Below are 144,179 nucleotides of genomic sequence, written 5' to 3'. Positions count from 1 at the left end.
CTGAGTATGGGTCGAACCACTGAATCGGATCAGAAATTCGGTCTTGGTGACCTCCATACAATATTTTATGATCCTACGAAAGAATCGGATCCACAATTATGCCCTATAGCCACCCCGCGGCCCGTTCGAAATTTTGCCAGTATTGCCAAAGGGATATGTTCACCGATCAGGAGAAAAAAATGACTATGGGTCGAACCATTGAATCAGATCAGATTTTCGATCTTGATGACCTCCATACAATATTTTAAGATCCTACGAAAGAATTGTATCCATAATTATACCCTATAGCCACACCGCGGGCCGTTCGAAATTTTGCCAGTATTGCCAAAGGGGTGTGTTCAATGATCCGAAGAAAAAACTGAGTATGGGTCGAACCACTGAATCGGATCAGAAATTCGTTCTTGGTGACCTCCATACAAAATTTTAGGATCCTACGAAAGAATCGGATCCACTATTATGCCCTATAGCCACCCCGCGGCCCGTTCGAAATTTTGCCAGTATTGCCAAAGGGGTATGTTCACTGATCCGGAGAAAAAACTGAGTATGGGTGGAACCACGGAATTGGATCAGAAATTCGGTCTTGGTGACCTCCATACAACATTTTATGTTCCTACGAAAGAATCGGATCCACAATTATGTCCTATAGCCACCCCGCGGCCCGTTCGAAATTTTGCCAGTATTGCCAAAGGGGTATGTTCACCGATCCGGAGAAAAACTGAGTATGGGTCGAACCACTGAATCGGATCAGATTTTCGGTCTTGGTGACCTCCATACAATATTTTAAGATCCTACGAAAGAATCGGATCCATAATTATGCCCTATAGCCACACCGCGGCCCATTCGAAATTTTGCCAGTATTGCCAAAGGGGTATGTTCACCGATCCGAAGAAAAAACTGAGTATGGGTCGAACCACTGAATCGGATCAGAAATTCGGTCTTTGTGACCTCCATAAAATATTTTATGATCCTACGAAAGAATCGGATCCACAATTATGCCCTATAGCCACCCCGCGGCCACAATTATGTCCTATAGCCACCCCGCGGCCCGTTCGAAATTTTGCCAGTATTGCCAAAGGGGTATGTTCACCGATCCGGAGAAAAACTGAGTATGGGTCGAACTACTGAATCGGATCAGATTTTCGGTCTTGGTGACCTCCATACAATATTTTAAGATCCTACGAAAGAATCGGATCCATAATTATGCCCTATAGCCACACCGCGGCCCATTCGAAATTTTGCCAGTATTGCCAAAGAGGTATGTTCACCGATCCGAAGAAAAAACTGAGTATGGGTCGAACCACTTAATCGGATCAGAAATTCGGTCTTTGTGACCTCCATACAATATTTTATGATCCTACGAAAGAATCGGATCCACAATTATGCCCTATAGCCACCCCGCGGCCCGTTCGAAATTTTGCCAGTATTGCCAAAGGGGTATGTTCACCGATCAGGAGAAAAAAATGACAATGGGTCGAACCATTGAATCAGATCAGGTTTTCGATCTTGATGACCTCCATACAATATTTTAAGATCCTACGAAAGAATTGTATCCATAATTATAACCAATAGCCACACCGCGGGCTGTTCGAAATTTTGCCAGTATTGCAAAAGGGGTATGTTCACTGATCCGGAGAAAAAACTGAGTATGGGTCGAACCACTGAATCGGATCAGAAATTCGGTCTTGGTGACCTCCATACAATATTTTATGATCCTACGAAAGAATCGGATCCACAATTATGCCCTATAGCCACCCCGCGGCCCGTTCGAAATTTTGCCAGTATTGCCAAAGGGGTATGTTCACTGATCCGGAGAAAAAACTGAGTATGGGTCGAACCACTGAATCAGATCAGATTTTCGATCTTGATGACCTCCATACAATATTTTAAGATCCTACGAAAGAATTGTATCCACAATTATAACCTATAGCCACACCGCGGGCCGTTCGAAATTTTGCCTGTATTGCCATAGGGGTATGTTCAATGATTCGGAGAAAAAACTGAGTATGGGTCGAACCACTGAATCAGATCAGAAATTCGGTCTTGGTGACCTCCATACAATATTTTATGATCCTACGAAAGAATCGGATCCACAATTATGCCCTATAGCCACCCCGCGGCCCGTTCGAAATTTTGCCAGTATTGCCAAAGGGGTATGTTCACCGATCAGGAGAAAAAAATGACAATGGGTCGAACCATTGAATCAGATCAGATTTTCGATCTTGTTGACCTCCATACAATATTTTAAGATCCTACGAAAGAATTGTATCCATAATTATAACCAATAGCCACACCGCGGGCTATTCGAAATTTTTCCAGTATTGCAAAAGGGGTATGTTCACTGATCCGGAGAAAAAACTGAGTATGGGTCGAACCACTGAATCGGATCAGAAATTCGGTCTTGGTGACCTCCATACAATATTTTATGATCCTACGAAAGAATCGGATCCAAAATTATGCCCTATAGCCACCCCGCGGCCCGTTCGAAATTTTGCCAGTATTGCCAAAGGGATATGTTCACCGATCAGGAGAAAAAAATGACTATGGGTCGAACCATTGAATCAGATCAGATTTTCGATCTTGATGACCTCCATACAATATTTTAAGATCCTACGAAAGAATTGTATCCATAATTATACCCTATAGCCACACCGCGGGCCGTTCGAAATTTTGCCAGTATTGCCATAGGGGTATGTTCACTGATCCGGAGAAAAAACTGAGTATGGGTCGAACCACTGAATCGGATCAGAAATTCGTTCTTGGTGACCTCCATACAATATTTTATGATCCTACGAAAGAATCGGATCCACAATTATGCCCTATAGCCACCCCGCGGCCCGTTCGAAATTTTGCCAGTATTGCCAAAGGGATATGTTCACCGATCAGGAGAAAAAAATGACTATGGGTCGAACCATTGAATCAGATCAGATTTTAGATCTTGATGACCTCCATACAATATTTTAAGATCCTACGAAAGAATTGTATCCATAATTATAACCTATAGCCACACCGCGGGCCGTTCGAAATTTTGCCAGTATTGGCAAAGGGGTGTGTTCAATGATCCGAAGAAAAAACTGAGTATGGGTCGAACCACTGAATCGGATCAGAAATTCGTTCTTGGTGACCTCCATACAAAATTTTAGGATCCTACGAAAGAATCGGATCCACTATTATGCCCTATAGCCACCCCGCGGCCCGTTCGAAATTTTTCCAGTATTGCCAAAGGGGTATGTTCACTGATCCGGAGAAAAAACTGAGTATGGGTGGAACCACTGAATTGGATCAGAAATTCGGTCTTGGTGACCTCCATACAATATTTTATGATCCTACGAAAGAATCGGATCCACAATTATGTCCTATAGCCACCCCGCGGCCCGTTCGAAATTTTGCCAGTATTGCCAAAGGGGTATGTTCACCGATCCGGAGAAAAACTGAGTATGGGTCGAACCACTGAATCGGATCAGATTTTCGGTCTTGGTGACCTCCATACAATATTTTAAGATCCTACGTAAGAATCGGATCCATAATTATGCCCTATAGCCACACCGCGGCCCCTTCGAAATTTTGCCAGTATTGCCAAAGGGGTATGTTCACCGATCCGAACAAAAAACTGAGTACGGGTCGAACCACTGAATCGGATCAGAAATTCGGTCTTTGTGACCTCCATACAATATTTTATGATCCTACGAAAGAATCGGATCCACAATTATGCCCTATAGCCACCCCGCGGCCACAATTATGCCCTATAGCTACCCCGCTGCCCGTTTGTAATTTTGCCAGTATTGCCAAAGGGGTATGTTCACTGATCCGGAGAAAAAACTGAGTATGGGTCGAACCACTGAATCGGATCAGATTTTCGATCTTGATGACCACCATACAATATTTTAAGATCCTACGAAAGAATCGTATCCATAATTATGCCCTATAGCCACACCGCGGCCCATTCGAAATTTTGCCAGTATTGCCAAAGGGGTATGTTCACCGATCCGGAGAAAAAACTGAGTATGGGTCGAACCACTGAATCGGATCAGAAATTCGATATTGGTGACCTCCATACAAAATTTTATGATCCTACGAAAGAATCGGATCCACTATTATGCCCTATAGCCACCCCGCGGCCCGTTCGAAATTTTGCCAGTATTGCCAAAGGGGTATGTTCACCGATCAGGAGAAAAAAAATGACAATGGGTCGAACCATTAAATCAGATCAGATTTTCGATCTTGATGACCTCCGTACAATATTTTAAGATCCTACGAAAGAATTGTATCCATAATTATAACCAATAGCCACACCGCGGGCTGTTCGAAATTTTGCCAGTATTGCAAAAGGGGTATGTTCACTGATCCGGAGAAAAAACTGAGTATGGGTCGAACCACTGAATCGGATCAGAAATTCGGTCTTGGTGACCTTCATACAATATTTTATGATCCTACGAAAGAATCGGATCCACAATTATGTCCTATAGCCACCCCGCGGCCCGTACGAAATTTTGCCAGTATTGCCAAAGGGTTATGTTCACCGATCCGGAGAAAAACTGAGTATGGGTCGAACCACTGAATCGGATCAGATTTTCGGTCTTGGTGACCTCCATACAATATTTTAAGATCCTACGAAAGAATCGGATCCATAATTATGCCCTATAGCCACACCGCGGGCCGTTCGAAATTTTGCCAGTATTGCCAAATGGGTATGTTCACTGATCCGGAGAAAAATCTGAGTATGGGTCGAACCACTGAATCGGATCAGAAATTCGGTCTTGGTGACCTCCATACAATATTTTATGATCCTACGAAAGAATCGGATCCACAATTATGCCCTATAGCCACCCCGCGGCCCGTTCGAAATTTTGCCAGTATTGCCAAAGGGATATGTTCACCGATCAGGAGAAAAAAATGACTATGGGTCGAACCATTGAATCAGATCAGATTTTCGATCTTGATGACCTCCATACAATATTTTAAGATCCTACGAAAGAATTGTATCCATAATTATACCCTATAGCCACACCGCGGGCCGTTCGAAATTTTGCCAGTATTGCCAAAGGGGTGTGTTCAATGATCCGAAGAAAAAACTGAGTATGGGTCGAACCACTGAATCGGATCAGAAATTCGTTCTTGGTGACCTCCATACAATATTTTATGATCCTACGAAAGAATCGGATCCACAATTATGCCCTATAGCCACCCCGCGGCCCGTTCGAAATTTTGCCAGTATTGCCAAAGGGATATGTTCACCGATCAGGAGAAAAAAATGACTATGGGTCGAACCATTGAATCAGATCAGATTTTAGATCTTGATGACCTCCATACAATATTTTAAGATCCTACGAAAGAATTGTATCCATAATTATAACCTATAGCCACACCGCGGGCCGTTCGAAATTTTGCCAGTATTGGCAAAGGGGTGTGTTCAATGATCCGAAGAAAAAACTGAGTATGGGTCGAACCACTGAATCGGATCAGAAATTCGTTCTTGGTGACCTCCATACAAAATTTTAGGATCCTACGAAAGAATCGGATCCACTATTATGCCCTATAGCCACCCCGCGGCCCGTTCGAAATTTTTCCAGTATTGCCAAAGGGGTATGTTCACTGATCCGGAGAAAAAACTGAGTATGGGTGGAACCACTGAATTGGATCAGAAATTCGGTCTTGGTGACCTCCATACAATATTTTATGATCCTACGAAAGAATCGGATCCACAATTATGTCCTATAGCCACCCCGCGGCCCGTTCGAAATTTTGCCAGTATTGCCAAAGGGGTATGTTCACCGATCCGGAGAAAAACTGAGTATGGGTCGAACCACTGAATCGGATCAGATTTTCGGTCTTGGTGACCTCCATACAATATTTTAAGATCCTACGAAAGAATCGGATCCATAATTATGCCCTATAGCCACACCGCGGCCCCTTCGAAATTTTGCCAGTATTGCCAAAGGGGTATGTTCACCGATCCGAACAAAAAACTGAGTACGGGTCGAACCACTGAATCGGATCAGAAATTCGGTCTTTGTGACCTCCATACAATATTTTATGATCCTACGAAAGAATCGGATCCACAATTATGCCCTATAGCCACCCCGCGGCCACAATTATGTCCTATAGCCACCCCGCGGCCCGTTCGAAATTTTGCCAGTATTGCCAAAGGGGTATGTTCACCGATCCGGAGAAAAACTGAGTATGGGTCGAACTACTGAATCGGATCAGATTTTCGGTCTTGGTGACCTCCATACAATATTTTAAGATCCTACGAAAGAATCGGATCCATAATTATGCCCTATAGCCACACCGCGGCCCATTCGAAATTTTGCCAGTATTGCCAAAGGGGTATGTTCACCGATCCGAAGAAAAAACTGAGTATGGGTCGAATCACTGAATCGGATCAGAAATTCGGTCTTTGTGACCTCCATACAATATTTTATGATCCTACGAAAGAATCGGATCCACAATTATGCCCTATAGCCACCTCGCGGCCCGTTCGAAATTTTGCCAGTATTGCCAAAGGGGTATGTTCACCGATCAGGAGAAAAAAATGACAATGGGTCGAACCATTGAATCAGATCAGTTTTTCGATCTTGATGACCTCCATACAATATTTTAAGATCCTACGAAAGAATTGTATCCATAATTATAACCAATAGCCACACCGCGGGCTATTCGAAATTTTTCCAGTATTGCAAAAGGGGTATGTTCACTGATCCGGAGAAAAAACTGAGTATGGGTCGAACCACTGAATCGGATCAGAAATTCGGTCTTGGTGACCTCCATACAATATTTTATGATCCTACGAAAGAATCGGATCCACAATTATGCCCTATAGCCACCCCGCGGCCCGTTCGAAATTTTGCCAGTATTGCCAAAGGGATATGTTCACCGATCAGGAGAAAAAAATGACTATGGGTCGAACCATTGAATCAGATCAGATTTTCGATCTTGATGACCTCCATACAATATTTTAAGATCCTACGAAAGAATTGTATCCATAATTATACCCTATAGCCACACCGCGGGCCGTTCGAAATTTTGCCAGTATTGCCATAGGGGTACGTTCACTGATCCGGAGAAAAAACTGAGTATGGGTCGAACCACTGAATCGGATCAGAAATTCGGTCTTGGTGACCTCCATACAATATTTTATGATCCTACGAAAGAATCGGATCCACAATTATGCCCTATAGCCACCCCGCGGCCCGTTCGAAATTTTGCCAGTATTGCCAAAGGGATATGTTCACCGATCAGGAGAAAAAAATGACTATGGGTCGAACCATTGAATCAGATCAGATTTTCGATCTTGATGACCTCCATACAATATTTTAAGATCCTACGAAAGAATTGTATCCATAATTATACCCTATAGCCACACCGCGGGCCGTTCGAAATTTTGCCAGTATTGCCAAAGGGGGGTGTTCAATGATCCGAAGAAAAAACTGAGTATGGGTCGAACCACTGAATCGGATCAGAAATTCGTTCTTGGTGACCTCCATACAAAATTTTAGGATCCTACGAAAGAATCGGATCCACTATTATGCCCTATAGCCACCCCGCGGCCCGTTCGAAATTTTGCCAGTATTGCCAAAGGGGTATGTTCACTGATCCGGAGAAAAAACTGAGTATGGGTGGAACCACTGAATTGGATCAGAAATTCGGTCTTGGTGACCTCCATACAATATTTTATGATCCTACGAAAGAATCGGATCCACAATTATGTCATATAGCCACCCCGCGGCCCGTTCGAAATTTTGCCAGTATTGCCAAAGGGGTATGTTCACCGATCCGGAGAAAAACTGAGTATGGGTCTAACCACTGAATCGGATCAGATTTTCGGTCTTGGTGACCTCCATACAATATTTTAAGATCCTGCGAAAGAATCGGATCCATAATTATGCCCTATAGCCACACCGCGGCCCATTCGAAATTTTGCCAGTATTGCCAAAGGGGTATGTTCACCGATCCGAAGAAAAAACTGAGTATGGGTCGAACCACTGAATCGGATCAGAAATTCGGTCTTTGTGACCTCCATACAATATTTTATGATCCTACGAAAGAATCGGATCCACAATTATGCCCTATAGCCACCCCGCGGCCCGTTCGAAATTTTGCCAGTATTGCCAAAGGGGTATGTTCACCGATCAGGAGAAAAAAATGACAATGGGTCGAACCATTGAATCAGATCAGGTTTTCGATCTTGATGACCTCCATACAATATTTTAAGATCCTACGAAAGAATTGTATCCATAATTATAACCAATAGCCACACCGCGGGCTGTTCGAAATTTTGCCAGTATTGCAAAAGGGGTATGTTCACTGATCCGGAGAAAAAACTGAGTATGGGTCGAACCACTGAATCGGATCAGAAATTCGGTCTTGGTGACCTCCATACAATATTTATGATCCTACGAAAGAATCGGATCCACAATTATGCCCTATAGCCACCCCGCGGCCCGTTAGAAATTTTGCATGTATTGCCAAAGAGATATGTTCACCGATCAGGAGAAAAAAATGACTATGGGTCGAACCATTGAATCAGATCAGATTTTCGATCTTGATGACCTCCATACAATATTTTAAGATCCTACGAAAGAATTGTATCCATAATTATAACCTAAAGCCACACCGTGGGCCGTTCGAAATTTTGCCAGTGTTGCCATAGGGGTATGTTCACTGATCCGGAGAAAAAACTGAGTATGGGTCGAACCACTGAATCGGATCAGAAATTCGGCCTTGGTGACCTCCATACAATATTTTATGATCCTACGAAAGAATCGGATCCACAATTATGCCCTATAGCTACCCCGCGGCCCGTTCGTAATTTTGCCAGTATTGCCAAAGGGGTATGTTCACTGATCCGGAGAAAAAACTGAGTATGGGTCGAACCACTGAATCGGATCAGATTTTCGATCTTGATGACCACCATACAATATTTTAAGATCCTACGAAAGAATCGTATCCATAATTATGCCCTATAGCCACACCGCGGCCCATTCGAAATTTTGCCAGTATTGCCAAAGGGGTATGTTCACCGATCCGGAGAAAAAACTGAGTATGGGTCGAACCACTGAATCGGATCAGAAATTCGATATTGGTGACCTCCATACAAAATTTTATGATCCTACGAAAGAATCGGATCCACTATTATGCCCTATAGCCACCCCGCGGCCCGTTCGAAATTTTGCCAGTATTGCCAAAGGGATATGTTCACCGATCAGGAGAAAAAAAATGACAATGGGTCGAACCATTAAATCAGATCAGATTTTCGATCTTGATGACCTCCGTACAATATTTTAAGATCCTACGAAAGAATTGTATCCATAATTATAACCAATAGCCACACCGCGGGCTGTTCGAAATTTTGCCAGTATTGCAAAAGGGGTATGTTCACTGATCCGGAGAAAAAACTGAGTATGGGTCGAACCACTGAATCGGATCAGAAATTCGGTCTTGGTGACCTCCATACAATATTTTATGATCCTACGAAAGAATCGGATCCACAATTATGTCCTATAGCCACCCCGCGGCCCGTACGAAATTTTGCCAGTATTGCCAAAGGGTTATGTTCACCGATCCGGAGAAAAACTGAGTATGGGTCGAACCACTGAATCGGATCAGATTTTCGGTCTTGGTGACCTCCATACAATATTTTAAAATCCTACGAAAGAATCGGATCCATAATTATGCCCTATAGCCACACCGCGGGCCGTTCGAAATTTTGCCAGTATTGCCAAATGGGTATGTTCACTGATCCGGAGAAAAATCTGAGTATGGGTCGAACCACTGAATCGGATCAGAAATTCGGTCTTGGTGACCTCCATACAATATTTTATGATCCTACGAAAGAATCGGATCCACAATTATGCCCTATAGCCACCCCGCGGCCCGTTCGAAATTTTGCCAGTATTGCCAAAGGGGTATGTTCACCGATCAGGAGAAAAAAATGAGAATGGGTCGAACCATTGAATCAGATCAGGTTTTCGATCTTGATGACCTCCATACAATATTTTAAGATCCTACGAAAGAATTGTATCCATAATTATAACCAATAGCCACACCGCGGGCTGTTCGAAATTTTGCCAGTATTGCAAAAGGGGTATGTTCACTGATCCGGAGAAAAAACTGAGTATGGGTCGAACCACTGAATCGGATCAGAAATTCGGTCTTGGTGACCTCCATACAATATTTTATGATCCTACGAAAGAATCGGATCCACAATTATGCCCTATAGCCACCCCGCGGCCCGTTAGAAATTTTGCCAGTATTGCCAAAGGGATATGTTCACCGATCAGGAGAAAAAAATGACTATGGGTCGAACCATTGAATCAGATCAGATTTTCGATCTTGATGACCTCCATACAATATTTTAAGATCCTACGAAAGAATTGTATCCATAATTATAACCTAAAGCCACACCGTGGGCCGTTCGAAATTTTGCCAGTATTGCCATAGGGGTTATGTTCACTGATCCGGAGAAAAAACTGAGTATGGGTCGAACCACTGAATCGGATCAGAAATTCGGTCTTGGTGACCTCCATACAAAATTTTATGATCCTACGAAAGAATCGGATCCACAATTATGTCCTATAGCCACCTCGCGGCCCGTTCGAAATTTTGCCTGTATTGCCAAAGGGGTATGTTCACCGATCCGGAGAAAAACTGAGTATGGGTCGAACCACTGAATCGGATCAGATTTTCGGTCTTGGTTACCTCCATACAATATTTTAAGATCCTACGAAAGAATCGGATCCATAATTATGCCCTATAGCCACACCGCGGCCCATTCGAAATTTTGCCAGTATTGCCAAAGGGGTATGTTCACCGATCCGGAGAAAAAACTGAGTATGGGTCGAACCACTGAATCGGATCAGAAATTCGGTCTTTATGACCTCCATACAATATTTTATGATCCTACGAAAGAATCGGATCCACAATTATGCCCTATAGCCACCCCGCGGCCCGTTCGAAATTTTGCCAGTATTGCCGAAGGGGTATGTTCACCGATCAGGAGAAAAAAATGACAATGGGTCGAACCATTGAATCAGATCAGATTTTCGATCTTGATGACCTCCATACAATATTTTAAGATCCTACGAAAGAATTGTATCCATAATTATAACCAATAGCCACACCGCGGGCTATTCGAAATTTTTCCAGTATTGCAAAAGGGGTATGTTCACTGATCCGGAGAAAAAACTGAGTATGGGTCGAACCACTGAATCGGATCAGAAATTCGGTCTTGGTGACCTCCATACAATATTTTATGATCCTACGAAAGAATCGGATCCACAATTATGCCCTATAGCCACCCCGCGGCCCGTTCGAAATTTTGCCAGTATTGCCAAAGGGATATGTTCACCGATCAGGAGAAAAAAATGACTATGGGTCGAACCATTGAATCAGATCAGATTTTCGATCTTGATGACCTCCATACAATATTTTAAGATCCTACGAAAGAATTGTATCCATAATTATACCCTATAGCCACACCGCGGGCCGTTCGAAATTTTGCCAGTATTGCCAAAGGGGTATGTTCACTGATCCGGAGAAAAAACTGAGTATGGGTCGAACCACTTAATCGGATCAGAAATTCGGTCTTGGTGACCTCCATACAATATTTTATGATCCTACGAAAGAATCGGATCCACAATTATGCCCTATAGCCACCCCGCGGCCCGTTCGAAATTTTGCCAGTATTGCCAAAGGGATATGTTCACCGATCAGGAGAAAAAAATGACTATGGGTCGAACCATTGAATCAGATCAGATTTTCGATCTTGATGACCTCCATACAATATTTTAAGATCCTACGAAAGAATTGTATCCATAATTATACCCTATAGCCACACCGCGGGCCGTTCGAAATTTTGCCAGTATTGCCAAAGGGGTGTGTTTAATGATCCGAAGAAAAAACTGAGTATGGGTCGAACCACTGAATCGGATCAGAAATTCGTTCTTGGTGACCTCCATACAAAATTTTAGGATCCTACGAAAGAATCGGATCCACTATTATGCCCTATAGCCACCCCGCGGCCCGTTCGAAATTTTGCCAGTATTGCCAAAGGGGTATGTTCACTGATCCGGAGAAAAAACTGAGTATGGGTGGAACCACTGAATTGGATCAGAAATTCGGTCTTGGTGACCTCCATACAATATTTTATGATCCTACGAAAGAATCGGATCCACAATTATGTCCTATAGCCACCCCGCGGCCCGTTCGAAATTTTGCCAGTATTGCCAAAGGGGTATGTTCACCGATCCGGAGAAAAACTGAGTATGGGTCGAACCACTGAATCGGATCAGATTTTCGGTCTTGGTGACCTCCATACAATATTTTAAGATCCTACGAAAGAATCGGATCCATAATTATGCCCTATAGCCACACCGCGGCCCATTCGAAATTTTGCCAGTATTGCCAAAGGGGTATGTTCACCGATCCGAAGAAAAAACTGAGTATGGGTCGAACCACTGAATCGGATCAGAAATTCGGTCTTTGTGACCTCCATACAATATTTTATGATCCTACGAAAGAATCGGATCCACAATTATGCCCTATAGCCACCCCGCGGCCCGTTAGAAATTTTGCCAGTATTGCCAAAGGGATATGTTCACCGATCAGGAGAAAAAAATGACTATGGGTCGAACCATTGAATCAGATCAGATTTTCGATCTTGATGACCTCCATACAATATTTTAAGATCCTACGAAAGAATTGTATCCATAATTATAACCTAAAGCCACACCGTGGGCCGTTCGAAATTTTGCCAGTATTGCCATAGGGGTATGTTCACTGATCCGGAGAAAAAACTGAGTATGGGTCGAACCACTGAATCGGATCAGAAATTCGGTCTTGGTGACCTCCATACAAAATTTTATGATCCTACGAAAGAATCGGATCCACAATTATGTCCTATAGCCACCTCGCGGCCCGTTCGAAATTTTGCCTGTATTGCCAAAGGGGTGTGTTCACCGATCCGGAGAAAAACTGAGTATGGGTCGAACCACTGAATCGGATCAGATTTTCGGTCTTGGTTACCTCCATACAATATTTTAAGATCCTACGAAAGAATCGGATCCATAATTATGCCCTATAGCCACACCGCGGCCCATTCGAAATTTTGCCAGTATTGCCAAAGGGGTATGTTCACCGATCCGGAGAAAAAACTGAGTATGGGTCGAACCACTGAATCGGATCAGAAATTCGGTCTTTATGACCTCCATACAATATTTTATGATCCTACGAAAGAATCGGATCCACAATTATGCCCTATAGCCACCCCGCGGCCCGTTCGAAATTTTGCCAGTATTGCCGAAGGGGTATGTTCACCGATCAGGAGAAAAAAATGACAATGGGTCGAACCATTGAATCAGATCAGATTTTCGATCTTGATGACCTCCATACAATATTTTAAGATCCTACGAAAGAATTGTATCCATAATTATAACCAATAGCCACACCGCGGGCTATTCGAAATTTTTCCAGTATTGCAAAAGGGGTATGTTCACTGATCCGGAGAAAAAACTGAGTATGGGTCGAACCACTGAATCGGATCAGAAATTCGGTCTTGGTGACCTCCATACAATATTTTATGATCCTACGAAAGAATCGGATCCACAATTATGCCCTATAGCCACCCCGCGGCCCGTTCGAAATTTTGCCAGTATTGCCAAAGGGATATGTTCACCGATCAGGAGAAAAAAATGACTATGGGTCGAACCATTGAATCAGATCAGATTTTCGATCTTGATGACCTCCATACAATATTTTAAGATCCTACGAAAGAATTGTATCCATAATTATACCCTATAGCCACACCGCGGGCCGTTCGAAATTTTGCCAGTATTGCCAATGGGGTATGTTCACTGATCCGGAGGAAAAACTGAGTATGGGTCGAACCACTTAATCGGATCAGAAATTCGGTCTTGGTGACCTCCATACAATATTTTATGATCCTACGAAAGAATCGGATCCACAATTATGCCCTATAGCCACCCCGCGGCCCGTTCGAAATTTTGCCAGTATTGCCAAAGGGATATGTTCACCGATCAGGAGAAAAAAATGACTATGGGTCGAACCATTGAATCAGATCAGATTTTCGATCTTGATGACCTCCATACAATATTTTAAGATCCTACGAAAGAATTGTATCCATAATTATACCCTATAGCCACACCGCGGGCCGTTCGAAATTTTGCCAGTATTGCCAAAGGGGTGTGTTTAATGATCCGAAGAAAAAACTGAGTATGGGTCGAACCACTGAATCGGATCAGAAATTCGTTCTTGGTGACCTCCATACAAAATTTTAGGATCCTACGAAAGAATCGGATCCACTATTATGCCCTATAGCCACCCCGCGGCCCGTTCGAAATTTTGCCAGTATTGCCAAAGGGGTATGTTCACTGATCCGGAGAAAAAACTGAGTATGGGTGGAACCACTGAATTGGATCAGAAATTCGGTCTTGGTGACCTCCATACAATATTTTATGATCCTACGAAAGAATCGGATCCACAATTATGTCCTATAGCCACCCCGCGGCCCGTTCGAAATTTTGCCAGTATTGCCAAAGGGGTATGTTCACCGATCCGGAGAAAAACTGAGTATGGGTCGAACCACTGAATCGGATCAGATTTTCGGTCTTGGTGACCTCCATACAATATTTTAAGATCCTACGAAAGAATCGGATCCATAATTATGCCCTATAGCCACACCGCGGCCCATTCGAAATTTTGCCAGTATTGCCAAAGGGGTATGTTCACCGATCCGATGAAAAAACTGAGTATGGGTCGAACCACTGAATCGGATCAGAAATTCGGTCTTTGTGACCTCCATACAATATTTTATGATCCTACGAAAGAATCGGATCCACAATTATGCCCTATAGCCACCCCGCGGCCACAATTATGTCCTATAGCCACCCCGCGGCCCGTTCGAAATTTTGCCAGTATTGCCAAAGGGGTATGTTCACCGATCCGGAGAAAAACTGAGTATGGGTCGAACTACTGAATCGGATCAGATTTTCGGTCTTGGTGACCTCCATACAATATTTTAAGATCCTACGAAAGAATCGGATCCATAATTATGCCCTATAGCCACACCGCGGCCCATTCGAAATTTTGCCAGTATTGCCAAAGGGGTATGTTCACCGATCCGAAGAAAAAACTGAGTATGGGTCGAACCACTGAATCGGATCAGAAATTCGGTCTTTGTGACCTCCATACAATATTTTAAGATCCTACGAAAGAATCGGATCCATAATTATGCCCTATAGCCACACCGCGGCCCATTCGAAATTTTGCCAGTATTGCCAAAGGGGTATGTTCACCGATCCGGAGAAAAAACTGAGTATGGGTCGAACCACTGAATCGGATCAGAAATTCGGTCTTTATGACCTCCATACAATATTTTATGATCCTACGAAAGAATCGGATCCACAATTATGCCCTATAGCCACCCCGCGGCCCGTTCGAAATTTTGCCAGTATTGCCGAAGGGGTATGTTCACCGATCAGGAGAAAAAAATGACAATGGGTCGAACCATTGAATCAGATCAGATTTTCGATCTTGATGACCTCCATACAATATTTTAAGATCCTACGAAAGAATTGTATCCATAATTATAACCAATAGCCACACCGCGGGCTATTCGAAATTTTTCCAGTATTGCAAAAGGGGTATGTTCACTGATCCGGAGAAAAAACTGAGTATGGGTCGAACCACTGAATCGGATCAGAAATTCGGTCTTGGTGACCTCCATACAATATTTTATGATCCTACGAAAGAATCGGATCCACAATTATGCCCTATAGCCACCCCGCGGCCCGTTCGAAATTTTGCCAGTATTGCCAAAGGGATATGTTCACCGATCAGGAGAAAAAAATGACTATGGGTCGAACCATTGAATCAGATCAGATTTTCGATCTTGATGACCTCCATACAATATTTTAAGATCCTACGAAAGAATTGTATCCATAATTATACCCTATAGCCACACCGCGGGCCGTTCGAAATTTTGCCAGTATTGCCAAAGGGGTATGTTCACTGATCCGGAGAAAAAACTGAGTATGGGTCGAACCACTTAATCGGATCAGAAATTCGGTCTTGGTGACCTCCATACAATATTTTATGATCCTACGAAAGAATCGGATCCACAATTATGCCCTATAGCCACCCCGCGGCCCGTTCGAAATTTTGCCAGTATTGCCAAAGGGATATGTTCACCGATCAGGAGAAAAAAATGACTATGGGTCGAACCATTGAATCAGATCAGATTTTCGATCTTGATGACCTCCATACAATATTTTAAGATCCTACGAAAGAATTGTATCCATAATTATACCCTATAGCCACACCGCGGGCCGTTCGAAATTTTGCCAGTATTGCCAAAGGGGTGTGTTTAATGATCCGAAGAAAAAACTGAGTATGGGTCGAACCACTGAATCGGATCAGAAATTCGTTCTTGGTGACCTCCATACAAAATTTTAGGATCCTACGAAAGAATCGGATCCACTATTATGCCCTATAGCCACCCCGCGGCCCGTTCGAAATTTTGCCAGTATTGCCAAAGGGGTATGTTCACTGATCCGGAGAAAAAACTGAGTATGGGTGGAACCACTGAATTGGATCAGAAATTCGGTCTTGGTGACCTCCATACAATATTTTATGATCCTACGAAAGAATCGGATCCACAATTATGTCCTATAGCCACCCCGCGGCCCGTTCGAAATTTTGCCAGTATTGCCAAAGGGGTATGTTCACCGATCCGGAGAAAAACTGAGTATGGGTCGAACCACTGAATCGGATCAGATTTTCGGTCTTGGTGACCTCCATACAATATTTTAAGATCCTACGAAAGAATCGGATCCATAATTATGCCCTATAGCCACACCGCGGCCCATTCGAAATTTTGCCAGTATTGCCAAAGGGGTATGTTCACCGATCCGAAGAAAAAACTGAGTATGGGTCGAACCACTGAATCGGATCAGAAATTCGGTCTTTGTGACCTCCATACAATATTTTATGATCCTACGAAAGAATCGGATCCACAATTATGCCCTATAGCCACCCCGCGGCCACAATTATGTCCTATAGCCACCCCGCGGCCCGTTCGAAATTTTGCCAGTATTGCCAAAGGGGTATGTTCACCGATCCGGAGAAAAACTGAGTATGGGTCGAACTACTGAATCGGATCAGATTTTCGGTCTTGGTGACCTCCATACAATATTTTAAGATCCTACGAAAGAATCGGATCCATAATTATGCCCTATAGCCACACCGCGGCCCATTCGAAATTTTGCCAGTATTGCCAAAGGGGTATGTTCACCGATCCGAAGAAAAAACTGAGTATGGGTCGAACCACTGAATCGGATCAGAAATTCGGTCTTTGTGACCTCCATACAATATTTTATGATCCTACGAAAGAATCGGATCCACAATTATGCCCTATAGCCACCCCGCGGCCCGTTCGAAATTTTGCCTGTATTGCCAAAGGGGTATGTTCACCGATCAGGAGAAAAAAATGACAATGGGTCGAACCATTGAATCAGATCAGGTTTTCGATCTTGATGACCTCCATACAATATTTTAAGATCCTACGAAAGAATTGTATCCATAATTATAACCAATAGCCACACCGCGGGCTGTTCGAAATTTTGCCAGTATTGCAAAAGGGGTATGCTCACTGATCCGGAGAAAAAACTGAGTATGGGTCGAACCACTGAATCGGATCAGAAATTCGGTCTTGGTGACCTCCATACAATATTTTATGATCCTACGAAAGAATCGGATCCACAATTATGCCCTATAGCCACCCCGCGGCCCGTTCGAAATTTTGCCAGTATTGCCAAAGGGGTATGTTCACTGATCCGGAGAAAAAACTGAGTATGGGTCGAACCACTGAATCAAATCAGATTTTCGATCTTGATGACCTCCATACAATATTTTAAGATCCTACGAAAGAATTGTATCCACAATTATAACCTATAGCCACACCGCGGGCCGTTCGAAATTTTGCCAGTATTGCCATAGGGGTATGTTCACTGATCCGGAGAAAAAACTGAGTATGGGTCGAACCACTGAATCGGATCAGAAATTCGGTCTTGGTGACCTCCATACAATATTTTATGATCCTACGAAAGAATCGGATCCACAATTATGCCCTATAGCCACCCCGCGGCCCGTTCGAAATTTTGCCAGTATTGCCAAAGGGGTATGTTCACCGATCAGGAGAAAAAAATGACAATGGGTCGAACCATTGAATCAGATCAGATTTTCGATCTTGATGACCTCCATACAATATTTTAAGATCCTACGAAAGAATTGTATCCATAATTATAACCAATAGCCACACCGCGGGCTATTCGAAATTTTTCCAGTATTGCAAAAGGGGTATGTTCACTGATCCGGAGAAAAAACTGAGTATGGGTCGAACCACTGAATCGGATCAGAAATTCGGTCTTGGTGACCTCCATACAATATTTTATGATCCTACGAAAGAATCGGATCCACAATTATGCCCTATAGCCACCCCGCGGCCCGTTCGAAATTTTGCCAGTATTGCCAAAGGGATATGTTCACCGATCAGGAGAAAAAAATGACTATGGGTCGAACCATTGAATCAGATCAGATTTTCGATCTTGATGACCTCCATACAATATTTTAAGATCCTACGAAAGAATTGTATCCATAATTATACCCTATAGCCACACCGCGGGCCGTTCGAAATTTTGCCAGTATTGCCATAGGGGTACGTTCACTGATTCGGAGAAAAAACTGAGTATGGGTCGAACCACTGAATCGGATCAGAAATTCGGTCTTTGTGACCTCCATACAATATTTTATGATCCTACGAAAGAATCGGATCCACAATTATGCCCTATAGCCACCCCGCGGCCCGTTCGAAATTTTGCCAGTATTGCCAAAGGGGTATGTTCACCGATCAGGAGAAAAAAATGACAATGGGTCGAACCATTGAATCAGATCAGGTTTTCGATCTTGATGACCTCCATACAATATTTTAAGATCCTACGAAAGAATTGTATCCATAATTATACCCTATAGCCACACCGCGGGCCGTTCGAAATTTTGCCAGTATTGCCAAAGGGGTGTGTTCAATGATCCGAAGAAAAAACTGAGTATGGGTCGAACCACTGAATCGGATCAGAAATTCGTTCTTGGTGACCTCCATACAAAATTTTAGGATCCTACGAAAGAATCGGATCCACTATTATGCCCTATAGCCACCCCGCGGCCCGTTCGAAATTTTGCCAGTATTGCCAAAGGGGTATGTTCACTGATCCGGAGAAAAAACTATGTATGGGTGGAACCACTGAATTGGATCAGAAATTCGGTCTTGGTGACCTCCATACAATATTTTATGATCCTACGAAAGAATCGGATCCACAATTATGTCCTATAGCCACCCCGCGGCCCGTTCGAAATTTTGCCAGTATTGCCAAAGGGGTATGTTCACCGATCCGGAGAAAAACTGAGTATGGGTCGAACCACTGAATCGGATCAGATTTTCGGTCTTGGTGACCTCCATACAATATTTTAAGATCCTACGAAAGAATCGGATCCATAATTATGCCCTATAGCCACACCGCGGCCCATTCGAAATTTTGCCAGTATTGCCAAAGGGGTATGTTCACCGATCCGAAGAAAAAACTGAGTATGGGTCGAACCACTGAATCGGATCAGAAATTCGGTCTTTGTGACCTCCATACAATATTTTATGATCCTACGAAAGAATCGGATCCACAATTATGCCCTATAGCCACCCCGCGGCCACAATTATGTCCTATAGCCACCCCGCAGCCCGTTCGAAATTTTGCCAGTATTGCCAAAGGGGTATGTTCACCGATCCGGAGAAAAACTGAGTATGGGTCGAACTACTGAATCGGATCAGATTTTCGGTCTTGGTGACCTCCATACAATATTTTAAGATCCTACGAAAGAATCGGATCCATAATTATGCCCTATAGCAACACCGCGGCCCATTCGAAATTTTGCCAGTATTGCCAAAGGGGTATGTTCACCGATCCGAAGAAAAAACTGAGTATGGGTCGAACCACTGAATCGGATCAGAAATTCGGTCTTTGTGACCTCCATACAATATTTTATGATCCTACGAAAGAATCGGATCCACAATTATGCCCTATAGCCACCCCGCGGCCCGTTCGAAATTTTGCCAGTATTGCCAAAGGGCTATGTTCACCGATCAGGAGAAAAAAATGACAATGGGTCGAACCATTGAATCAGATCAGATTTTCGATCTTGATGACCTCCATACAATATTTTAAGATCCTACGAAAGAATCGTATCCATAATTATGCCCTTTAGCCACTCCGCGGCCCGTTCGAAATTTTGCCAGTATTGCCAAAGGGGTATGTTCACTGATCCGGAGAAAAAACTGAGCATGGGTCGAACCACTGAATCGGATCAGAAATTCGGTCTTGGTGACCTCCATACAATATTTTATGATCCTACGAAAGAATCGGATCCACAATTATGTCCTATAGCCACCTCGCGGCCCGTTCGAAATTTTGCCTGTATTGCCAAAGGGGTATGTTCACCGATCCGGAGAAAAACTGAGTATGGGTCGAACCACTGAATCGGATCAGATTTTCGGTCTTGGTTACCTCCATACAATATTTTAAGATCCTACGAAAGAATCGGATCCATAATTATGCCCTATAGCCACACCGCGGCCCATTCGAAATTTTGCCAGTATTGCCAAAGGGGTATGTTCACCGATCAGGAGAAAAAAATGACAATGGGTCGAACCATTGAATCAGATCAGATTTTCGATCTTGATGACCTCCATACAATATTTTAAGATCCTACGAAAAAATTGTATCCATAATTATAACCAATAGCCACACCGCGGGCTGTTCGAAATTTTGCCAGTATTGCAAAAGGGGTATGTTCACTGATCCGGAGAAAAAACTGAGTATGGGTCGAACCACTGAATCGGATCAGAAATTCGGTCTTGGTGACCTCCATACAATATTTTATGATACTACGAAAGAATCGGATCCACAATTATGCCCTATAGCCACCCCGCGGCCCGTTCGAAATTTTGCCAGTATTGCCAAAGGGATATGTTCACCGATCAGGAGAAAAAAATGACTATGGGTCGAACCATTGAATCAGATCAGATTTTCGATCTTGATGACCTCCATACAATATTTTAAGATCCTACGAAAGAATTGTATCCATAACTATACCCTATAGCCACACCGCGGGCCGTTCGAAATTTTGCCAGTATTGCCAAAGGGGTATGTTCACTGATCCGGAGAAAAAACTGAGTATGGGTCGAACCACTGAATCGGATCAGAAATTCGGTCTTGATGACCTCCATACAATATTTTATGATCCTACGAAAGAATCGGATCCACAATTATGCCCTATAGCCACCCCGCGGCCCGTTCGAAATTTTGCCAGTATTGCCAAAGGGTTATGTTCACTGATCCGGAGAAAAAACTGAGTATGGGTAGAACCACTGAATCGGATCAGATTTTCGATCTTGATGACCTCCATAAAATATTTTAAGATCCTACGACAGAATCGTATCCATAATTATGCCCTATAGCCACAATGCGGGCCGTTCGAAATTTTGCCAGTATTGCCAAAGGGGTATGTTCACTGATCCGGAGAAAAAACTGAGTATGGGTCGAACCACTGAATCGGATCAGAAATTTGGTCTTGGTGACCTCCATACAATATTTTATGATCCTACGAAAGAATCGGATCCACAATTATGTCCTATAGCCACCCCGCGGCCCGTTCGAAATTTTGCCAGTATTGCCAAAGGGGTATGTTCACCGATCCGGAGAAAAACTGAGTATGGGTCGAACCACTGAATCGGATCAGATTTTCGGTCTTGGTGACCTCCATACAATATTTTAAGATCTTACAAAAGAATCGGATCCATAATTATGCCCTATAGCCACACCGCGGGCCGTTCGAAATTTTGCCTGTATTGCCAAATGGGTATGTTCGCTGATCCGGAGAAAAAACTGAGTATAGGTCGAACCACTGAATCGGATCAGAAATTCGGTCTTGGTGACCTCCATACATTATTTTATGATCCTACGAAAGAATCGGATCCACAATTATGCCCTATAGCCACCTCGCGGCCCGTTCGAAATTTTGCCAGTATTGCCAAAGGGGTATGTTCACTGATCTGAAGAAAAAACTGAGTATGAGTCGAACCACTGAATCGGATCAGAAATTCGGTCTTGGTGACCTCCAAACAATATTTATAATCCTACGAAAGAAGCGGACCCACAATTATGCCCTATAACCACCCCGCGGCCCGTTCGAAATTTTGCCAGTATTGCCAAAGGGGTATGTTCACTGATCCGGAGAAAAAACTGAGTATGGGTCGAACCACTGAATCGGATCAGAAATTCGGTCTTGGTGACCTCCATACAATATTTTATGATCCTACGAAAGAATCGGATCCACAATTATCTCCTATAGCCACCCCGCGGCCCGTTCGAAATTTTGCTAGTATTGCCAAAGGGGTATGTTCACCGATCCGGAGAAAAACTGAGTATGGGTCGAACCACTGAATCGGATCTGATTTTCGGTCTTGGTGACCTCCATACAATATTTTAAGATCCTACGAAAGAATCGGATCCATAATTATGCCCTATAGCCACACCGCGGGCCGTTCGAAATTTTGCCAGTATTGCCAAATGGGTACGTTCACTGATCCGGAGAAAAAACTTTGTATGGGTCGAACCACTGAATCGGATCTGAAATTCGGTCTTGGTGACCTCCATACAATATTTTATGATCCTACGAATGAATCGGATCCACAATTATGCCCTATAGCCACCCCGCGGCCCGTTCGAAATTTTGCCAGTATTGCCAAAGGGGTATGTTCACTGATCTGAAGAAAAAACTGAGTATGAGTCGAACCACTGAATCGGATCAGAAATTCGGTCTTGGTGACCTCCAAACAATATTTATAATCCTACGAAAGAATCGGATCCACAATTATGCCCTATAGCCACCCCGCGGGCCGTTCGAAATTTTGCCAGTATTGCCAAAGGGGTATGTTCACTGATCCGGAGAAAAAACTGAGTATGGGTCGAACCACTGAATCGGATCAGAAATTCGGTCTTGGTGACCTCCATACAATATTTTAAGATCCTACGAAAGAATTGTATCCATAATTATACCCTATAGCCACACCGCGGGCCGTTCGAAATTTTGCCAGTATTGCCATAGGGGTATGTTCAGTGATCCGGAGAAAAAACTGAGTATGGGTCGAACCACTGAATCGGATCAGAAATTCGGTCTTGGTGACCTACATACAAAATTTTATGATCCTACGAAAGAATCGGATCCACTATTATGCCCTATAGCCACCCCGCGGCCCGTTCGAAATTTAGCCAGTATTGCCAAAGGGGTATGTTTGTTCACTGATCCGGAGAAAAAACTGAGTATGGGTCGAACCACTGAATCGGATCAGATTTTCGATCTTGATGACTTCCATACAATATTTTAAGATCCTACGAAAGAATCGTATCCATAATTATGCCCTATAGCCACAATGCGGGCCGTTCGAAATTTTGCCAGTATTGCCAAAGGGGTATGTTCACTGATCCGGAGAAAAAACTGAGTATGGGTCGAACCACTGAATCGGATCAGAAATTCGGTCTTGGTGACCTCTATACAATATTTTATGATCCTACGAAAGAATCGGATCCATAATTATGCCCTATAGCTACACCGCGGCCCATTCGAAATTTTGCCAGTATTGCCAAAGGGGTATGTTCACCGATCCGGAGAAAAAACTGAGTATGGGTCGAACCACTGAATCGGATCAAAAATTCGGTCTTGGTGACCTACATACAAAATTTTATGATCCTACGAAAGAATCGGATCCACTATTATGCCCTATAGCCACCCCGCGGCCCGTTCGAAATTTTGCCAGTATTGCCAAAGGGGTATGTTTGTTCACTGATCCGGAGAAAAAACTGAGTATGGGTCGAACCACTGAATCGGATCAGTTTTCGGTCTTGATGACCTCCATACAATATTTTAAGATCCTACGAAAGAATCGTATCCATAATTATGCCCTATAGCCACAATGCGGGCCGTTCGAAATTTTGCCAGTATTGCCAAAGGGGTATGTTCACTGATCCGGAGAAAAAACTGAGTATGGGTCGAACCACTGAATCGGATCAGAAATTCGGTCTTGATGACCTCCATACAATATTTTATGATCCTACGATAGAATCGGATCCACAATTATGCCCTATAGCCACCCCGCGGCCCGTTCGAAATTTTGCCAGTATTGCCAAAGGGTTATGTTCACTGATCCGGAGAAAAAACTGAGTATGGGTAGAACCACTGAATCGGATCAGATTTTCGATCTTGATGACCTCCATAAAATATTTTAAGATCCTACGACAGAATCGTATCCATAATTATGCCCTATAGCCACAATGCGGGCCGTTCGAAATTTTGCCAGTATTGCCAAAGGGGTATGTTCACTGATCCGGAGAAAAAACTGAGTATGGGTCGAACCACTGAATCGGATCAGAAATTCGGTCTTGGTGACCTCTATACAATATTTTATGATCCTACGAAAGAATCGGATCCATAATTATGCCCTATAGCTACACCGCGGCCCTTTCGAAATTTTGCCAGTATTGCCAAAGGGGTATGTTCACCGATCCGGAGAAAAAACTGAGTATGGGTCGAACCACTGAATCGGATCAAAAATTCGGTCTTGGTGACCTACATACAAAATTTTATGATCCTACGAAAGAATCGGATCCACTATTATGCCCTATAGCCACCCCGCGGCCCGTTCGAAATTTTGCCAGTATTGCCAAAGGGGTATGTTTGTTCACTGATCCGGAGAAAAAACTGAGTATGGGTCGAACCACTGAATCGGATCAGATTTTCGATCTTGATGACCTCCATACAATATTTTAAGATCCTACGAAAGAATCGTATCCATAATTATGCCCTATAGCCACAATGCGGGCCGTTCGAAATTTTGCCAGTATTGCCAAAGGGGTATGTTCACTGATCCGGAGAAAAAACTGAGTATGGGTCGAACCACTGAATCGGATCAGAAATTCGGTCTTGATGACCTCCATACAATATTTTATGATCCTACGAAAGAATCGGATCCACAATTATGCCCTATAGCCACCCCGCGGCCCGTTCGAAATTTTGCCAGTATTGCCTAAGGGTTATGTTCACTGATCCGGAGAAAAAACTGAATATGGGTAGAACCACTGAATCGGATCAGATTTTCGATCTTGATGACCTCCATACAATATTTTAAGATCCTACGAAAGAATCGTATCCATAATTATGCCCTATAGCCACAATGCGGGCCGTTCGAAATTTTGCCAGTATTGCCAAAGGGGTATGTTCACTGATCCGGAGAAAAAACTGAGTATGGGTCGAACCACTGAATCGGATCAGATTTTCGGTCTTGGTGACCTCCATACAATATTTTAAGATCCTACGAAAGAATCGGATCCATAATTATGCCCTATAGCCACACCGCGTGCCGTTCGAAATTTTGCCAGTATTGCCAAATGGGTATGTTCACTGATCCGGAGAAAAAACTGAGTATGGGTCGAACCACTGAATCGGATCAGAAATTCGGTCTTGTTGACCTCCATACAATATTTTATGATCCTACGAAAGAATCGGATCCACAATTATGCCCTATAGCCACCCCGCGGCCCGTTCGAAATTTTTCCAGTATTGACAAAGGGGTATGTTCACTGATCTGAAGAAAAAACTGAGTACGAGTCAAACCACTGAATCGGATCAGAAATACGGTCTTGGTGACCTCCAAACAATATTTATAATCCTACGAAAGAATCGGATCCACAATTATGCCCTATAGCCACCCCGCGGCCCGTTTGAAATTTTGCCAGTATTGCCAAAGGGGTATGTTCACTGATCCGGAGAAAAAACTGAGTATGGCTCGAACCACTGAATCGGATCAGATTTTCGATCTTGATGACCTCCATACAATATTTTAAGATCCTACGAAAGAATCGTATCCATAATTATGCCCTATAGCCACAATGCGGGCCGTTCGAAATTTTGCCAGTATTGCCAAAGGGGTATGTTCACTGATCCGGAGAAAAAACTGAGTATGGGTCGAACCACTGAATCGGATCAGAAATTCGGTCTTGATGACCTCCATACAATATTTTATGATCCTACGAAAGAATCGGATCCACAATTATGCCCTATAGCCACCCCGCAGCCCGTTCGAAATTTTGCCAGTATTGCCAAAGGGTTATGTTCACTGATCCGGAGAAAAAACTGAGTATGGGTAGAACCACTGAATCGGATCAGATTTTCGATCTTGATGACCTCCATACAATATTTTAAGATCCTACGAAAGAATCGTATCCATAATTATGCCCTATAGCCACAATGCGGGCCGTTCGAAATTTTGCCAGTATTGCCAAAGGGGTATGTTCACTGATCCGGAGAAAAAACTGAGTATGGGTCGAACCACTGAATCGGATCAGATTTTCGGTCTTGGTGACCTCCATACAATATTTTAAGATCCTACGAAAGAATCGGATCCATAATTATGGCCTATAGCCACACCGCGTGCCGTTCGAAATTTTGCCAGTATTGCCAAATGGGTATGTTCACTGATCCGGAGAAAAAACTGAGTATGGGTCGAACCACTGAATCGGATCAGAAATTCGGTCTTGTTGACCTCCATACAATATTTTATGATCCTACGAAAGAATCGGATCCACAATTATGCCCTATAGCCACCCCGCGGCCCGTTCGAAATTTTTCCAGTATTGACAAAGGGGTATGTTCACTGATCTGAAGAAAAAACTGAGTACGAGTAAAACCACTGAATCGGATCAGAAATACGGTCTTGGTGACCTCCAAACAATATTTATAATCCTACGAAAGAATCGGATCCACAATTATGCCCTATAGCCACCCCGCGGCCCGTTTGAAATTTTGCCAGTATTGCCAAAGGGGTATGTTCACTGATCCGGAGAAAAAACTGAGTATGGCTCGAACCACTGAATCGGATCAGATTTTCGATCTTGATGACCTCCATACAATATTATAAGATCCTACAAAAGAATCGTATCCATAATTATGCCCTATAGCCACCCCGCGGCCCGTTCGAAATTTTGCGAGTATTGCCAAAGGGGTATGTTCACTGATCCGGAGAAAAAACTGAGCATGGGTCGAACCACTGAATCGGATCAGAAATTCGGTCTTGTTGACCTCCATACAATATTTTATGATCCTACGAAAGAATCGGATCCACAATTATGCCCTATAGCCACCCCGCGGCCCGTTCGAAATTTTGCCAGTATTGCCAAAGGGTTATGTTCACTGATCCGGAGAAAAAACTGAGTATGGGTAGAACCACTGAATCGGATCAGATTTTCGATCTTGATGACCTCCATACAATATTTTAAGATCCTACGAAAGAATCGTATCCATAATTATGCCCTATAGCCACAATGCGGGCCGTTCAAAATTTTGCCTGTATTGCCAAAGGGGTATGTTCACTGATCCGGAGAAAAAACTGAGTATGGGTCGAACCACTGAATCGGATCAGATTTTCGGTCTTGGTGACCTCCATACAATATTTTAAGATCCTACGAAAGAATCGGATCCATAATTATGCCCTATAGCCACACCGCGGGCCGTTCGAAATTTTGCCAGTATTGCCAAATGGGTATGTTCACTGATCCGGAGAAAAAACTGAGTATGGGTCGAACCACTGAATCGGATCAGAAATTCGGTCTTGTTGACCTCCATACAATACTTTATGATCCTACGAAAGAATCGGATCCACAATTATGCCCTATAGCCACCCCGCGGCCCGTTCGAAATTTTTCCAGTATTGACAAAGGGGTATGTTCACTGATCTGAAGAAAAAACTGAGTACGAGTCAAACCACTGAATCGGATCAGAAATACGGTCTTGGTGACCTCCAAACAATATTTATAATCCTACGAAAGAATCGGATCCACAATTATGCCCTATAGCCACCCCGCGGCCCGTTCGAAATTTTGCCAGTATTGCCAAAGGGGTATGTTCACTGATCCGGAGAAAAAACTGAGTATGGGTCGAACCACTGAATCGGATCAGATTTTCGGTCTTGGTGACCTCCATACAATATTTTAAGATCCTACGAAAGAATCGGATCCATAATTATGCCCTATAACCACACCGCGGGCCGTTCGAAATTTTGCCAGTATTGCCAAATGGGTATGTTCACTGATCCGGAGAAAAAACTGAGTATGGGTCGAACCACTGAATCGGATCAGAAATTCGGTCTTGTTGACCTCCATACAATATTTTATGATCCTACGAAAGAATCGGATCCACAATTATGCCCTATAGCCACCCCGCGGCCCGTGCGAAATTTTTCCAGTATTGACAAAGGGGTATGTTCACTGATCTGAAGAAAAAACTGAGTACGAGTCAAACCACTGAATCGGATCAGAAATTCGGTCTTTGTGACCTCCAAACAATATTTATAATCCTACGAAAGAATCGGATCCACAATTATGCCCTATAGCCACCCCGCGGCCCGTTCGAAATTTTGCCAGTATTGCCAAAGGGGTATGTTCACTGATCCGAAGAAAAAACTGAGTATGGGTCGAACCACTGAATCGGATCAGAAATTCGGTCTTGGTGACCTCCATACCATATTTTATGATCTTACGAAAGAATCGGATCCACAATTATGTCCTATAGCCACCCCGCGGCCCGTTCGAAATTTTGCTAGTATTGCCAAAGGGGTATGTTCACCGATCCGGAGAAAAACTGAGTATGGGTCGAACCACTGAATCGGATCAGATTTTCGGTCTTGGTGACCTCCATACAATATTTTATGATCCTACGAAAGAATCGGATCCACAATTATGCCTTATAGCCACCCCGCGGCCCGTTCGAAATTTTGCCAGTATTGCCAAAGGGGTATGTTCACTGATCTGAAGAAAAAGCTGAGTATGAGTCGAACCACTGAATCGGATCAGAAATTCGGTCTTGGTGACCTCCAAACAATATTTTAAGATCCTACGAAAGAATCGTATCCATAATTATGCCCTATAGCCACACCGCGGGCCGTTCGAAATTTTGCCAGTATTGCCAAATGGGTATGTTCACTGATCCGGAGAAAAAACTGAGCATGGGTCGAACCACTGAATCGGATCAGAAATTCGGTCTTGGTGACCTCCGTACAATATTTTATGATCCTACGAAAGAATCGGATCCACAATTATGTCCTATAGCCACCCCGCGGCCCGTTCGAAATTTTGCCTGTATTGCCAAAGGGGTATGTTCACCGATCCGGAGAAAAACTGAGTATGGGTCGAACCAATGAATCGGATCAGATTTTCGGTCTTGGTGACCTCCATACAATATTTTAAGATCCTACGAAAGAATCGGATCCATAATTATGCCCTATAGCCACACCGCGGGCCGTTCGAAATTTTGCCAGTATTGCCAAATGGGTATGTTCACTGATCCGGAGAAAAAACTGAGTATGGGTCGAACCACTGAATCGGATCAGAAATTCGGTCTTGGTGACCTCCATACAATATTTTATGATCCTACGTAAGAATCGGATCCACAATTATGCCCTATAGCCACCCCGCGGCCCGTTCGAAATTTTGCCAGTATTGCCAAAGGGGTATGTTCACTGATCTGAAGAAAAAACTGAGTATGAGTCGAACCACTGAATCGGATCAGAAATTCGGTCTTGGTGATCTCCAAACAATATTTATAATCCTACGAAAGAATCGGATCCACAATTATGCCCTATAGCCACCCCGCGGCCCGTTCGAAATTTTGCCAGTATTGCCAAAGGGGTATGTTCACTGATCCGGAGAAAAAACTGAGTATGGGTCGAACCACTGAATCGGATCAGAAATTCGGTCTTGGTGACCTCCATACAATATTTTAAGATCCTACGAAAGAATTGTATCCATAATTATACCCTATAGCCACACCGCGGGACGTTCGAAATTTTGCCAGTATTGCCATAGGGATATGTTCAGTGATCCGGAGAAAAAACTGAGTATGGGTCGAACCACTGAATCGGATCAGAAATTCGGTCTTGGTGACCTACATACAAAATTTTATGATCCTACGAAAGAATCGGATCCACTATTATGCCCTATAGCCACCCCGCGGCCCGTTCGAAATTTTGCCAGTATTGCCAAATGGGTATGTTCACCGATCCGGAGAAAAAACTTAGTATGGGTCGAACCACTGAATCGGATCAGAAATTCGGTCTTGGTGACCTACATACAAAATTTTATGATCCTACGAAAGAATCGGATCCACTATTATGCCCTATAGCCACCCCACGGCCCGTTCGAAATTTTGCCAGTATTGCCAAAGGGGTATGTTTGTTCACTGATCCGGAGAAAAAACTGAGTATGGGTCGAACCACTGAATCGGATCAGATTTTCGGTCTTGGTGACCTCCATACAATATTTTAAGATCCTACGAAAGAATCGGATCCATAATTATGCCCTATAGCCACACCGCGGGCCGTTCGAAATTTTGCCAGTATTGCCAAATGGGTATGTTCACTGATCCGGAGAAAAAACCGAGTATGGGTCGAACCACTGAATCGGATCAGAAATTCGGTCTTGTTGACCTCCATACAATATTTTATGATCCTACGAAAGAATCGGATCCACAATTATGCCCTATAGCCACCCCGCGGCCCGTTCGAAATTTTTCCAGTATTGACAAAGGGGTATGTTCACTGATCTGAAGAAAAAACTGAGTACGAGTCAAACCACTGAATCGGATCAGAAATACGGTCTTGGTGACCTCCAAACAATATTTATAATCCTACGAAAGAATCGGATCCACAATTATGCCCTATAGCCACCCCGCGGCCCGTTCGAAATTTTGTCAGTATTGCCAAAGGGGTATGTTCACTGATCCGGAGAAAAAACTGAGTATGGGTCGAACCACTGAATCGGATCAGATTTTCGATCTTGATGACCTCCATACAATATTATAAGATCCTACGAAAGAATCGTATCCATAATTATGCCCTATAGCCACCCCGCGGCCCGTTCGAAATTTTGCGAGTATTGCCAAAGGGGTATGTTCACTGATCCGGAGAAAAAACTGAGCATGGGTCGAACCACTGAATCGGATCAGAAATTCGGTCTTGGTGACCTCCATACAGTATTTTATGATCCTACGAAAGAACCGGATCCACAATTATGTCCTATAGCCACCCCGCGGCCCGTTCGAAATTTTGCCTGTATTGCCAAAGGGGTATGTTCACCGATCCGGAGAAAAACTGAGTATGGGTCGAACCACTGAATCGGATCAGATTTTCGGTCTTGGTGACCTCCATACAATATTTTAAGATCCTACGAAAGAATCGGATCCATAATTATGCCCTATAGCCACACCGCGGCCCGTTCGAAATTTTGCCAGTATTGCCAAATGGGTATGTTCACTGATCCGGAGAAAAAACTGAGTATGGGTCGAACCACTGAATCGGATCAGAAATTCGGTCTTGGTGACCTCCATACAGTATTTTATGATCCTACGAAAGAATCGGATCCACAATTATGCCCTATAGCCACCCCGCGGCCCGTTCGAAATTTTGCCAGTATTGCCAAAGGGGTATGTTCACTGATCTGAAGAAAAAACTGAGTATGAGTCGAACCACTGAATCGGATCAGAAATTCGGTCTTGGTGACCTCCAAACAATATTTATAATCCTACGAAAGAATCGGATCCACAATTATGCCCTATAGCCACCCCGCGGCCCGTTCGAAATTTTGCCAGTATTGCCAAAGGGGTATGTTCACTGATCCGGAGAAAAATCTGAGTATGGGTCGAACCACTGAATCGGATCAGAAATTCGGTCTAGGTGACCTCCGTACAATATTTTAAGATCCTACGAAAGAATTGTATCCATAATTATACCCTATAGCCACACCGCGGGCCGTTCGAAATTTTGCCAGTATTGCCATAGGGATATGTTCAGTGATCCGGAGAAAAAACTGAGTATGGGTCGAACCACTGAATCGGATCAGAAATTCGGTCTTGGTGACCTACATACAAAATTTTATGATCCTACGAAAGAATCGGATCCACTATTATGCCCTATAGCCACCCCGCGGCCCGTTCGAAATTTTGCCAGTATTGCCAAAGGGGTATGTTCACCGATCCGGAGAAAAAACTGAGTATGGGTCGAACCACTGAATCGGATCAGAAATTCGGTCTTGGTGACCTACATACAAAATTTTATGATCCTACGAAAGAATCGGATCCACTATTATGCCCTATAGCCACCCCGCGGCCCGTTCGAAATTTTGCCAGTATTGCCAAAGGGGTATGTTTGTTCACTGATCCGGAGAAAAAACTGAGTATGGGTCGAACCACTGAATCGGATCAGATTTTCGATCTTGATGACCTCCATACAATATTTTAAGATCCTACGAAAGAATCGTATCCATAATTATGCCCTATAGCCACAATGCGGGCCGTTCGAAATTTTGCCAGTATTGCCAAAGGGGTATGTTCACTGATCCGGAGAAAAAACTGAGTATGGGTCGAACCACTGAATCGGATCAGAAATTCGGTCTTGATGACCTCCATACAATATTTTATGATCCTACGAAAGAATCGGATCCACAATTATGCCCTATAGCCACCCCGCGGCCCGTTCGAAATTTTGCCAGTATTGCCAAAGGGGTATGTTCACTGATCCGGAGAAAAAACTGAGTATGGGTAGAACCACTGAATCGGATCAGATTTTCGATCTTGATGACCTCCATACAATATTTTAAGATCCTACGAAAGAATCGTATCCATAATTATGCCCTATAGCCACAATGCGGGCCGTTCGAAATTTTGCCAGTATTGCCAAAGGGGTATGTTCACTGATCCGGAGAAAAAACTGAGTATGGGTCGAACCACTGAATCGGATCAGAAATTCGGTCTTGGTGACCTCCATACAATATTTTAAGATCCTACGAAAGAATTGTATCCATAATTATACCCTATAGCCACACCGCGGGTCGTTCGAAATTTTGCCAGTATTGCCATAGGGATATGTTCAGTGATCCGGAGAAAAAACTGAGTATGGGTCGAACCACTGAATCGGATCAGAAATTCGGTCTTGGTGACCTACATACAAAATTTTATGATCCTACGAAAGAATCGGATCCACTATTATGCCCTATAGCCACCCCGCGGCCCGTTCGAAATTTTGCCAGTATTGCCAAAGGGGTATGTTCACCGATCCGGAGAAAAAACTGAGTATGGGTCGAACCACTGAATCGGATCAGAAATTCGGTCTTGGTGACCTACATACAAAATTTTATGATCCTACGAAAGAATCGGATCCACTATTATGCCCTATAGCCACCCCGCGGCCCGTTCGAAATTTTGCCTGTATTGCCAAAGGGGTATGTTCACCGATCCGGAGAAAAAACTGAGTATGGGTCGAACCACTGAATCGGATCAGAAATTCGGTCTTGGTGACCTACATACAAAATTTTATGATCCTACGAAAGAATCGGATCCACTATTATGCCCTATAGCCACCCCGCGGCCCGTTCGAAATTTTGCCAGTATTGCCAAAGGGGTATGTTCACTGATCCGGAGAAAAAACTGAGTATGGGTCGAACCACTGAATCGGATCAGAAATTCGGTCTTGGTGACCTCCATACAATATTTTATGATCCTACGAATGAATCGGATCCACAATTATGCCCTATAGCCACCCCGCGGCCCGTTCGAAATTTTGCCAGTATTGCCAAAGGGGTATGTTCACTGATCTGAAGAAAAAACTGAGTATGAGTCGAACCACTGAATCGGATCAGAAATTCGTTCTTGTTGACCTCCAAACAATATTTATAATCCTACGAAAGAATCGGATCCACAATTATGCCCTATAGCCACCCCGCGGCCCGTTCGAAATTTTGCCAGTATTGCCAAAGGGGTATGTTCACTGATCCGGAGAAAAAACTGAGTGTGGGTCGAACCACTGAATCGGATCAGATTTTCGATCTTGATGACCTCCATACAATATTTTAAAATCCTACGAAAGAATTTTATCCATAATTATACCCTATAGCCATACCGCGGGCCGTTCGAAATTTGGCCGGTATTGCCATAGGGGTATGTTCACTGATCCGGAGAAAAAACTGAGTATGGGTCGAACCACTGAATCGGATCAGAAATTCGGTCTTGGTGACCTTCATACAATATTTTATGATCCTACGAAAGAATCGGATTCACAATTATGCCCTATAGCCACCCCGCGGCCCGTTCGAAATTTTGCCAGTATTGCCAAAGGGGTATGTTCACTGATCTGAAGAAAAAACTGAGTATGAGTCGAACCACTGAATCGGATCAGAAATTCGGTCTTGGTGACCTCCAAACAATATTTTAAGATCCTACGAAAGAATCGTATCCATAATTATGCCCTATAGCCACACCGCGGGCCGTTCGAAATTTTGCCAGTATTGCCAAATGGGTATGTTCACTGATCCGGAGAAAAAACTGAGCATGGGTCGAACCACTGAATCGGATCAGAAATTCGGTCTTGGTGACCTCCGTACAATATTTTATGATCCTACGAAAGAATCGGATCCACAATTATGTCCTATAGCCACCCCGCGGCCCGTTCGAAATTTTGCCTGTATTGCCAAAGGGGTATGTTTGTTCACTGATCCGGAGAAAAAACTGAGTATGGGACGAACCACTGAATCGGATCAGATTTTCGATCTTGATGACCTCCATACAATATTTTAAGATCCTACGAAAGAATCGTATCCATAATTATGCCCTATAGCCACAATGCGGGCCGTTCGAAATTTTGCCAGTATTGCCAAAGGGGTATGTTCACTGATCCGGAGAAAAAACTGAGTATGGGTCGAACCACTGAATCGGATCAGAAATTCGGTCTTGATGACCTCCATACAATATTTTATGATCCTACGAAAGAATCGGATCCACAATTATGCCCTATAGCCACCCCGCGGCCCGTTCGAAATTTTGCCAGTATTGCCAAAGGGGTATGTTCACTGATCCGGAGAAAAAACTGAGTATGGGTAGAACCACTGAATCGGATCAGATTTTCGATCTTGATGACCTCCATACAATATTTTAAGATCCTACGAAAGAATCGTATCCATAATTATGCCCTATAGCCACAATGCGGGCCGTTCGAAATTTTGCCAGTATTGCCAAAGGGGTATGTTCACTGATCCGGAGAAAAAACTGAGTATGGGTCGAACCACTGAATCGGATCAGAAATTCGGTCTTGGTGACCTCCATACAATATTTTAAGATCCTACGAAAGAATTGTATCCATAATTATACCCTATAGCCACACCGCGGGCCGTTCAAAATTTTGCCAGTATTGCCATAGGGATATGTTCAGTGATCCGGAGAAAAAGCTGAGTATGGGTCGAACCACTGAATCGGATCAGAAATTCGGTCTTGGTGACCTACATACAAAATTTTATGATCCTACGAAAGAATCGGATCCACTATTATGCCCTATAGCCACCCCGCGGCCCGTTCGAAATTTTGCCAGTATTGCCAAAGGGGTATGTTCACCGATCCGGAGAAAAAACTGAGTATGGGTCGAACCACTGAATCGGATCAGAAATTCGGTCTTGGTGACCTACATACAAAATTTTATGATCCTACGAAAGAATCGGATCCACTATTATGCCCTATAGCCACCCCGCGGCCCGTTCGAAATTTTGCCTGTATTGCCAAAGGGGTATGTTCACCGATCCGGAGAAAAAACTGAGTATGGGTCGAACCACTGAATCGGATCAGAAATTCGGTCTTGGTGACCTACATACAAAATTTTATGATCCTACGAAAGAATCGGATCCACTATTATGCCCTATAGCCACCCCGCGGCCCGTTCGAAATTTTGCCAGTATTGCCAAAGGGGTATGTTCACTGATCCGGAGAAAAAACTGAGTATGGGTCGAACCACTGAATCGGATCAGAAATTCGGTCTTGGTGACCTCCATACAATATTTTATGATCCTACGAATGAATCGGATCCACAATTATGCCCTATAGCCACCCCGCGGCCCGTTCGAAATTTTGCCAGTATTGCCAAATGGGTATGTTCACTGATCCGGAGAAAAAACTGAGTATGGGTCGAACCACTGAATCGGATCAGAAATTCGGTCTTGGTGACCTCCATACAATATTTTATGATCCTACGAAAGAATCGGATCCACAATTATGCCCTATAGCCACCCCGCGGCCCGTTCGAAATTTTGCCAGTATTGCCAAAGGGGTATGTTCACTGATCTGAAGAAAAAACTGAGTATGAGTCGAACCACTGAATCGGATCAGAAATTCGGTCTTGGTGACCTCCAAACAATATTTATAATCCTACGAAAGAATCGGATCCACAATTATGCCCTATAGCCACCTCGCGGCCCGTTCGAAATTTTGCCAGTATTGCCAAAGGGGTATGTTCACTGATCCGGAGAAAAAACTGAGTATGGGTCGAACCACTGAATCGGATCAGAAATTCGGTCTTGGTGACCTCCGTACAATATTTTAAGATCCTACGAAAGAATTGTATCCATAATTATACCCTATAGCCACACCGCGGGCCGTTCGAAATTTTGCCAGTATTGCCATAGGGATATGTTCAGTGATCCGGAGAAAAAACTGAGTATGGGTCGAACCACTGAATCGGATCAGAAATTCGGTCTTGGTGACCTACATACAAAATTTTATGATCCTACGAAAGAATCGGATCCACTATTATGCCCTATAGCCACCCCGCGGCCCGTTCGAAATTTTGCCAGTATTGCCAAAGGGGTATGTTCACCGATCCGGAGAAAAAACTGAGTATGGGTCGAACCACTGAATCGGATCAGAAATTCGGTCTTGGTGACCTACATACAAAATTTTATGATCCTACGAAAGAATCGGATCCACTATTATGCCCTATAGCCACCCCGCGGCCCGTTCGAAATTTTGCCAGTATTGCCAAAGGGGTATGTTTGTTCACTGATCCGGAGAAAAAACTGAGTATGGGTCGAACCACTGAATCGGATCAGATTTTCGATCTTGATGACCTCCATACAATATTTTAAGATCCTACGAAAGAATCGTATCCATAATTATGCCCTATAGCCACAATGCGGGCCGTTCGAAATTTTGCCAGTATTGCCAAAGGGGTATGTTCACTGATCCGGAGAAAAAACTGAGTATGGGTCGAACCACTGAATCGGATCAGAAATTCGGTCTTGATGACCTCCATACAATATTTTATGATCCTACGAAAGAATCGGATCCACAATTATGCCCTATAGCCACCCCGCGGCCCGTTCGAAATTTTGCCAGTATTGCCAAAGGGGTATGTTCACTGATCCGGAGAAAAAACTGAGTATGGGTAGAACCACTGAATCGGATCAGATTTTCGATCTTGATGACCTCCATACAATATTTTAAGATCCTACGAAAGAATCGTATCCATAATTATGCCCTATAGCCACAATGCGGGCCGTTCGAAATTTTGCCAGTATTGCCAAAGGGGTATGTTCACTGATCCGGAGAAAAAACTGAGTATGGGTCGAACCACTGAATCGGATCAGAAATTCGGTCTTGGTGACCTCCATACAATATTTTAAGATCCTACGAAAGAATTGTATCCATAATTATACCCTATAGCCACACCGCGGGCCGTTCAAAATTTTGCCAGTATTGCCATAGGGATATGTTCAGTGATCCGGAGAAAAAGCTGAGTATGGGTCGAACCACTGAATCGGATCAGAAATTCGGTCTTGGTGACCTACATACAAAATTTTATGATCCTACGAAAGAATCGGATCCACTATTATGCCCTATAGCCACCCCGCGGCCCGTTCGAAATTTTGCCAGTATTGCCAAAGGGGTATGTTCACCGATCCGGAGAAAAAACTGAGTATGGGTCGAACCACTGAATCGGATCAGAAATTCGGTCTTGGTGACCTACATACAAAATTTTATGATCCTACGAAAGAATCGGATCCACTATTATGCCCTATAGCCACCCCGCGGCCCGTTCGAAATTTTGCCTGTATTGCCAAAGGGGTATGTTCACCGATCCGGAGAAAAAACTGAGTATGGGTCGAACCACTGAATCGGATCAGAAATTCGGTCTTGGTGACCTACATACAAAATTTTATGATCCTACGAAAGAATCGGATCCACTATTATGCCCTATAGCCACCCCGCGGCCCGTTCGAAATTTTGCCAGTATTGCCAAAGGGGTATGTTCACTGATCCGGAGAAAAAACTGAGTATGGGTCGAACCACTGAATCGGATCAGAAATTCGGTCTTGGTGACCTCCATACAATATTTTATGATCCTACGAATGAATCGGATCCACAATTATGCCCTATAGCCACCCCGCGGCCCGTTCGAAATTTTGCCAGTATTGCCAAATGGGTATGTTCACTGATCCGGAGAAAAAACTGAGTATGGGTCGAACCACTGAATCGGATCAGAAATTCGGTCTTGGTGACCTCCATACAATATTTTATGATCCTACGAAAGAATCGGATCCACAATTATGCCCTATAGCCACCCCGCGGCCCGTTCGAAATTTTGCCAGTATTGCCAAAGGGGTATGTTCACTGATCTGAAGAAAAAACTGAGTATGAGTCGAACCACTGAATCGGATCAGAAATTCGGTCTTGGTGACCTCCAAACAATATTTATAATCCTACGAAAGAATCGGATCCACAATTATGCCCTATAGCCACCTCGCGGCCCGTTCGAAATTTTGCCAGTATTGCCAAAGGGGTATGTTCACTGATCCGGAGAAAAAACTGAGTATGGGTCGAACCACTGAATCGGATCAGAAATTCGGTCTTGGTGACCTCCGTACAATATTTTAAGATCCTACGAAAGAATTGTATCCATAATTATACCCTATAGCCACACCGCGGGCCGTTCGAAATTTTGCCAGTATTGCCATAGGGATATGTTCAGTGATCCGGAGAAAAAACTGAGTATGGGTCGAACCACTGAATCGGATCAGAAATTCGGTCTTGGTGACCTACATACAAAATTTTATGATCCTACGAAAGAATCGGATCCACTATTATGCCCTATAGCCACCCCGCGGCCCGTTCGAAATTTTGCCAGTATTGCCAAAGGGGTATGTTTGTTCACTGATCCGGAGAAAAAACTGAGTATGGGTCGAACCACTGAATCGGATCAGATTTTCGATCTTGATGACCTCCATACAATATTTTAAGATCCTACGAAAGAATCGTATCCATAATTATGCCCTATAGCCACAATGCGGGCCGTTCGAAATTTTGCCAGTATTGCCAAAGGGGTATGTTCACTGATCCGGAGAAAAAACTGAGTATGGGTCGAACCACTGAATCGGATCAGAAATTCGGTCTTGATGACCTCCATACAATATTTTATGATCCTACGAAAGAATCGGATCCACAATTATGCCCTATAGCCACCCCGCGGCCCGTTCGAAATTTTGCCAGTATTGCCAAAGGGGTATGTTCACTGATCCGGAGAAAAAACTGAGTATGGGTAGAACCACTGAATCGGATCAGATTTTCGATCTTGATGACCTCCATACAATATTTTAAGATCCTACGAAAGAATCGTATCCATAATTATGCCCTATAGCCACAATGCGGGCCGTTCGAAATTTTGCCAGTATTGCCAAAGGGGTATGTTCACTGATCCGGAGAAAAAACTGAGTATGGGTCGAACCACTGAATCGGATCAGAAATTCGGTCTTGGTGACCTCCATACAATATTTTAAGATCCTACGAAAGAATTGTATCCATAATTATACCCTATAGCCACACCGCGGGCCGTTCAAAATTTTGCCAGTATTGCCATAGGGATATGTTCAGTGATCCGGAGAAAAAACTGAGTATGGGTCGAACCACTGAATCGGATCAGAAATTCGGTCTTGGTGACCTACATACAAAATTTTATGATCCTACGAAAGAATCGGATCCACTATTATGCCCTATAGCCACCCCGCGGCCCGTTCGAAATTTTGCCAGTATTGCCAAAGGGGTATGTTCACCGATCCGGAGAAAAAACTGAGTATGGGTCGAACCACTGAATCGGATCAGAAATTCGGTCTTGGTGACCTACATACAAAATTTTATGATCCTACGAAAGAATCGGATCCACTATTATGCCCTATAGCCACCCCGCGGCCCGTTCGAAATTTTGCCTGTATTGCCAAAGGGGTATGTTCACCGATCCGGAGAAAAAACTGAGTATGGGTCGAACCACTGAATCGGATCAGAAATTCGGTCTTGGTGACCTACATACAAAATTTTATGATCCTACGAAAGAATCGGATCCACTATTATGCCCTATAGCCACCCCGCGGCCCGTTCGAAATTTTGCCAGTATTGCCAAAGGGGTATGTTCACTGATCCGGAGAAAAAACTGAGTATGGGTCGAACCACTGAATCGGATCAGAAATTCGGTCTTGGTGACCTCCATACAATATTTTATGATCCTACGAATGAATCGGATCCACAATTATGCCCTATAGCCACCCCGCGGCCCGTTCGAAATTTTGCCAGTATTGCCAAAGGGGTATGTTCACTGATCTGAAGAAAAAACTGAGTATGAGTCGAACCACTGAATCGGATCAGAAATTCGTTCTTGTTGACCTCCAAACAATATTTATAATCCTACGAAAGAATCGGATCCACAATTATGCCCTATAGCCACCCCGCGGCCCGTTCGAAATTTTGCCAGTATTGCCAAAGGGGTATGTTCACTGATCCGGAGAAAAAACTGAGTGTGGGTCGAACCACTGAATCGGATCAGATTTTCGATCTTGATGACCTCCATACAATATTTTAAAATCCTACGAAAGAATTGTATCCATAATTATACCCTATAGCCATACCGCGGGCCGTTCGAAATTTGGCCGGTATTGCCATAGGGGTATGTTCACTGATCCGGAGAAAAAACTGAGTATGGGTCGAACCACAGAATCGGATAAGAAATTCGGTCTTGGTGACCTTCATACAATATTTTATGATCCTACGAAAGAATCGGATTCACAATTATGCCCTATAGCCACCCCGCGGCCCGTTCGAAATTTTGCCAGTATTGCCAAAGGGGTATGTTCACTGATCTGAAGAAAAAACTGAGTATGAGTCGAACCACTGAATCGGATCAGAAATTCGGTCTTGGTGACCTCCAAACAATATTTTAAGATCCTACGAAAGAATCGTATCCATAATTATGCCCTATAGCCACACCGCGGGCCGTTCGAAATTTTGCCAGTATTGCCAAATGGGTATGTGCACTGATCCGGAGAAAAAACTGAGCATGGGTCGAACCACTGAATCGTATCAGAAATTCGGTCTTGGTGACCTCCGTACAATATTTTATGATCCTACGAAAGAATCGGATCCACAATTATGTCCTATAGCCACCCCGCGGCCCGTTCGAAATTTTGCCTGTATTGCCAAAGCGGTATGTTCACCGATCCGGAGAAAAACTGAGTATGGGTCGAACCACTGAATCGGATCAGATTTTCGGTCTTGGTGACCTCCATACAATATTTTAAGATCCTACGAAAGAATCGGATCCATAATTATGCCCTATAGCCACACCGCGGGCCGTTCGAAATTTTGCCAGTATTGCCAAATGGGTATGTTCACTGATCCGGAGAAAAAACTGAGTATGGGTCGAACCACTGAATCGGATCAGAAATTCGGTCTTGGTGACCTCCATACAATATTTTATGATCCTACGTAAGAATCGGATCCACAATTATGCCCTATAGCCACCCCGCGGCCCGTTCGAAATTTTGCCAGTATTGCCAAAGGGGTATGTTCACTGATCTGAAGAAAAAACTGAGTATGAGTCGAACCACTGAATCGGATCAGAAATTCGGTCTTGGTGATCTCCAAACAATATTTATAATCCTACGAAAGAATCGGATCCACAATTATGCCCTATAGCCACCCCGCGGCCCGTTCGAAATTTTGCCAGTATTGCCAAAGGGGTATGTTCACTGATCCGGAGAAAAAACTGAGTATGGGTCGAACCACTGAATCGAATCAGAAATTCGGTCTTGGTGACCTCCATACAATATTTTAAGATCCTACGAAAGAATTGTATCCATAATTATACCCTATAGCCACACCGCGGGACGTTCGAAATTTTGCCAGTATTGCCATAGGGATATGTTCAGTGATCCGGAGAAAAAACTGAGTATGGGTCGAACCACTGAATCGGATCAGAAATTCGGTCTTGGTGACCTACATACAAAATTTTATGATCCTACGAAAGAATCGGATCCACTATTATGCCCTATAGCCACCCCGCGGCCCGTTCGAAATTTTGCCAGTATTGCCAAAGGGGTATGTTCACCGATCCGGAGAAAAAACTTAGTATGGGTCGAACCACTGAATCGGATCAGAAATTCGGTCTTGGTGACCTACATACAAAATTTTATGATCCTACGAAAGAATCGGATCCACTATTATGCCCTATAGCCACCCCGCGGCCCGTTCGAAATTTTGCCAGTATTGCCAAAGGGGTATGTTTGTTCACTGATCCGGAGAACAAACTGAGTATGGGTCGAACCACTGAATCGGATCAGATTTTCGGTCTTGGTGACCTCCATACAATATTTTAAGATCCTACGAAAGAATCGGATCCATAATTATGCCCTATAGCCACACCGCGGGCCGTTCGAAATTTTGCCAGTATTGCCAAATGGGTATGTTCACTGATCCGGAGAAAAAACTGAGTATGGGTCGAACCACTGAATCGGATCAGAAATTCGGTCTTGTTGACCTCCATACAATATTTTATGATCCTACGAAAGAATCGGATCCACAATTATGCCCTATAGCCACCCCGCGGCCCGTTCGAAATTTTTCCAGTATTGACAAAGGGGTATGTTCACTGATCTGAAGAAAAAACTGAGTACGAGTCAAACCACTGAATCGGATCAGAAATACGGTCTTGGTGACCTCCAAACAATATTTATAATCCTACGAAAGAATCGGATCCACAATTATGCCCTATAGCCACCCCGCGGCCCGTTCGAAATTTTGCCAGTATTGCCAAAGGGGTATGTTCACTGATCCGGAGAAAAAACTGAGTATGGGTCGAACCACTGAATCGGATCAGATTTTCGATCTTGATGACCTCCATACAATATTATAAGATCCTACGAAAGAATCGTATCCATAATTATGCCCTATAGCCACCCCGCGGCCCGTTCGAAATTTTGCGAGTATTGCCAAAGGGGTATGTTCACTGATCCGGAGAAAAAACTGAGCATGGGTCGAACCACTGAATCGGATCAGAAATTCGGTCTTGGTGACCTCCATACAATATTTTATGATCCTACGAAAGAACCGGATCCACAATTATGTCCTATAGCCACCCCGCGGCCCGTTCGAAATTTTGCCTGTATTGCCAAAGGGGTATGTTCACCGATCCGGAGAAAAACTGAGTATGGGTCGAACCACTGAATCGGATCAGATTTTCGGTCTTGGTGACCTCCATACAATATTTTAAGATCCTACGAAAGAATCGGATCCATAATTATGCCCTATAGCCACACCGCGGGCCGTTCGAAATTTTGCCAGTATTGCCAAATGGGTATGTTCACTGATCCGGAGAAAAAACTGAGTATGGGTCGAACCACTGAATCGGATCAGAAATTCGGTCTTGGTGACCTCCATACAGTATTTTATGATCCTACGAAAGAATCGGATCCACAATTATGCCCTATAGCCACCCCGCGGCCCGTTCGAAATTTTGCCAGTATTGCCAAAGGGGTATGTTCACTGATCTGAAGAAAAAACTGAGTATGAGTCGAACCACTGAATCGGATCAGAAATTCGGTCTTGGTGACCTCCAAACAATATTTATAATCCTACGAAAGAATCGGATCCATAATTATGCCCTATAGCCACCTCGCGGCCCGTTCGAAATTTTGCCAGTATTGCCAAAGGGGTATGTTCACTGATCCGGAGAAAAAACTGAGTATGGGTCGAACCACTGAATCGGATCAGAAATTCGGTCTTGGTGACCTCCGTACAATATTTTAAGATCCTACGAAAGAATTGTATCCATAATTATACCCTATAGCCACACCGCGGGCCGTTCGAAATTTTGCCAGTATTGCCATAGGGATATGTTCAGTGATCCGGAGAAAAAACTGAGTATGGGTCGAACCACTGAATCGGATCAGAAATTCGGTCTTGGTGACCTACATACAAAATTTTATGATCCTACGAAAGAATCGGATCCACTATTATGCCCTATAGCCACCCCGCGGCCCGTTCGAAATTTTGCCAGTATTGCCAAAGGGGTATGTTCACCGATCCGGAGAAAAAACTGAGTATGGGTCGAACCACTGAATCGGATCAGAAATTCGGTCTTGGTGACCTACATACAAAATTTTATGATCCTACGAAAGAATCGGATCCACTATTATGCCCTATAGCCACCCCGCGGCCCGTTCGAAATTTTGCCAGTATTGCCAAAGGGGTATGTTTGTTCACTGATCCGGAGAAAAAACTGAGTATGGGTCGAACCACTGAATCGGATCAGATTTTCGATCTTGATGACCTCCATACAATATTTTAAGATCCTACGAAAGAATCGTATCCATAATTATGCCCTATAGCCACAATGCGGGCCGTTCGAAATTTTGCCAGTATTGCCAAAGGGGTATGTTCACTGATCCGGAGAAAAAACTGAGTATGGGTCGAACCACTGAATCGGATCAGAAATTCGGTCTTGATGACCTCCATACAATATTTTATGATCCTACGAAAGAATCGGATCCACAATTATGCCCTATAGCCACCCCGCGGCCCGTTCGAAATTTTGCCAGTATTGCCAAAGGGGTATGTTCACTGATCCGGAGAAAAAACTGAGTATGGGTAGAACCACTGAATCAGATCAGATTTTCGATCTTGATGACCTCCATACAATATTTTAAGATCCTACGAAAGAATCGTATCCATAATTATGCCCTATAGCCACAATGCGGGCCGTTCGAAATTTTGCCAGTATTGCCAAAGGGGTATGTTCACTGATCCGGAGAAAAAACTGAGTATGGGTCGAACCACTGAATCGGATCAGAAATTCGGTCTTGGTGACCTCCATACAATATTTTAAGATCCTACGAAAGAATTGTATCCATAATTATACCCTATAGCCACACCGCGGGCCGTTCGAAATTTTGCCAGTATTGCCAAAGGGATATGTTCAGTGATCCGGAGAAAAAACTGAGTATGGGTCGAACCACTGAATCGGATCAGAAATTCGGTCTTGGTGACCTACATACAAAATTTTATGATCCTACGAAAGAATCGGATCCACTATTATGCCCTATAGCCACCCCGCGGCCCGTTCGAAATTTTGCCAGTATTGCCAAAGGGGTATGTTCACCGATCCGGAGAAAAAACTGAGTATGGGTCGAACCACTGAATCGGATCAGAAATTCGGTCTTGGTGACCTACATACAAAATTTTATGATCCTACGAAAGAATCGGATCCACTATTATGCCCTATAGCCACCCCGCGGCCCGTTCGAAATTTTGCCTGTATTGCCAAAGGGGTATGTTCACCGATCCGGAGAAAAAACTGAGTATGGGTCGAACCACTGAATCGGATCAGAAATTCGGTCTTGGTGACCTACATACAAAATTTTATGATCCTACGAAAGAATCGGATCCACTATTATGCCCTATAGCCACCCCGCGGCCCGTTCGAAATTTTGCCAGTATTGCCAAAGGGGTATGTTCACTGATCCGGAGAAAAAACTGAGTATGGGTCGAACCACTGAATCGGATCAGAAATTCGGTCTTGGTGACCTCCATACAATATTTTAAGATCCTACGAAAGAATTGTATCCATAATTATACCCTATAGCCACACCGCGGGACGTTCGAAATTTTGCCAGTATTGCCATAGGGATATGTTCAGTGATCCGGAGAAAAAACTGAGTATGGGTCGAACCACTGAATCGGATCAGAAATTCGGTCTTGGTGACCTACATACAAAATTTTATGATCCTACGAAAGAATCGGATCCACTATTATGCCCTATAGCCACCCCGCGGCCCGTTCGAAATTTTGCCAGTATTGCCAAAGGGGTATGTTCACCGATCCGGAGAAAAAACTTAGTATGGGTCGAACCACTGAATCGGATCAGAAATTCGGTCTTGGTGACCTACATACAAAATTTTATGATCCTACGAAAGAATCGGATCCACTATTATGCCCTATAGCCACCCCGCGGCCCGTTCGAAATTTTGCCAGTATTGCCAAAGGGGTATGTTTGTTCACTGATCCGGAGAACAAACTGAGTATGGGTCGAACCACTGAATCGGATCAGATTTTCGGTCTTGGTGACCTCCATACAATATTTTAAGATCCTACGAAAGAATCGGATCCATAATTATGCCCTATAGCCACACCGCGGGCCGTTCGAAATTTTGCCAGTATTGCCAAATGGGTATGTTCACTGATCCGGAGAAAAAACTGAGTATGGGTCGAACCACTGAATCGGATCAGAAATTCGGTCTTGTTGACCTCCATACAATATTTTATGATCCTACGAAAGAATCGGATCCACAATTATGCCCTATAGCCACCCCGCGGCCCGTTCGAAATTTTTCCAGTATTGACAAAGGGGTATGTTCACTGATCTGAAGAAAAAACTGAGTACGAGTCAAACCACTGAATCGGATCAGAAATACGGTCTTGGTGACCTCCAAACAATATTTATAATCCTACGAAAGAATCGGATCCACAATTATGCCCTATAGCCACCCCGCGGCCCGTTCGAAATTTTGCCAGTATTGCCAAAGGGGTATGTTCACTGATCCGGAGAAAAAACTGAGTATGGGTCGAACCACTGAATCGGATCAGATTTTCGATCTTGATGACCTCCATACAATATTATAAGATCCTACGAAAGAATCGTATCCATAATTATGCCCTATAGCCACCCCGCGGCCCGTTCGAAATTTTGCGAGTATTGCCAAAGGGGTATGTTCACTGATCCGGAGAAAAAACTGAGCATGGGTCGAACCACTGAATCGGATCAGAAATTCGGTCTTGGTGACCTCCATACAATATTTTATGATCCTACGAAAGAACCGGATCCACAATTATGTCCTATAGCCACCCCGCGGCCCGTTCGAAATTTTGCCTGTATTGCCAAAGGGGTATGTTCACCGATCCGGAGAAAAACTGAGTATGGGTCGAACCACTGAATCGGATCAGATTTTCGGTCTTGGTGACCTCCATACAATATTTTAAGATCCTACGAAAGAATCGGATCCATAATTATGCCCTATAGCCACACCGCGGGCCGTTCGAAATTTTGCCAGTATTGCCAAATGGGTATGTTCACTGATCCGGAGAAAAAACTGAGTATGGGTCGAACCACTGAATCGGATCAGAAATTCGGTCTTGGTGACCTCCATACAGTATTTTATGATCCTACGAAAGAATCGGATCCACAATTATGCCCTATAGCCACCCCGCGGCCCGTTCGAAATTTTGCCAGTATTGCCAAAGGGGTATGTTCACTGATCTGAAGAAAAAACTGAGTATGAGTCGAACCACTGAATCGGATCAGAAATTCGGTCTTGGTGACCTCCAAACAATATTTATAATCCTACGAAAGAATCGGATCCACAATTATGCCCTATAGCCACCTCGCGGCCCGTTCGAAATTTTGCCAGTATTGCCAAAGGGGTATGTTCACTGATCCGGAGAAAAAACTGAGTATGGGTCGAACCACTGAATCGGATCAGAAATTCGGTCTTGGTGACCTCCGTACAATATTTTAAGATCCTACGAAAGAATTGTATCCATAATTATACCCTATAGCCACACCGCGGGCCGTTCGAAATTTTGCCAGTATTGCCATAGGGATATGTTCAGTGATCCGGAGAAAAAACTGAGTATGGGTCGAACCACTGAATCGGATCAGAAATTCGGTCTTGGTGACCTACATACAAAATTTTATGATCCTACGAAAGAATCGGATCCACTATTATGCCCTATAGCCACCCCGCGGCCCGTTCGAAATTTTGCCAGTATTGCCAAAGGGGTATGTTCACCGATCCGGAGAAAAAACTGAGTATGGGTCGAACCACTGAATCGGATCAGAAATTCGGTCTTGGTGACCTACATACAAAATTTTATGATCCTACGAAAGAATCGGATCCACTATTATGCCCTATAGCCACCCCGCGGCCCGTTCGAAATTTTGCCAGTATTGCCAAAGGGGTATGTTTGTTCACTGATCCGGAGAAAAAACTGAGTATGGGTCGAACCACTGAATCGGATCAGATTTTCGATCTTGATGACCTCCATACAATATTTTAAGATCCTACGAAAGAATCGTATCCATAATTATGCCCTATAGCCACAATGCGGGCCGTTCGAAATTTTGCCAGCACTGATCCGGAGAAAAAACTGAGTATGGGTCGAACCACTGAATCGGATCAGAAATTCGGTCTTGATGACCTCCATACAATATTTTATGATCCTACGAAAGAATCGGATCCACAATTATGCCCTATAGCCACCCCGCGGCCCGTTCGAAATTTTGCCAGTATTGCCAAAGGGGTATGTTCACTGATCCGGAGAAAAAACTGAGTATGGGTAGAACCACTGAATCGGATCAGATTTTCGATCTTGATGACCTCCATACAATATTTTAAGATCCTACGAAAGAATCGTATCCATAATTATGCCCTATAGCCACAATGCGGGCCGTTCGAAATTTTGCCAGTATTGCCAAAGGGGTATGTTCACTGATCCGGAGAAAAAACTGAGTATGGGTCGAACCACTGAATCGGATCAGAAATTCGGTCTTGGTGACCTCCATACAATATTTTAAGATCCTACGAAAGAATTGTATCCATAATTATACCCTATAGCCACACCGCGGGCCGTTCGAAATTTTGCCAGTATTGCCAAAGGGATATGTTCAGTGATCCGGAGAAAAAACTGAGTATGGGTCGAACCACTGAATCGGATCAGAAATTCGGTCTTGGTGACCTACATACAAAATTTTATGATCCTACGAAAGAATCGGATCCACTATTATGCCCTATAGCCACCCCGCGGCCCGTTCGAAATTTTGCCAGTATTGCCAAAGGGGTATGTTCACCGATCCGGAGAAAAAACTGAGTATGGGTCGAACCACTGAATCGGATCAGAAATTCGGTCTTGGTGACCTACATACAAAATTTTATGATCCTACGAAAGAATCGGATCCACTATTATGCCCTATAGCCACCCCGCGGCCCGTTCGAAATTTTGCCTGTATTGCCAAAGGGGTATGTTCACCGATCCGGAGAAAAAACTGAGTATGGGTCGAACCACTGAATCGGATCAGAAATTCGGTCTTGGTGACCTACATACAAAATTTTATGATCCTACGAAAGAATCGGATCCACTATTATGCCCTATAGCCACCCCGCGGCCCGTTCGAAATTTTGCCAGTATTGCCAAAGGGGTATGTTCACTGATCCGGAGAAAAAACTGAGTATGGGTCGAACCACTGAATCGGATCAGAAATTCGGTCTTGGTGACCTCCATACAATATTTTATGATCCTACGAATGAATCGGATCCACAATTATGCCCTATAGCCACCCCGCGGCCCGTTCGAAATTTTGCCAGTATTGCCAAAGGGGTATGTTCACTGATCTGAAGAAAAAACTGAGTATGAGTCGAACCACTGAATCGGATCAGAAATTCGTTCTTGTTGACCTCCAAACAATATTTATAATCCTACGAAAGAATCGGATCCACAATTATGCCCTATAGCCACCCCGCGGCCCGTTCGAAATTTTGCCAGTATTGCCAAAGGGGTATGTTCACTGATCCGGAGAAAAAACTGAGTGTGGGTCGAACCACTGAATCGGATCAGATTTTCGATCTTGATGACCTCCATACAATATTTTAAAATCCTACGAAAGAATTGTATCCATAATTATACCCTATAGCCATACCGCGGGCCGTTCGAAATTTGGCCGGTATTGCCATAGGGGTATGTTCACTGATCCGGAGAAAAAACTGAGTATGGGTCGAACCACTGAATCGGATCAGAAATTCGGTCTTGGTGACCTTCATACAATATTTTATGATCCTACGAAAGAATCGGATTCACAATTATGCCCTATAGCCACCCCGCGGCCCGTTCGAAATTTTGCCAGTATTGCCAAAGGGGTATGTTCACTGATCTGAAGAAAAAACTGAGTATGAGTCGAACCACTGAATCGGATCAGAAATTCGGTCTTGGTGACCTCCAAACAATATTTTAAGATCCTACGAAAGAATCGTATCCATAATTATGCCCTATAGCCACACCGCGGGCCGTTCGAAATTTTGCCAGTATTGCCAAATGGGTATGTTCACTGATCCGGAGAAAAAACTGAGTATGGGTCGAACCACTGAATCGGATCAGAAATTCGGTCTTGGTGACCTCCATACAATATTTTATGATCCTACGAAAGAATCGGATCCACAATTATGCCCTATAGCCACCCCGCGGCCCGTTCGAAATTTTGCCGGTATTGCCAAAGGGGTATGTTCACTGATTTGAAGAAAAAACTGAGTATGAGTCGAACCACAGAATCGGATCAGAAATACGGTCTTGGTGACCTCCAAACAATATTTATAATCCTACGAAAGAATCGGATCCACAATTATGCCCTATAGCCACCCCGCGGCCCGTTCGAAATTTTGCCAGTATTGCCCAAGGGTAATGTTCACTGATCCGGAGAAAAAACTGAGTATGGGTCGAACCACTGAATCGGATCAGATTTTCGATCTTGATGACCTCCATACAATATTATAAGATCCTACGAAAGAATCGTATCCATAATTATGCCCTATAGCCACCCCGCGGCCCGTTCGAAATTTTGCCAGTATTGCCAAAGGGGTATGTTCACTGATCCGGAGAAAAAACTGAGCATGGGTCGAACCACTGAATCGGATCAGAAATTCGGTCTTGGTGACCTCCATACAATATTTTATGATCCTACGAAAGAATCGGATCCACAATTATGTCCTATAGCCACCTCGCGGCCCGTTCGAAATTTTGCCAGTATTGCCAAAGGGGTATGTTCACCGATCCGGAGAAAAACTGAGTATGGGTCGAACCACTGAATCGGATCAGATTTTCGGTCTTGGTGACCTCCATACAATATTTTAAGATCTTACAAAAGAATCGGATCCATAATTATGCCCTATAGCCACACCGCGGGCCGTTCGAAATTTTGCCAGTATTGCGAAATGGGTATGTTCACTGATCCGGAGAAAAAACTGAGTATAGGTCGAACCACTGAATCGGATCAGAAATTCGGTCTTGGTGACCTCCATACAATATTTTATGATCCTACGAAAGAATCGGATCCACAATTATGCCCTATAGCCACCCCGCGGCCCGTTCGAAATTTTGCCAGTATTGCCAAAGGGGTATGTTCACTGATCTGAAGAAAAAACTGAGTATGAGTCGAACCACTGAATCGGATCAGAAATTCGGTCTTGGTGACCTCCAAAAAATATTTATAATCCTACGAAAGAATCGGATCCACAATTATGCCCTATAGCCACCCCGCGGCCCGTTCGAAATTTTGCCAGTATTGCCAAAGGGGTATGTTCACTGATCCGGAGAAAAAACTGAGTATGGGTCGAACCACTGAATCGGATCAGAAATTCGATCTTGGTGACCTCCATACAATATTTTATGATCCTACGAAAGAATCGGATCCACAATTATGTCCTATAGCCACCCCGCGGCCCGTTCGAAATTTTGCTAGTATTGCCAAAGGGGTATGTTCACCGATCCGGAGAAAAACTGAGCATGGGTCGAACCACTGAATCGGATCAGATTTTCGGTCTTGGTGACCTCCATACAATATTTTATGATCCTACGAAAGAATCGGATTCACAATTATGCCCAATAGCCACCCCGCGACCCGTTCGAAATTTTGCCAGTATTGCCAAAGGGGTATGTTCACTGATCTGAAGAAAAAACTGAGTATGAGTCGAACCACTGAATCGGATCAGAAATTCGGTCTTGGTGACCTCCAAACAATATTTTAAGATCCTACGAAAGAATCGGATCCACAATTATGCCCTATAGCCACCCCGCGGCCCGTTCGAAATTTTGCCAGTATTGCCCAAGGGTTATGTTCACTGATCCGGAGAAAAAACTGAGTATGGGTCGAACCACTGAATCGGATCAGATTTTCGATCTTGATGACCTCCATACAATATTATAAGATCCTACGAAAGAATCGTATCCATAATTATGCCCTATAGCCACCCCGCGGCCCGTTCGAAATTTTGCCAGTATTGCCAAAGGGGTATGTTCACTGATTCGGAGAAAAAACTGAGCATGGGTCGAACCACTGAATCGGATCAGAAATTCGGTCTTGGTGACCTCCATACAATATTTTATGATCCTATGAAAGAATCGGATCCACAATTATGTCCTATAGCCACCTCGCGGCCCGTTCGAAATTTTGCCAGTATTGCCAAAGGGGTATGTTCACCGATCCGGAGAAAAACTGAGTATGGGTCGAACCACTGAATCGGATCAGATTTTCGGTCTTGGTGACCTCCATACAATATTTTAAGATCTTACAAAAGAATCGGATCCATAATTATGCCCTATAGCCACACCGCGGGCCGTTCGAAATTTTGCCAGTATTGCCAAATGGGTATGTTCACTGATCCGGAGAAAAAACTGAGTATAGGTCGAACCACTGAATCGGATCAGAAATTCGGTCTTGGTGACCTCCATACAATATTTTATGATCCTACGAAAGAATCGGATCCACAATTATGCCCTATAGCCACCCCGCGGCCCGTTCGAAATTTTGCCAGTATTGCCAAAGGGGTATGTTCACTGATCTGAAGAAAAAACTGAGTATGAGTCGAACCACTGAATCGGATCAGAAATTCGGTCTTGGTGACCTCCATACAATATTTTATGATCCTACGAAAGAATCGGATCCACAATTATGTCCTATAGCCACCCCGCGGCCCGTTCGAAATTTTGCTAGTATTGCCAAAGGGGTATGTTCACCGATCCGGAGAAAAACTGAGCATGGGTCGAACCACTGAATCGGATCAGATTTTCGGTCTTGGTGACCTCCATACAATATTTTATGATCCTACGAAAGAATCGGATTCACAATTATGCCCAATAGCCACCCCGCGGCCCGTTCGAAATTTTGCCAGTATTGCCAAAGGGGTATGTTCACTGATCTGAAGAAAAAACTGAGTATGAGTCGAACCACTGAATCGGATCAGAAATTCGGTCTTGGTGACCTCCAAACAATATTTTAAGATCCTACGAAAGAATCGTATCCATAATTATGCCCTATATCCACCACGCGGGCCGTTCGAAATTTTGCCCGTATTGCCAAATGGGTATGTTCACTGATCCGGAGAAAAAACTGAGTATGGGTCGAACCACTGAATTGGATCAGAAATTCGGTCTTGGTGACCTCCATACAATATTTTATGATCCTACGAAAGAATCGGATCCACAATTATGCCCTATAGCCACCCCGGGGCCCGTTCGAAATTTTTCCAGTATTGCCAAAGGGGTATGTTCACTGATCTGAAGAAAAAACTGAGTATGAGTCAAACCACTGAATCGGATCAGAAATACGGTCTTGGTGACCTCCAAACAATATTTATAATCCTACGAAAGAATCGGATCCACAATTATGCCCTATAGCCACCCCGCGGCCCGTACGAAATTTTGCCAGTATTGCCCAAGGGTTATGTTCACTGATCCGGAGAAAAAACTGAGTATGGGTCGAACCACTGAATCGGATCAGATTTTCGATCTTGATGACCTCCATACAATATTATAAGATCCTACGAAAGAATCGTATCCATAATTATGCCCTATAGCCACCCCGCGGCCCGTTCGAAATTTTGCCTGTATTGCCAAAGGGGTATGTTCACTGATCTGAAGAAAAAACTGAGTATGAGTCAAACCACTGAATCGGATCAGAAATACGGTCTTGGTGACCTCCAAACAATATTTATAATCCTACGAAAGAATCGGATCCACAATTATGCCCTATAGCCACCCCGCGGCCCGTTCGAAATTTTGCCAGTATTGCCAAAGGGGTATGTTCACTGATCCGGAGAAAAAACTGAGTATGGGTCGAACCACTGAATCGGATCAGAAATTCGGTCTTGGTGACCTCCATACAATATTTTATGATCCTACGAAAGAATCGGATCCACAAATATGCCCTATAGCCACCCCGCGGCCCGTTCGAAATTTTTACAGTATTGCCAAAGGGGTATGTTCATTGATCTGAAGAAAAAACTGAGTATGGGTCAAACCACTGAATAGGATCAGAAATACGGTCTTGGTGACCTCCAAACAATATTTATAATCCTACGAAAGAATCGGATCCACAATTATGCCCTATTGCCACCCCGCGGCCCGTTCGAAATTTTGCCAGTATTGCCAAAGGGGTATGTTCACTGATCCGGAGAAAAAACTGAGTATGGGTCGAACCACTGAATCGGATCAGAAATTCGGTCTTGGTGACCTCCATACAATATTTTATGATCCTACGAAAGAATCGGATCCACATTTTTGCCCTATAGCCACCCCGCGGCCCGTTCGAAATTTTGCCAGTATTGCCAAAGGGGTATGTTTGTTCACTGATCCGGAGAAAAAACTGAGTATGGGTCGAACCACTGAATCGGATCAGATTTTCGATCTTGATGACCTCCATACAATATTTTAAGAGGATACGAAAGAATCGTATCCATAATTATGCCCTATAGCCACAATGCGGGCCGTTCGAAATTTTGCCAGTATTGCCAAAGGGGTATGTTCACTGATCTGAAGAAAAAACTGAGTATGAGTCGAACCACTGAATCGGATCAGAAATTCGGTCTTGGTGACCTCCAAACAATATTTTAAGATCCTACGAAAGAATCGTATCCATAATTATGCCCTATAGCCACCACGCTGGCCGTTCGAAATTTTGCCCGTATTGCCAAATGGGTATGTTCACTGATCCGGAGAAAAAACTGAGTATGGGTCGAACCACTGAATCGGATCAGAAATTCGGTCTTGGTGACCTCCATACAATATTTTATGATCCTACGAAAGAATCGGATCCACAATTATGCCCTATAGCCACCCCGCGGCCCGTTCGAAATTTTTCCAGTATTGCCAAAGGGGTATGTTCACTGATCTGAAGAAAAAACTGAGTATGAGTCAAACCACTGAATCGGATCAGAAATACGGTCTTGGTGACCTCCAAACAATATTTATAATCCTACGAAAGAATCGGATCCACAATTATGCCCTATAGCCACCCCGCGGCCCGTTCGAAATTTTGCCAGTATTGCCAAAGGGGTATGTTCATTGATCCGGAGAAAAAACTGAGTATGGGTCGAACCACTGAATCGGATCAGATTTTCGATCTTGATGAACTCCATACAATATTATAAGATCCTACGAAAGAATCGTATCCATAATTATGCCCTGTAGCCACCCTGCGGCCCGTTCGAAATTTTGCGAGTATTGCCAAAGGGGTATGTTCACTGATCCGGAGAAAAAACTGAGCATGGGTCGAACCACTGAATCGGATCAGAAATTCGGTCTTGGTGACCTCCATACAATATTTTAAGATCCTACGAAAGAATCGTATCCATAATTATGCCCTATAGCCACACCGCGGCCCGTTCGAAATTTTGCCAGTATTGCCAAAGGGGTATGTTCGCTGATCTGAAGAAAAAACTGAGTATGAGTCGAACCACTGAATCGGATCAGAAATTCGGTCTTGGTGACCTACATACAAAATTTTATGATCCTACGAAAGAATCGGATCCACAAATATGCCCTATAGCCACCCCGCGGCCCGTTCGAAATTTTTACAGTATTGCCAAAGGGGTATGTTCATTGATCTGAAGAAAAAACTGAGTATGGGTCAAACCACTGAATAGGATCAGAAATACGGTCTTGGTGACCTCCAAACAATATTTATAATCCTACGAAAGAATCGGATCCACAATTATGCCCTATTGCCACCCCGCGGCCCGTTCGAAATTTTGCCAGTATTGCCAAAGGGGTATGTTCACTGATCCGGAGAAAAAACTGAGTATGGGTCGAACCACTGAATCGGATCAGAAATTCGGTCTTGGTGACCTCCATACAATATTTTATGATCCTACGAAAGAATCGGATCCATAATTATGCCCTATAGCAACCCCGCGGCCCGTTCGAAATTTTGCCAGTATTGCCAAAGGGGTATGTTTGTTCACTGATCCGGAGAAAAAACTGAGTATGGGTCGAACCACTGAATCGGATCAGATTTTCGATCTTGATGACCTCCATACAATATTTTAAGAGGATACGAAAGAATCGTATCCATAATTATGCCCTATAGCCACAATGCGGGCCGTTCGAAATTTTGCCAGTATTGCCAAAGGGGTATGTTCACTGATCCGGAGAAAAAACTGAGTATGGGTCGAACCACTGAATCGGATCAGAAATTCGGTCTTGGTGACCTCCATACAATATTTTATGATCCTACGAAAGAATCGGATCCACATTTATGCCCTATAGCCACCCCGCGGCCCGTTCGAAATTTTGCCAGTATTGCCAAAGGGGTATGTTCACTGATCCGGAGAAAAAACTGAGTATGGGTCGAACCACTGAATCGGATCAGATTTTCGATCTTGATGACCTCCATACAATATTTTAAGATCCTACGAAAGAATCGTATCCATAATTATGCCCTATAGCCACAATGCGGGCCGTTCAAAATTTTGCCAGTATTGCCAAATGGGTATGTTCACTGATCCGGAGAAAAAACTGAGTATGGGTCGAACCACTGAATCGGATCAGAAATTCGGTCTTGGTGACCTCCATACAATATTTTATGATCCTACGAATGAATCGGATCCACAATTATGCCCTATAGCCACCCCGCGGCCCGTTCGAAATTTTGTCAGTATTGCCAAATGGGTATGTTCACTGATCTGAAGAAAAAACTGAGTATGAGTCGAACCACTGAATCGGATCAGAAATTCGTTCTTGTTGACCTCCAAACAATATTTATAATCACACGAAAGTATCGGATCCACAATTATGCCCTATAGCCACCCCACGGCCCGTTCGAAATTTTGCCAGTATTACCAAAGGGGTATGTTCACTGATCCGGAGAAAAAACTGAGTATGGGTCGAACCACTGAATCGGATCAGATTTTCGATCTTGATGACCTCCGTAAAATATTTTAAGATCCTACGAAAGAATTGTATCCATAATTATACCCTATAGCCATAACGCGGGCCGTTCGAAATTTTGCCGGTATTGCCATAGGGGTATGTTCACTGATCCGGAGAAAAAATTTAGTATGGGTCGAACCACTAAATCGGATCAGAAATTCGGTCTTGGTGACCTTCATACAATATTTTATGATCCTACGAAAGAATCGGATTCACAATTATGCCCTATAGCCACCCCGCGGCCCGTTCGAAATTTTGCCAGTATTGCCAAAGGGGTATGTTCACTGATCAGGAGAAAAAAATGACTATGGGTCGAACCATTGAATCAGATCAAATTTTCGATCTTGATGACCTCCATACAATATTTAAGATCCTACGAAAGAATTGTATCCATAATTATACCCTATAACCACACCGCGGGCCGTTCGAAATTTTGCCAGTATTGCCATAGGGGTATGTTCACTGATCCGGAGAAAAAACTGAGTATGGGTCGAACCACTGAATCGAATCAGATATTCGTTCTTGGTGACCTCCATACAATATTTTATGATCCTACGAAAGAATCGGATCCATAATTATGCCCTATAGCCACACCGCGGCCCTTTCGAAATTTTGCCAGTATTGCCAAAGGGGTATGTTCACCGATCCAGAGAAAAAACTGAGTATGGGTCGAACCACTGAATCGGATCAGAAATTCGATCTTGGTGACCTCCATACAAAATTTTATGATCCTACGAAAGAATCGGATCCACTATTATGCCTTATAGCCACCCCGCGGCCCGTTCGAAATTTTGCCAGTATTGCCAAAGGGGCATGTTCACCGATCAGGAGAAAAAAATGGCAATGGGTCGAACCATTGAATCAGATCAGATTTTCGATCTTGATGACCTCCATACAATATTTTAAGATCCTACGAAAGAATTGGATCCATAATTATAACCAATAGCCACACCGCGGGCTGTTCGAAATTTTGCCAGTATTGCAAAAGGGGTATGTTCACTGATCCGGAGAAAAAACTGAGTATGGGTCGAACCACTGAATCGGATCAGAAATTCGGTCTTGGTGACCTCCATACAATATTTTATGATCCTACGAATGAATCGGATCCACAATTATGCCCTATAGCCACCCCGCGGCCCGTTCGAAATTTTGCCAGTATTGCCAAAGGGGTATGTTTGTTCACTGATCCGGAGAAAAAACTGAGTATGGGTCGAACCACTGAATCGGATCAGATTTTCGATCTTGATGACCTCCATACAATATTTTAAGAGGATACGAAAGAATCGTATCCATAATTATGCCCTATAGCCACAATGCGGGCCGTTCGAAATTTTGCCAGTATTGCCAAAGGGGTATGTTCACTGATCCGGAGAAAAAACTGAGTATGGGTCGAACCACTGAATCGGATCAGAAATTCGGTCTTGGTGACCTCCATACAATATTTTATGATCCTACGAAAGAATCGGATCCACATTTATGCCCTATAGCCACCCCGCGGCCCGTTCGAAATTTTGCCAGTATTGCCAAAGGGGTATGTTCACTGATCCGGAGAAAAAACTGAGTATGGGTCGAACCACTGAATCGGATCAGATTTTCGATCTTGATGACCTCCATACAATATTTTAAGATCCTACGAAAGAATCGTATCCATAATTATGCCCTATAGCCACAATGCGGGCCGTTCAAAATTTTGCCAGTATTGCCAAATGGGTATGTTCACTGATCCGGAGAAAAAACTGAGTATGGGTCGAACCACTGAATCGGATCAGAAATTCGGTCTTGGTGACCTCCATACAATATTTTATGATCCTACGAATGAATCGGATCCACAATTATGCCCTATAGCCACCCCGCGGCCCGTTCGAAATTTTGTCAGTATTGCCAAATGGGTATGTTCACTGATCTGAAGAAAAAACTGAGTATGAGTCGAACCACTGAATCGGATCAGAAATTCGTTCTTGTTGACCTCCAAACAATATTTATAATCACACGAAAGTATCGGATCCACAATTATGCCCTATAGCCACCCCACGGCCCGTTCGAAATTTTGCCAGTATTACCAAAGGGGTATGTTCACTGATCCGGAGAAAAAACTGAGTATGGGTCGAACCACTGAATCGGATCAGATTTTCGATCTTGATGACCTCCGTAAAATATTTTAAGATCCTACGAAAGAATTGTATCCATAATTATACCCTATAGCCATACCGCGGGCCGTTCGAAATTTTGCCGGTATTGCCATAGGGGTATGTTCACTGATCCGGAGAAAAAATTTAGTATGGGTCGAACCACTGAATCGGATCAGAAATTCGGTCTTGGTGACCTTCATACAATATTTTATGATCCTACGAAAGAATCGGATTCATAATTATGCCCTATAGCCACCCCGCGGCCCGTTCGAAATTTTGCCAGTATTGCCAAAGGGGTATGTTCACTGATCAGGAGAAAAAAATGACTATGGGTCGAACCATTGAATCAGATCAAATTTTCGATCTTGATGACCTCCATACAATATTTAAGATCCTACGAAAGAATTGTATCCATAATTATACCCTATAGCCACACCGCGGGCCGTTCGAAATTTTGCCAGTATTGCCATAGGGGTATGTTCACTGATCCGGAGAAAAAACTTAGTATGGGTCGAACCACTGAATCGAATCAGATATTCGTTCTTGGTGACCTCCATACAATATTTTATGATCCTACGAAAGAATCGGATCCATAATTATGCCCTATAGCCACACCGCGGCCCCTTCGAAATTTTGCCAGTATTGCCAAAGGGGTATGTTCACCGATCCGGAGAAAAAACTGAGTATGGGTCGAACCACTGAATCGGATCAGAAATTCGATCTTGGTGACCTCCATACAAAATTTTATGATCCTACGAAAGAATCGGATCCACTATTATGCCTTATAGCCACCCCGCGGCCCGTTCGAAATTTTGCCAGTATTGCCAAAGGGGTATGTTCACCGATCAGGAGAAAAAAATGGCAATGGGTCGAACCATTGAATCAGATCAGATTTTCGATCTTGATGACCTCCATACAATATTTTAAGATCCTACGAAAGAATTGGATCCATAATTATAACCAATAGCCACACCGCGGGCTGTTCGAAATTTTGCCAGTATTGCAAAAGGGGTATGTTCACTGATCCGGAGAAAAAACTGAGTATGGGTCGAACCACTGAATCGGATCAGAAATTCGGTCTTGGTGACCTCCATACAATATTTTATGATCCTACGAAAGAATCGGATCCACAATTATGCCCTATAGCCACCCCGCGGCCCGTTCGAAATTTTGCAAGTATTGCCAAAGGGGTATGTTCACTGATCCGGAGAAAAAACTGAGTATGGGTCGAACCACTGAATCGGATCAGATTTTCGATCTTGATGACCTCCATACAATATTTTAATATCATACGAAAGAATTGTATCCATAATTATACCCTATGGCCACACCGCGGGCCGTTCGAAATTTTGCCAGTATTGCCATAGGGGTATGTTCACTGATCCGGAGAAAAAACTGAGTATGGGTCGAACCACTGAATCGGATCAGAAATTCGGTCTTGGTGACCTTCATACAATATTTTATGATCCTACGAAAGAATCGGATCCACAATTATGCCCTATAGCCACCCCGCGGCCCGTTCGAAATTCTGCCAGTATTGCCAAAGGGGTATGTTCACTGATCCGGAGAAAAAACTGAGTATGGGTCGAACCACTGAATCGGATCAGATTTTCGATCTTGATGACCTCCATACAATATTTTAAGATCCTACGGAAGAATCATATCCATAATTATGCCCTATAGCCACAATGCGGGCCGTTCGAAATTTTGCCAGTATTGCCAAAGGGGTATGTTCACTGATCCGGAGAAAAAACCGAGTATGGGTCGAACCACTGAATCGGATCAGAAATTCGGTCTTGGTGACCTCCATACAATATTTTATGATCCTACGAAAGAATCGGATCCACAATTATGCCCTATAGCCACCCCGCGGCCCGTTCGAAATTTTGCCAGTATTGCCAAATGGGTATGTTCACTGATCTGAAGAAATAACTGAGTATGAGTCGAACCACTGAATCGGATCAGAAATTCGTTCTTGTTGACCTCCAAACAATATTTATAATCCTTCGAAAGAATCGGATCCACAATTATGCCCTATAGCCACCCCGCGGCCCGTTCGAAATTTTGCCTGTATTGCCAAAGTGGTTCACTGATCCGGAGAAAAAACTGAGTATGGGTCGAACCACTGAATCGGATCAGATTTTCGATCTTGAAGACCTCCATACAATATTTTAAGATCCTAAGAAAGAATTGTATCCATAATTATACCCTATAGCCATACCGCGGGCCGTTCGAAATTTTGCCGGTATTGCCATAGGGGTATGTTCACTGATCCGGAGAAAAAACTGAGTATGGGTCGAACCACTGAATCGGATCAGAAATTCGGTCTAGGTGACCTTCATACAATATTTTATGATCCTACGAAAGAATCGGATTCACAATTATGCCCTATAGCCACCCCGCGGCCTGTTCGAAATTTTGCCAGTATTGCCAAAGAGGTATGTTCACTGATCAGGAGAAAAAAATGACTATGGGTCGAACCATTGAATTAGATCAAATTTTCGATCTTGATGACCTCCATACAATATTTAAGATCCTACGAAAAAATTGTATCCATAATTATAACCTATAGCCTCACCGCGGGCCGTTCGAAATTTTGCCAGTATTGCCATAGGGGTATGTTCACTGATCCGGAGAAAAAACTGAGTATGGGTCGAACCACTGAATCGAATCAGATATTCGTTCTTGGTGACCTCCATACAATATTTTATGATCCTACGAAAGAATCGGATCCACAATTATGCCCTATAGCCACCCCGCGGCCCGTTCGAAATTTTGCCAGTATTGCCAAAGGGGTATGTTCACTGATCTGAAGAAAAAACTGAGTATGAGTCGAACCACTGAATCGGATCAGAAATTCGGTCTTGGTGACCTCCAAACAATATTTATAATCCTACGAAAGAATCGGATCCACAATTATGCCCTATAGCCACCCCGCGGCTCGTTCGAAATTTTGCTAGTATTGCCAAAGGGGTATGTTCAATGATCCGGAGAAAAAACTGAGTATGGGACGAACCACTGAATCGGATCAGATTTTCGATCTTGATGACCTCCATACAATATTTTAAGATCCTACGAAAGAATCGTATCCATAATTATGCCCAATAGCCACACCGCAGGCCGTTCAAAATTTTGCCGGTATTGCCATAGGGGTATGTTCACTGATCCGGAGAAAAAACTGAGTATGGGTCGAACCACTGAATCGGATCAGAAATTCGGTCTTGGTGACCTCCATACAATATTTTATGATCCTACGAAAGAATCGGATCCACAATTATGCCCTATAGCCACCTCGCGGCCCGTTTGAAATTTTGCCAGTATTGCCAAAGGGGTATGTTCACAGATCAGGAGAAAAAAATGACTATGGGCCGAACCATTGAATCAGATCAAATTTTCGATCTTGATGACCTCCATACAATATTTAAGATCCTACGAAAGAATTGTATCCATAATTATACCCTATAGCCACACCGCGGGCCGTTCAAAATTTTGCCAGTATTGCCATAGGGGTATGTTCACTGATTCGGAGAAAAAACTGAGTATGGGTCGAACCACTGAATCGAATCAGATATTCGTTCTTGGTGACCTCCATACAATATTTTATGATCCTACGAAAGAATCGGATCCACAATTATGCCCTATAGCCACCCCGCGGCCCGTTCGAAATTTTGCTAGTATTGCCAAAGGGGTATGTTCACTGATCCGGAGAAAAAACTGAGTATGGGTCGAACCACTGAATCGGATCAGATTTTCGATCTTGATGACCTCCATACAATATTTTAAGATCCTACGAAAGAATCGTATCCATAATTATGCCCAATAGCCACACCGCGGGCCGTTCGAAATTTTGCCAGTATTGCCAAAGGGGTATGTTCACTGATCCGGAGAAAAAACTGAGTATGGGTCGAACCACTGAATCGGATCAGAAATTCGGTCTTGGTGACCTCCATACAATATTTTATGTTCCTACGAAAGAATCGGATCCACAATTATGCCCTATAGCCACCCCGCGGCCCGTTAGAAATTTTGCCAGTATTGCCAAAGGGGTATGTTCACTGATCTGAAGAAAAAACTGAGTATGGGTCGAACCACTGAATCGGATCAGAAATTCGGTCTTGGTGACCTCCATACAATATTTTATGATCCTACGAAAAAATCGGATCCACAATTATGCCCTATAGCCACCCCGCGCCCGTTCGAAATTTTGCCAGTATTGCCAAAGGGGTATGTTCACAGATCAGGAGAAAAAAATGACTATGGGCCGAACCATTGAATCAGATCAAATTTTCGATCTTGATGACTTCCATACAATATTTAAGATCCTACGAAAGAATTGTATCCATAATTATACCCTATAGCCACACCGCGGGCCGTTCAAAATTTTGCCAGTATTGCCATAGGGGTATGTTCACTGATTCGGAGAAAAAACTGAGTATGGGTCGAACCACTGAATCGAATCAGATATTCGTTCTTGGTGACCTCCATACAATATTTTATGATCCTACGAAAGAATCGGATCCACAATTATGCCCTATAGCCACCCCGCGGCCCGTTCGAAATTTTGCAAGTATTGCCAAAGGGGTATGTTCACTGATCCGGAGAAAAAACTGAGTATGGGTCGAACCACTGAATCGGATCAGATTTTCGATCTTGATGACCTCCATACAATATTTTAAGATCCTACGAAAGAAACGTATCCATAATTATGCCCAATAGCCACACCGCGGGCCGTTCGAAATTTTGCCAGTATTGCCAAAGGGGTATTTTCACTGATCCGGAGAAAAAACTGAGTATGGGTCGAACCACTGAATAGGATCAGAAATTCGGTCTTGGTGACCTCCATACAATATTTTATGTTCCTACGAAAGAATCGGATCCACAATTATGCCCTATAGCCACCCCGCGGCCCGTTAGAAATTTTGCCAGTATTGCCAAAGGGGTATGTTCACTGATCAGAAATTCGGTCTTGGTGACCTCCAAACAATATTTATAATCCTACGAGAGAATCGGATCCACAATTATGCCCTATAGCCACCCCGCGGCTCGTTCGAAATTTTGCCAGTATTGCCAAAGGGGTATGTTCACTCATCCGGAGAAAAAACTGAGTATGGGTCGAACCACTGAATCGGATCAGATTTTCGTTCTTGATGACCTCCATACAATATTTTAAGATCCTACGAAAGAATCGTATCCATAATTATGCCCTATAGCCACACGCGCGTCGTTCGAAATTTTGCCGGTATTGCCAAAGGGGTATGTTCACTGATCCGGAGAAAAAACTGAGTATGGGTCGAACAACTGAATCGGATCAAAAATTCGGCCTTGGTGACCTCCATACAATATTTTATGATCCTACGAAAGAATCGGATCCACAATTATGCCCTATAGCCACCCCGCGGCCCGTTTTAAATTTTGCCAGTATTGCCAAAGGGGTATGTTCACTGATCTGAAGAAAAAAATGAGTTTGTGTCGAACCACTGAATCGGATCAGAAATTCTGTCTTGGTGACCTCCAAACAATATTTATAATCCTACGAAAGAATCGTATCCACAATTATGCCCTATAGCCACCCCGCGGCCCGTTCGAAATTTTGCCAGTATTGCCAAAGAGGTATGTTCACTGATCAGGAGAAAAAAATGACTATGGGTCGAACCATTGAATCAGATCAAATTTTCGATCTTGATGACCTCCATACAATATTTAAGATCCTACGAAAGAATTGTATCCATAATTATACCCTATAGCCACACCGCGGGCCGTTCAAAATTTTGCCAGTATTGCCATAGGGGTATGTTCACTGATCCGGAGAAAAAACTGAGTATGGGTCGAACCACTGAATCGAATCAGATATTCGTTCTTGGTGACCTCCATACAATATTTTATGATCCTACGAAAGAATCGGATCCACAATTATGCCCTATAGCCACCTCGCGGCCCGTTCGAAATTTTGCTAGTATTGCCAAAGGGGTATGTTCACTGATCCGGAGAAAAAACTGAGTATGGGTCGAACCACTGAATCGGATCAGATTTTCGATCTTGATGACCTCCATACAATATTTTAAGATCCTACGAAAGAAACGTATCCATAATTATGCCCAATAGCCACACCGCGGGCCGTTCGAAATTTTGCCAGTATTGCCAAAGGGGTATGTTCACTGATCCGGAGAAAAAACTGAGTATGGGTCGAACCACTGAATAGGATCAGAAATTCGGTCTTGGTGACCTCCATACAATATTTTATGTTCCTACGAAAGAATCGGATCCACAATTATGCCCTATAGCCACCCCGCGGCCCGTTTGAAATTTTGCCAGTATTGCCAAAGGGGTATGTTCACTGATCTGAAGAAAAAACTGAGTATGGGTCGAACCACTGAATCGGATCAGAAATTCGGTCTTGGTGACCTCCATACAATATTTTATGATCCTACGAAAAAAGCGGATCCACAATTATGCCCAATAGCCACCCCGCGGCCCGTTCGAAATTTTGCCAGTATTGCCAAAGGGGTATGTTCACAGATCAGGAGAAAAAAATGACTATGGGCCGAACCATTGAATCAGATCAAATTTTCGATCTTGATTACTTCCATACAATATTTAAGATCCTACGAAAGAATTGTATCCATAATTATACCCTATAGCCACACCGCGGGCCGTTCAAAATTTTGCCAGTATTGCCAAAGGGGTATGTTCACTGATCTGAAGAAAAAACTGAGTATGGGTCGAACCACTGAATCGGATCAGAAATTCGGTCTTGGTGACCTCCATACAATATTTTATGATCCTACGAAAAAAGCGGATCCACAATTATGCCCAATAGCCACCCCGCGGCCCGTTCGAAATTTTGCCAGTATTGCCAAAGAGGTATGTTCACTGATCAGGAGAAAAAAATGACTATGGGTCGAACCATTGAATCAGATCAAATTTTCGATCTTGATGACCTCCATACAATATTTAAGATCCTACGAAAGAATTGTATCCATATTTATACCCTATAGCCACACCGCGGGCCGTTCAAAATTTTGCCAGTATTGCCATAGGGGTATGTTCACTGATCCGGAGAAAAAACTGAGTATGGGTCGAACCACTGAATCGAATCAGATATTCGTTCTTGGTGACCTCCATACAATATTTTATGATCCTACGAAAGAATCGGATCCACAATTATGCCCTATAGCCACCCCGCGGCCCGTTCGAAATTTTGCTAGTATTGCCAAAGGGGTATGTTCACTGATCCGGAGAAAAAACTGAGTATGGGTCGAACCACTGAATCGGATCAGATTTTCGATCTTGATGACCTCCATACAATATTTTAAGATCCTACGAAAGAAACGTATCCATAATTATGCCCAATAGCCACACCGCGGGCCGTTCGAAATTTTGCCAGTATTGCCAAAGGGGTATGTTCACTGATCCGGAGAAAAAACTGAGTATGGGTCGAACCACTGAATAGGATCAGAAATTCGGTCTTGGTGACCTCCATACAATATTTTATGTTCCTACGAAAGAATCGGATCCACAATTATGCCCTATAGCCACCCCGCGGCCCGTTAGAAATTTTGCCAGTATTGCCAAAAGGGTATGTTCACTGATCAGAAATTCGGTCTTGGTGACCTCCAAACAATATTTGTAATCCTACGAGAGAATCGGATCCACAATTATGCCCTATAGCCACCCCGCGGCTCGTTCGAAATTTTGCCAGTATTGCCAAAGGGGTATGTTCACTGATCCGGAGAAAAAACTGAGTATGGGTCGAACCACTGAATCGGATCAGATTTTCGTTCTTGATGACCTCCATACAATATTTTAAGATCCTACGAAAGAATCGTATCCATAATTATGCCCTATAGCCACACGCGGGTCGTTCAAAATTTTGCCAGTATTGCCAAAGGGGTATGTTCACTGATCCGGAGAAAAAACTGAGTATGGGTCGAACAACTGAATCGGATCAAAAATTCGGTCTTGGTGACCTCCATACAATATTTTATGATCCTACGAAAGAATCGGATCCACAATTATGCCCTATAGCCACCCCGCGGCCCGTTAGAAATTTTGCCAGTATTGCCAAAGGGGTATGTTCACTGATCTGAAGAAAAAAATGAGTTTGTGTCGAACCACTGAATCGGATCAGAAATTATGTCTTGGTGACCTCCAAACAATATTTATAATCCTACGAAAGAATCGTATCCACAATTATGCCCTATAGCCCCCCCGCGGCCCGTTCGAAATTTTGCCAGTATTGCCAAAGAGGTATGTTCACTGATCAGGAGAAAAAAATGACTATGGGTCGAACCATTGAATCAGATCAAATTTTCGATCTTGATGACCTCCATACAATATTTAAGATCCTACGAAAAAATTGTATCCATAATTATACCCTATAGCCACACCGCGGGCCGTTCGAAATTTTGCCAGTATTGCCATAGGGGTATGTTCACTGATCCGGTGAAAAAACTGAGTATGGGTCGAACCACTGAATCGAATCAGATATTCGTTCTTGGTGACCTCCATACAATATTTTATGATCCTACGAAAGAATCGGATCCACAATTATGCCCTATAGCCACCCCGCGGCCCGTTCGAAATTTTGCCAGTATTGCCAAAGGGGTATGTTCACTGATCTGAAGAAAAAACTGAGTATGAGTCGAACCACTGAATCGGATCAGAAATTCGGTCTTGGTGACCTCCAAACAATATTTATAATCCTACGAAAGAATCGGATCCACAATTATGCCCTATAGCCACCCCGCGGCTCGTTCGAAATTTTGCTAGTATTGCCAAAGGGGTATGTTCACTGATCCGGAGAAAAAACTGAGTATGGGATGAACCACTGAATCGGATCAGATTTTCGATCTTGATGACCTCCATACAATATTTTAAGATCTTACGAAAGAATCGTATCCATAATTATGCCCAATAGCCACACCGCGGGCCGTTCGAAATTTTGCCGGTATTGCCATAGGGGTATGTTCACTGATCCGGAGAAAAAACTGAGTATGGGTCGAACCACTGAATCGGATCAGAAATTCGGTCTTGGTGACCTCCATACAATATTTTATGATCCTACGAAAGAATCGGATCCACAATTATGCCCTATAGCCACCCCGCGGCCCGTTCGAAATTTTGCCAGTATTGCCAAAGGGGTATGTTCACAGAACAGGAGAAAAAAATGACAATGGGCCGAACCATTGAATCAGATCAAATTTTCGATCTTGATGACCTCCATACTTTATTTAAGATCCTACGAAAGAATTGTATCCATAATTATACCTTATAGCCACACCGCGGGCGGTTCAAAATTTTGCCAGTATTGCCATAGGGGTATGTTCACTGATCCGGAGAAAAAACTGAGTATGGGTCGAACCACTGAATCGAATCAGATATTCGTTCTTGGTGACCTCCATACAATATTTTATGATCCTACGAAAGAATCGGATCCACAATTATGCCCTATAGCCACCCCGCGGCCCGTTCGAAATTTTGCTAGTATTGCCAAAGGGGTATGTTCACTGATCCGGAGAAAAAACTGAGTATGGGTCGAACCACTGAATCGGATCAGATATTCGATCTTGATGACCTCCATACAATATTTTAAGATCCTACGAAAGAATCGTATCCATAATTATGCCCAATAGCCACACCGCGGGCCGTTCGAAATTTTGCCAGTAATGCCAAAGGGGTATGTTCACTGATCCGGAGAAAAAACTGAGTATGGGTCGAACCACCGAATAGGATCAGAAATTCGGTCTTGGTGACCTCCATACAATATTTTATGTTCCTACGAAAGAATCGGATCCACAATTATGCCCTATAGCCACCCCGCGGCTCGTTAGAAATTTTGCCAGTATTGCCAAAGGGGTATGTTCACTGATCAGAAATTCGGTCTTGGTGACCTCCAAACAATATTTATAATCCTACGAAAGAATCGGATCCACAATTATGCCCTATAGCCACCCCGCGGCTCGTTCGAAATTTTGCCAGTATTGCCAAAGGGGTATGTTCACTGATTCGGAGAAAAAACTGAGTATGGGTCGAACCACTGAATCGGATTAGATTTTCGATCTTGATGACCTCCATACAATATTTTAAGATCCTACGAAAGAATCGTATCCATAATTATGCCCTATAGCCACACCGCGGGTCGTTCGAAATTTTGCCAGTATTGCCAAAGGGGTATGTTCATTGATCTGGAGAAAAAACTGAGTATGGGTCGAACAACTGAATCGGATCAAAAATTCGGTCTTGGTGACCTCCATACAATATTTTATGATCCTACGAAAGAATCGGATCCACAATTATGCCCTATAGCCACCCCGCGGCCCGTTAGAAATTTTGCCAGTATTGCCAAAGGGGTATGTTCACTGATCTGAAGAAAAAAATGAGTTTGTGTCGAACCACTGAATCGGATCAGAAATTCGGTCTTGGTGACCTCCAAACAATATTTATAATCCTACGAAAGAATCGTATCCACAATTATGCCCTATAGCCACCCCGCGGCCCGTTCGAAATTTTGCCGGTATTGCCAAAGAGGTATGTTCACTGATCAGGAGAAAAAAATGACTATGGGTCGAACCATTGAATCAGATCAAATTTTCGATCTTGATGACCTCCATACAATATTTAAGATCCTACGAAAAAATTTTATCCATAATTATACCCTATAGCCACACCGCGGGCCGTTCGAAATTTTGCCCGTATTGCCATAGGGGTATGTTCACTGATCCGGAGAAAAAACTGAGTATGGGTCGAACCACTGAATCGAATCAGATATTCGTTCTTGGTGACCTCCATACAATATTTTATGATCCTACGAAAGAATCGGATCCACAATTATGCCCTATAGCCACCCCGCGGCCCGTTCGAAATTTTGCCAGTATTGCCAAAGGGGTATGTTCACTGATCTGAAGAAAAAACTGAGTATGAGTCGAACCACTGAATCGGATCAGAAATTCGGTCTTGGTGACCTCCAAACAATATTTATAATCCTACGAAAGAATCGGATCCACAATTATGCCCTATAGCCACCCCGCGGCTCGTTCGAAATTTTGCCAGTATTGCCAAAGGGGTATGTTCACTGATCCGGAGAAAAAACTGAGTATGGGTCGAACCACTGAATCGGATAAGATTTTCGATCTTGATGACCTCCATACAATATTTTAAGATCCTACGAAAGAATTGTATCCATAATTATGCCCTATAGCCACACCGCGGGTCGTTCGAAATTTTGCCAGTATTGCCAAAGGGGTATGTTCACTGATCCGGAGAAAAAACTGAGTATGGGTCGAACAACTGAATCGGATCAAAAATTTCAGTCTTGGTGACCTCCATACAATATTTTATGATCCTACGAAAGAATCGGATCCACAATTATGCCCTATAGCCACCCCGCGGCTCGTTAGAAATTTTGCCAGTATTGCCAAAGGGGTATGTTCACTGATCTGAAGAAAAAAATGAGTTTGTGTCGAACCACTGAATCGGATCAGAAATTCGGTCATGGTGACCTCCAAACATTATTTATAATCCTACGAAAGAATCGTATCCACAATTATGCCCTATAGCCACCCCGCGGCCCGTTCGAAATTTTGCCAGTATTGCCAAAGGGGTATGTTCACTGATCAGGAGAAAAAAATGACTATGGGTCGAACCATTGAATAAGATCAAATTTTCGATCTTGATGACCTCCATACAATATTTAAGATCCTACGAAAAAATTGTATCCATAATTATACCCTATAGCCACACCGCGGGCCGTTCGAAATTTTGCCAGTATTGCCATAGGGGTATGTTCACTGATCCGGAGAAAAAACTGAGTATGGGTCGAACCACTGAATCGAATCAGATATTCGTTCTTGGTGACCTCCATACAATATTTTATGATCCTACGAAAGAATCGGATCCACAATTATGCCCTATAGCCACCCCGCGGCCCGTTCGAAATTTTGCCAGTATTGCCAAAGGGGTATGTTCACTGATCTGAAGAAAAAAATGAGTTTGTGTCGAACCACTGAATCGGATCAGAAATTCGGTCATGGTGACCTCCAAACATTATTTATAATCCTACGAAAGAATCGTATCCACAATTATGCCCTATAGCCACCCCGCGGCCCGTTCGAAATTTTGCCAGTATTGCCAAAGAGGTATGTTCACTGATCAGGAGAAAAAAATGAATATGGGTCGAACCATTGAATAAGATCAAATTTTCGATCTTGATGACCTCCATACAATATTTAAGATCCTACGAAAAAATTGTATCCATAATTATACCCTATAGCCACACCGCGGGCCGTTCGAAATTTTGCCAGTATTGCCATAGGGGTATGTTCACTGATCCGGAGAAAAAACTGAGTATGGGTCGAACCACTGAATCGAATCAGATATTCGTTCTTGGTGACCTCCATACAATATTTTATGATCCTACGAAAGAATCGGATCCACAATTATGCCCTATAGCCACCCCGCGGCCCGTTCGAAATTTTGCCAGTATTGCCAAAGGGGTATGTTCACTGATCTGAAGAAAAAACTGAGTATGAGTCGAACCACTGAATCGGATCAGAAATTCGGTCTTGGTGACCTCCAAACAATATTTATAATCCTACGAAAGAATCGGATCCACAATTATGCCCTATAGCCACCCCGCGGCTCGTTCGAAATTTTGCCAGTATTGCCAAAGGGGTATGTTCACTGATCCGGAGAAAAAACTGAGTATGGGTCGAACCACTGAATCGGATCAGATTTTCGATCTTGATGACCTCCATACAATATTTTAAGATCCTACGAAAGAATCGTATCCATAATTATGCCCTATAGCCACACTGCGGGTCGTTCGAAATTTTGCCAGTATTGCCAAAGGGGTATGTTCACTGATCCGGAGAAAAAACTGAGTATGGGTCGAACAATTGAATCGGATCAAAAATTCGGTCTTGGTGACCTCCATACAATATTTTATGATCCTACGAAAGAATCGGATCCACAATTATGCCCTATAGCCACCCCGCGGCCCGTTAGAAATTTTGCCAGTATTGCCAAAGGGGTATGTTCACTGATCTGAAGAAAAAAATGAGTTTGTGTCGAACCACTGAATCGGATCAGAAATTCGGTCTTGGTGACCTCCAAACATTATTTATAATCCTACGAAAGAATCGTATCCACAATTATGCCCTATAGCCACCCCGCGGCCCGTTCAAAATTTTGCCAGTATTGCCAAAGAGGTATGTTCACTGATCAGGAGAAAAAAATGACTATGGGTCGAACCATTGAATAAGATCAAATTTTCGATCTTGATGACCTCCATACAATATTTAAGATCCTACGAAAAAATTGTATCCATAATTATACCCTATAGCCACACCGCGGGCCGTTCGAAATTTTGCCAGTATTGCCATAGGGGTATGTTCACTGATCCGGAGAAAAAACTGAGTATGGGTCGAACCACTGAATCGAATCAGATATTCGTTCTTGTTGACCTCCATACAATATTTTATGATCCTACGAAAGAATCGGATCCACAATTATGCCCTATAGCCACCCCGCGGCCCGTTCGAAATTTTGCCAGTATTGCCACAGGGGTATGTTCACTGATCCGGAGAAAAAACTGAGTATGAGTCGAACCACTGAATCAGATCAGAAATTCGGTCTTGGTGACCTCCAAACAATATTTATAATCCTACGAAAGAATCGGATCCACAATTATGCCCTATAGCCACCCCGCGGCCAGTTCGAAATTTTGCCAGTATTGCCAAAGGGGTATGTTCACTGATCCGGAGAAAAAACTGAGTATGGGTCGAACCACTGAATCGGATAAGATTTTCGATCTTGATGACCTCCATACAATATTTTAAGATCCTACGAAAGAATTGTATCCATAATTATGCCCTATAGCCACACCGCGGGTCGTTCGAAATTTTGCCAGTATTGCCAAAGGGGTATGTTCACTGATCCGGAGAAAAAACTGAGTATGGGTCGAACAACTGAATCGGATCAAAAATTCGGTCTTGGTGACCTCCATACAATATTTTATGATCCTACGAAAGAATCGGATCCACAATTATGCCCTATAGCCACCCCGCGGCCCGTTAGAAATTTTGCCAGTATTGCCATAGGGGTATGTTCACTGATCTGAAGAAAAAAATGAGTTTGTGTCGAACCACTGAATCGGATCAGAAATTCGGTCTTGGTGACCTCCAAACAATATTTATAATCCTACGAAAGAATCGTATCCACAATTATGCCCTATAGCCACCCCGCGGCTCGTTCGAAATTTTGCCAGTATTGCCAAAGGGGTACGTTCACTGATCCGGAGAAAAAACTGAGTATGGGTCGAACAACTGAATCGGATCAAAAATTCGGTCTTGGTGACCTCCATACAATATTTTATGATCCTACGAAAGAATCGGATCCACAATTATGCCCTATAGCCATCCCGCGGCCCGTTAGAAAGTTTGATAGTATTGCCAAAGGGGTATGTTCACTGATCTGAAGAAAAAAATGAGTTTGTGTCGAACCACTGAATCGGATCAGAAATTCGGTCTTGGTGACCTCCAAACAATATTTATAATCCTACGAAAGAATCGTATCCACAATTATGCCCTATAGCCACCCCGCGGCTCGTTCGAAATTTTGCCAGTATTGCCAAAGGGGTATGTTCACTGATCCGGAGAAAAAACTGAGTATGGGTCGAACAACTGAATCGGATCAAAAATTCGGTCTTGGTGACCTCCATACAATATTTTATGATCCTACGAAAGAATCGGATCCACAATTATGCCCTATAGCCACCCCGCGGCCCGTTAGAAATTTTGCCAGTATTGCCAAAGGGGTATGTTCACTGATCTGAAGAAAAAAATGAGTTTGTGTCGAACCACTGAATCGGATCAGAAATTCGGTCTTGGTGACCTCCAACAATATTTATAATCCTACGAAAGAATCGTATCCACAATTATGCCCTATAGCCACCCCGCGGCCCGTTCGAAATTTTGCCAGTATTGCCAAAGAGGTATGTTCACTGATCAGGAGAAAAAAATGACTATGGGTCGAACCATTGAATCAGATCAAATTTTCGATCTTGATGACCTCCATACAATATTTAAGATCCTACGAAAAAATTGTATCCATAATTATAACCTATAGCCACACCGCGGGCCGTTCGAAATTTTGCCAGTATTGCCACAGGGGTATGTTCACTGATCCGGAGAAAAAACTGAGTATGGGTCGAACCACTGAATCGAATCAGATATTCCTTCTTGGTGACCTCCATACAATATTTTATGATCCTACGAAAGAATCGGATCCACAATTATACCCTATAGCCACCCCGCGGCCCGTTCGAAATTTTGCCTGTATTGCCAAAGGGGTATGTTCACTGATCTGAAGAAAAAACTGAGTATGAGTCGAACCACTGAATCGGATCAGAAATTCGGTCTTGGTGACCTCCAAACAATATTTATAATCCTACGAAAGAATCGGATCCACAATTATGCCCGATAGCCACCCCGCGGCCCGTTCGAAATTTTGCCAGTATTGCCAAGGGGTATGTTCACTGATCTGAAGAAAAAACTGAGTATGAGTCGAACCACTGAATCGGATCAGAAATTCGGTCTTGGTGACCTCCATACAATATTTTAAGATCCTACGAAAGAATCGTATCCAAAATTATGCCCAATAGCCACACCGCGGGTCGTTCGAAATTTTGCCAGTATTGCCGAAGGGGTATGTTCACTGATCCGGAGAAAAAACTGAGTATGGGTCGAACCACTCAATCGGATCAGAAATTCGGTCTTGGTGACCTCCATACAATATTTTACGATCCTACGAAAGAATCGGATCCACAATTATGCCCGATAGCCACCCCGCGGCCCGTTCGAAATTTTGCCAGTATTGCCAAGGGGTATGTTCACTGATCTGAAGAAAAAACTGAGTATGAGTCGAACCACTGAATCGGATCAGAAATTCGGTCTTGGTGACCTCCAAACAATATTTATAATCCTACGAAAGAATCGGATCCACAATTATGCCCTATAGCCACCCCGCGGCCCGTTCGAAATTTTGCCAGTATTGCCAAAGAGGTATGTTCACTGATCCGGAGAAAAAACTGAGTATGGGTCGAACCACTGACTCGGATCAAATTTTCGATCTTGATGACCTCCATACAATATTTTAAGATCCTACGAAAGAATCGTATCCATAATTATGCCCAATAGCCACACCGCGGGCCGTTCGAAATTTTGCCAGTATTGCCAAAGGGGTATGTTCACTGATCCGGAGAAAAAACTAAGTATGGGTCGAACCACTCAATCGGATCAGAAATTCGGTCTTGGTGACATCCATACAATATTTTATGATCCTACGAAAGAATCGGATCCACAATTATGCCCTATAGCCACCCCGCGGCCCGTTCGAAATTTTGCCAGTATTGCCAAAGGGGTATGTTCACTGATCCGGAGAAAAAACTGTGTATGGGTCGAACCACAGAATCGGATCAGAAATTCGGTCTTGGTGACCTCCATACAATATTTTATGATCCTACGAAAGAATCGAATTCACAATTATGCCCTATAGCCACCCCGCGGCACGTTCGAAATTTTGCCGGTATTGCCAATGGGGTATGTTCACTGATCCGGAGAAAAAACTGAGTATGGGTCGAACCACTGAATCGGATCAGAAATTCGGTCTTGGTGACCTCCTTACAATATTTTATGATCCTACGAAAGAATCGGATCCACAATTATGCCCTATAGCCACCCCACGGCCCGTTCGAAATTTTGCCAGTATTGCCAAAGGGGTATGTTCACTGATCCTGAGAAAAAACTGAGTATGGGTCGAACCACTGAATCGGATCAGAAATTCGCTCTTGGTGACCTCCATACAATATTTTATGATCCTACGAAAGAATCGGATCCAAAATTATGCCCTATAGCCACCCCGCGGCCCGTTCGAAATTTTCCCAGTATTGCCAAAGGGGTATGTTCACCGATCAGGAGAAAAAAATGACTATGGGTCGAACCATTGAATCAGATCAAATTTTCGATCTTGATGAACTCCATGCAATATTTAAGATCCTACGAAAGAATTGTATCCATAATTATACCCTATAGCCACACCGCGGGCCGTTCGAAATTTTGCCAGTATTGCCATAGGGGTATGTTCACTGATCCGGAGAAAAAACTGAGTATGGGTCGAACCACTGAATAGAATCAGAAATTCGGTCTTGGTGACCTCCATACAATTTTTTATGATCCTACGAAAGAATCGGATCCACAATTATGCCCTATAGCCACCCCGCGGCCCGTTCGAAATTTTGCCAGTATTGCCAAAGGGGTATGTTCACTGATCCGGAGAAAAAACTGAGTATGGGTCGAACCACTGAATCGGATCAGGTTTTCGATCTTGATGACCTCCATACAATATTTTAAGATCCTACGAAAGAATCGTATCCATAATTATGCCCAATAGCCACACCGCGGGCCGTTCGAAATTTTGCCAGTATTGCCAAAGGGGTATGTTCACTGATCCGGAGAAAAAACTGAGTTTGGGTCGAACCACTCAATCGGATCAGAAATTCGGTCTTGGTGACCTCCGTACAATATTTTATGATCCTACGAAAGAATCGGATCCACAATTATGCCCTATAGCCACCCCGCGGCCCGTTAGAAATTTTGCCAGTATTGCCAAATGGGTATGTTCACTGATCCGGAGAAAAAACTGTGTATGGGTCGAACCACTGACTCGGATCAGATTTTCAATCTTGATGACCTCCATACAATATTTTAAGATCCTACGAAAGAATCGTATCCATAATTATGCCCAATAGCCACACCGCGGGCCGTTCGAAATTTTGCTGGTATTGCCTATGGGGTATGTTCACTGATCCGGAGAAAAAACTGAGTATGGGTCGAACCACTGAATCGGATCAGAAATTCGGTCTTGGTGACCTTCATACAATATTTTATGATCCTACGAAAGAATCGGATTCACAATTATGCCCTATAGCCACCCCGCGGCCCGTTCGAAATTTTGCCAGTATTGCCAAAGGGGTATGTATGTTCACCAATCAGGAGAAAAAAATGACTATGGGTCGAACCATTGAATCAGATCAAATTTTCGATCTTGATGACCTCCATGCAATATTTAAGATCCTACGAAAGAATTGTATCCATAATTATACCCTATAGCCACACCGCGGGCCGTTCGAAATTTTGCCAGTATTGCCATAGGGGTATGTTCACTGACCCGGAGAAAAAACTGAGTATGGGTCGAACCACTTAATCGAATCAGAAATTCGGTCTTGGTGACCTCCATACGATATTTTATGATCCTACGAAAGAATCGGATCCACAATTATGCCCTATAGCCACCCCTCGGCCCGTTCGAAATTTTGCCAGTATTGCCAAAGGGGTATGTTCACTGATCCGGAGAAAAAACTGAGTATGGGTCGAACCACTGAATCGGATCAGATTTTCGATCTTGATGACCTCCATACAATATTTTAAGATCCTACGAAAGAATCGTATCCATAATTATGCCCAATAGCCACACCGCGGGCCGTTCGAAATTTTGCCAGTATTGCCAAGGGGGTATGTTCACTGATCCGGAGAAAAAATTGTGTATGGGTCGAACCACTGACTCGGATCAGATTTTCAATTTTGATGACCTCCATACAATATTTTAAGATCCTACGAAAGAATCGTATCCATAATTATGCCCAATAGCCACACCGCGGGCCGTTCGAAATTTTGCCGGTATTGCCAATGGGATATGTTCACTGATCCGGAGAAAAAACTGAGTATGGGTCGAACCACTCAATCGGATCAGAAATTCGGTCTTGGTGACCTCCGTACAATATTTTATGATCCTACGAAAGAATCGGATCCACAATTATGCCCTATAGCCACCCCGCGGCCCGGTAGAAATTTTGCCAGTATTGCCAAAGGGGTATGTTCACTGATCTGAAGAAAAAACTGAGTATGTGTCGAACCACTGAATCGGATCAGAAATTCGGTCTTGGTGACCTCCAAACAATATTTATAATCCTACGAAAGAATCGGATCCACAATTATGCCCTATAGCCACCCCGCGGCCCGTTCGAAATTTTGCCAGTATTGCCAAAGGGGTATGTTCACTGATCCGGAGAAAAAACTGAGTATGGGTCGAACCACTGAATCGGATCAAATTTTCGATCTTGATGACCTCCATACAATATTTTAAGATTCTACGAAAGAATCGTATCCATAATTATGCCCAATAGCCACACCGCGGGTCGTTCGAAATTTTGCCAGTATTGCCAAAGGGGTATGTTCACTGATCCGGAGAAAAAACTAAGTATGGGTCGAACCACTCAATCGGATCAGAAATTCGGTCTTGGTGACATCCATACAATATTTTATGATCCTACGAAAGAATCGGATCCACAATTATGCCCTATAGCCACCCCGCGGCCCGTTCGAAATTTTGCCGGTATTGCCAAAGGGGTATGTTCACTGATCCGTAGAAAAAACTGAGTATGGGTCGAACCACTGAATCGGATCAGATTTTCGATCTTGATGACCTCCATACAATATTTTAAGATCCTACGAAAGAATCGTATCCATAATTATGACCAATAGCCACACCGCGGGCCGTTCGAAATTTTGCCGGTATTGCCAATGGGGTATGTTCACTGATCCGGAGAAAAAACTAAGTATGGGTCGAACCACTGAATCGGATCAGAAATTCGGTCTTGGTGACCTCCATACAATATTTTATGATCCTACGAAAGAATCGGATCCACAATTATGCCCTATAGCCACCCCGCGGGCCGTTCGAAATTTTGCCACTTGAAGGTTCCTGGACGGATCGTACACGGGATATCGCTAACAACGCAGGTGCGGAATCCCTGCGCAGGTAGTTACGAGTGTAGAGATAGAATCACACAAGCAATAACTCAACCACGTTATATTGATAACCGAACACGTGACTCACGGTCACTGTTACAGACTATGACACGAACACGTTCACAGAACAACTGCAACAAACCCTAAAACGAACAACCCTCAAACTGTTTCAGCGAAACAGTTTTATACACGACAACTTCGCCATTGGCGAAGTTGTCCATAACTTCGCTGATTCAACAAGTTCGCCATAGCGAACTTGTTGACAACTTCGCGTATTACAAAACAATCATAAACAAAACATAATTACATTACAGACTCGATTACAAATGCTAGACTATGAACTACTGACACACATGTACCAACAGACTCCCCCTTGGCAGTAGCTTCATATCTTGATCTTCAAATCTTGAGTCTTGTAATCTTCACCTCTACGCGTGCGCCCCTTCTCTCACACATACCGACACTACCCCTTGATATTTCCTAGCTTGATCCTTCCAAGCAGGAATGTAGAAGATCTTCTTCTCGTTGAGCACTTTCAAATCAGCCTGCGACAGATTAACAAGATGCATCGGGTCGTACACCCGAAGTACTTCTTGTTCATCCTCATCTTCCATTACCGCCTCAGCTGTCTCACAATCCACGTACCACCATTTTAAATCTTTTAGGACGTTCTTGGGCATAACTTTCATCGGTACTTCTATCAAATGACGGACTGGTTTATACTTCATAACCATCCATGGTTTGCCGTCAGCCCTCATTCCACGATCTTTGTCTTCTATCAACTTTCCTTTTTGAGGCTTTAGCAGTTCAAACTTTTTGTCTTTAATGGCTTCTTTCCATACGATCTTCTCAATGATTCTTGCCATATCATCATTGCTTCTATTGATCAGCCCCAATCTCGCTAAATCTTTCACCTCACATTCTGGTAAGGAATTCAGAGATCTCAACAATCTCTTAAAGTACTGAATGCCGTCGTACCGTTTGATCACAAATAGTTTCAGCTCTTTGTCGTACAACCAGCATATGATTCCCTTCTTTGACTCTGCATAGCCCTTTATATTATAAGTCTTTCTGAACATCGTTGGCACTGCAGGCTTCTTGGTTTTAGCAAACCACTGAGCACAGCCTTCTTTCCAGTTCGGCTGCTCCTCCCATACTGTATCTTCTATCACGCTCTCATCCCCCAATTCTGATCTCTCAACAGCTGGAATCTCATGTTCCACTGAATCATCCACAATCTCACCTTCTTCTAATACATCTTCCACATTAATCTGTTCTCCAATCCTCTCAATCTCATCCATAGGAAACACGTCGTCATCATCCATCAACTCATCGTCCTCCTCCTCATCCAACTCCTTCAAAGCATCGATAACGTCTTCAACATCAGCGTCGTCATCCACAACTACAACATCATCACCAGCTGCATTTGTAGACTCCCCCTCAGTTGTGGAAGCCCCAAGAGCCTGAGAGGTTCTTGGCAGCTCATCACCTGCACCGGAAGGTGCATTGGGATCATCGTCATGATCTTCTCGTCTTTTCGTTCTCAACTCATCGCCCCTACAAGTATTCTCCCCCTGAGATGCCAAGTAATCCTTGAAGGCATCTATTATTCTTCCATGTTCAACCAGGAGGGCAGCTTGTAGTCGATTGGATTCCACTAGGCTTTGAATGGTCTTTGTCTGATCAGCAACAATCCGCTCTAGTGATGTAATCCTCTCGGAATCTGAAGTAGGCGTTGGAGTTGGCGGGACATCAGCAGAAGTGACCGCAGGTGGTACACTTGGTAACACTGCAGTAGAAGTGATTGTCGACTCCACAAATCGTGCAACTACCACCGGTGGATTAAGCGGTTGGGGTGGTAGGGACACAATTGCTGGGGCCGACGTCTCGACCGCTGTAACCTGTGCTGTAGTAGTAATAAGAGACATACCAGACAAGGCAGGTGGAGCAAAACGTACTAGTCTTGAAGATTCTCCAGCTCCCGAACCTATACCTCTCTGTTCTCTTCTTGAACGTCTAAGCACCATCTGCACTGCCTCCTCTTCATCAACTTCTTCCTCATCCTCGTTTTCCGTTCTCGGTCTCTTTCCCGTAGTCCGTTCCCGAGACACCATAAGTCTTCTTGCCTCAGCAAACGTCTCGTCTAGATCAGAGTCAGCTACCGAAGTAGCTGCTCTGGTAACATCCATAAATTGAGGACCCGAGACATCCATATCAAACACACCATGTACGCCAAAGGCAGCATTAAGATCAACGTCTTCAGCAGTAGACACAGCATGAGATACAGTAGCTGGCACAGCAGCAGAGGCAACAGTAGAAACCACAGGCGCAGCTGATACAGCATGAGGTGCTGCCGCCTGATGTGGTTGGGGGTCTCTGAACTCGTCCCCTCCTGCAGGAACATACTCCGGGTTGATGAGATACCCGAATAAAGGAGTATGCCTGGGACGCAGCTCAGGCTTGCTACGAGTGCTCGAGGTGCGGCACTGAGCAAAGATACGTTTCGTCACGCATTCTACGTATCTTATTGGGCGTCTCTGTGGCAGCGACGGAGCGACATGATTTAAAATCATCTGTAAGAAACGAGGATACATAGTGAATCGCTCGCAGCGCCACAGCCCTTCGCTGACGATCAATCTCGTAAAAGATTAGCTGACTGAATGAATATCTGCGGTTGTAAGTCAGCGCTATCATGGCCGACTGCATCGTCGCGCCCATCCCGTCTGTTCCTGCCTTCCTGCCGGACATGCATACTATTAAAACATGCATCAGGAAGCGCCACTGATCTAGCAGAAACCCTTTCCTCCTCTGCGAGTCCCCCAGCGGACCCGAATAACCCATCCTCAAATAAGCTCCATCCCGGAAAGGAGCTACGAACTCCGTTGGGTCATCTCTAGTTTCTTCACCGAACTGCAGAGCCAACCGTATGTCTTCCGAGGAAAACTGTATGTTGTGACCATTTACGGTTGCTCGCATCACCGGAGGCTCAGGCCTGCAATCGTAGTACACTGTCTGCCAAAAGTCTTCAATGTTAGGCAGAGAAATAGGCAGTGTATTTGTCAGCGCGTGAAAGACTCTTGATCGCAGGAGAAACGTGATAATCTCCCTGTAGTCTTCGACGCCTCGTGCGTCTGGATCTAACGTGATGTACTGGTTATGGGCTGGAAAGAATTGTCGTTGCTCATCACCATCATCACCACCAGCACCACCAATAGCAGCCATATCTGCACCAAACAAAACAAGTTAGACAGTGTGTAAGCAGCTCACAAGTTCGCTAAGTACCACGAGCGAAGTTGTGATTAAACCTGTACAGGCGAACTTATAGGTGAGGCGAAGTTGGGAACAACTTCGCTTCAACTATAATTTCGTCTAAAAACTGTTAAGTAAAATGGCATAGGCGAACTTGACTACAAGGCGAAGTTACGGATAACTTCGCCACTGGCGAACTTAAGCTTCAAGGCGAAGTTACGGATAACTTCGCCACAGGCGAAATTAATCTCTTGGCGAAGTTGTGGATAACTTCGCCTAAACCTTAACTTCGCCTGAATCTGAAACGGCGACTGTTCAGATTCAAAGGGTTAGATCCGATGTTTTCGGACCGAATTGACGATCCATCAGTGAATAACGGCATGGATTAATGATATTGAGACGTAAAGGACGTCCATGAACACGTAACACAACGGTGAAAATCATGGTTTTGAAGGTTCGACGACCCGAGGTCTCGAACCGGGTAAAACTATACCGAACGAGTAAGTATGTGAATGATATTGACCACACATACCGTCAATGAGCACAAGAAACTGAAATCAAGGATCGAAAACGGAATGAAAACACGATATCGGATAATATGGATTTGATATTATGTTCGCCGGAAAAATTTGCAATATATGTTACTGTTTCCGTTTGAAAGTCCTTATATAGGGCTGAGTTGGTTCAGGCGAAGTTACGCTTAACTTCGCCTAGGCGAAGTTAAGCACAACTTCGCCAAATTCAACAACTTCGCCCGTATTTTCAAAATCAGCCCTTTAAGTTTGAATAATCTTGCACTTAACATTAGAAGTTTCCAAAAAGAGTTAAACAAAAATGATCATGTCCAAGTAACCTGTTTTACAATAACACAACTTATAAAAAATTTTAACGAAATAAGGGATCAAATTTCAGTCTAGTCAGGGACCACTACGTTTTAGAAAAGATCCCAACAGGAATCATACTAACTATGTGACTGTCACTTGGATCCGTGTTTAGCTGTATTATGACATAGAGAAACAGGTTGCAAGCATGTAAATAACTTAAATGGTTTTCATCGTTTCTGTGATACGGATTAAGGTTCAGTTAAGCTCAAAATTTTAAGTTGGCAACAACTCAGAGATAATGATGTCTTCTATCTATTCTCAAAGCGTATTTGGCTATACCCAAGTCACCCCGAGTTGACTTCGACCCATAGTGTCTGATTAATTTGTATATACTCGTTGACTGCATCCCGTTCTCTTCTTACTCCAGACATGAGAAGTCTTGATTGTTACTATGTCTCATAAGTACTAAAAATATACATGTTTTTTTTTTTTTTTTTTTTTTTTTTTTTTTTTTTTTTTAACCAAACATTCTTATTGACTTCGGAGCATTAAACCACTGCAAGTCCCGAATCTGGATCACTGCAGTATCTTGAAATGCTTTCTTCACGGGAATTAGAACACTCACGGGCTCGTGTATGACTGGGTAGTCGCTTTTCTGCCTATCCTTCGAAAAGATATGTATGAAGACATACAAAACTCTTAAGGAGTTTCCACGTAAATTCGAGTAAATTTAAGTTAGTATCACATACACTTTTACGCACCATAAAAATTACCATGACATACAATGACTGTTCTAAAGCCTTTTAAGCCTAATAACTTCACTAGTTAAGCACACACAATCAGTATATATATCATTTTCCAAGGTTGGATCAATTTTCTGTTAAACACAGCATAGAACTTCTTACGAAGTAACAGACTTGAAAAGTAATTTCATTTCCCATTTAAAAAAAATTTGATTTCAATCGCCCCGATCACGTCAAAGTCGTCAGGTAAACGGCTATCCTGAAGATCCAATGGATCAACTGGGCCGACCACATACAAGTATGTGTCCTTCTTACTAAGAATGACCGACTAATTTTCAGCAACTGAAAGAACACACGTCATAGCTGCCCCGGTTACTTTCAGTCTTCCGGTTAATGGCTATCCTTATTTTCTAAGTCGAAAAACGAGGACCAAAACATATCCGAGGATATGTCCATCAAACTGAGGTAACCGACTAATTTTAAGCAAAAAATGACCCTTGTTTTTTTTTTTTTTTTTTTTTTTTTTTTTTTTTTTTTTTTAAACAAAGACATGGTTACTCGGGATTGATCATCCCGTTTAGCTCAATTAGGTTTTGAAATCTGGATTTATCAAACGCTTTTGTAAACAAGTCAGCAAAATTTTCAAGTGTATCAACTTTTTCGATCTTTATCAGTTTCTTCTCAGCACAATCCCGTATGAAGTGATGACGAATGTCAATATGCTTAGTTTTACTGTGCTTCACGGGATTGTTAATTACTGAGATGGCGGCAGTGTTATCAATTAAAATAGGAGTAAGTAAGAAATTCAGACCATAGTCGCGCAATTGTTGCTGAATCCACAAAACCTGAGAGCAGCAGTTGGATGCTGCCATGTATTCAGCTTCGCATGTTGAAATTGCAATGATGTCTGTTTCTTGCACTGCCAGGAAACTAATCTTCCTCCAAGAAACTGACAGCCTCCTGTTGTTGACTTCCGACTCTGATTACATCCACCATAATCAGAATCTGTATATGCCACCAGTTCAACGTCTCCTCCCTTTGGGTACCACAACCCTAGTTTCGGCTTGCCCTTAAGATACCGCAAAATCCTCTTCACACCTTTCATGTGAGATTCCTTTGGGTTTGCCTGAAAACGAGCACAAAGACAAACAGAAAACATTATATCGGGCCTAGAAGCAGTTAAATACATTAATGAACCTATTATCGCCCGATACAGAGTAGGGTCCACATCTGCGTCACCATCTGATTCAGCGCCCAATTTGTGATTGACGCAGATTGGGGTGTCATATGGAGAACTGTCCTCCATCTTGAATCTCTTCAGCACATCATGAACATACTTTGTTTGATGAATGAACATCCCATCCTTCTTCTGATCAACCTGCAATCCTAGAAAGAAGGTTAGTTCACCCATAGCACTCATCTCGAATCGTTTCTTCATGACAGCTTCAAAATCCTGACACATGGATACTCTTGATGCAGCAAAAATGATATCATCCACGTAGACTTGAACCAGTAGGAAGTCACATCCTTCTCTCTTCACAAACAACGTACTGTCAATCAATCCTCTTTCAAAACCATTTTCCAGCAAGTAGTCTGATAACGTTGAATACCAGGCACGAGGTGCCTGATGTAACCCATATAACGCCTTGCTCAACCTGTATACGTGATCCGGAAAGTCTGGGTCAGGAAAACCCGGAGGTTGCTCAACAAACACAACCTCATCAACTTTCCCGTTAAGAAACGCGCTCTTCACATCCAACTGAAACACCTTCATCTTTTTAGATGCAGCAAACGCCAAAAACAATCTAATCGCTTCTAACCGGGCAACAGGAGCGAAAACCTCATTGTAGTCAATACCCTCTTGCTGATTAAAACCTTTAACAACCAGCCTCGCCTTATTTCTCACGATAATCCCCTTTTCATCTCTCTTGCACTTGAACACCCATTTCGTGCCTATAGCATGCACATTCTTTGGTTTTTCAACCAAAGTCCAAACTTCCATTTTTTCGAACTGAGCCAACTCTTCTTGCATGGCTTCGACCCACGAGCTGTCCTTTAAAGCCATTTGATAATTCTTCGGTTCAACTTGGCTTATGAAGCAAGAGTACAAACATTCGTTCATGATACCTGTATCTTTAATGCTTGTATAAACACAGGTGTGCTCATTCAAGCTACTTCTGGTTTGTACGCTAGAGGACACATCACCTATAACATTCTCCAATGGGTGATCTTTGTGAATTCTCGTGGTCGGAATAGCACCGACATGCAAATTGTCTTCCAAGTTTGAAGAGATCTCATCTATGGTAGTTTCAGGCTGAGAGTGAAAAGGATTAATAAACTCATCTTCAGTTGAGGCCGCAGGGGTATCGATAGGGTTTGATGTGGAAGGCTGAGATTTTTCTGTCATCTGATGTTGCACTACCTCCTCTTCCTCATCAAATATCATCTTCGTCACTGCTCTTTCGTCTTCTTCAGAAATTTCCAAAGTAGGTACGTTAAACGACTTAAAAAGTTTAACATAGTCAAACAGCTCAGCAGGTCCATTGCTTGGTTTTGGCGGTTGGTAACTAGTAATGTCGGTGTTACAAACCACCTCCACCTTGCAAGTTGTCGTATTGAAGACCCGTCTGTTGGGAGTCCCAACAACATAACCGACTAGGATTCCCTCATCAGCTACTTCACCAAATTTCGAATTAGTCTTCAAAATCGAACAAGGAGACCCAAAAGGTTCAAGACCGCACAACTTGGGCTTCCTTCCGTGCATAAGCTCGTAACAAGTTTTTCCAAGTCTCTTAACGGTTAACACCCGATTCAGAACATAGCAGGCTGTAGCAACTGCTTCAGCCCAGAACATCACAGGAAGCTTTGAGTCTGCCAGCATAGTTCTGGCTCCTTCAATCAGCGTTCGGTTCTTCCTTTCAGCTACTCCGTTCTGTTGTGGAGTATACGGAGCGCTGTATTGATGCTCAATACCCTTCTGAAGACAAAAGATTTCCATCTCAAAGTTCTTGAACTCTGTCCCATTGTCGCTTCTGATGAATTTAACTGATTTACTCATGACGTTCTCGACTTTTGTAATTAGATTCTTCACCATCTGAGTCGTCTCGTCTTTCGTTTTCAGAAAATATACCCACGAGTATCGCGAGTAATCATCAGTTATCACCAAGCAGTAAGAAGTACCGCCTAGACTTTGTACATTCACCGGACCGAAGAGATCCATATGAAGTAGTTCTAGAGTACCAGCAATTGAGTTGATCGTCTTGGTGAGATGGCTTTTCTTGTGTTGTTTTCCCTTCTTGCACGCTATGCATTTATCTTCAAAGTTAAAACTCTTTAAGGGAACGCCCATCACAAGCCCATTTTTGACAATGAAGTTCATCTTACGAAGATGAATATGTCCCATTCTCCTGTGCCATAATTCTGATTCTGATTCGCTTGCCTTTGTCATTAAACAGGATTCTCCGGTGGCCATTTCAGTAGACCTCATATCCATCACGTATGTATTCGTTTCACGTGGAGCTTTCATTACTATCCATTCTTCTGGTATATGAAAACCAGGCTTCAATACAATCGCTTCATTCTTAGTGAAATGGACAGTGTATTCTTTATCACAAATCTGTGACACACTCAGCAGATTGTGCTTTAATTCCTCCACAAAGTTTACATTTTCAAGTGTCATTCTCCCATTCGACACAGTTCCTCTACCGGTAATCCTTCCACCGCTTTCACCAGCAAAACTAACTCTAGCTCCCTGAACAGGTTTTAAGTCTTGCAACAAGTGTTTGTTGCCTGTCATGTGCCTGGAACAGCCGCTATCTACAATCCAAAGATTGTTTGCAGCCCTGTTCAACTGTTCCTGCACAATAAAACAAAGAGTTAGAATCTTGGGACCCAAGACCAATTGGTCTTGGATCGATACGTCCCGTACCCTGGCTTTCTCAAGTTAGCGTCAGGATAATTTCTGTAAGTCCTGTTAGGGAATCTCCTTGCAGATTGGGTGTAATGCCTTCCAAACCTTTGAGAATTGAAAGTGTTATATCTTGAGGTTTGGTTGTAAAAATGAGGTTGGTTTTTATGAAAACTTGAATTCGTTACATTTTGGCATTTTTTAAAGTTTTCATTTTTAGCAGGAACAAAATGACGCTTATTCTTATTTTTATTTGGCTTCACACCTCTGAATCTCGGCTCCAGAGGGCAATCTGCAACTAAATGCCCTAATTTGTTACATCTAAAGCAACACCGACTCTCCAATTTCTTGTCAAATGTTGGTTTGGATGTAGAGGCAGTGTTACCAGCCGTTCGTCTCACATAAGGTGGGACATACGGGTTGAGTGGAGTACACTTTTTAGAAGATTTATTTTTATCTCCACCGGTGGGTAACACTACATTCTCTTTCGTCTTACCAGATTCGGACAACTTATCCGAATCCGATGAGACTGGACTCGTAACAGAAATATTTACACTAGAAACAGGCGAACTCGTTTCGCCATTACTAACAGTTGGTTCTTTAAATGTAACCTTGATGGGAACGGTCTGAGGAACTTCAAACTCAGCAGATTTCTGTACACTAGGGTTAAAAGTGTAATTATGGTTATACGGTGGTGGAACCTCGTGATAACCAATTCCTCCTCTCTTTAGAGAGGTACCTTGATCACTAACAAGGTGATCAAGAATAGCTGAGGAATTTCGGAACTGCTCGAGTTTTCGGTTCAGTTCCACCACTTTCACCTGGTGGTCAGCAATCTGCTTTTCACGTTCAGCAATAAGTTTAGTTTTTTCTTCTAAAACCTCATAGCTTAGGTCAATTACATCAATTTTTTCAGCAAGTTTAGTTTTTAAGCTTTTGACATCTTTTTCACATGCTTTTATTTTAACTTTAAAACTGTTTTCTCTTGCCTTAGTAAAATGATGATCTTCTTTAAGATTTTTAAATTCAGCATCTAAACGAACATACTGATCAGTTATGGTCGCAAGTTGCTCAGACAAATTCTCACATTTTGTACAAACAGGTTTAGGACTTACCTCGGAGGGTTGACCATCGTTATCTGCCATGAAAGCTTTCTCTTCACCAGTAGCTTTCTCTTCTCCAGTCATCTTCTCACAATCTTCATTTTCTACCTTTGCCATATTCGCCTGCTCACCAGTTTCATTCGCATGCAGGTTCCAGTTGTATTCACCGGCTTCTCTAGACAACATGGCATTGACTTCTCTACTAATCCCAGTAGGCTGTGCTGACCGGCCTTGACCCCGTTCAACTCTCTCGTTTCTGCATTCTTTAGCAAAGTGCCCATACTGTTGACAGTTATAGCACCTCACTTTAGACTTGTCGAATCCGGGCCTACCACCAACAAACTTTCTCCCTGTCTTATTCATGAAACGCTTGACTCGCCTCACTATCATGGCCATTTGCCATTGCAAATCCATCTCCTCCAGATCATCAGCATCGATCTGGTCATAATCCTCATCCAAAGCAGCAGGGTCCACAATCTTCCCTTGTATGTAGTTCTCATATGAAGCAATAAAAGATGCATAGACTGCAAACTGCTCTTCAGCAGATTTGACACTCATTGGCATCTTGGAATAGTTATTGCTTGAGGCACTAGGAGAGAAACTACTGTTGGATGTTTGAGGTTTCGAAGCACTTGAACCTCCAGCAGCAAAGCAAACATCACCGTTCATGTTCACTGAAACGTTTCCATCATGAGAAGAGCTAGAACCTGACTCTCCTTTGGAGTAGTAAGCAGCAGATTCAGGCTTCGAACTTGAGCCTGAGTTAAGTTTGGCACCATACATACCAGGGTCTTGAATCTGATCTGTTGGTGTCTCTTTACGTACCATATTAAGCTCAAAGGTTCTGAGCTTGTTTACTGCTGTCTCCAAATCACAATTAGGAAAGTCTCTGTCTTCCCTCATCAGAACTGTGTACATTTCCCACTTCGGCGGGAGAGCATCGAGAAGCTTTTCAACTATCTCCTCTTCTCTGTAAGCAATCGAATAGTTGTTTAGCTCTGTCATTAGATGATAATATCGAGTGATAATATCATCCAGAGATTCGTTCTTCAAAAATTTGAAGACAGAGAACTGAGTCTTCAACAGTTTAATCTTCGAGGCACGAATGCCCACATTTCCTTCGAATCTATTTTCAAGAGCATCCCAAAGCTCTCGAGCCGATGTATACTTTCTGAAAGTATGAAGGATCTCCTGTGGAAGAGCCATAGTGATAGCTGCGTGAGCCTTGCTTTCGGCCTCGTACATCTTCCTTTCCTCTTCCTCCATCTTGCTGTACTTCTTAACCACATCACGACCTTCGTACACCATGGTTGGTGGGATATATCCATCCTGGATGCACACCCACATCTTTGCATCCTGATATTTAATATATTGGATGAATCTGTCCTTCCATGCCACGAAGTCAGTTCCTTTCATCAGCCTCGGGGCCTTAGTGGCAGACCCCGCTTCTACTTCCATCTTGACCAAATCGGAGATGTTGATCGACGACATCCTTGCAAAAACCTGAAAAACCTGGAAAAAACAAAAAAATATTAAAACAGCTCAGTAGGCGAAGTTAAGAATAACTTCGCTGAAAGTTAACTTCGCTGAAAAGAGAACTTCGCTGAGTTCTTAAATTCGCTCTATTTGGCGAAGTTAAAAAATAACTTCGCTTAGCTCTGGCGAACTTATGAGTTGAGCGAACTTGGGTATGAAGCGAAGTTGCGGATAACTTCGCTAAGGCGAACTTATGAAGTGAGCGAAGTTGTGGTTAACTTCGCTAATCCTTATATCTTCGCCAAAAACCCTAATTCCAGCGACGGCAACTTCGCCTGAAGAATGGTAACTTCGCCCGATGAACGGTAACTTCGCCCGATGAACAGGGAAGTTTGTTCAGATCTGTTTTCGTCAATCCAGCAGCTCCCGATCAATGCAAAGGCTTGAAAAAGACTGTCAAGCACTAGCAAAACTCAATCCCAACAAAAACACGTCCCGCGAATAGGTCAAACGAGACGTTTTCTACACCCGCGTGAAATCCCGAACCTCACAATCGAGCCGATTGGCTCTGATACCAATTGAAGGTTCCTGGACGGATCGTACACGGGATATCGCTAACAACGCAGGTGCGGAATCCCTGCGCAGGTAGTTACGAGTGTAGAGATAGAATCACACAAGCAATAACTCAACCACGTTATATTGATAACCGAACACGTGACTCACGGTCACTGTTACAGACTATGACACGAACACGTTCACAAAACAACTGCAACAAACCCTAAAACGAACAACCCTCAAACTGTTTCAGCGAAACAGTTTTATACACGACAACTTCGCCATTGGCGAAGTTGTCCATAACTTCGCTGATTCAACAAGTTCGCCATAGCGAACTTGTTGACAACTTCGCGTATTACAAAACAATCATAAACAAAACATAATTACATTACAGACTCGATTACAAATGCTAGACTATGAACTACTGACACACATGTACCAACACCACTATTGCCAAAGGGGTATGTTCACTGATCCGGAGAAAAAACTGAGTTTGGGTCGAACCACTGAATCGGATCAAAAATTCGATCTTGGTGACCTCCATACAATATTTTATGATCCTACGAAAGAATCGGATCCACAATTATGCCCTATAGCCACCCCGCTGCCCGTTCGAAATTTTGCCAGTATTGCCAAAGGGATATGTTCACCGATCAGGAGAAAAAAATGACTATGGGTCGAACCAATGAATCAGATCAGATTTTCGATCTTGATGACCTCCATACAATATTTTAAGATCCTACGAAAGAATTGTATCCATAATTATACCCTATAGCCACACCGCGGGCCGTTCGAAATTTTGCCAGTATTACCATAGGGGTATGTTCACTGATCCGGAGAAAAAACTGAGTATGGGTCGAACCACTGAATCGGATCAGAAATTCGGTCTTGGTGACCTCCAACCAATATTTTATGATCCTACGAAAGAATCGGATCCACAATTATGCCCTATAGCCACCCCGCGGCCCGTTCGAAATTTTGCCAGTATTGCCAAAAGGGTATGTTCACTGATCCGGAGAAAAAACTGAGTATGGGTCGAACCACTGAATCGGATCAGATTTTCGATCTTGATGACCTCCATACAATATTTTAAGATCCTACGAAAGAATCGTATCCATAATTATGCCCTATAGCCACACCGCGGGCCGTTCGAAATTTTGCCAGTATTGCCAAAGGGGTATGTTCACTGATCCGGAGTAAAAACTGAGTATGGGTCGATCCACTGAATCAGATCAGAAATTCGTTCTTGGTGACCTCCATACAATATTTTATGATCCTACGAAAGAATCGGATCCACAATTATGCCCGATAGCCACCCCGCGGCCCGTTCGAAATTTTGCCAGTATTGCCAAAAGGGTATGTTCACTGATCCGGAGAAAAAACTGAGTATGGGTCGAACCACTGAATCGGATCAGATTTTCGATCTTGATGACCTCCATACAATATTTTAAGATCCTACGAAAGAATCGTATCCATAATTATGCCTTATAGCCACACCGCGGGTCGTTCGAAATTTTGCCAGTATTGCCAAAGGGGTATGTTCACTGACCCGGAGAAAAAACTGAGTATGGGTCGAACCACTCAATCGGATCAGAAATTCGGTCTTGGTGACCTCCATACAATATTTTATGATCCTACGAAAGAATCGGATCCACAATTATGCCCTCTAGCCACCCCGCGGCCCGTTCGAAATTTTACCAGTATTGCCAAAGGGGTATGTTCACTGATCCGTAGAAAAAACTGAGTATGGGTCGAACCACTGAATCGGATCAGATTTTCGATCTTGATGACCTCCATACAATATTTTATGATCCTACGAAAGAATCGGATTCACAATTATGCCGTATAGCCACCCCGCGGCCCGTTCGAAATTTTGCCAGTATTGCCAAAGGGGTATGTTCACTGATCCGGAGAAAAAACTGAGTATGGGTCGAACCATTGAAACAGATCAGATTTTCGATCTTGATGACCTCCATACAATATTTTAAGATCCTACGAAAGAATCGTATCCATAATTATGCCCAATAGCCACACCGCGGGCCGTTCGAAATTTTGCCGGTATTGCCAATGGGGTATGTTCACTGATCCGGAGAAAAAACTGAGTATGGGTCGAACCACTGAATCGGATCAGAAATTCGGTCTTGGTGACCTCCATACAATATTTTATGACCCTACGAAAGAATCAGATCCACAATTATGCCCTATAGCCACCCCGCGGCCCGTTCGAAATTTTGCCAGTATTGCCAAAGGGGTATGTTCACTGATCCGTAGAAAAAACTGAGTATGGGTCGAACCACTGAATCGGATAAGAAATTCGGTCTTGGTGACCTCCATACAATATTTTATGACCCTACGAAAGAATCAGATCCACAATTATGCCCTATAGCCACCCCGCGGCCCGTTCGAAATTTTGCCAGTATTGCCAAAGGGGTATGTTCACTGATCCGGAGTAAAAACTGAGTATGGGTCGAACCACTGAATCGAATCAGAAATTCGGTCGTGGTGACCTCCATACGATATTTTATGATCCTACGAAAGAATCGGATCCACAATTATGCCCTATAGCCACCCCGCGGCCCGTTCGAAATTTTGCCAGTATTGCCAAAGGGATATGTTCACCGATCAGGAGAAAAAAATGACTATGGGTCGAACCATTGAATCAGATCAGATTTTCGATCTTGATGACCTCCATACAATATTTTAAGATCCTACGAAAGAATCGTATCCATAATTATACCCTATAGCCACACCGCGGGCCGTTCGAAATTTTGCCAGTATTACCATAGGGGTATGTTCACTGATCCGGAGAAAAAACTGAGTATGGGTCGAACCACTGAATCGAATCAGAAATTCGGTCTTGGTGACCTCCATACAATATTTTATGATCCTACGAAAGAATCGGATCCACAATTATGCCCTATAGCCACCCCTCGGCCCGTTCGAAATTTTACCAGTATTGCCAAAGGGGTATGTTCACTGATCCGGAGAAAAAACTGAGTATGGGTCGAACCACTGAATCGGATCAGAATTTCGATCTTGATGACCTCCATACAATATTTTAATATCCTACGAAAGAATCGTATCCATAATTATGCCCAATAGCCACACCGCGGGCCGTTCGAAATTTTGCCAGTATTGCCAAATGGGTATGTTCACTGATCCGGAGAAAAAACTGTGTATGGGTCGAACCACTGACTCGGATCAGATTTTCAATCTTGATGACCTCCATACAATATTTTAAGATCCTACGAAAGAATCGTATCCATAATTATGCCCAATAGCCACACCGCGGGCCGTTCGAAATTTTGCCGGTATTGCCAATGTGGTATGTTCACTGATCCGGAGAAAAAACTGAGTATGGGTCGAACCACTCAATCGGATCAGAAATTCGGTCTTGGTGACCTCCGTACAATATTTTATGATCCTACGAAAGAATCGGATCCATAATTATGCCCAACAGCCACACCGCGGGCCGTTCGAAATTTTGCCAGTTTTGCCAAAGGGGTATGTTCACTGATCTGAAGAAAAAACTGAGTATGAGTCGAACCACTGAATCGGATCAGAAATTCGGTCTTGGTGACCTCCAAACAATATTTATAATCCTACGAAAGAATCGGATCCACAATTATGCCCTATAGCCACCCCGGGGCCCGTTCGAAATTTTGCCAGTATTGCCAAAGGGGTATGTTCACTGATCCGGAGAAAAAACTGAGTATGGGTCGAACCACTGACTCGGATCAAATTTTCGATCTTGATGACCTCCATACAATATTTTAAGATCCTACGAAAGAATCGTATCCATAATTATGCCCAATAGCCACACCGCGGGCCGTTCGAAATTTTGCCAGTATTGCCAAAGGGGTATGTTCACTGATCCGGAGAAAAAACTAAGTATGGGTCGAACCATTCAATCGGATCAGAAATTCGGTCTTGGTGACATCCATACAATATTTTATGATCCTACGAAAGAATCGGATCCACAATTATGCCCTATAGCCACCCCGCGGCCCGTTCGAAATTTTGCCAGTATTGCCAAAGGGGTATGTTCACTGATCCGTAGAAAAAACTGAGTATGGGTCGAACCACTGAATCGGATCAGATTTTCGATCTTGATGACCTCCATACAATATTTTAAGATCCTACGAAAGAATCGTATCCATAATTATGCCCTATAGCCACACCGCGGGCCGTTCGAAATTTTGCCGGTATTGCCAATGGGGTATGTTCACTGATCCGGAGAAAAAACTAAGTATGGGTCGAACCACTGAATTGGATCAGAAATTCGGTCTTGGTGACCTCCATACAATATTTTATGATCCTACGAAAGAATCGGATCCACAATTATGCCCTATAGCCACCCCGCGGGCCGTTCGAAATTTTGCCACTATTGCCAAAGGGGTATGTTCACAGATCCGGAGAAAAAACTGAGTATGGGTCGAACCACTGAATCGGATCAAAAATTCGATCTTGGTGACCTCCATACAATATTTTATGATCCTACGAAAGAATCGGATCCACAATTATGCCCTATAGCCACCCCGCTGCCCGTTCGAAATTTTGCCAGTATTGCCAAAGGGATATGTTCACCGATCAGGAGAAAAAAATGACTATGGGTCGAACCATTGAATAAGATCAGATTTTCGATCTTGATGACCTCCATACAATATTTTAAGATCCTACGAAAGAATTGTTGGTGCATTTTGTGACCGTCGCTATGCAATTCTGACCAGCGGAACGCCACAGGCGAAGTTAGCACAACTTCGCCTTAGGCGAAGTTAGAGCAACTTCGCCAACGGCGAAGTTGTAACAACTTCTGCCTTAGGCGAAGTTATCACAACTTCGCCATAGGCGAAGTTAGCACAACTTCGCCTACTGAAGCCCAGGCCCGTGAATGTTTGTCTATATATAGTTGTGTCTTGTTTAGTTTTAGAAATCAAGAAATCAGTGTGTGTTTGATCAGCTTGTTTATTGAGAGAGAGTAAGAGACTAGAGTCGTGTGAGACGACCCGAGGTAGAGCTCACCTCGGGTCAGTCGTGTTTCTGTTTATGTTACGGTATGTAACGTGATTATTTTATATATGAATCTGCAGATTTGATTATCCATTCTTGTATTTGTTTGTGTATTTGATCGTGTACGTGTTTGTGTTCTTCGTCTATACACCAATAAACGAGTCTAGGAGGATTCCGCACTCCTAGACCTCGTGCGGATCTCGTATCGATCGCCGACGCCCCGGGGGGACTAACAAGTGGTATCAGAGCCTTAGGCTCTTACGCTATGGTTCGAGATCTGCGTTTTTGGTGTTTCTGGCACGTTTCTGTGCGTTTTCGGCCGAACAGCCGCCGCAGGCGAAGTTATTGGGTTCAGGCGAAGTTGTCGCTTAAATTTTAGGGTTTAGGCGAAGTTAGCAGCCAGGCGAAGTTATGGCCAGGCGAAGTTATGAACAGGCGAAGTTATGGCCAGGCGAAGTTATGGCCAGGCGAAGTTATGGCCAGGTGAAGTTATGGCCAGGCGAAGTTATGAACAGGCGAAGTTATGGCCAGGCGAAGTTATGGCCAGGTGAAGTTAAAAAAAAAAAAAAAAAAAAAAAAAAAAAAAAAAAAAAAAAAAATTGTTTGGAGTTTTCGTCTGTATGGCCGGGTGTACACGATTATTGTGAGACCAAAGATGTTGTTCCGTCAATGAGTGATCTTGTTATCTCTTGATCTTACGTGTGAACAAATACGTGTCAACTCTGATTTGGAGTTGAGGTTGTGAATGGGTTATTGTTTGAAACTGGATAGTGACACATATTCGGGTGTTTGTGGGAAAGGAAATTGTTGTTGTTCGTGGTGACCAACCGAAGAAAGTCAAATTGAACTGAAGGTTTTTCGTCATTACTGGATTGCGGTCAGAGCATATTTTTTATGTTATTTTCAAGGCGTTCGAGAATTGGATCCTGAAACGTGATGCTTATTTATTAGAGTGAAGATTCTGGAACAAGTTGGATTTAACCGGGAATTAAAGTGTTTATGTTCCTGATCGTTATCCCTGGTGATTGAAGATGCTTCAGATTTTTTAATGGTCGTGTGTTAGATTCTGTCAGGATGGTTTTGTGACGAAATTGATCACTTGATGTTGAGTAGTTGAAGATTAAACCTTATCGTATGCCGACGAGTTGGTGAAGTTGTGGAGGAAGCCCAACTTCATGTGGTGGTGAAGTCAGATGGACTCACGTGATTGGTTGAGATGATCTATTGGCACGAGGATGCATGCATTACAAAGACCTCAATCGTTATAGTCGGAGAAGCTTACACTGAAGGGGAGATCTGATATGGAAGACGCTGGGTGATTGGTAGATTTGTGAAGCTACAGGACAGTTTCTGACACGGCTGGTTTACTGCAAACAGAAGATCATCAGTTAAGAGGGAGTCTGTTGGTGCATGTTTTGTAACAGATGATCTTTCGTGTTTGTTAGAATTGAGAGCAACGGTCAAAGGGGAGACTGTTGGTGCATTTTGTGACCGTCGCTATGCAATTCTGACCAGCGGAACGCCACAGGCGAAGTTAGCACAACTTCGCCTTAGGCGAAGTTAGAGCAACTTCGCCAACGGCGAAGTTGTAACAACTTCTGCCTTAGGCGAAGTTATCACAACTTCGCCATAGGCGAAGTTAGCACAACTTCGCCTACTGAAGCCCAGGCCCGTGAATGTTTGTCTATATATAGTTGTGTCTTGTTTAGTTTTAGAAATCAAGAAATCAGTGTGTGTTTGAGCAGCTTGTTTATTGAGAGAGAGTAAGAGACTAGAGTCGTGTGAGACGACCCGAGGTAGAGCTCACCTCGGGTCAGTCGTGTTTCTGTTTATGTTACGGTATGTAACGTGATTATTTTATATATGAATCTGCAGATTTGATTATCCATTCTTGTATTTGTTTGTGTATTTGATCGTGTACGTGTTTGTGTTCTTCGTCTATACACCAATAAACGAGTCTAGGAGGATTCCGCACTCCTAGACCTCGTGCGGATCTCGTATCGATCGCCGACGCCCCGGGGGGACTAACAAGAATCGTATCCATAATTATGCCCAATAGCCACACCGCGGGCCGTTCGAAATTTTGCCGTTATTGCCAATGGGGTATGTTCACTGATCCGGAGAAAAAACTGAGTATGGGTCGAACCACTAAATCGGATCAGAAATTCGGTCTTGGTGACCTCCAACCAATATTTTATGATCCTACGAAAGAATCGGATCCACAATTATGCCCTATAGCCACCCCGCGGCCCGTTCGAAATTTTGCCAGTATTGCCAAAGGGGTATGTTCACTAATCCGGAGAAAAAACTGAGTATGGGTCGAACCAATGAATCGGATCAGATTTTCGATCTTGATGACCTCCATACAATATTTTAAGATCCTACGAAAGAATCGTATCCATAATTATGACCTATAGCCACACCGCGGGCCGTTCGAAATTTTGCCAGTATTGCCAAAGGGGTATGTTCACTGATCCGGAGTAAAAACTGAGTATGGGTCGAACCACTGAATCAGATCAGAAATTCGTTCTTGGTGACCTCCATACAATATTTTATGATCCTACGAAAGAATCGGATCCACAATTATGCCCGATAGCCACCCCGCGGCCCGTTCGAAAGTTTGCAAGTATTGCCAAAGGGGTATGTTCACTAATCTGAAGAAAAAACTGAGTATGAGTCGAACCACTGAATCGGATCAGAAATTCGGTCTTGGTGACCTCCAAACAATATTTATAATCCTACGAAAGAATCGGATCCACAATTATGCCCTATAGCCACCCCGCGGCCCGTTCGAAATTTTGCCAGTATGCCAAAGGGGTATGTTCACTGATCCGGAGAAAAAACTGAGTATGGGTCGAACCACTGAATCGGATCAGATTTTCGATCTTGATGACCTCCATACAATATTTTAAGATCCTACGAAAGAATCGTATCCATAATTATGCCCTATAGCCACACCGCGGGTCGTTCGAAATTTTGCCAGTATTGCCAAAGGGGTATGTTCACTGATCCGGAGAAAAAACTGAGTATGGGTCGAACCACTGAATCGGATCAGAAATTCGGTCTTGGTGACCTCCAAACAATATTTTATGATCCTACGAAAGAATCGGATCCACAATTATGCCCTATAGCCACCCCGCGGCCCGTTCGAAATTTTGCCAATATTGCCAAAGGGGTATGTTCATTGATCCGGAGAAAAAACTGAGTACGGGTCGAACCACTGAATCGGATCAGAAATTCGGTCTTGGTGACCTCCATACAATATTTTATAATCCTACGAAAGAATCGTATCCATAATTATGACCTATAGCCACACCGCGGCCCGTTCGAAATTTTGCCCGTATTGCCAAAGGGGTATGTTCACTGATCTGAAGAAAAAACTGAGTATGGGTCGAACCACTGAATCGGATGAGAAATTCGGTCTTGGTGACCTCCAAACAATATTTATAATCCTACGAAAGAATCGGATCCACAATTATGCCCTATAGCCACCCCGCGGCCCGTTCGAAATTTCGCCAGTATAGCCGAAGGGGTATGTTCACTGATCCGGAGAAAAAACTGAGTATGGGTCGAACCACTGAATCGGATCAGATTTTCGGTCTTGATGACCTCCATACAATATTTTAAGATCCTACGAAAGAATCGTATCCATAATTATGCCCTATAGCCACTCCGCGGGCCGTTCGAAATTTTGCCAGTATTGCCAAAGGGGTATGTTCACTGATCCGGAGTAAAAACTGAGTATGGGTCGAACCACTAAATCAGATCAGAAATTCGTTCTTGGTGACCTCCATACAATATTTTATGATCCTACGAAAGAATCGGATCCACAATTATGCCCGATAGCCACCCCGCGGCCCGTTCGAAAGTTTGCAAGTATTGCCAAAGGGGTATGTTCACTAATCTGAAGAAAAAACTGAGTATGAGTCGAACCACTGAATCGGATCAGAAATTCGGTATTGGTGACCTCCAAACAATAATTATAATCCTACGAAAGAATCGGATCCACAATTATGCCCTATAGCCACCCCGCGGCCCGTTCGAAATTTTGCCAGTATTGCCAAAGGGGTATGTTCACTGATCCGGAGAAAAAACTGAGTATGGGTCGAACCACTGAATCGGATCAGAAATTCGGTCATGGTGACCTCCATACAATATTTTATGATCCTACGAAAGAATCGGATCCACAATTATGCCCTATAGCCACCCCGCGGCCCGTTCGAAATTTTGCCAGTATTGCCAAAGGGGTATGTTCACTGATCCGGAGAAAAAACTGAGTATGGGTCGAACCACTGAATCGGATCAGAAATTCGGTATTGGTGACCTCCAAACAATAATTATAATCCTACGAAAGAATCGGATCCACAATTATGCCCTATAGCCACCCCGCGGCCCGTTCGAAATTTTGCCAGTATTGCCAAAGGGGTATGTTCACTGATCCGGAGAAAAAACTGAGTATGGGTCGAACCACTGAATCGGATCAGAAATTCGGTCATGGTGACCTCCATACAATATTTTATGATCCTACGAAAGAATCGGATCCACAATTATGCCCTATAGCCACCCCGCTGCCCGTTCGAAATTTTGCCAGTATTGCCAAAGGGATATGTTCACCGATCAGGAGAAAAAAATGACTATGGGTCGAACCATTGAATCAGATCAGATTTTCGATCTTGATGACCTCCATACAATATTTTAAGATCCTACGAAAGAATCGTATCCATAATTATGACCTATAGCCACACCGCGGGCCGTTCGAAATTTTGCCAGTATTGCCATTGGGGTATGTTCACTGATCTGGAGAAAAAACTGAGTATGGGTCGAACCACTGAATCGGATCAGATATTCGGTCTTGGTGAACTCCATACAATATTTCATGATCCTACGAAAGAATCGGATTCACAATTATGCCCTATAGCCACCCAGCGGCCCGTTCGGAATTTTGCCAGTATTGCCAAAGGGGTATGTTCACTGATCCGGAGAAAAAACTGAGTATGGGTCGAACCACTGAATCGGATCAGATTTTCGATCTTGATGACCTCCATACAATATTTTAAGATCCTACGAAAGAATCGTATCCATAATTATGACCTATAGCCACACCGCGAGCCGTTCGAAATTTTGCCAGTATTGCCAAAGGGGTATGTTCACTGATCCGGAGAAAAAACTGAGTATGGGTCGAACCACTGAATCGGATCAGAAATTCGGTCTAGGTGACCTCCATACAATATTTTATGATCCTACGAAAGAATCGGATCCACAATTATACCCTATTGCCACCCCGCGGCCCGTTCGAAATTTTGCCAGTATTGCCAAAGGGATATGTTCACTGATCTGAAGAAAAAACTGAGTATGAGTCGAACCACTGAATCGGATCAGAAATTCGGTCTTGGTGACCTCCAAACAATATTTATAATCCTACGAAAGAATCGGATCCACAATTATGCCCTATAGCCACCCCGCGGCCCGTTCGAAATTTTGCCAGTATTGCCAAAGGGGTATGTTCATTGATCCGGAGAAAAAACTGAGTACGGGTCGAACCACTGAATCGGATCAGAAATTCGGTCTTGGTGACCTCCATACAATATTTTATGATCCTACGAAAGAATCGTATCCATAATTATGACCTATAGCCACACCGCGGCCCGTTCGAAATTTTGCCCGTATTGCCAAAGGGGTATGTTCACTGATCTGAAGAAAAAACTGAGTATGAGTCGAACCACTGAATCGGATGAGAAATTAGGTCTTGGTGACCTCCAAACAATATTTATAATCCTACGAAAGAATCGGATCCACAATTATGCCCTATAGCCACCCCGCGGCCCGTTCGAAATTTCGCCAGTATAGCCGAAGGGGTATGTTCACTGATCCGGAGAAAAAACTGAGTATGGGTCGAACCACTGAATCGGATCAGATTTTCGGTCTTGATGACCTCCATACAATATTTTAAGATCCTACGAAAGAATTGTATCCATAATTATACCCTATAGCCAAACCGCGGGCCGTTCGAAATTTTGGCAGTATTGCCATAGGGGTATGTTCACTGATCTGGAGAAAAAACTGAGTATGGGTCGAACCACTGAATCGGATCAGAAATTCGGTCTTGGTGAACTCCATACAATATTTTATGATCCTTCGAAAGAATCGGATTCACAATTACGCCCTATAGCCACCCCGCGGCCCGTTCGGAATTTTGCCAGTATTGCCAAAGGGGTATGTTCACTGATCCGGAGAAAAAACTGAGTATGGGTCGAACCACTGAATCGGATCAGATTTTCGATCTTGATGACCTCCATACAATATTTTAAGATCCTACGAAAGAATCGTATCCATAATTATGACTTATATCCACACCGCGGGTCGTTCGAAATTTAGCCAGTATTGCCAAAGGTGTATGTTCACTGATCCGGAGAAAAAACTGAGTATGGGTCGAACCACTGAATCGGATCAGAAATTCGGTCTTGGTGACCTCCATACAATATTTTATGATCCTACGAAAGAATCGGATCCACAATTATACCCTATTGCCACCCCGCGGCCCGTTCGAAATTTTGCCCGTATTGCCAAAGGGGTATGTTCACTGATCTGAAGAAAAAACTGAGTATGAGTCGAACCACTGAATCGGATCAGAAATTCGGTCTTGGTGACCTCCAAACAATATTTATAATCCTACGAAAGAATCTGATCCACAATTATGCCCTATAGCCACCCCGCGGCCCGTTCGGAATTTTGCCATTATTGCCAAAGGGGTATGTTCACTGATCCTGAGAAAAAACTGAGTATGGGTCGAACCACTGAATCGGATCAGATTTTCGATCTTGATGACCTCCATACAATATTTTAAAATCCTACGAAAGAATCGTATCCATAATTATGACCTATAGCCACACCGCGGGCCGTTCGAAATTTTGCCAGTATTGCCAAAAGGGTATGTTCTTTGATCCGGATAAAAAACTGAGTATAGGTCGAACCACTGAATCGGATCAGAAATTCGGTCATGGTGACCTCCATACAATATTTTATGATCTTACGAAAGAATCGGATCCACAATTACACCATATTGCCACCCCACGGCCCGTTCGAAATTTTGCCTGTATTGCCAAAGGGGCATGTTCACTGATCTGAAGAAAAAACTGAGTATGAGTCGAACCACTGAATCGGATCAGAAATTCGGTCATGGTGACCTCCATACAATATTTTATGATCCTACGAAAGAATCGGATCCACAATTATGCCCTATATCCACCCCGCTGCTCGTTCGAAATTTTGCCAGTATTGCCAAAGGGATATGTTCACCGATCAGGAGAAAAAAATGACTATGGGTCGAACCATTGAATCAGATCAGATTTTCGATCTTGATGACCTCCATACAATATTTTAAGATCCTACGAAAGAATCGTATCCATAATTATGCCCAATAGCCACACCGCGGGCCGTTCGAAATTTTGCCGTTATTGCCAATGGGGTATGTTCACTGATCCGGAGAAAAAACTGAGTATGGGTCGAACCACTGAATCGGATCAGAAATTCGGTCTTGGTGGCCTCCAACCAATATTTTATGATCCTACGAAAGAATCGGATCCACAATTATGCCCTATAGCCACCCCGCGGCCCGTTCGAAATTTTGCCAGTATTGCCAAAGGGGTATGTTCACTAATCCGGAGAAAAAACTGAGTATGGGTGGAACCAATGAATCGGATCAGATTTTCGATCTTGATGACCTCCAACAATATTTTAAGATCCTACGAAAGAATCGTATCCATAATTATGCCCTATAGCCACACCGCGGGCCGTTCGAAATTTTGCCAGTATTGCCAAAGGGGTATGTTCAGTGATCCGGAGTAAAAACTGAGTATGGGTCGAACCACTGAATCAGATCAGAAATTCGTTCTTGGTGACCTCCATACAATATTTTATGATCCTACGAAAGAATCGGATCCACAATTATGCCCGATAGCCACCCCGCGGCCCGTTCGAAAGTTTGCAAGTATTGCCAAAGGGGTATGTTCACTAATCTGAAGAAAAAACTGAGTATGAGTCGAACCACTGAATCGGATCAGAAATTCGGTCTTGGTGACCTCCAAACAATATTTATAATCCTACGAAAGAATCGGATCCACAATTATGCCCTATAGCCACCCCGCGGCCCGTTCGAAATTTTGCCAGTATGCCAAAGGGGTATGTTCACTGATCCGGAGAAAAAACTGAGTATGGGTCGAACCACTGAATCGGATCAGATTTTCGATCTTGATGACCTCCATACAATATTTTAAGATCATACGAAAGAATCGTATCCATAATTATGCCCTATAGCCACACCGCGGGTCGTTCGAAATTTTGCCAGTATTGCCAAAGGGGTATGTTCACTGATCCGGAGAAAAAACTGAGTATGGGTCGAACCACTCAATCGGATCAGAAATTCGGTCTTGGTGACCTCCATACAATATTTTATGATCCTACGAAAGAATCGGATCCACAATTATGCCCTATAGCCACCCCGCGGCCCGTTCGAAATTTTACCAGTATTGCCAAAGGGGTATGTTCACTGATCCGTAGAAAAAACTGATTATGGGTCGAACCACTGAATCGGATCAGATTTTCGATCTTGATGACCTCCATACAATATTTTAAGATCCTACGAAAGAATCGTATCCATAATTATGCCCAATAGCCACACCGCGGGCCATTCGAAATTTTGCCGTTATTGCCAATGGGGTATGTTCACTGATCCGGAGAAAAAACTGAGTATGGGTCGAACCACTGAATCGGATCAGAAATTCGGTCTTGGTGACCTCCAACCAAAATTTTATGATCCTACGAAAGAATGGGATCCACAATTATGCCCTATAGCCACCCCGCGGCCCGTTCGAAATTTTGCCAGTATTGCCAAAGGGGTATGTTCACTAATCCGGAGAAAAAACTGAGTATGGGTCGAACCACTGAATCGGATCAGATTTTCGATCTTGATGACCTCCATACAATATTTTAAGATCCTACGAAAGAATCGTATCCATAATTATGCCCTATAGCCACACCGCGGGCCGTTCGAAATTTTGCCAGTATTGCCAAAGGGGTATGTTCACAGATCCGGAGTAAAAACTGAGTATGGGTCGAACCACTGAATCAGATCAGAAATTCGTTCTTGGTGACCTCCATACAATATTTTATGATCCTACGAAAGAATCGGATCCACAATTATGCCCGATAGCCACCCCGCGGCCCGTTCGAAAGTTTGCAAGTATTGCCAAAGGGGTATGTTCACTAATCTGAAGAAAAAACTGAGTATGAGTCGAACCACTGAATCGGATCAGAAATTCGGTCTTGGTGACCTCCAAACAATAATTATAATCCTACGAAAGAATCGGATCCACAATTATGCCCTATAGCCACCCCGCGGCCCGTTCGAAATTTTGCCAGTATTGCCAAAGGGGTATGTTCACTGATCCGGAGAAAAAACTGAGTATGGGTCGAACCACTGAATCGGATCAGAAATTCGATCTTGGTGACCTCCATACAATATTTTATGATCCTACGAAAGAATCGGATCCACAATTATGCCCTATAGCCACCTCGCGGCCCGTTCGAAATTTTGCCAGTATAGCCGGAGGGGTATGTTCACTGATCCGGAGAAAAAAATGAGTATGGGTCGAACCACTGAATCGGATCTGATTTTCGGTCTTGATGACCTCCATACAATATTTTAAGATCCTACGAAAGAATTGTATCCATAATTATACCCTATAGCCACACCGCGGGCCGTTCGAAATTTTGCCAGTATTGCCATTGGGGTATGTTCACTGATCTGGAGAAAAAACTGAGTATGGGTCGAACCACTGAATCGGATCAGAAATTCGGTCTTGGTGAACTCCATACAATATTTTATGATCCTACGAAAGAATCGGATTCACAATTATGCCCTATTGCCACCCAGCGGCCCGTTCGGAATTTTGCCAGTATTGCCAAAGGGGTATGTTCACTGATCCGGAGAAAAAACTGAGCATGAGTCGAACCACTGAATCGGATCAGATTTTCGATCTTGATGACCTCCATAAAATATTTTAAGATCCTACGAAAGAATCGTATCCATAATTATTACCTATAGCCACACCGCGAACCGTTCGAAATTTTGCCGGTATTGCCAAAGGGGTATGTTCACTGATCCGGAGAAAAAACTGAGTATGGGTCGAACCACTGAATCGGATCAGAAATTCGGTCTAGGTGACCTCCATACAATATTTTATGATCCTACGAAAGAATCGGATCCACAATTATACCCTATTGCCACCGCGCGGCCCGTTCGAAATTTTGCCAGTATTGCCTAAGGGATATGTTCACTGATCTGAAGAAAAAACTGAGTATGAGTCGAACCACTGAATCGGATCAGAAATTCGGTCTTGGTTACCTCCAAACAATATTTATAATCCTACGAAAGAATCGGATCCACAATTACGCCCTATAGCCACCCCGCGGCCCGTTCGAAATTTTGCCAGTATTGCCAAAGGGGTATGTTCACTGATCCGGAGAAAAAACTGAGTATGGGTCGAACCACTGAATCGGATCAGATTTTCGATCTTGATGACCTCCATACAATATTTTAAGATCCTACGAAAGAATCGTATCCATAATTATGACCTATAGCCACACCGCGAGCCGTTCGAAATTTTGCCAGTATTGCCAAAGGGGTATGTTCACTGATCCGGAGAAAAAACTGAGTATGGGTCGAACCACTGAATCGGATCAGAAATTCGGTCTAGGTGACCTCCATACAATATTTTATGATCCTACGAAAGAATCGGATCCACAATTATACCCTATTGCCACCCCGCGGCCCGTTCGAAATTTTGCCAGTATTGCCAAAGGGGTATGTTCACTGATCTGAAGAAAAAACTGAGTATGAGTCGAACCACTGAATCGGATGAGAAATTCGGTCTTGGTGACCTCCAAACAATATTTATAATCCTACGAAAGAATCGGATCCTCAATTATGCCCTATAGCCACCCCGCGGCCCGTTCTAAATTTTGCCGGTATGGCCGAAGGGGTATGTTCACTGATCCGGAGAAAAAACTGAGTATGGGTCGAACCACTGAATCGGATCAGATTTTCGGTCTTGATGACCTCCATACAATATTTTAAGATCCTACGAAAGAATTGTATCCATAATTATACCCTATAGCCAAACCGCGGGCCGTTCGAAATTTTGGCAGTATTGCCATAGGGGTATGTTCACTGATCTGGAGAAAAAACTGAGTATGGGTCGAACCACTGAATCGGATCAGAAATTCGGTCTTGGTGAACTCCATACAATATTTTATGATCCTTCGAAAGAATCGGATTCACAATTATGCCCTATAGCCACCCCGCGGCCCGTTCGGAATTTTGCCAGTATTGCCAAAGGGGTATGTTCACTGATCCGGAGAAAAAACTGAGTATGGGTCGAACCACTGAATCGGATTAGAAATTCGGTCTTGGTGAACTCCATACAATATTTTATGATCCTTCGAGAGAATCGGATTCACAATTATGCCCTATAGCCACCCCGCGGCCCGTTCGGAATTTTGCCAGTATTGCCAAAGGGGTATGTTCACTGATCCGGAGAAAAAACTGAGTATGGGTCGAACCACTGAATCGGATCAGATTTTCGATCTTGATGACCTCCATACAATATTTTAAGATCCTACGAAAGAATCGTATCCATAATTATGACTTATATCCACACCGCGGGCCGTTCGAAATTTTGCCAGTATTGCCAAAGGGGTATGTTCACTGATCCGGAGTAAAAATTGAGTATGGGTCGAACCACTGAATCAGATCAGAAATTCGTTCTTGGTGACCTCCATACAATATTTTATGATCCTACGAAAGAATCGGATCCACAATTATGCCCGATAGCCACCCCGCGGCCCGTTCGAAAGTTTGCAAGTATTGCCAAAGGGGTATGTTCACTAATCTGAAGAAAAAACTGAGTATGAGTCGAACCACTGAATCGGATCAGAAATTCGGTCTTGGTGACCTCCAAACAATAATTATAATCCTACGAAAGAATCGGATCCACAATTATGCCCTATAGCCACCCCGCGGCCCGTTCGAAATTTTGCCAGTATTGCCAAAGGGGTATGTTCACTGATCCGGAGAAAAAACTGAGTATGGGTCGAACCACTGAATCGGATCAGATTTTCGATCTTGATGACCTCCATACAATATTTTAAGATCCTACGAAAGAATCGTATCCATAATTATGACCTATAGCCACACCGCGAGCCGTTCGAAATTTTGCCAGTATTGCCAAAGGGGTATGTTCACTGATCCGGAGAAAAAACTGAGTATGGGTCGAACCACTGAATCGGACCAGAAATTCGGTCTAGGTGACCTCCATACAATATTTTATGATCCTACGAAAGAATCGGATCCACAATTATACCCTATTGCCACCCCGCGGCCCGTTCGAAATTTTGCCAGTATTGCCAAAGGGATATGTTCACTGATCTGAAGAAAAAACTGAGTATGAGTCGAACCACTGAATCGGATCAGAAATTCGGTCTTGGTGACCTCCAAACAATATTTATAATCCTACGAAAGAATCGGATCCACAATTATGCCCTATAGCCACCCCGCGGCCCGTTCGAAATTTTGCCAGTATTGCCAAAGGGGTATGTTCACTGATCCGGAGAAAAAACTGAGTATGGGTCGAACCACTGAATCGGATCAGATTTTCGATCTTGATGACCTCCATACAATATTTTAAGATCCTACGAAAGAATCGTATCCATAATTATGACCTATAGCCACACCGCGAGCCGTTCGAAATTTTGCCAGTATTGCCAAAGGGGTATGCTCACTGATCCGGAGAAAAAACTGAGTATGGGTCGAACCACTGAATCGGATCAGAAATTCGGTCTAGGTGACCTCCATACAATATTTTATGATCCTACGAAAGAATCGGATCCACAATTATACCCTATTGCCACCCCGCGGCCCGTTCGAAATTTTGCCAGTATTGCCAAAGGGATATGTTCACTGATCTGAAGAAAAAACTGAGTATGAGTCGAACCACTGAATCGGATCAGAAATTCGGTCTTGGTGACCTCCAAACAATATTTATAATCCTACGAAAGAATCGGATCCACAATTATGCCCTATAGCCACCCCGCGGCCCGTTCGAAATTTTGCCAGTATTGCCAAAGGGGTATGTTCACTGATCCGGAGAAAAAACTGAGTATGGGTCGAACCACTGAATCGGATCAGATTTTCGATCTTGATGACCTCCATACAATATTTTAAGATCCTACGAAAGAATCGTATCCATAATTATGACCTATAGCCACACCGCGAGCCGTTCGAAATTTTGCCAGTATTGCCAAAGGGGTATGTTCACTGATCCGGAGAAAAAACTGAGTATGGGTCGAACCACTGAATCGGATCAGAAATTCAGTCTAGGTGACCTCCATACAATATTTTATGATCCTACGAAAGAATCGGATCCACAATTATACCCTATTGCCACCCCGCGGCCCGTTCGAAATTTTGCCAGTATTGCCAAAGGGGTATGTTCACTGATCTGAAGAAAAAACTGAGTATGAGTCGAACCACTGAATCGGATGAGAAATTCGGTCTTGGTGACCTCCAAACAATATTTATAATCCTACGAAAGAATCGGATCCACAATTATGCCCTATAGCCACCCCGCGGCCCGTTCGAAATTTTGCCAGTATAGCCGAAGGGGTATGTTCACTGATCCGGAGAAAAAACTGAGTATGGGTCGAACCACTGAATCGGATCAGATTTTCGGTCTTGATGACCTCCATACAATATTTTAAGATCCTACGAAAGAATTGTATCCATAATTATACCCTATAGCCAAACCGCGGGCCGTTCGAAATTTTGGCAGTATTGCCATAGGGGTATGTTCACTGATCTGGAGAAAAAACTGAGTATGGGTCGAACCACTGAATCGGATCAGAAATTCGGTCTTGGTGAACTCCATACAATATTTTATGATCCTTCGAAAGAATCGGATTCACAATTATGCCCTATAGCCACCCCGCGGCCCGTTCGGAATTTTGCCAGTATTGCCAAAGGGGTATGTTCACTGATCCGGAGAAAAAACTGAGTATGGGTCGAACCACTGAATCGGATCAGATTTTCGATCTTGATGACCTCCATACAATATTTTAAGATCCTACGAAAGAATCGTATCCATAATTATGACTTATATCCACACCGCGGGCCGTTCGAAATTTAGCCAGTATTGCCAAAGGGGTATGTTCACTGATCCGGAGAAAAAACTGAGTATGGGTCGAACCACTGAATCGGATCAGAAATTCGGTCTTGGTGACCTCCATACAATATTTTATGATCCTACGAAAGAATCGGATCCACAATTATACCCTATTGCCACCCCGCGGCCCGTTCGAAATTTTGCCCGTATTGCCAAAGGGGTATGTTCACTGATCTGAAGAAAAAACTGAGTATGAGTCGAACCACTGAATCGGATCAGAAATTCGGTCTTGGTGACCTCCAAACAATATTTATAATCCTACGAAAGAATCTGATCCACAATTATGCCCTATAGCCACCCCGCGGCCCGTTCGGAATTTTGCCATTATTGCCAAAGGGGTATGTTCACTGATCCGGAGAAAAAACTGAGTATGGGTCGAACCACTGAATCGGATCAGATTTTCGATCTTGATGACCTCCATACAATATTTTAAGATCCTACGAAAGAATCGTATCCATAATTATGACCTATAGCCACACCGCGGGCCGTTCGAAATTTTGCCAGTATTGCCAAAGGGGTATGTTCTTTGATCCGGATAAAAAACTGAGTATAGGTCGAACCACTGAATCGGATCAGAAATTCGGTCATGGTGACCTCCATACAATATTTTATGATCTTACGAAAGAATCGGATCCACAATTACACCACATTGCCACCCCATGGCCCGTTCGAAATTTTGCCTGTATTGCCAAAGGGGTATGTTCACTGATCTGAAGAAAAAACTGAGTATGAGTCGAACCACTGAATCGGATCAGAAATTCGGTCATGGTGACCTCCATACAATATTTTATGATCCTACGAAAGAATCGGATCCACAATTATACCCTATTGCCACCCCGCGGCCGTTCGAAATTTTGCCGGTATTGCCAAAGGGGTATGTTCACTGATCTGAAGAAAAAACTGAGTATGAGTCGAACCACTGAATCGGATCAGAAATTCGGTCTTGGTGACCTCCAAACAATATTTATAATCCTACGAAAGAATCGGATCCACAATTATGCCCTATAGCCACCCCGCGGCCCGTTCGAAATTTTGCCAGTATTGCCAAAGGGGTATGTTCACTGATCCGGAGAAAAAACTGAGTATGGGTCGAACCACTGAATCGGATCAGATTTTCGATCTTGATGACCTGCATACAATATTTTAAGATCCTACGAAAGAATCGTATCCATAATTATGACCTACAGCCACACCGCGGGCCGTTCGAAATTTTGCGAGTATTGCCAAAGGGGTATGTTCACTGATCCGGAAAAAAAACTGAGTATGGGTCGAACCACTGAATCGGATCAGAAATTCGGTCTTGGTGACCTTCAAACAATATTTATAATCCTACGAAAGAATCTGATCCACAATTATGCCCTATAGCCACCCCGCGGCCCGTTCGGAATTTTACCATTATTGCCAAAGGGGTATGTTCACTGATCCGGAGAAAAAACTGAGTATGGGTCGAACCACTGAATCGGATCAGATTTTCGATCTTGATGACCTCCATACAATATTTTAAGATCCTACGAAAGAATCGTATCCATAATTATGACCTATAGCCACACCGCGGGCCGTTCGAAATTTTGCCAGTATTGCCAAAGGGGTATGTTCTTTGATCCGGATAAAAAACTGAGTATAGGTCGAACAACTGAATCGGATCAGAAATTCGGTCATGGTGACCTCCATACAATAATTTATGATCTTACGAAAGAATCGGATCCACAATTACACCACATTGCCACCCCATGGCCCGTTCGAAATTTTGCCTGTATTGCCAAAGGGGTATGTTCACTGATCTGAAGAAAAAACTGAGTATGAGTCGAACCACTGAATCGGATCAGAAATTCGGTCATGGTGACCTCCATACAATATTTTATGATCCTACGAAAGAATCGGATCCACAATTATACCCTATTGCCACCCCGCGGCCGTTCGAAATTTTGCCGGTATTGCCAAAGGGGTATGTTCACTGATCTGAAGAAAAAACTGAGTATGAGTCGAACCACTGAATCGGATCAGAAATTCGGTCTTGGTGACCTCCAAACAATATTTATAATCCTACGAAAGAATCGGATCCACAATTATGCCCTATAGCCACCCCGCGGCCCGTTCGAAATTTTGCCAGTATTGCCAAAGGGGTATGTTCACTGATCCGGAGAAAAAACTGAGTATGGGTCGAACCACTGAATCGGATCAGATTTTCGATCTTGATGACCTCCATACAATATTTTAAGATCCTACGAAAGAATCGTATCCATAATTATGACCTATAGCCACACCGCGGGCCGTTCGAAATTTTGCGAGTATTGCCAAAGGGGTATGTTCACTGATCCGGAAAAAAAACTGAGTATGGGTCGAACCACTGAATCGGATCAGAAATTCGGTCTAGGTGACCTCCATACAATATTTTATGATCCTACGAAAGAATCGGATCCACAATTATACCCTATTGCCACCCCGCGGCCCGTTCGAAATTTTGCCATTATTGCCAAAGGGATATGTTCACTGATCTGAAGAAAAAACTGAGTATGAGTCGAACCACTGAATCGGATCAGAAATTCGGTCTTGGTGACCTCCAAACAATATTTATAATCCTACGAAAGAATCGGATCCACAATTATGCCCTATAGCCACCCCGCGGCCCGTTCGAAATTTTGCCAGTATTGCCAAAGGGGTATGTTCACTGATCCGGAGAAAAAACTGAGTATGGGTCGAACCACTGAATCGGATCAGATTTTCGATCTTGATGACCTGCATACAATATTTTAAGATCCTACGAAAGAATCGTATCCATAATTATGACCTACAGCCACACCGCGGGCCGTTCGAAATTTTGCGAGTATTGCCAAAGGGGTATGTTCACTGATCCGGAAAAAAAACTGAGTATGGGTCGAACCACTGAATCGGATCAGAAATTCGGTCTTGGTGACCTTCAAACAATATTTATAATCCTACGAAAGAATCTGATCCACAATTATGCCCTATAGCCACCCCGCGGCCCGTTCGGAATTTTGCCATTATTGCCAAAGGGGTATGTTCACTGATCCGGAGAAAAAACTGAGTATGGGTCGAACCACTGAATCGGATCAGATTTTCGATCTTGATGACCTCCATACAATATTTTAAGATCCTACGAAAGAATCGTATCCATAATTATGACCTATAGCCACACCGCGGGCCGTTCGAAATTTTGCCAGTATTGCCAAAGGGGTATGTTCTTTGATCCGGATAAAAAACTGAGTATAGGTCGAACCACTGAATCGGATCAGAAATTCGGTCATGGTGACCTCCATACAATATTTTATGATCTTACGAAAGAATCGGATCCACAATTACACCACATTGCCACCCCATGGCCCGTTCGAAATTTTGCCTGTATTGCCAAAGGGGTATGTTCACTGATCTGAAGAAAAAACTGAGTATGAGTCGAACCACTGAATCGGATCAGAAATTCGGTCATGGTGACCTCCATACAATATTTTATGATCCTACGAAAGAATCGGATGCACAATTATACCCTATTGCCACCCCGCGGCCGTTCGAAATTTTGCCGGTATTGCCAAAGGGGTATGTTCACTGATCTGAAGAAAAAACTGAGTATGAGTCGAACCACTGAATCGGATCAGAAATTCGGTCTTGGTGACCTCCAAACAATATTTATAATCCTACGAAAGAATCGGATCCACAATTATGCCCTATAGCCACCCCGCGGCCCGTTCGAAATTTTGCCAGTATTGCCAAAGGGGTATGTTCACTGATCCGGAGAAAAAACTGAGTATGGGTCGAACCACTGAATCGGATCAGATTTTCGATCTTGATGACCTCCATACAATATTTTAAGATCCTACGAAAGAATCGTATCCATAATTATGACCTATAGCCACACCGCGGGCCGTTCGAAATTTTGCGAGTATTGCCAAAGGGGTATGTTCACTGATCCGGAAAAAAAAACTGAGTATGGGTCGAACCACTGAATCGGATCAGAAATTCGGTCTAGGTGACCTCCATACAATATTTTATGATCCTACGAAAGAATCGGATCCACAATTATACCCTATTGCCACCCCGCGGCCCGTTCGAAATTTTGCCAGTATTGCCAAAGGGATATGTTCACTGATCTGAAGAAAAAACTGAGTATGAGTCGAACCACTGAATCGGATCAGAAATTCGGTCTTGGTGACCTCCAAACAATATTTATAATCCTACGAAAGAATCGGATCCACAATTATGCCCTATAGCCACCCCGCGGCCCGTTCGAAATTTTGCCAGTATTGCCAAAGGGGTATGTTCACTGATCCGGAGAAAAAACTGAGTATGGGTCGAACCACTGAATCGGATCAGATTTTCGATCTTGATGACCTCCATACAATATTTTAAGATCCTACGAAAGAATCGTATCCATAATTATGACCTATAGCCACACCGCGGGCCGTTCGAAATTTTGCCAGTATTGCCAAAGGGGTATGTTCACTGATCCGGATAAAAAACTGAGTAAGGGTCGAACCACTGAATCGGATCCGAAATTCGGTCATGGTGACCTCCATACAATATTTTATGATCCTACGAAAGAATCGGATCCACAATTATACCCTATTGCCACCCCGCGGCCCGTTCGAAATTTTGCCAGTATTGCCAAAGGGGTATGTTCACTGATCTGAAGAAAAAACTGAGTATGAGTCGAACCACTGAATCGGATCAGAAATTCGGTCTTGGTGATCTCCAAACAATATTTTAAGATCCTACGAAAGAATCGGATCCACAATTATGCCCTATAGCCACCCCGCGGCCCGTTCGAAATTTTGCCAGTATAGCCAAAGATGTATGTTCACTGATCCGGAGAAAAAACTGAGTATGGGTCGAACCACTGAATCGGATCAGATTTTCGATCTTGATGACCTCCATACAATATTTTAAGATCCTACGAAAGAATTGTATCCATAATTATACCCTATAGCCACACCGCGGGCCGTTCGAAATTTTGCCAGTATTGCCATAGGGGTATGTTCACTGATCTGGAGAAAAAACTGAGTATGGGTCGAACCACTGAATCGGATCAGAAATTCGGTCTTGGTGAACTCCATACAATATTTTATGATCCTACAAAAGAATCGGATTCACAATTATGCCCTATAGCCACCCCGCGGCCCGTTCGGAATTTTGCCAGTATTGCCAAAGGGGTATGTTCACTGATCCGGAGAAAAAACTGAGTATGGGTCGAACCACTGAATCGGATCAGATTTTCGATCTTGATGACCTCCATACAATATTTTAAGATCCTACGAAAGAATCGTATCCATAATTATGACTTATAGCCACACCGCGGGCCGTTCGAAATTTAGCCAGTATTGCCAAAGGGGTATGTTCACTGATACGGAGAAAAAACTGAGTATGGGTCGAACCACTGAATCGGATCAGAAATTCGGTCTTGGTGACCTCCATACAATATTTTAAGATCCTACGAAAGAATCGTATCCATAATTATGACCTACAGCCACACCGCGGGCCGTTCGAAATTTTGCGAGTATTGCCAAAGGGGTATATTCACTGATCCGGAGAAAAAACTGAGTATGGGTCGAACCACTGAATCGGATCAGATTTTCGATCTTGATGACCTCCATACAATATTTTAAGATCCTACGAAAGAATCGTATCCATAATTATGACCTATAGCCACACCGCGAGCCGTTCGAAATTTTGCCAGTATTGCCAAAGGGGTATGTTCACTGATCCGGAGAAAAAACTGAGTATGGGTCGAACCACCGAATCGGATCAGAAATTCGGTCTAGGTGACCTCCATACAATATTTTATGATCCTACGAAAGAATCGGATCCACAATTATACCCTATTGCCACCCCGCGGCCCGTTCGAAATTTTGCCAGTATTGCCAAAGGGATATGTTCACTGATCTGAAGAAAAAACTGAGTATGAGTCGAACCACTGAATCGGATCAGAAATTCGGTCTTGGTGACCTCCAAACAATATTTATAATCCTACGAAAGAATCGGATCCACAATTATGCCCTATAGCCACCCCGCGGCCCGTTCGAAATTTTGCCAGTATTGCCAAAGGGGTATGTTCACTGATCCGGAGAAAAAACTGAGTATGGGTCGAACCACTGAATCGGATCAGATTTTCGATCTTGATGACCTCCATACAATATTTTAAGATCCTACGAAAGAATCGTATCCATAATTATGACCTATAGCCACACCGCGAGCCGTTCGAAATTTTGCCAGTATTGCCAAAGGGGTATGTTCACTGATCCGGAGAAAAAACTGAGTATGGGTCGAACCACTGAATCGGATCAGAAATTCGGTCTAGGTGACCTCCAAACAATATTTATAATCCTACGAAAGAATCGGATCCACAATTATGCCCTATAGCCACCCCGCGGCCCGTTCGAAATTTTGCCAGTATAGCCGAAGGGGTATGTTCACTGATCCGGAGAAAAAACTGAGTATGGGTCGAACCACTGAATCGGATCAGATTTTCGGTCTTGATGACCTCCATACAATATTTTAAGATCCTACGAAAGAATTGTATCCATAATTATACCCTATAGCCAAACCGCGGGCCGTTCGAAATTTTGGCAGTATTGCCATAGGGGTATGTTCACTGATCTGGAGAAAAAACTGAGTATGGGTCGAACCACTGAATCGGATCAGAAATTCGGTCTTGGTGAACTCCATACAATATTTTATGATCCTTCGAAAGAATCGGATTCACAATTATGCCCTATAGCCACCCCGCGGCCCGTTCGGAATTTTGCCAGTATTGCCAAAGGGGTATGTTCACTGATCCGGAGAAAAAACTGAGTATGGGTCGAACCACTGAATCGGATCAAATTTTCGATCTTGATGACCTCCATACAATATTTTAAGATCCTACGAAAGAATCGTATCCATAATTATGACTTATATCCACACCGCGGGCCGTTCGAAATTTAGCCAGTATTGCCAAAGGGGTATGTTCACTGATCCGGAGAAAAAACTGAGTATGGGTCGAACCACTGAATCGGATCAGAAATTCGGTCTTGGTGACCTCCATACAATATTTTATGATCCTACGAAAGAATCGGATCCACAATTATACCCTATTGCCACCCCGCGGCCCGTTCGAAATTTTGCCCGTATTGCCAAAGGGGTATGTTCACTGATCCGGAGAAAAAACTGAGTATGGGTCGAACCACTGAATCGGATCAGATTTTCGATCTTGATGACCTCCATACAATATTTTAAGATCCTACGAAAGAATCGTATCCATAATTATGACCTATAGCCACACCGCGGGCCGTTCGAAATTTTGCGAGTATTGCCAAAGGGGTATGTTCACTGATCCGGAAAAAAAACTGAGTATGGGTCGAACCACTGAATCGGATCAGAAATTCGGTCTAGGTGACCTCCATACAATATTTTATGATCCTACGAAAGAATCGGATCCACAATTATACCCTATTGCCACCCCGCGGCCCGTTCGAAATTTTGCCATTATTGCCAAAGGGATATGTTCACTGATCTGAAGAAAAAACTGAGTATGAGTCGAACCACTGAATCGGATCAGAAATTCGGTCTTGGTGACCTCCAAACAATATTTATAATCCTACGAAAGAATCGGATCCACAATTATGCCCTATAGCCACCCCGCGGCCCGTTCGAAATTTTGCCAGTATTGCCAAAGGGGTATGTTCACTGATCCGGAGAAAAAACTGAGTATGGGTCGAACCACTGAATCGGATCAGATTTTCGATCTTGATGACCTGCATACAATATTTTAAGATCCTACGAAAGAATCGTATCCATAATTATGACCTACAGCCACACCGCGGGCCGTTCGAAATTTTGCGAGTATTGCCAAAGGGGTATGTTCACTGATCCGGAAAAAAAACTGAGTATGGGTCGAACCACTGAATCGGATCAGAAATTCGGTCTTGGTGACCTTCAAACAATATTTATAATCCTACGAAAGAATCTGATCCACAATTATGCCCTATAGCCACCCCGCGGCCCGTTCGGAATTTTGCCATTATTGCCAAAGGGGTATGTTCACTGATCCGGAGAAAAAACTGAGTATGGGTCGAACCACTGAATCGGATCAGATTTTCGATCTTGATGACCTCCATACAATATTTTAAGATCCTACGAAAGAATCGTATCCATAATTATGACCTATAGCCACACCGCGGGCCGTTCGAAATTTTGCCAGTATTGCCAAAGGGGTATGTTCTTTGATCCGGATAAAAAACTGAGTATAGGTCGAACCACTGAATCGGATCAGAAATTCGGTCATGGTGACCTCCATACAATATTTTATGATCTTACGAAAGAATCGGATCCACAATTACACCACATTGCCACCCCATGGCCCGTTCGAAATTTTGCCTGTATTGCCAAAGGGGTATGTTCACTGATCTGAAGAAAAAACTGAGTATGAGTCGAACCACTGAATCGGATCAGAAATTCGGTCATGGTGACCTCCATACAATATTTTATGATCCTACGAAAGAATCGGATGCACAATTATACCCTATTGCCACCCCGCGGCCGTTCGAAATTTTGCCGGTATTGCCAAAGGGGTATGTTCACTGATCTGAAGAAAAAACTGAGTATGAGTCGAACCACTGAATCGGATCAGAAATTCGGTCTTGGTGACCTCCAAACAATATTTATAATCCTACGAAAGAATCGGATCCACAATTATGCCCTATAGCCACCCCGCGGCCCGTTCGAAATTTTGCCAGTATTGCCAAAGGGGTATGTTCACTGATTCGGAGAAAAAACTGAGTATGGGTCGAACCACTGAATCGGATCAGATTTTCGATCTTGATGACCTCCATACAATATTTTAAGATCCTACGAAAGAATCGTATCCATAATTATGACCTATAGCCACACCGCGGGCCGTTCGAAATTTTGCGAGTATTGCCAAAGGGGTATGTTCACTGATCCGGAAAAAAAACTGAGTATGGGTCGAACCACTGAATCGGATCAGAAATTCGGTCTAGGTGACCTCCATACAATATTTTATGATCCTACGAAAGAATCGGATCCACAATTATACCCTATTGCCACCCCGCGGCCCGTTCGAAATTTTGCCAGTATTGCCAAAGGGATATGTTCACTGATCTGAAGAAAAAACTGAGTATGAGTCGAACCACTGAATCGGATCAGAAATTCGGTCTTGGTGACCTCCAAACAATATTTATAATCCTACGAAAGAATCGGATCCACAATTATGCCCTATAGCCACCCCGCGGCCCGTTCGAAATTTTGCCAGTATTGCCAAAGGGGTATGTTCACTGATCCGGAGAAAAAACTGAGTATGGGTCGAACCACTGAATCGGATCAGATTTTCGATCTTGATGACCTCCATACAATATTTTAAGATCCTACGAAAGAATCGTATCCATAATTATGACCTATAGCCACACCGCGAGCCGTTCGAAATTTTGCCAGTATTGCCAAAGGGGTATGTTCACTGATCCGGAGAAAAAACTGAGTATGGGTCGAACCACTGAATCGGATCAGAAATTCGGTCATGGTGACCTCCATACAATATTTTATGATCCTACGAAAGAATCGGATCCACAATTATACCCTATTGCCACCCCATGGCCCGTTCGAAATTTTGCCAGTATTGCCAAAGGGGTATGTTCACTGATCTGAAGAAAAAACTGAGTATGAGTCGAACCACTGAATCGGATCAGAAATTCGGTCATGGTGACCTCCATACAATATTTTATGATCCTACGAAAGAATCGGATCCACAATTATACCCTATTGCCACCCCGCGGCCGTTCGAAATTTTGCCAGTATTGCCAAAGGGGTATGTTCACTGATCTGAAGAAAAAACTGAGTATGAGTCGAACCGCTGAATCGGATCAGAAATTCGGTCTTGGTGACCTCCAAACAATATTTATAATCCTACGAAAGAATCGGATCCACAATTATGCCCTATAGCCACCCCGCGGCCCGTTCGAAATTTTGCCAGTATTGCCAAAGGGGTATGTTCACTGATCTGGAGAAAAAACTGAGTATGGGTCGAACCACTGAATCGGATCAGATTTTCGATCTTGATGACCTCCATACAATATTTTAAGATCCTACGAAAGAATCGTATCCATAATTATGACCTATAGCCACACCGCGAGCCGTTCGAAATTTTGCCAGTATTGCCAAAGGGGTATGTTCACTGATCCGGAGAAAAAACTGAGTATGGGTCGAACCACCGAATCGGATCAGAAATTCGGTCTAGGTGACCTCCATACAATATTTTATGATCCTACGAAAGAATCGGATCCACAATTATACCCTATTGCCACCCCGCGGCCCGTTCGAAATTTTGCCAGTATTGCCAAAGGGATATGTTCACTGATCTGAAGAAAAAACTGAGTATGAGTCGAACCACTGAATCGGATCAGAAATTCGGTCTTGGTGACCTCCATACAATATTTTAAGATCCTACGAAAGAATCGTATCCATAATTATGACCTACAGCCACACCGCGGGCCGTTCGAAATTTTGCGAGTATTGCCAAAGGGGTATGTTCACTGATCCGGAAAAAAAACTGAGTATGGGTCGAACCACTGAATCGGATCAGAAATTCGGTCTTGGTGACCTTCAAACAATATTTATAATCCTACGAAAGAATCTGATCCACAATTATGCCCTATAGCCACCCCGCGGCCCGTTCGGAATTTTGCCATTATTGCCAAAGGGGTATGTTCACTGATCCGGAGAAAAAACTGAGTATGGGTCGAACCACTGAATCGGATCAGATTTTCGATCTTGATGACCTCCATACAATATTTTAAGATCCTACGAAAGAATCGTATCCATAATTATGACCTATAGCCACACCGCGGGCCGTTCGAAATTTTGCCAGTATTGCCAAAGGGGTATGTTCTTTGATCCGGATAAAAAACTGAGTATAGGTCGAACCACTGAATCGGATCAGAAATTCGGTCATGGTGACCTCCATACAATATTTTATGATCTTACGAAAGAATCGGATCCACAATTTCACCATATTGCCACCCCACGGCCCGTTCGAAATTTTGCCAGTATTGCCAAAGGGGTATGTTCACTGATCTGAAGAAAAAACTGAGTATGAGTCGAACCACTGAATCGGATCAGAAATTCGGTCATGGTGACCTCCATACAATATTTTATGATCCTACGAAAGAATCGGATCCACAATTATACCCTATTGCCACCCCGCGGCCGTTCGAAATTTTGCATGTATTGCCAAAGGGGTATGTTCACTGATCTGAAGAAAAAACTGAGTATGAGTCGAACCACTGAATCGGATCAGAAATTCGGTCTTGGTGACCTCCAAACAATATTTATAATCCTACGAAAGAATCGGATCCACAATTTTGCCCTATAGCCACCCCGCGGCCCGTTCGAAATTTTGCCAGTATTGCCAAAGGGGTATGTTCACTGATCCGGAGAAAAAACTGAGTATGGGTCGAACCACTGAATCGGATCAGATTTTCGATCTTGATGACCTCCATACAATATTTTAAGATCCTACGAAAGAATCGTATCCATAATTATGACCTATAGCCACACCGCGGGCCGTTCGAAATTTTGCGAGTATTGCCAAAGGGGTATGTTCACTGATCCGGATAAAAAACTTAGTATGGGTCGAACCACTGAATCGGATCCGAAATTCGGTCATGGTGACCTCCATACAATATTTTATGATCCTACCAAAGAATCGGATCCACAATTATACCCTATTGCCACCCCGCGGCCCGTTCGAAATTTTGCCTGTATTGCCAAAGGGGTATGTTCACTGATCTGAAGAAAAAACTGAGTATGAGTCGAACCACTGAATCGGATCAGAAATTTGGTCTTGGTGACCTCCAAACAATATTTATAATCCTACGAAAGAATCGGATCCACAATTATGCCCTATAGCCACCCCGCGGCACGTTCGAAATTTTGCCAGTATTGCCAAAGGGGTATGTTCACTGATCCGGAGAAAAAACTGAGTATGGGTCGAACCACTGAATCGGATCAGATTTTCGATCTTGATGACCTCCATACAATATTTTAAGATCCTACGAAAGAATCGTATCCATAATTATGACCTATAGCCACACCGCGGGCCGTTCGAAATTTTGCCAGTATTGCCAAAGGGGTATGTTCACTGATCCGGATAAAAAACTGAGTAAGGGTCGAACCACTGAATCGGATCCGAAATTCGGTCATGGTGACCTCCATACAATATTTTATGATCCTACGAAAGAATCGGATCCACAATTTTACCCTATTGCCACCCCGCGGCCCGTTCGAAATTTTGCCAGTATTGCCAAAGGGGTATGTTCACTGATCTGAAGAAAAAACTGAGTATGAGTCGAACCACTGAATCGGATCAGAAATTCGGTCTTGGTGACCTCCAAACAATATTTTAAGATCCTACGAAAGAATCGGATCCACAATTATGCCCTATAGCCACCCCGCGGCCCGTTCGAAATTTTGCCAGTATAGCCAAAGATGTATGTTCACTGATCCGGAGAAAAAACTGAGTATGGGTCGAACCACTGAATCGGATCAGATTTTCGATCTTGATGACCTCCATACAATATTTTAAGATCCTACGACAGAATTGTATCCATAATTATACCCTATAGCCACACCGCGGGCCGTTCGAAATTTTGCCAGTATTGCCATAGGGGTATGTTCACTGATCTGGAGAAAAATCTGAGTATGGGTCGAACCACTGAATCGGATCAGAAATTCGGTCTTGGTGAACTCCATACAATATTTTATGATCCTACAAAAGAATCGGATTCACAATTATGCCCTATAGCCACCTCGCGGCCCGTTCGGAATTTTGCCAGTATTGCCAAAGGGGTATGTTCACTGATCCGGAGAAAAAACTGAGTATGGGTCGAACCACTGAATCGGATCAGATTTTCGATCTTGATGACCTCTATACAATATTTTAAGATCCTACGAAAGAATCGTATCCATAATTATGACCTATAGCCACACCGCGGGCCGTTCGAAATTTTGCCTGTATTGCCAAAGGGGTATGTTCACTGATCCGGAGAAAAAACTGAGTACGGGTCGAACCACTGAATCGGATCAGAAATTCGGTCTTGGTGACCTCCATGCAATATTTTATGATCCTACGAAAGAATCTGATCCACAATAATACCCTATTGCCACCCCGCGGCCTGTTCGAAATTTTGCCAGTATTGCCAAAGGGGTATGTTCACTGATCTGAAGAAAAAACTGAGTATGAGTCGAACCACTGAATTGGATCAGAAATTCGGTCTTGGTGACCTCCAAACAGTATTTATAATCCTACGAAAGAATTGGATCCACAATTATGCCCTATAGCCACCCCGCGGCCCGTTCGAAATTTTGCCAGTATTGCCAAAGGGGTATGTTCACTGATCCGGAGAAAAAACTGAGTATGGGTCGAACCGCTGAATCGGATCAGATTTTCGATCTTGATGACCTCCATACAATATTTTAAGATCATACGAAAGAATTGTATCCATAATTATACCCTATAGCCACACCGCGGGCCGTTCGAAATTTTGCCAGTATTGCCATAGGGGTATGTTCACTGATCCGGAGAAGAAACTGAGTATGGGTCGAACCACTGAATCGGATCAGAAATTCGGTCTTGGTGAACTCCATACAATATTTTATGATCCTACGAAAGAATTGGATTCACAATTATGCCCTATAGCCACCCCGCGGCCCGTTCGGAATTTTGCCAGTATTGCCAAAGGGGTATGTTCACTGATCCGGAGAAAAAACTGAGTATGGGTCGAACCACTGAATCGGATCAGATTTTCGATCTTGATGACCTCCATACAATATTTTAAGATCCTACGAAAGAATTGTATCCATAATTATGCCCAATAGCCACACCGCGGGCAGTTCTAAATTTTGCCAGTATTGCCAAAGGGGTATGTTCACTGATCCGAAGAAAAAACTGAGCATGGGTCGAACCACTGAAACGGATCAGAAATTCGGTCTTGGTGACCTCCATACAATATTTTATGATCCTACGAAAGAATCGGATCCACAATTATGCCCTATAGCCACCCCGCGGCCCGTTCGAAATTTTGCCAGTATTGCCAAAGGGGTATGTTCACTGATCCGGAGAAAAAACTGAGTATGGGTCGAACCACTGAATCGGATCAGATTTTCGATCTTGATGACCTCCATACAATATTTTAAGATCCTACGAAAGAATCGTATCCATAATTATGACCTATAGCCACACCGCGGGCCGTTCGAAATTTTGCCAGTATTGCCAAAGGGGTATGTTCACTGATCCGGATAAAAAACTGAGTAAGGGTCGAACCACTGAATCGGATCCGAAATTCGGTCATGGTGACCTCCATACAATATTTTATGATCCTACGAAAGAATCGGATCCACAATTATACCCTATTGCCACCCCGCGGCCCGTTCGAAATTTTGCCAGTATTGCCAAAGGGGTATATTCACTGATCTGAAGAAAAAACTGAGTATGAGTCGAACCACTGAATCGGATCAGAAATTCGGTCTTGGTGATCTCCAAACAATATTTTAAGATCCTACGAAAGAATCGGATCCACAATTATGCCCTATAGCCACCCCGCGGCCCGTTCGAAATTTTGCCAGTATAGCCAAAGATGTATGTTCACTGATCCGGAGAAAAAACTGAGTATGGGTCGAACCACTGAATCGGATCAGATTTTCGATCTTGATGACCTCCATACAATATTTTAAGTTCCTACGAAAGAATTGTATCCATAATTATACCCTATAGCCACACCGCGGGCCGTTCGAAATTTTGCCAGTATTGCCATAGGGGTATGTTCACTGATCTGGAGAAAAAACTGAGTATGGGTCGAACCACTGAATCGGATCAGAAATTCGGTCTTGGTGAACTCCATACAATATTTTATGATCCTACAAAAGAATCGGATTCACAATTATGCCCTATAGCCACCCCGCGGCCCGTTCGGAATTTTGCCAGTATTGCCAAAGGGGTATGTTCACTGATCCGGAGAAAAAACTGAGTATGGGTCGAACCACTGAATCGGATCAGATTTTCGATCTTGATGACCTCCATACAATATTTTAAGATCCTACGAAAGAATCGTATCCATAATTATGACTTATAGCCACACCGCGGGCCGTTCGAAATTTAGCCAGTATTGCCAAAGGGGTATGTTCACTGATACGGAGAAAAAACTGAGTATGGGTCGAACCACTGAATCGGATCAGAAATTCGGTCTTGGTGACCTCCATACAATATTTTAAGATCCTACGAAAGAATCGTATCCATAATTATGACCTACAGCCACACCGCGGGCCGTTCGAAATTTTGCGAGTATTGCCAAAGGGGTATGTTCACTGATCCGGAAAAAAAACTGAGTATGGGTCGAACCACTGAATCGGATCAGAAATTCGGTCTTGGTGACCTTCAAACAATATTTATAATCCTACGAAAGAATCTGATCCACAATTATGCCCTATAGCCACCCCGCGGCCCGTTCGGAATTTTGCCATTATTGCCAAAGGGGTATGTTCACTGATCCGGAGAAAAAACTGAGTATGGGTCGAACCACTGAATCGGATCAGATTTTCGATCTTGATGACCTCCATACAATATTTTAAGATCCTACGAAAGAATCGTATCCATAATTATGACCTATAGCCACACCGCGGGCCGTTCGAAATTTTGCCAGTATTGCCAAAGGGGTATGTTCTTTGATCCGGATAAAAAACTGAGTATAGGTCGAACCACTGAATCGGATCAGAAATTCGGTCATGGTGACCTCCATACAATATTTTATGATCTTACGAAAGAATCGGATCCACAATTTCACCATATTGCCACCCCACGGCCCGTTCGAAATTTTGCCAGTATTGCCAAAGGGGTATGTTCACTGATCTGAAGAAAAAACTGAGTATGAGTCGAACCACTGAATCGGATCAGAAATTCGGTCATGGTGACCTCCATACAATATTTTATGATCCTACGAAAGAATCGGATCCACAATTATACCCTATTGCCACCCCGCGGCCGTTCGAAATTTTGCATGTATTGCCAAAGGGGTATGTTCACTGATCTGAAGAAAAAACTGAGTATGAGTCGAACCACTGAATCGGATCAGAAATTCGGTCTTGGTGACCTCCAAACAATATTTATAATCCTACGAAAGAATCGGATCCACAATTTTGCCCTATAGCCACCCCGCGGCCCGTTCGAAATTTTGCCAGTATTGCCAAAGGGGTATGTTCACTGATCCGGAGAAAAAACTGAGTATGGGTCGAACCACTGAATCGGATCAGATTTTCTATCTTGATGACCTCCATACAATATTTTAAGATCCTACGAAAGAATCGTATCCATAATTATGACCTATAGCCACACCGCGGGCCGTTCGAAATTTTGCGAGTATTGCCAAAGGGGTATGTTCACTGATCCGGATAAAAAACTTAGTATGGGTCGAACCACTGAATCGGATCCGAAATTCGGTCATGGTGACCTCCATACAATATTTTATGATCCTACCAAAGAATCGGATCCACAATTATACCCTATTGCCACCCCGCGGCCCGTTCGAAATTTTGCCTGTATTGCCAAAGGGGTATGTTCACTGATCTGAAGAAAAAACTGAGTATGAGTCGAACCACTGAATCGGATCAGAAATTTGGTCTTGGTGACCTCCAAACAATATTTATAATCCTACGAAAGAATCGGATCCACAATTATGCCCTATAGCCACCCCGCGGCACGTTCGAAATTTTGCCAGTATTGCCAAAGGGGTATGTTCACTGATCCGGAGAAAAAACTGAGTATGGGTCGAACCACTGAATCGGATCAGATTTTCGATCTTGATGACCTCCATACAATATTTTAAGATCCTACGAAAGAATCGTATCCATAATTATGACCTATAGCCACACCGCGGGCCGTTCGAAATTTTGCCAGTATTGCCAAAGGGGTATGTTCACTGATCCGGATAAAAAACTGAGTAAGGGTCGAACCACTGAATCGGATCCGAAATTCGGTCATGGTGACCTCCATACAATATTTTATGATCCTACGAAAGAATCGGATCCACAATTTTACCCTATTGCCACCCCGCGGCCCGTTCGAAATTTTGCCAGTATTGCCAAAGGGGTATGTTCACTGATCTGAAGAAAAAACTGAGTATGAGTCGAACCACTGAATCGGATCAGAAATTCGGTCTTGGTGACCTCCAAACAATATTTTAAGATCCTACGAAAGAATCGGATCCACAATTATGCCCTATAGCCACCCCGCGGCCCGTTCGAAATTTTGCCAGTATAGCCAAAGATGTATGTTCACTGATCCGGAGAAAAAACTGAGTATGGGTCGAACCACTGAATCGGATCAGATTTTCGATCTTGATGACCTCCATACAATATTTTAAGATCCTACGACAGAATTGTATCCATAATTATACCCTATAGCCACACCGCGGGCCGTTCGAAATTTTGCCAGTATTGCCATAGGGGTATGTTCACTGATCTGGAGAAAAATCTGAGTATGGGTCGAACCACTGAATCGGATCAGAAATTCGGTCTTGGTGAACTCCATACAATATTTTATGATCTTACAAAAGAATCGGATTCACAATTATGCCCTATAGCCACCTCGCGGCCCGTTCGGAATTTTGCCAGTATTGCCAAAGGGGTATGTTCACTGATCCGGAGAAAAAACTGAGTATGGGTCGAACCACTGAATCGGATCAGATTTTCGATCTTGATGACCTCTATACAATATTTTAAGATCCTACGAAAGAATCGTATCCATAATTATGACCTATAGCCACACCGCGGGCCGTTCGAAATTTTGCCTGTATTGCCAAAGGGGTATGTTCACTGATCCGGAGAAAAAACTGAGTACGGGTCGAACCACTGAATCGGATCAGAAATTCGGTCTTGGTGACCTCCATACAATATTTTATGATCCTACGAAAGAATCTGATCCACAATAATACCCTATTGCCACCCCGCGGCCTGTTCGAAATTTTGCCAGTATTGCCAAAGGGGTATGTTCACTGATCTGAAGAAAAAACTGAGTATGAGTCGAACCACTGAATTGGATCAGAAATTCGGTCTTGGTGACCTCCAAACAGTATTTATAATCCTACGAAAGAATTGGATCCACAATTATGCCCTATAGCCACCCCGCGGCCCGTTCGAAATTTTGCCAGTATTGCCAAAGGGGTATGTTCACTGATCCGGAGAAAAAACTGAGTATGGGTCGAACCGCTGAATCGGATCAGATTTTCGATCTTGATGACCTCCATACAATATTTTAAGATCCTACGAAAGAATTGTATCCATAATTATACCCTATAGCCACACCGCGGGCCGTTCGAAATTTTGCCAGTATTGCCATAGGGGTATGTTCACTGATCCGGAGAAGAAACTGAGTATGGGTCGAACCACTGAATCGGATCAGAAATTCGGTCTTGGTGAACTCCATACAATATTTTATGATCCTACGAAAGAATTGGATTCACAATTATGCCCTATAGCCACCCCGCGGCCCGTTCGGAATTTTGCCAGTATTGCCAAAGGGGTATGTTCACTGATCCGGAGAAAAAACTGAGTATGGGTCGAACCACTGAATCGGATCAGATTTTCGATCTTGATGACCTCCATACAATATTTTAAGATCCTACGAAATAATTGTATCCATAATTATGCCCTATAGCCACACCGCGGGCAGTTCTAAATTTTGCCAGTATTGCCAAAGGGGTATGTTCACTGATCCGAAGAAAAAACTGAGCATGGGTCGAACCACTGAAACGGATCAGAAATTCGGTCTTGGTGACCTCCATACAATATTTTATGATCCTACGAAAGAATCGGATCCACAATTATGCCCTATAGCCACCCCGCGGCCCGTTCGAAATTTTGCCAGTATTGCTAAAGGGGTATGTTCACTGATTTGAAAAAAAACTGAGTATGGGTCGAACCACTGAATCGGATCAGAAATTCGGTCTTGGTGAACTCCATACAATATTTTATGATCCTACGAAAGAATCGGATTCACAATTATGCCCTATAGCCACCCCGCGGCCCGTTCGAAATTTTCCCAGTATTGCCGAAGGGGTATGTTCACTGATCCGGAGAAAAAACTGAGTATGGGTCGAACCACTGAATCGGATCAGATTTTCGATATTGATGACCTCCATACAATATTTTAAGATCCTACGAAAGAATCGTATCCATAATTATGACCTATAGCCACACCGCGGGCCGTTCGAAATTTTGCCAGTATTGCCAAAGGGGTATGTTCACTGATCCGGATAAAAAACTGAGTATGGGTCGAACCACTGAATCGGATCAGAAATTCGGTCATGGTGACCTCCATACAATATTTTATGATCCTACGAAAGAATCGGATCCACAATTATACCCTATTGCCACCCCGCGGCCCGTTCGAAATTTTGCCAGTATTGCCAAAGGGGTATGTTCACTGATCTGAAGAAAAAACTGAGTATGAGTCGAACCACTGAATCGGATCAGAAATTCAGTCTTGGTGACCTCCAAACAATATTTTAAGATCCTACGAAAGAATCGGAACCACAATTATGCCCTATAGCCACCCCGCGGCCCGTTCGAAATTTTGCCAGTATAGCCAATGGGGTATGTTCACTGATCCGGAGAAAAAACTGAGTATGGGTCGAACCACTGAATCGGATCAGATTTTCGATCTTGATGACCTCCATACAATATTTTAAGATCATACGAAAGAATTGTATCCATAATTATACCCTATAGCAACACCGCGGGCCGTTCGAAATTTTGCCAGTATTGCCATATGGGTATGTTCACTGATCCGGAGAAGAAACTGAGTATGGGTCGAACCACTGAATCGGATCAGATTTTCGATCTTGATGACCTCCATACAATATTTTAAGATCATACGAAAGAATTGTATCCATAATTATATCCTATAGCCACACCGCGGGCCGTTCGAAATTTTGCCAGTATTGCCATATGGGTATGTTCACTGATCCGGAGAAGAAACTGAGTATGGGTCGAACCACTGAATCGGATCAGAAATTCGGTCTTGGTGAACTCCATACAATATTTTATGATCCTACAAAAGTATCGGATTCACAATTATGCCCTATAGCCACCCCGCGGCCCGTTCGGAATTTTGCCAGTATTGCCAAAGGGGTATGTTCACTGATCCGGAGAAAAAACTGAGTATGGGTCGAACCACTGAATCGGATCAGATTTTCGATCTTGATGACCTCCATACAATATTTTAAGATCCTACGAAAGAATCGTATCCATAATTATGCCCTATAGCCACACCGCGGGCAGTTCTAAATTTTGCCAGTATTGCCAAAGGGGTATGTTCACTGATCCGGAGAAAAAACTGAGCATGGGTCGAACCACTGAAACGGATCAGAAATTCGGTCTTGGTGACCTCCATACAATATTTTATGATCCTACGAAAGAATCGGATCCACAATTATGCCCTATAGCCACCCCGCGGCCCGTTCGAAATTTTGCCAGTATTGCCAAAGGGGTATGTTCACTGATCTGAAAAAAAACTGAGTATGGGTCGAACCACTGAATCGGATCAGAAATTCGGTCTTGGTGAACTCCATACAATATTTTATGATCCTACGAAAGAATCGGATTCACAATTATGCCCTATAGCCACCCCGCGGCCCGTTCGAAATTTTGCCAGTATTGCCAAAGGGGTATGTTCACTGATCCGGAGAAAAAACTGAGTATGGGTCGAACCACTGAATCGGATCAGATTTTCGATCTTGATGACCTCCATACAATATTTTAAGATCCTACGAAAGAATCGTATCCATAATTATGAACTATAGCCACACCTCGGGCCGTTCTAAATTTTGCCAGTATTGCCAAAGGGGTATGTTCACTAATCCGGAGAAAAAACTGAGCATGGGTCGAACCACTGAAACGGATCAGAAATTCGGTCTTGGTGACCTCCATACAATATTTTATGATCCTACGAAAGAATCGGATCCACAATTATGCCCTAGAGCCACTCCGCGGCCCGTTCGAAATTTTGCCAGTATTGCCAAAGGGGTATGTTCACTGATCTGAAAAAAAAACTGAGTATGGGTCGAACCACTGAATCTGATCAGAAATTCGGTCTTGGTGAACTCCATACAATATTTATGATCCTACGAAAGAATCGGATTCACAATTATGCCCTATAGCCACCCCGCGGCCCGTTCGAAATTTTGCCAGTATTGCCAAAGGGGTATGTTCACTGATCCGGAGAAAAAACTGAGTATGGGTCGAACCACTGAATCGGATCAGATTTTCGATCTTGATGACCTTCATACAATATTTTAAGATCCTACGAAAGAATCGTATCCATAATTATGACCTATAGCCACACCGTGGGCCGTTCGAAATTTTGCCAGTATTGCCAAAGGGGTATATGTTCACTGATCCGGATAAAAAACTGAGTATGGGTCGAACCACTGAATCGGATCAGAAATTCGGTCATGGTGACCTCCATACAATATTTTATGATCCTACGAAAGAATCGGATCCACAATTATACCCTATTGCCACCCCGCGGCCCGTTCGAAATTTTGCCAGTATTGCCAAAGGGGTATGTTCACTGATCCGGAGAAAAAACTGAGTATGGTTCGAATCACTGAATCGGATCAGATTTTCGATCTTGATGACCTCCATACAATATTTTAAGATCCTACGAAAGAATCGTATCCATAATTATGACCTATAGCCACACCGCGGGCCGTTCGAAATTTTGCCAGTATTGCCAAAGGGGTATGTTCACTGATCCGGATAAAAAACTGAGTATGGGTCGAACCACTGAATCGGATCAGAAATTCGGTCATGGTGACCTCCATACAATATTTTATGATCCTACGAAAGAATCGGATCCACAATTATACCCTATTGCCACCTCGCGGCCCGTTCGAAATTTTGCCAGTATTGCCAAAGGGGTATGTTCACTGATCTGAAGAAAAAACTGAGTATGAGTCGAACCACTGAATGGGATCAGAAATTCAGTCTTGGTGACCTCCAAACAATATTTTAAGATCCTACGAAAGAATCGGATCCACAATTATGCCCTATAGCCACCCCGCGGCCCGTTCGAAATTTTGCCAGTATAGCCAAAGGGGTATGTTCACTGATCCGGAGAAAAAACTGAGTATGGGTCGAACCACTGAATCGGATCAGATTTTCGATCTTGATGACCTCCATACAATATTTTAAGATCATACGAAAGAATTGTATCCATAATTATACCCTATAGCCACACCGCGGGCCGTTCGAAATTTTGCCAGTATTGCCATATGGGTATGTTCACTGATCCGGAGAAGAAACTGAGTATGGGTCGAACCACTGAATCGGATCAGATTTTCGATCTTGATGACCTCCATACAATATTTTAAGATCATACGAAAGAATTGTATCCATAATTATACCCTATAGCCACACCGCGGGCCGTTCGAAATTTTGCCAGTATTGCCATATGGGTATGTTCACTGATCCGGAGAAGAAACTGAGTATGGGTCGAACCACTGAATCGGATCAGAAATTCGGTCTTGGTGAACTCCATACAATATTTTATGATCCTACAAAAGAATCGGATTCACAATTATGCCCTATAGCCACCCCGCGGCCCGTTCGGAATTTTGCCAGTATTGCCAAAGGGGTATGTTCACTGATCCGGAGAAAAAACTGAGTATGGGTCGAACCACTGAATCGGATCAGATTTTCGATCTTGATGACCTCCATACAATATTTTAAGATCCTACGAAAGAATCGTATCCATAATTATGCCCTATAGCCACACAGCGGGCAGTTCTAAATTTTGCCAGTATTGCCAAAGGGGTATGTTCACTGATCCGGAGAAAAAACTGAGCATGGGTCGAACCACTGAAACGGATCAGAAATTCGGTCTTGGTGACCTCCATACAATATTTTATGATACTACGAAAGAATCGGATCCACAATTATGCCCTATAGCCACCCCGCGGCCCGTTCGAAATTTTGCCAGTATTGCCAAAGGGGTATGTTCACTGATCTGAAAAAAAACTGAGTATGGGTCGAACCACTGAATCGGATCAGAAATTCGGTCTTGGTGAACTCCATACAATATTTTATGATCCTACGAAAGAATCGGATTCACAATTATGCCCTATAGCCACCCCGCGGCCCGTTCGAAATTTTGCCAGTATTGCCAAAGGGGTATGTTCACTGATCCGGAGAAAAAACTGAGTATGGGTCGAACCACTGAATCGGATCAGATTTTCGATCTTGATGACCTCCATACAATATTTTAAGATCCTACGAAAGAATCGTATCCATAATTATGAACTATAGCCACACCTCGGGCCGTTCTAAATTTTGCCAGTATTGCCAAAGGGGTATGTTCACTGATCCGGAGAAAAAACTGAGCATGGGTCGAACCACTGAAACGGATCAGAAATTCGGTCTTGGTGACCTCCATACAATATTTTATGATCCTACGAAAGAATCGGATCCACAATTATGCCCTAAAGCCACTCCGCGGCCCGTTCGAAATTTTGCCAGTATTGCCAAAGGGGTATGTTCACTGATCTGAAAAAAAAACTGAGTATGGGTCGAACCACTGAATCGGATCAGAAATTCGGTCTTGGTGAACTCCATACAATATTTTATGATCCTACGAAAGAATCGGATTCACAATTATGCCCTATAGCCAACCCGCGGCCCGTTCGAAATTTTGCCAGTATTGCCAAAGGGGTATGTTCACTGATCCGGAGAAAAAACTGAGTATGGGTCGAACCACTGAATCGGATCAGATTTTCGATCTTGATGACCTTCATACAATATTTTAAGATCCTACGAAAGAATCGTATCCATAATTATGACCTATAGCCACACCGCGGGCCGTTCGAAATTTTGCCAGTATTGCCAAAGGGGTATATGTTCACTGATCCGGATAAAAAACTGAGTATGGGTCGAACCACTGAATCGGATCAGAAATTCGGTCATGGTGACCTCCATACAATATTTTATGATCCTACGAAAGAATCGGATCCACAATTATACCCTACTGCCACCACGCGGCCCGTTCGAAATTTTGCATGTATTGCCAAAGGGGTATGTTCACTGATCTGAAGAAAAAACTGAGTATGAGTCGAACCACTGAATCGGATCAGAAATTCGGTCTTGGTGACCTCCAAACAATATTTTAAGATCCTACGAAAGAATCGGATCCACAATTATGCCCTATAGCCACCCCGCGGCTCGTTCGAAATTTTGCCAGTATTGCCAAAGGGGTATGTTCACTGATCTGAAAAAAAACTGAGTATGGGTCGAACCACTGAATCGGATCAGAAATTCGGTCTTGGTGAACTCCATACAATATTTTATGATCCTACGAAAGAATCGGATTCACAATTATGCCCTATAGCCACCCCGCGGCCCGTTCGAAATTTTGCCAGTATTGCCAAAGGGGTATGTTCACTGATCCGGAGAAAAAACTGAGTATGGGTCGAACCACTGAATCGGATCAGAAATTCGGTCTTGGTGACCTCCAAACAATATTTTAAGATCCTACGAAAGAATCGGATCCACAATTATGCCCTATAGCCACCCCGCGGCCCGTTCGAAATTTTGCCAGTATAGCCAAAGGGGTATGTTCACTGATCCGGAGAAAAAACTGAGTATGGGTCGAACCACTGAATCGGATCAGATTTTCGATCTTGATGACCTCCATACAATATTTTAAGATCATACGAAAGAATTGTATCCATAATTATACCCTATAGCCACACCGCGGGCCGTTCGAAATTTTGCCAGTATTGCCAAAGGGGTATGTTCACTGATCTGAAGAAAAAACTGAGTATGAGTCGAACCACTGAATGGGATCAGAAATTCAGTCTTGGTGACCTCCAAACAATATTTTAAGATCCTACGAAAGAATCGGATCCACAATTATGCCCTATAGCCACCCCGCGGCCCGTTCGAAATTTTGCCAGTATAGCCAAAGGGGTATGTTCACTGATCCGGAGAAAAAACTGAGTATGGGTCGAACCACTGAATCGGATCAGATTTTCGATCTTGATGACCTCCATACAATATTTTAAGATCATACGAAAGAATTGTATCCATAATTATACCCTATAGCCACACCGCGGGCCGTTCGAAATTATGCCAGTATTGCCATATGGGTATGTTCACTGATCCTGAGAAGAAACTGAGTATGGGTCGAACCACTGAATCGGATCAGAAATTCGGTCTTGGTGAACTCCATACAATATTTTATGATCCTACAAAAGAATCGGATTCACAATTATGCCCTATAGCCACCCCGCGGCCCGTTCGGAATTTTGCCAGTATTGCCTAAGGGGTATGTTCACTAATCCGGAGAAAAAACTGAGTATGGGTCGAACCACTGAATCGGATCAGATTTTCGATCTTGATGACCTCCATACAATATTTTAAGATCATACGAAAGAATCGTATCCATAATTATGCCCTATAGCCACACCGCGGGCAGTTCTAAATTTTGCCAGTATTGCCAAAGGGGTATGTTCACTGATCCGGAGAAAAAACTGAGCATGGGTCGAACCACTGAAACGGATCAGAAATTCGGTCTTGGTGACCTCCATACAATATTTTATGATCCTACGAAAGAATCGGATCCACAATTATGCCCTATAGCCACCCCGCGGCCCGTTCGAAATTTTGCCAGTATTGCCAAAGGGGTATGTTCACTGATCTGAAAAAAAACTGAGTATGGGTCGAACCACTGAATCGGATCAGATTTTCGATCTTGATGACCTTCATACAATATTTTAAGATCCTACGAAAGAATCGTATCCATAATTATGACCTATAGCCACACCGCGGGCCGTTCGAAATTTTGCCAGTATTGCCAAAGGGGTATATGTTCACTGATCCGGATAAAAAACTGAGTATGGGTCGAACCACTGAATCGGATCAGAAATTCGGTCATGGTGACCTCCATACAATATTTTATGATCCTACGAAAGAATCGGATCCACAATTATACCCTACTGCCACCACGCGGCCCGTTCGAAATTTTGCATGTATTGCCAAAGGGGTATGTTCACTGATCTGAAGAAAAAACTGAGTATGAGTCGAACCACTGAATCGGATCAGAAATTCGGTCTTGGTGACCTCCAAACAATATTTTAAGATCCTACGAAAGAATCGGATCCACAATTATGCCCTATAGCCACCCCGCGGCTCGTTCGAAATTTTGCCAGTATTGCCAAAGGGGTATGTTCACTGATCTGAAAAAAAACTGAGTATGGGTCGAACCACTGAATCGGATCAGAAATTCGGTCTTGGTGAACTCCATACAATATTTTATGATCCTACGAAAGAATCGGATTCACAATTATGCCCTATAGCCACCCCGCGGCCCGTTCGAAATTTTGCCAGTATTGCCAAAGGGGTATGTTCACTGATCCGGAGAAAAAACTGAGTATGGGTCGAACCACTGAATCGGATCAGAAATTCGGTCTTGGTGACCTCCAAACAATATTTTAAGATCCTACGAAAGAATCGGATCCACAATTATGCCCTATAGCCACCCCGCGGCCCGTTCGAAATTTTGCCAGTATAGCCAAAGGGGTATGTTCACTGATCCGGAGAAAAAACTGAGTATGGGTCGAACCACTGAATCGGATCAGATTTTCGATCTTGATGACCTCCATACAATATTTTAAGATCATACGAAAGAATTGTATCCATAATTATACCCTATAGCCACACCGCGGGCCGTTCGAAATTTTGCCAGTATTGCCAAAGGGGTATGTTCACTGATCTGAAGAAAAAACTGAGTATGAGTCGAACCACTGAATGGGATCAGAAATTCAGTCTTGGTGACCTCCAAACAATATTTTAAGATCCTACGAAAGAATCGGATCCACAATTATGCCCTATAGCCACCCCGCGGCCCGTTCGAAATTTTGCCAGTATAGCCAAAGGGGTATGTTCACTGATCCGGAGAAAAAACTGAGTATGGGTCGAACCACTGAATCGGATCAGATTTTCGATCTTGATGACCTCCATACAATATTTTAAGATCATACGAAAGAATTGTATCCATAATTATACCCTATAGCCACACCGCGGGCCGTTCAAAATTATGCCAGTATTGCCATATGGGTATGTTCACTGATCCTGAGAAGAAACTGAGTATGGGTCGAACCACTGAATCGGATCAGAAATTCGGTCTTGGTGAACTCCATACAATATTTTATGATCCTACAAAAGAATCGGATTCACAATTATGCCCTATAGCCACCCCGCGGCCCGTTCGGAATTTTGCCAGTATTGCCTAAGGGGTATGTTCACTGATCCGGAGAAAAAACTGAGTATGGGTCGAACCACTGAATCGGATCAGATTTTCGATCTTGATGACCTCCATACAATATTTTAAGATCATACGAAAGAATCGTATCCATAATTATGCCCTATAGCCACACCGCGGGCAGTTCTAAATTTTGCCAGTATTGCCAAAGGGGTATGTTCACTGATCCGGAGAAAAAACTGAGCATGGGTCGAACCACTGAAACGGATCAGAAATTCGGTCTTGGTGACCTCCATACAATATTTTATGATCCTACGAAAGAATCGGATCCACAATTATGCCCTATAGCCACCCCGCGGCCCGTTCGAAATTTTGCCAGTATTGCCAAAGGGGTATGTTCACTGATCTGAAAAAAAACTGAGTATGGGTCGAACCACTGAATCGGATCAGATTTTCGATCTTGATGACCTTCATACAATATTTTAAGATCCTACGAAAGAATCGTATCCATAATTATGACCTATAGCCACACCGCGGGCCGTTCGAAATTTTGCCAGTATTGCCAAAGGGGTATATGTTCACTGATCCGGATAAAAAACTGAGTATGGGTCGAACCACTGAATCGGATCAGAAATTCGGTCATGGTGACCTCCATACAATATTTTATGATCCTACGAAAGAATCGGATCCACAATTATACCCTACTGCCACCACGCGGCCCGTTCGAAATTTTGCATGTATTGCCAAAGGGGTATGTTCACTGATCTGAAGAAAAAACTGAGTATGAGTCGAACCACTGAATCGGATCAGAAATTCGGTCTTGGTGACCTCCAAACAATATTTTAAGATCCTACGAAAGAATCGGATCCACAATTATGCCCTATAGCCACCCCGCGGCTCGTTCGAAATTTTGCCAGTATTGCCAAAGGGGTATGTTCACTGATCTGAAAAAAAACTGAGTATGGGTCGAACCACTGAATCGGATCAGAAATTCGGTCTTGGTGAACTCCATACAATATTTTATGATCCTACGAAAGAATCGGATTCACAATTATGCCCTATAGCCACCCCGCGGCCCGTTCGAAATTTTGCCAGTATTGCCAAAGGGGTATGTTCACTGATCCGGAGAAAAAACTGAGTATGGGTCGAACCACTGAATCGGATCAGAAATTCGGTCTTGGTGACCTCCAAACAATATTTTAAGATCCTACGAAAGAATCGGATCCACAATTATGCCCTATAGCCACCCCGCGGCCCGTTCGAAATTTTGCCAGTATAGCCAAAGGGGTATGTTCACTGATCCGGAGAAAAAACTGAGTATGGGTCGAACCACTGAATCGGATCAGATTTTCGATCTTGATGACCTCCATACAATATTTTAAGATCATACGAAAGAATTGTATCCATAATTATACCCTATAGCCACACCGCGGGCCGTTCGAAATTTTGCCAGTATTGCCAAAGGGGTATGTTCACTGATCTGAAGAAAAAACTGAGTATGAGTCGAACCACTGAATGGGATCAGAAATTCAGTCTTGGTGACCTCCAAACAATATTTTAAGATCCTACGAAAGAATCGGATCCACAATTATGCCCTATAGCCACCCCGCGGCCCGTTCGAAATTTTGCCAGTATAGCCAAAGGGGTATGTTCACTGATCCGGAGAAAAAACTGAGTATGGGTCGAACCACTGAATCGGATCAGATTTTCGATCTTGATGACCTCCATACAATATTTTAAGATCATACGAAAGAATTGTATCCATAATTATACCCTATAGCCACACCGCGGGCCGTTCGAAATTATGCCAGTATTGCCATATGGGTATGTTCACTGATCCTGAGAAGAAACTGAGTATGGGTCGAACCACTGAATCGGATCAGAAATTCGGTCTTGGTGAACTCCATACAATATTTTATGATCCTACAAAAGAATCGGATTCACAATTATGCCCTATAGCCACCCCGCGGCCCGTTCGGAATTTTGCCAGTATTGCCTAAGGGGTATGTTCACTGATCCGGAGAAAAAACTGAGTATGGGTCGAACCACTAAATCGGATCAGATTTTCGATCTTGATGACCTCCATACAATATTTTAAGATCATACGAAAGAATCGTATCCATAATTATGCCCTATAGCCACACCGCGGGCAGTTCTAAATTTTGCCAGTATTGCCAAAGGGGTATGTTCACTGATCCGGAGAAAAAACTGAGCATGGGTCGAACCACTGAAACGGATCAGAAATTCGGTCTTGGTGACCTCCATACAATATTTTATGATCCTACGAAAGAATCGGATCCACAATTATGCCCTATAGCCACCCCGCGGCCCGTTCGAAATTTTGCCAGTATTGCCAAAGGGGTATGTTCACTGATCTGAAAAAAAACTGAGTATGGGTCGAACCACTGAATCGGATCAGAAATTCGGTCTTGGTGAACTCCATACAATATTTTATGATCCTACGAAAGAATCGGATTCACAATTATGCCCTATAGCCACCCCGCGGCCCGTTCGAAATTTTGCCAGTATTGCCAAAGGGGTATGTTCACTGATCCGGAGAAAAAACTGAGTATGGGTCGAACCACTGAATCGGATCAGATTTTCGATCTTGATGACCTCCATACAATATTTTAAGATCATACGAAAGAATTGTATCCATAATTATACCCTATAGCCACACCGCGGGCCGTTCGAAATTATGCCAGTATTGCCATATGGGTATGTTCACTGATCCTGAGAAGAAACTGAGTATGGGTCGAACCACTGAATCGGATCAGAAATTCGGTCTTGGTGAACTCCATACAATATTTTTTGATCCTACAAAAGAATCGGATTCACAATTATGCCCTATAGCCACCCCGCGGCCCGTTCGGAATTTTGCCAGTATTGCCTAAGGGGTATGTTCACTGATCCGGAGAAAAAACTGAGTATGGGTCGAACCACTGAATCGGATCAGATTTTCGATCTTGATGACCTCCATACAATATTTTAAGATCATACGAAAGAATCGTATCCATAATTATGCCCTATAGCCACACCGCGGGCAGTTCTAAATTTTGCCAGTATTGCCAAAGGGGTATGTTCACTGATCCGGAGAAAAAACTGAGCATGGGTCGAACCACTGAAACGGATCAGAAATTCGGTCTTGGTGACCTCCATACAATATTTTATGATCCTACGAAAGAATCGGATCCACAATTATGCCCTATAGCCACCCCGCGGCCCGTTCGAAATTTTGCCAGTATTGCCAAAGGGGTATGTTCACTGATCTGAAAAAAAACTGAGTATGGGTCGAACCACTGAATCGGATCAGAAATTCGGTCTTGGTGAACTCCATACAATATTTTATGATCCTACGAAAGAATCGGATTCACAATTATGCCCTATAGCCACCCCGCGGCCCGTTCGAAATTTTGCCAGTATTGCCAAAGGGGTATGTTCACTGATCCGGAGAAAAAACTGAGTATGGGTCGAACCACTGAATCGGATCAGATTTTCGATCTTGATGACCTCCATACAATATTTTAAGATCCTACGAAAGAATCGTATCCATAATTATGAACTATAGCCACACCTCGGGCCGTTCTAAATTTTGCCAGTATTGCCAAAGGGGTATGTTCACTGATCCGGAGAAAAAACTGAGGATGGGTCGAACCACTGAAACGGATCAGAAATTCGGTCTTGGTGACCTCCATACAATATTTTATGATCCTACGAAAGAATCCGATCCACAATTATGCCCTATAGCCACTCCGCGGCCCGTTCGAAATTTTGCCTGTATTGCCAAAGGAGTATGTTCACTGATCTGAAAAAAAAACTGAGTATGGGTCGAACCACTGAATCGGATCAGAAATTCGGTCTTGGTGAACTCCATACAATATTTTATGATCCTACGAAAGAATCGGATTCACAATTATGCCCTATAGAAACCCCGCGGCCCGTTCGAAATTTTGCCAGTATTGCCAAAGGGGTATGTTCACTGATCCGGAGAAAAAACTGAGTATGGGTCGAACCACTGAATCGGATCAGATTTTCGATCTTGATGACCTTCATACAATATTTTAAGATCCTACGAAAGAATCGTATCCATAATTATGACCTATAGCCACACCGCGGGCCGTTCGAAATTTTGCCAGTATTGCCAAAGGGGTATATGTTCACCGATCCGGATAAAAAACTGAGTATGGGTCGAACCACTGAATCGGATCAGAAATTCGGTCAAGGTGACCTCCATACAATATTTTATGATCCTACGAAAGAATCGGATCCACAATTATGCCCTATAGCCACCCCGCTGCCCGTTCGAAATTTTGCCAGTATTGCCAAAGGGGTATGTTCACTGATCTGAAAAAAAACTGAGTATGGGTCGAACCACTGAATCGGATCAGAAATTCGGTCTTGGTGAACTCCATACAATATTTTATGATCCTACGAAAGAATCGGATTCACAATTATGCCCTATAGCCACCCCGCGGCCCGTTCGAAATTTTGCCAGTATTGCCAAAGGGGTATGTTCCCTGATCCGGAGAAAAAACTGAGTATGGGTCGAACCACTGAATCGGATCAGAAATTCGGTCTTGGTGACCTCCAAACAATATTTTAAGATCCTACGAAAGAATCGGATCCACAATTATGCCCTATAGCCACCCCGCGGCCCGTTCGAAATTTTGCCAGTATAGCCAAAGGGGTATGTTCACTGATCCGGAGAAAAAACTGAGTATGGGTCGAACCACTGAATCGGATCAGATTTTCGATCTTGATGACCTCCATACAATATTTTAAGATCATACGAAAGAATTGTATCCATAATTATACCCTATAGCCACACCGCGGGCCGTTCGAAATTTTGCCAGTATTGCCATATGGGTATGTTCACTGATCCGGAGAAGAAACTGAGTATGGGTCGAACCACTGAATCGGATCAGAAATTCGGTCTTGGTGAACTCCATACAATATTTTATGATCCTACAAAAGAATCGGATTCACAATTATGCCCTATAGCCACCCCGCGGCCCGTTCGGAATTTTGCCAGTATTGCCAAAGGGGTATGTTCACTGATCCGGAGAAAAAACTGAGTATGGGTCGAACCACTGAATCGGATCAGAAATTCGGTCTTGGTGACCTCCAAACAATATTTTAAGATCCTACGAAAGAATCGGATCCACAATTATGCCCTATAGCCACCCCGCGGCCCGTTCGAAATTTTGCCAGTATAGCCAAAGGGGTATGTTCACTGATCCGGAGAAAAAACTGAGTATGGGTCGAACCACTGAATCGGATCAGATTTTCGATCTTGATGACCTCCATACAATATTTTAAGATCATACGAAAGAATTGTATCCATAATTATACCCTATAGCCACACCGCGGGCCGTTCGAAATTTTGCCAGTATTGCCATATGGGTATGTTCACTGATCCGGAGAAGAAACTGAGTATGGGTCGAACCACTGAATCGGATCAGAAATTCGGTCTTGGTGAACTCCATACAATATTTTATGATCCTACAAAAGAATCGGATTCACAATTATGCCCTATAGCCACCCCGCGGCCCGTTCGGAATTTTGCCAGTATTGCCAAAGGGGTATGTTCACTGATCCGGAGAAAAAACTGAGTATGGGTCGAACCACTGAATCGGATCAGATTTTCGATCTTGATGACCTCCATACAATATTTAAGATCCTACGAAAGAATCGTATCCATAATTATGCCCTATAGCCACACCGCGGGCAGTTCTAAATTTTGCCAGTATTGCCAAATGGGTATGTTCACTGATCCGGAGAAAAAACTGAGCATGGGTCGAACCACTGAAACGGATCAGAAATTCGGTCTTGGTGACCTCCATACAATATTTTATTATCCTACGAAAGAATCGGATCCACAATTATGCCCTATAGCCACCCCGCGGCCCGTTCGAAATTTAGCCTGTATTGCCAAAGGGGTATGTTCACTGATCTGAAAAAAAACTGAGTATGGGTCGAACCACTGAATCGGATCAGAAATTCGGTCTTGGTGAACTCCATACAATATTTTATGATCCTACGAAAGAATCGGATTCACAATTATGCCCTATAGCCACCCCGCGGCCCGTTCGAAATTTTGCCAGTATTGCCAAAGGGGTATGTTCACTGATCCGGAGAAAAAACTGAGTATGGGTCGAACCACTAAATCGGATCAGATTTTCGATCTTGATGACCTCCATACAATATTTTAAGATCCTACGAAAGAATCGTATCCATAATTATGACCTATAGCCACACCGCGGGCCGTTCGAAATTTTGCCAGTATCGCCAAAGGGGTATGTTCACTGATCCGGATAAAAAACTGAGTATGGGTCGAACCACTGAATCGGATCAGAAATTCGGTCATGGTGACCTCCATACAATATTTTATGATCCTACGAAAGAATCGGATCCACAATTATA

This window comes from Bidens hawaiensis, unplaced genomic scaffold (genome assembly GCF_021521415.1).
Source record: "Bidens hawaiensis isolate Kalapana, Puna unplaced genomic scaffold, B.hawaiensis_p1.1 tig00005770_1, whole genome shotgun sequence".
NCBI classification, from domain to species: Eukaryota; Viridiplantae; Streptophyta; class Magnoliopsida; order Asterales; family Asteraceae; genus Bidens; species Bidens hawaiensis.
The sequence above is the reverse complement of the archived record's forward strand: the minus strand, read 5'-3'. Positions refer to the sequence as shown.